General features: G+C 42.7%; 1 protein-coding gene across 1 annotated transcript; it reads left to right on the top strand.

The window, feature by feature from the left end:
• Positions 1 to 48,856: 48,856 nt before the first annotated feature.
• LOC126239243 (uncharacterized) lies at positions 48,857 to 113,119 on the top strand. Its single transcript, XM_049947846.1, has 3 exons — positions 48,857 to 48,887; positions 79,831 to 80,025; positions 110,850 to 113,119. Exons 1-3 carry the CDS (start codon positions 48,876 to 48,878, stop codon positions 111,516 to 111,518), a joined length of 876 nt encoding a protein of 291 aa, XP_049803803.1. The 5' UTR covers positions 48,857 to 48,875; the 3' UTR covers positions 111,519 to 113,119.
• The last annotated feature ends 31,060 nt before the right edge of the window (positions 113,120 to 144,179 follow it).

Consider the following 144,179-nt stretch of genomic DNA (forward strand, 5'->3'; position numbering starts at 1 on the left):
CCGAAAATTAGCTATTAAAATTACCTAGCTGCCAAACATTAGGTCTACATTCCATGAACATTATCCACTCACGCAAGACCTTAACCCTTAACTACTCTAGTGAAATGCTCATTCACTAATACTCTAGTGGGGTCTCGGAGTACCCCAATAATTCCACTTTTATCACTGAATATTATAAACATTTTTACATATTTGAGATATGATTACAAACAATTTTGGCACACTGAAAATCCGTGGTTGGGGCAAACATGTTTTGAGCATTTTTCACACACTATTTTGGTTTTCTTGTCCACATTTCTTGCACACATGTAGCATCTTGCTTTCCACATGGGTTCTGGCTCTGAAGATGTTGTGGTAAGAGGAGTACCACCAAGTTTAACAACAACGTCTCTCAGTTCACGAGAAAGGGGTCGGACATCTCTACGTTGTATATGGAGCTTTACTAAATCCATTCCAAGCTTTTGTAGCAATTCTCTTATTTCTAAATCATTTGTTTCATCAAGTTGTTTGGTGCACTGAAGCAAGACAGCAGCATTGACTCCTACTATGTTTAGAATGGCATAAAATAAAATACAGACGTTGGCCATCTGCGTGTTCGCCATGATAGCGAATAGTTGGCGCACATTTGGTCCAGTGCGTGCACTCCTCCTTTTGTGGCACTGTAATCAATGATCATTTCAGGTTTTTTCTGTTGAGCACTAATTTTCTGATCGTGATGCATAGATGAAAGCAACACAACAGCTCGTAAGCTGGACGTAGGTTGTGTTCCAAAAATGAGCAGCATAGAGACAGAAGTGATGACACTTTCTGCAGGACCTGACCATCATTTTGCCGGACAATGCTCAAGCACGTACAGTGCAAGCTGTTACTGATTTGTTTGACTGATGGGGCTGCTAAGTGCTATACCACCTACTGAACGACCCTGACTTAAGCCCTCGTGAGTTCAACTCGATTTCTAAAGTGAAGGAAACACTTCACGGCATTCGCTTCAGAAATGCTATAAATTCGTCGGGCAATAGGCCACGCCGCTCGAACTGTCAACACAAATGGAACTGCTAAGAGTATCCTACGACTTCCACATCGCTGGCAGCGGGTTATACACAATGCTGGTGACTACTTTGAAGGTCAGTAAAACTTTGAATAAAGCTTTGAAATACGTATCTATTTTGTACGAGCTGTAAATAAATAGTTGTCACTATTATAGGTCCAACCTTCGTATGTATTTCCTACCTACAGTTACCAGCAGTTACCGGGAACTCCCTCCCATCATTCACACAGAGCAGAAAACTCATATCACAGTCATGAATTCTTCACTATTTTATTTAAATTAAATGTATACCTTAGTACCGCAAAGTAAAGGCCGAAAAACGGATCCCAGCCGGTAACAGGCTGTCCCCTACTATGGGACAGAGAACTGCGCACTGAGATGACAAATGTCATGCGGTATCTTCTAATGTCATGTCGGACCTTCTTTTGCCTCGCGTAGAACAGCATCTCGATGTGGCATGGATTCAACAAGACTTTGGAAATCTCCTGTAGGAATATTGAACTATGTTGCCTCCGTAACCGGAATTGTTGCCGGTGCAGGATTTTGTCCAAGAACTGATCTCTCGATTATGTTCCATAAATGTTCGATGGGATACATGTCAGGTGATCTGGGTGGGCCCGCATCTCGTGGTCGTGCGGTAGCGTTCTCGCTTCCCACGCCCGGGTTCCCGGGTTCGATTCCCGGCGGGGTCAGGGATTTTCTCTGCCTCGTGATGGCTGGGTGTTGTGTGCTGTCCTTAGGTTAGTTAGGTTTAAGTAGTTCTAAGTTCTAGGGGACTTATGACCACAGCAGTTGAGTCTCATGGTGCTCAGAGCCATTTGATCTGGGTGGCCGAATCATTCACTCGAAATGTCCAAAATGTTATTGAAACGAATCACGAACAATTATGGCATAGTGACACGGTGTGTTCTCGTACATAAAAACTGGAAACATGGAGTCCATGAATGGCTGCAGATGGTGGCCGAACATAACCGTTCACAGTAAATGACCGGTTTAGTTGGACCAGCGGACCCAATTCATTCCACGTAAACACAGCCCACACCATTATGGAGCCACCACTAGCTTGCAAAGTGTCTTGTTGATAAGCTGTACCCGTGGCTTCGTGGGGTCTGTGCCACACTCGAACTCTACCATCGGCTCTTATCAACTGTGATCGGGGCTCATCTGACAAGGTCAGGGTTTCACGGTCGCCTATGGTCCACCGATGTGGTCACGAGCTTTGCATTTGGCGTAAGTAATGCTATTTCTATTTTCTACAAGCCCTTTGGTTTCATTCAGTATTCCAATACACAACTTTATTCCCCACTCTTTGGCTATAGAAAACCGTTTTTCAACATAATCTCTATTCACTGCGACGGCCTAAGGCCACCTTACTGGCAGAGTCTATGCCAGCATGGTACAGTTCTACTGGTCGATGCCGCAACCAACGTCTCGTACAATACCCTTCCCATTACCCACGTTTTGCTTCCTTCAGAATTCGTCCTTCATTGCTCTTCGTGGTCTTCTGTTAGTGTTCGAGGAACCAAATGGGCACATACTTTTGAGTACCCCCAATTGAGGACGACCTTCTCAGCACTACCGACAGAGACGTCCAGCTGTGCAGCGATTTGTTTGACTGCGATCCGTCCATCGCCTCGAATGAGAGTGTCCGCACTTTCCATCACTGCAGCAGTCACAGCTGTGTGCGGCCGGCCGGCACGCTGGACATCGCACTGGTTTGCGATGATGACAGACACCTCGCAGCCGGAAGGCAGAGGAATGCGCGAAGCGAGAGAAAGAGACAATGCACAACGATTAAAGATTTTGAGGGTGCGGTAAAACTTCGGAGGAGAGGCGATTTATTCAGTGAGGGTACGTCAAATTAGGGTATTACACGTCTGAATGATAGCTGGGGGATTTAGTCCCAAAATTTTATAGTTTTAGTCAGTTACATAGTTACATAACCCAGTGGCTGGTTATAAACGGTGGACAGCGGTGAACACCTGGAGCGTTAGTGCCGTGCCTTAAGGGGCTCCGGAAAGGCTCAAAATCATGAAAAGTTCAATTTTTACTTTTTTGCGTTTTCTGAATCTGCAGACTATTACCTTTTAATAGATATATAATTTATTCAATTCCGAAGACTACAACTATTTTTAAATTTTTTTTGAAATGTGTTCTACATGGGCGTGACCCAAAGAAGAAGACAGTTGGTGTAAATATAACAAAAGATTGCTAACTGGTGAAGTGTACACTCATAAGCATAGTCTGCCTCATGCAATAATGGAGGTGATAAAACCTATTTTCAGAGACTTAGCAGCACCTGAACTGTTGAAAAAGTGTATTCACGGAAAAACTCAAAACCCCAATGAAAGTGTAAATAGTGTTATATGGTCGAGAATCCCCAAGACTGTATTTGTTGGAATAGAAACACTTCACTTTGGTGTGTATGATGCTGTTGCGACTTTCAATGATGGCAACATTGTAAGGTGCAAGGTATTTAGAAATATGGGAATGAAGATAGGTTCTAACATGGTACGAGCGATGCTTGCTTTACACAAGGAACGCCTTCGGGCTGCAGACAGGGCTGTAAAGAGTCTAGAAATACAAGCAAGGGTAAACAGGAGGAGGAACAAGAGGAAGCTGGAGGAGGAGTTTGCAGAGGATGAAGATAATCCATCCTATGGACCTGGAATGCACTAAAAAGTTAATCCAATCTTTGTCGCTCGATTCCCAAAACTTTTATTTTCTCATACTAATTACACGTTTTCTAAGGATCTTCCAAACATATTTGTTTCAAACTTTCAGTAAATGTTACACAGTACCTTCTGCATAATTTAACACAGCCTTTTTCCAAAAAACTGTATATTTTTGAATATATAAATAAAAAATGCAAAAAAATGTTGTGAATTCTCATTACAATTGAAAAAAATCATCTTTAATAACTGAACTAAAATTTTGTAAAATCCCTGTGTTAAGTTGTAGCCCATATTCCAATAAATAATCTGTAAAAAGTTCAACTTCCTACCTCAAATACTTTTTGAGGAAAGATGTAATTTATAAGCGTTATTTTAACATTGCAAGTATACGGCGTTCCGGAGCCCCTTAAGCCGTCGGCACACGGACCGTGCATCCGAACGTTGAGCGTTGAGCATGCCGAGTTTCTGACGGGGAACAGCACGTTCGCGAGTCTTTCCGAACGTGCAGAGCAATATCTGGCATGTCAGATATTCTGAGCGTGGGTCTTGGCGTTGACCAATGAGATGGCACAACGCTACCTACGTCACACGCACGCCGTCTCCCTTCAGTACAAAGTTGTGAGGTGCCATATTGGCATTCATTTCAAGCTTATATGTGTATATGCCGTTTCTGAGCACCAGTAAATTGAGAATCACTGGCAAACCCGTTGTTAGTTGTGTGATTCGTTTCAGTAAAATTAGTGGCAGAAGAATTATTGTAACCTGCATATTATGAGAGTAGGCTATTTGAAGGCAGCGACACACTGAAGATCCACACAAAACGCATTGTTCTTGGTACAATTTGTTATAATTAAATTTCAATTATTAACATAGTTATCTACGGTTAACGTTTTTAGCACTGGGTAAGACAATATGAATATTTACAAGCAGTGTTTTCTTGGCTGGCACGGGACTTCCCATGGAGTGCGTTACATCTCTCACCACACCGTTGATACCATTCGCTGTTTCGGAATAGATTTTTCATCTGATCTCCGGCGTTCAGCCACCATCAACTGTCGACGCCTCCTTTTAATGATCAGAGCAGCTCTTAAGGACCATCGCCTTCGATCCCTAGATATTCTCCAACGAGCTCGACATGTAAATATATATATCGCATCCGAGTTCCCCATGTAGCACAAGTTCTACCTTTTCCGCATACTGCGGCACGAGCCGGCCGAAGTGGCCGTGCGGTTAAAGGCGCTACAGTCTGGAACCGCGTGACCGCTACGGTCGCAGGTTCGAATCCTGCCTCGGGCATGGATGTTTGTGATGTCCTTAGGTTAGTTAGGTTTAACTAGTTCTAAGTTCTAGGGGACTACTGACCTCAGCAGTTGAGTCCCATAGTGCTCAGAGCCATTTGAACTGCGGCACGTCGCATATTGGCAGCGATGGCATCTTTCGTCAGCTCTGGGCTATTGTTCAAAGTTAACTATGCAACCCTTACTCTTCCCCGTGAACGAGATGGGATAGGCCTGTTTCACGTGCCGGATAGAGGTGGCGCCCTATTTGTCAGCTCCCAGATGACGGTATGGACACGTTGCCCAACGAGCCTCACTGGTCTCCTCCTGTCGGCATATTTGCCGGTCTCACTGTCAGCCCCAGTGATGATCTCGGATGTTCCGGCCCAGTTCCATTATATACGATACTTCTTTCTTGAACTCAGTTATCTACGCCTCGCCTTACCAAGACAACTTTTACTCAAGACAAAGGCAGTATACAATGTCCTCCAATTAGGTCGTCCACCTAGCCCGATTGAACAAAAGTTCCACCAGGTTGACTGGCGTCATGTTCCACCTCGCCCAATCACCTCTATGTTCCACGTGTGGAGTGCCAGACAATGATGAACATCGGTTTGTTTGCGGACCGGCGACGGAGGTTTGGCACTTGGTTCGTCGTATTGTGGCTTTTCTAACGCGGGACATTCCGGATCGGATTACTCCCATTTCATTATTATTTCCGGAACGTGACTATTTTCCTCGGACAAAGACCAATGCTGTGAATTGGATTCGCGGACATGCCATTCACTACCTATTTGGACAATCTGTAGACTCTCTACTCGATTTTTGGACATACCTCAATGACCGTCATTATGTTGTTGTCCGTCACCGAAAATACAGACAATTTTTCTCAAACTTCCTTGGGAGTGCTTTCCACGACCCGCCTCGCAGCTGGAATGTGTTAAGCCAAGAGAGAAGAGGGTTTCCTGTTTGAACCAATGAACATTTCTGAACAATTTAACGGAACACATCAATTTCGAGAAGACGTGACTCAACATATTACCAGCGGGGCGCAGAAGGTCTCTGATCAGTTACACAACAAAAAGAAAAAAAAAGAAAAAGAAAGGAAAAGAGAAAAAAAATTAAAAATAAAAGCAATAAAAATAAAAATAAAATTCAAAAAAAGGAAGATTTTGTTTTGTTTGTAAGGATAGCCCTAACCTTGATTTCCCATATTTCCCCTGGTATATAGGTAGCTCTCTGGAATAGGTTTAGTCAGGAGCCAACGCCTGAAGTGGACCAGATTTTTTTTGTTATAGGATGAAAAGTGGCGGTGGCACTTAGGGTTATTCTTTTTTGCAGTTCCGAAAGAAAAAAAAGAAAAAAACTACAAATTAAGTTTAAAAAGAAAAAAAGAAAAAAATAAGTGGTAGAGTAATAAAAATAAAAAAGAAGAAAAAAAGCGCCATGAGTAGCGTCACTGTCCAGTGATTAGTTTTTGATGGGGTGGTGGTTCGCGTCTGAACAGTCCCAAATTTTTTTCCCTGACATTCGCGTTTTTATTGGGTTCTGATCGTTTATTATTAGTTTAATATAAGTATATGATATAATATTTGATGTTATGTAAATATAAGTTCACCTTTTTTGAGGGGTGACTTTGTTCGATTGGCTTAATCTACAGGACAGCTTGCGCTACTTGTATAAAGATATTTTGCTCCTTTTTCTTTTACGCTTCTTAATTCACATGTTGTAAAGATTCTGCTACTGGATAGGAACAGTGATCAAGTAAGACTGACCTTGGGGTTTTACTAAAATGTCGGAATGATGAAATAGTGTTTATTTTATGCGGAGAAGTATTCCAAATTTGTACCGCACTGTTTGTAATGGAACTTTTATAAGCCTGTGTCCTTATTGATTGGACACGGTACTTTCCTTTTCGTGGACGATGGAGGAAATGTGCGTTTTAATAGAGCTAACGTGGGAATTTTACGCGCGCCTCTTGAGTAAACAGTGTGATTTATGAACTGGAAACATCCCTCGACTGCCGCTGGAGTGCGTTGCGATCGAGTATACCACGTTGGGGTCCAAGTACCGTATGCACAAGTGGCATCGTTCCTGACAAGGGAACCTCCCAATCGCACCCCCCTCAGATTTAGTTATAAGTTGGCACAGTGGATAGGCCTTGAAAAACTGAACACAGATCAGTCGAGAAAACAGGAAGAAGTTGTGTGGAAGTATGAAAAAATAAGCAAAATATACAAACTGAGTTGTCCATGTGGAAGATATACAACATCAAGGAGAGCGTTAGCTCAGCTGCGCCGTGGTCCCGTGGTTAGTGCGAGCAGCTGTGGAATAAGAGGTCCTTGGTTCAAGTCCTCCCTATTGTGAAAATTTTATTTTCTTTATTTTCTCAAAGTTATGATCTGTCCGTTCGTTCATTGACGTCTGTGTTCACTGTAATAAGTTTAGTGTCTGTGTTTTGCGACCGCACCGCAAAACTGTGCGATTAGTAGACGAAAGGACGTGCCTCTCCAATGGGAACCGAAAACATTTGATCGCTAGGTCATAAGTCAACCGATTCCTCCACAGGAAAACACGTCTGATATATTCTATAAGACACTGGTGACAGCATGTGCGTCACATGACAGGAATATGTTGTCGACCCACCTAACTTGTACACTTGGCGAATGGGTAAAAAGATTCTTCTAACTTGCCCTATTTAGGTTTTCTTGTGGATGTCGTAATCACTCCCAAAAAGGGATGAAAACGTAAGAGTTTGTCACAGACTGAAAATAAAAATTTACAGTTTTCGCTAGTCTTGAACCAAGGACCTCTCGTTCTGCAGCTGCTCACGCTAACCACCGGGCCACGGCGCTCCTGACCATCCATTCCCTTGATGTTGCCTATCTTACACATGGACTACTCAGTTTGTATTCATTCATTCATTCATTTCATTGTTGCCCTTATGGACAGTGTTTGAACTCGAAAATCACATGATGACACAATTTTCACTTCTTTCCTCTCTTCCTCTTCTCTTCCCAAAATCTCTTCATCCTTTGGCTGTGCTCCTGTTTCCTTTGCTCTGTCCATAATGTTCCTGTCTTCTTTCTCTCCTTTACAATAAATTTTGCACTCCTAACTTTGTTTCTGAAGTATTTCCTGTCTCCTATCATTTGCCTGTTGATCCCTATCTGCCTTAAGTCTTCGTCTATTTCATGATACCAATTTGTTTTCTTGCTTGAGCTGTTTACTACATCAAAAATTTTCTTTGTAAGTCGGTTGTTGTCCATTCTCTGTATGTGCCCATAGAAAGTTAATCTGCGTTTTCTGATCGCGTCTGTTAGTCTGTCAGTGTGCTGGTACAGCTCTTTGGTAGGTCGCTTCATCCATATGCCATCTCTGTGAATTGGTCCAAATATTTTTCTGAGAATTTTGCGTTCTATTTTTTCTGTGTCTATGATGCCTGATGCTCCAATTGTGGTTGTTTCTGACGCGTACAATGCTTCTGATAATACAACTGTTTTGTAATGCCTAAGTTTGGCCTGCCTCGATATGCTTTTCTTGTTATAATGTGACCATGTGAGTTTGTATGCCTTCTGGAGTTTCTTCGTTCGTTCCATGTTAGCCGCCTTGTTTGATCCTCCCATTTGTATGTACTCCCCTAAATACTTAAATTTTTCGACTCTTTCTACGGATCCATATACAGTATGCATGGTGTGTACATTGTTGGTCTGTCGTTCCATATATTGTGTCTTCTCGTAAGATAACTGCAGACCTGTTTTGGCAGCTATTTCATGCAAGCATTCCAGTGCTTCCTTTGCCTCCTGTGTATTATTGCTGAGTATGGCTGTATCATCTGCAAATGCCAGACATTTTATGATTGTTTTGGTTTCACGTGTTCTTCCCAGCTGTATTCCTTTAACTTGTTCCTCCCACTGCTTGATAATTTTGTCTAACACCATGTTGAACAGGATTGGTGAGAGCCCGTCTCCTTGTCGGACACCTGTGTGTATGTGGAAGGGTTCCGAAATTTCTCCCATGAACTTAATCTTGGAGGTAGTGTCTGTAAGCGTCTGTTGTATAAGTGTCCTGGTTTTTCTGTCGATACCATATTCTTCCAGTACGTCAAAGAGTGTCTGTCTGTCTATGGAATCATATGCTCAGTTTGTATATTTTATTTATTTTTTCATAGTTCCACACAACTTCTTCCTGTTTTCTCGATTGATGTGTGTTCAGTTTTTCAAGGCCTATCCACTGTGCCAACTTATAACTATATCTGAGGGGTGTGCGATGGGGAGGTTCCCTTGTGAGCGTTCAGCTGCACGTTGAACTCGCACGCTCAACGTTAACGTTCGACAGCACGGTCCGTGTGCCGACGGGTTTATTGAGCAAGTGTCCAGCCGGCGGCCGTGAGGCAGCTGCGGGCGGGGGAGCCCGGCACGCGCCAGCAGGACTCGGCCGCCTTGCCTTCCCTCGCCTTGTCGGACTTCCGGCCGCCGCTGGCCGGACGCCGGAACGGGCGAGCCGCCTATCGCGCAACTCTGCTTTCTCGACTCCTCGCCGCAACGCGATGCGCCACTGTGCGCTGTTGGCACGCGCGCCGCGTCACGTCACCTAACAGCCGGCCGAAGAAAGCCACGCCCTGGCCAGCTGGCGGCGGCTGCCACGCGTGGCGCCACATCCGGCAGAAGAATTCCGCGGAAATGTATCCGAGAGTGGGCACGAAACTAAAGCTGCCAGTTATGACACTAGATTCGGTGTATTACAATATGATAAAAAACGCTCTCAATTTACTGTACTGTAAACAATGCACTGTTCCTTACTTAGTACCATATTTAAGGTGAACTGGTCTCTTTACAGGTACACATTTACACTACGGTGACAAAAGTCATGTTATATCTCCTAACATCTTATCGGACCTCATTATCTCGGCGGAGTGCAGCAATATTGAGCCGTCCATAATATTGTGGAAGTGTTGGAAAAGCAGGATTTTGTGCACTAACTTACTTCCGGATTGTGTTACAGTTTTGAACATCGCTGTCGCTCAGCAACCGTATAGCAAACGGAACCACACCGCTCATACTAATTCTCATCATTGCCTGTGGCCAACCGTGCAGTCTGAACGTCCTAATGCAAACCATTCTTAAGTTATGGCGAATTTAATTCATATACGTGAATAACTGTCACCTGTAGATTCTTTTGTGCTGTAACACATAGCGCACTATTCTACTAGATAGGGAGGAAAGTGAGACGGAGGAGGGTGAGACCAGGTTCGAATTCGTATGGCAAATTCCCGTCCGTGGACTGATACATCGGTCAGCCTGAGCATGGTTTTTCAGTGGTTACTCAACGCTGATTTTGGCAAATGCTGGGCCAGTCCCAAAATTCTATCTCAGAGAATATGGTACACAAACAGTTAAATACGATCACATACAGAATAAAGTTTACACGTTACGCGGACAAATGGCGCACAACAATTCCTTCCCATAGGCTACCTTCACGACTGTGGCCTCACGGGGACATCCGACCATAAAGTTAAAAACTGAAATAAAATGTGCCAAATTGTGGCGAAGACGACTCCATACTCATCGGGAAAAGAGGAAAGAAGATGTGACCAAAGATGTCTTTTTAGAGTTCGCCGGCCACTGGTGGCCGAGCGGTTCAAGGCACTTCAGTCTGGAACCGCGCGACCACTACGGTCGCAGGTTCGAATCCTGCCTCGGGCATGGATGTGTGTGATGTCCTTAGGTTAGTTAGGTTTAAGTAAATCTAAGTTCTAGGTGACTCATGACCTGAGATGTTAAGTCCCATAGTGCTCAGAGCCATTTGATTTTTTTAGAGTTCATGACCTGAAAATACTTCTTTATATGACTAAATCAAGCGTTACCTGTAGGTTAGGGAGTAAAACCAGAAAATATTCACAAAATATATTTCTGTTCACATACGAATGCTAGAGAAAAGAGAAGCAGCTGTATGAATATAAAGAGCTCAGATGTGGAACCAGTCCTAAGCTAAGAAGACAAAGCTCAGAGGTGCAAGGAATATACAGATGGTCTATACAAAGGAGATGAACCTGAAGGCCATGTTATAGAAATGGAAGAGGCCGTAAATGAAGATGAGTTGGACATACTGCGATACCTGAAAGACCTGTGCTGAAACAAGGCACGAGAGTAGACGGCAGTCCATCTGAACTACTTATAGCCTTGGGAGAGCTGTCCATGACAAAACTCTTCCATCTGGTGTGCAAGATGTGTGAGACATGCGATATACCCTCAGACTTCAAGAATAATATAATAATTCCAATTTCAAAGAAAGCAGGTACTGACTGATGTGAATATTACCTGGCTATTCGTTTAATAAGCCATGGTTGCAACATGCTAAAACGAATACTTTACAGAAGAATGGAAAAATTGGTAGAAGCCGACCTCGGTGAAGATCAGTTTGGATTCAGGAGAAATTTAGGAACACGCGAGGTAATACTGAACCCACGGCTTGTCTTAGAACATAGCTTAACGAAAGGCGGTCCTATGTTTACAGCATTTGTAGCTTTAGAAAAGGCTTTTGAAAATGTTGACGGGAAAACACTCTTTGAAATTCTGAAGGTAGCAGGAGAAGGCTATTTACAGCTTGTACAGAAACCGTACAGCAGTAGGAAGAGTCAAGGGCCATTAAACGGAAGCAGTGGCTGAGAAGGGAGTCAGACAGGATTGTTATTCGATCTGAGCAAGCAGTAAAGGACACCAAGAAAAATTTGGAGCTGGAATTAAAGTTCAGATAGAAGAAATAAAAAAAATTGAGGCTTGCCAATGAGACTGTAATTCTGTCAGTGAAGAAATTGGAAGAGCAGTTGAAGGGTACGGACAGTCTCTTGAAAAGAGGATATAAGATGAACATCAACAGAAGCAAAACAAGCATAATGGAATATAGTCGAAATAAATCAGGTGAAGTTTACGGTGTTAGATTAAGAAACGAGACACATAAAGTAGTAGATGAGTTTTGTCGTTTGGACAGCAGAATAACTGATGACTGCCGAAGAGGAGAGGATAAATAACTTAGACTCGCAATGGCAAGAAAAACGTTACTGAAGAAGAGAAATTTGTTAACATCGAATACAGATATCAGTGTTAGAAAGTTTTTCTGAAGGTATTTGTATGGAGTGTAGCTATGTATGGAAGTGAAACATGGACGATAATTATCTTAGACAAGAAGAGAACGGAATATTTTGAAATGTGGTGCTACAGAAGAATGTTGAGAATTAGATGGGTAGATCACGGAACTAATGAGAAGGTACTGAACAGAGTATGCTGATAAAATAGCTCCATATTTAGCAATTATATACAACCACTCGCTGATAGATTGATCCGTACCTAAAGACTGGAAAATTGCTCAAGTCGCACCAATACCCAAAAAGGGAATTAGGAGTAATCCGCTGAATTACAAGCCTATTATTGACATATAGTCAGCACAGATTCAGAAAAAATCGTTTGTATGAAACACAACTAGCTCCTTGTACTCATGAAGTAATAAGGGCTATCGACAGGGGATGTCAAATTGATTCCATAGTTTTAGATTTCCAGAAGGATTTCGACACCGTTCCTCACAAGCATCTTCTACCGAAACTGCGTGCCTTCGTGATTTCCTGTCAAAAATGTCACAGTTCGTAGTAATAGACGGAAAGTCATCGAGTAAAACAGAAGTAATATCCGGCGTTCCCCAAGGAAGTGTTATAGGCCCTCTATTGTTTTTGATTTATATTAACGACATAGGAGACAATCTGAGTAGCCGTCTTAGACTGTTTGCAGATGATGCTGTCATTTACCGTCTTGTAAAGTCATCAGATCATCAAAACGACTTGCAAAATGATTTAGATAAGATATCTGCATGGTACGAAAAGTGGCAATTGACTTTGAATAAAGAAAAGTGCGAAGTTATTCACATGACTACTAAAAGAAATCAGCTACATTTCGATTACGCGATAAGACACACAAATCTGAGGGCTGTAAATTCAGCTAGGTACTTAGGAACTACAATTACAAATAACCTAAATTAGAACGATCACATAGATAATATTGTAGGTAGAGCAAACCAAAGACTGCAGAAAACTTAGAAGGTGCAACAGGTCTACCAATCTGTGTTATTCCAATCTCGAACAGAGCGCGGAAAAAACTGACACCTAGATTTTTTTCCGTGCAAGCTCTGATTTGTCTTATTTTATTGTGATAATGGTTTCTCCCTATGTAGGTCGGCCTCAACAAAATATTTTCGTATTCGAAGGAGAAAGTTGGTGCTTGAAATTTCGTGAGAGAATTCCGCCCCAACTAAAAACGCCTTCGTTTTAAAGATATCCACCCCAAATCCTATATCGTGTCAGTGACACTCTCTCCCCTATTTCGTTATAGTACAAAACATGCTGCTCTTCTTTGAACTTTGTCGAAGTACTTCGTTAATCCAATCTGGTAAGAACCCCAGACCGCGGAGCAGTACTCCACAGTGGGACGGACAAGCGTGATGTAGGCAGACTCTTTAGCAGATGTGTTACATTTTCTAAGTATTTTGCCAATAAGACGCACTCTTTGATTCCCCTTCCCCATAAAATTTTCTATGTGTTGTTTGACACGTGTGGGGTTGCTAGTCCCCCATCGGGCGCCTCCCCGGGTGGCGGATTGGGGAATGCTCTCCAGATATGGGGGGTACCGGGGAAATAAAATACCCGGGGCGGACCAAAACTAGCACGGGTAGGGAAGACTCGTTAAGCCATGGTGAAGGCAAATCCCTAGGGGTAGAGTACCCCAAAATCAAGACTCCTGGTCCTCCAGGTTGGGGGTTGTGCAGAGGGCTACCAACCCACTCATGTAAAACAATGGCCGGTCAGGACACTCAAGGTATGCCTCGGAAACAGGACAGAATTTACTGGAACAGAAATTGGCAAAGTTACAAGGATTTCTCTTTTGGTTCGTGGAATGTCAGAAGTCTATACCGCCCAGGAAGCGCACAAATACTAATAAACGAACTAGGAAAATACAAGGTACAACTGGTAGCGCTCCAAGAAATAAGATGGCAGGGAACGGGATCAATGAAAATAGGAGACGGGACAATAATGTATGGAGACTGCGGTCAGCGCCATGAATTTGGAACGGGCTTTTACATTCATAAAACAGCAATTGACACAATAAAGGAATTCAAATCAATTAATAACCGAATATCACACATTACAGTTCAGGCTCAGTGGTTTGATATTACATTTATAAATGTTCATGCACCCACAGGAGATAAGGAAGATGACGTGAAAGAAGAATTTTATAGTCAACTGGAACAGACATATAATTCAATAAGTAGACATAACGTAACAATAGTGTTAGGAGACTTTAATGCCAAAGTAGGAAAAGAAGAAATCTACAAACCAACCATTGGGAATTACAGCCTACATGATGAAAGTTCAGAGAATGGTGTGCGACTCATAAACTTTGCAATGGCAAATGGTCTCACATTAAGCAGCACAAAATTCCAACACAAACGCATTCATTTAGGGACATGGATATCACCAGATGGAAAAGTAGTGAACCAGATTGACCATGTCGCCATCCAAAGACGATTTCAAAACAGTATTAAAGACGTTAGAACTTTTAGGGGAGCAGATTGTGAGACAGACCATATGTTAATCATAGCTCAAATGAAAATAAAGCTAAAAAAGAAACAAAGTACAAATAGGGTTGAAATTAAAAGGTACGATGTAGGAAATCTGGCAGAAGAAAAAATAAAAGAAAACTTTAGGAAAGAAATAGAAATTAACCTATCGGAATCTAGACTGACACATAGTGGCCAGCAAGACGTGGAAAGTAGATGGAGACACCTCAGAAACAGTATTCAAGATGTAGCTTCCAAAACTATAGGTAAAAGAAAACGAACTAACAAAATCTGGTTTAATATAAAGTGCCAAGAAAGAGTACTGGTGAGGCAAAATGCGAGGAAGGCATGGTTACAAGACATGGACAATATTACACTAAAGGAGAGATACTATAAAATCCGCAAGGAAACACAACGAACTCTAAGACAAGAGAAGAGAAAACACTACAACAACATGGTAAGAGAAGCGGAGGATGATTTCAAGCATCACAGAGCAAGGCAGATGTACCAGAATATAAAAAAGTCCTTGGGAAAATTCACTAAAAGGGAACAGTTTATAAAGGACCATAATGAGAAAATACTTACAAACAAGAATGACATACAAGAAACATGGAAGACATACTTTACACAGCTGCTCAACTGCAATGATCCACAATATTACTTTACATTTGAAGAACCAGATACAGTTGATATACAAGTCAACACACCATCAGTAAATGAAATAAGACAAACAATAAAGAAATTAAAGAACAACAAGGCCTGTGGGGAAGACCAGGTATATGCTGAGCTTTTAAAAAATGGAGGACCACAATTGGAAATAGAACTACATTCCTTAATTGAAACAATTTGGGAGACAGAAAACATACCGGCCGATTGGAAAACTGCAATTATATGCCCCATCTTTAAGAAGAATGATCCCCTTGTCTGTGATAACTACAGAGGAATTGCCCTACTCGATGTCACGTATAAAATTTTGTCGATGTGTATACTACACAGACTGATTCCCATAACCGAAGAACTGATTGGGGACTACCAATGTGGTTTCCGCACTGACAGATCCACTTTGGATCACTTATTCACATTGAGACAAATAAATGAGAAGGCATGGGAATTTAATGTAGATATCCATATTCTATTTATAGACTTCAAGAAGGCCTATGATAGCATACACCGACAGACACTCTTAAACACCATGAAAGAATTTGAAATACCATTAAAATTAATCAAATTAGTTAAAATGTGTTTGGAAGAAACCATATGCAAAGTTAAGACACCTGCAGGAGAGACTGAAAATTTTAAGGTGTACACTGGACTGAGACAAGGGGATGCCATCTCACCTATTCTATTTAATATTATCTTAGAGAAGATTGATAGAGAATTCACCAAAACTAATCCACAAGGGATCCAACTGCAGGGACAGAACATTACTAGACTTGATTATGCAGATGATGTAGCCTTAATAAGCACTTCAAAAGCTGAATTAATCAGGATGATGCAAAATTATTACAAAATAGCTGAGAAAGCTGGACTTCATGTGAATGAAGAAAAGACAGAATATCTAGTCATAAGTAAAAAACTCCAAAAGAATACACCACTGACCGTAAATGGTCTCACTTTCAAGGCAGTTGACCACTTCAAGTACTTAGGGAGTCTTTTTAGCAGAGACAATAGAGCAGAAATAGAAATAGACGCCCGCCTAGCAGCAGCTAATAGAACTTTTTACAGCTGTATCAAAATTTTAAGGATGAGATCACTTAGTACTGAATTCAAAATCCGTTTTTATCAGTCAACTATTGTACCAGTAGCATTATATGGATGTGAAGCTATTACATTCAGGAAAAAAGATGAAGAAAAACTGTTGATATTTGAAAGAAAAATACTAAGAAAAATATTTGGACCAATCTTCGATGAAAATGTCATGGAGTGGAGGATAAGGAAAAATGAAGAACTACGGGAGCTGTACAAACATAGTACCATTGTGGAAATGTTAAAGAAGAGAAGACTGAACGGGGCTGCTCATGTAGCAAGGATGCCGGAGAACAGACTACCCAAAATAGCATCCACTAAGAAATTAGAAGGAAAGAGAAGAAGAGGAAGACCTCGAATTAGGTGGATGGAGAATATCCGGGAAGATGCAGCTAGGATGGGCATCAACTCTGATTGGACAACAATTTCCCTGGATAGAAATAATTGGAACAGGCTCGTAGAGCAGGTGTATGGTCGATAAGGCCTTAGCCACGTGTAAAGTAAAGTAAAGTAAGTTTCCAACTGAAGTTGTTCGCAATTGTAATTCCTAGGTATTTATGTCCTCTAGATCTGACTAATGGGTCGTGTAACTGAAGTGTAACGGATTCCTTTTAGCACTTACGTGGATGACCTCACATATCTCATTATTTAGAGTTAACTGCCCATTTTCGCACCATATAGATATCTTTTCTAAATCATACTGCAGTTTGTTTTGATCTCCTGGTGAGTTTACTAGACGAGAAAAAAATATCACCTGCAAACAGCCTAAGACCGTTACTAAAATTTTCTCCTAAATCTGTTATATAGAAAAGGAACAGCAGAGGGCCTACAACACTACCTTTGAGGACGCCAGAAATCACTTCTGTTTTACTCGATGACTTTCCATCAATTCCTGCAAACTGTGACCTGTCTGACAGGAAATCACAAATTCAGTCATAACTGATGTGATATTCCATAAGCATGCCATTTCATTATAAACCACTTGTGTGGTACAGGGTCAAAGACCTTCTAGAAATCTAGAAATACGGAATCATTTTGAAATTCTTGTCAATAGCACTCAACACTTCGTGTGAGTAAAGAGCTGATTGTGTTTCGCAAGAAAGTTGTTTTCCTAATCTGTGTTGACAGCGTGTCAATAGAACGTTCTCTTTAAGATTATTCGTAATGCTCGGACACAATATATGTTCCAAAATCCTGCTGCATATCGACGTTAGTGACATGGGCCTGCCTTTGGTGTGACCTGTGCAACTTTCCAGTCTTTGGGTACGGATCTTTCGTCGAGCGAGTGGTTGTGTATGATTATTAAGTATGGAGCTACTGCATCAGCATACTCTGAAGGGAACCTCATTGTATACAGTCTGGACAAGAAGACTTGCTTTTATTAAGTGATTTAAGTTGCTTCACTACTCTGAGAAGATCTACATCTAAGTTATCTATGTTGGCAGGTGTTCTTGATTAGAATTCTGTAATATTTACTTCGTCTTGTGTGATGAAGGCATTTCGGACGGCTGTGTTTAATAATCCAGCTTTGGCAGCAATGTCGTCTTTAGTATTTCCACTGCTATATCACAGAAAAGGCAATGTTTGAGTCTTGCCGCTAGCACACTTCACATACGACTGGAATCTCTTTGGATGTTCTGCCAAGTTTTGGCACAAAGTTTCGTTGTGGGAACTATTAGAAGTTTAAGTTCGCGCTAAATTTCGAGCTTCTGTAAAAAATCGCCAATCTCGAAGGTTTTGTGCTCGTTTAAATTATATTAAAAATCGTTGTGAAGCAGAGAAGAAGTTGGAAATATACACAGCCCACTGCAAACCGTCGTTTTCTACCACGAAATGTGTGTAAATGAAATCCCTTTAAAGGGTGATTCAGCCTCTTTGCCTTTTCGTCCGCGGCTATGGGCGGAATTGTTGGGTCTTGCGGTCTTTTGATATGTAACTGAAAGCACGATTCAGCCTCTTTGCATTCCCAGCGCGTGGCACGTCGACGGGGCTTAGGGCAGCATTGTGGAGCCTTGCGCGCTTTTGATATGTGACTGAAAGCTCCATTCAACCTCTTTGCTGCAGCTAAGCAACAGAAGGCTTCGGTCGCGCCAGGTGGCGCGCACGTGGTCGGTCTTGTCGACTTTACGCCGGCTCACATCTGCTCCGTCTCAATAGTTGTCGGCCCATAGCAGAGGATGGCTATCTAAAAGTGCGCGTCATTTATGTTGGCGGCAGAGTTTAGGTTCGTTCTGCGCATCTGACGTCAAAAAATACAGTCAGCCAATGAACAGGGAACGACGTTGCCAGATCTCGACTGCAGAGCAGAGCACGGACGAGTGTCTTCAGTTTTAGAAACGTTCAGTCATAAATAAAGTAACAGAACAAAAGCTATGTCTTGATAGCAGACTTTGTTTTTTGAAAGTTTGGAAAAACCATTCTTTATACCAATTGCTTCATTTTCTATTAATTAATTAAACCAAACAAGCAATAAGACACTTAATTCAGGTGATAGCATGAAAAGGTGTTTGTATCAATTTCACGAACCGCTTTTTCGCAATAAAGAACAGCGGTAATTTTGTCATCACTACACTGCTCGCCTGTGCAGACACATGGTGTTCCCACTGCTTTGACACACTTATCATTCGATTTCACAAAAACTATTTGGCCCAAAAATTAGATTTTTACACATCTTCTTGACTGATACCTTCCTCCCATAAATGACTTAATTTTGTTTCGATGTTCAACCTAGTTATTGTGCAGCATTAAATGTAGTAAACCATTGCACGAAATTTTGAAGAGTTTGCAGAGGTAAAAGTCCATAGCGTATACTTTCCGTATGGTCGATTTCAGTTGCCACAATGTTGAGAATGAAATGTGGACAAGATACCTAAATTTCATATAAAATTTACTGTATAACAATATCTCATTTAATTTAAGTACCACATAGGTGTCGTATGTAATATTGAGAAATATTCCGTCTTTCGCGACTGTAATAAAAGTTTTATTTACACCGGGCGCGTTTGGCTTTATTTTAAAGCACTTCAATCAGTCAAAGGAAGTGGGGGGAAGGTATCAGTCAAGAAGATGTGTAAAAGTCTAATTTTTGGGCCAAATAGTTTTTGTGGAATCGAATGATAAGTGTGTCAAAGCAGTCGGAAACACCATGTGTCAGCACAGGCGAGCAGTGCAGTAACAAAATCGCGCACAGCGCGGAATGCGGGGAGCACGTCTCTGTAGCAGCGAAAGGGTTAATGCGGCCGTGGTGGCTTTACTTCATTAACTGCGCGCTCCCCCCTAAACGTAAGCTTGCGAACTATACTATACTATGGCGCTGCTTCTCTTGGCGCGTGCGTCGTGTGCTACTGGCACCGCAGCAATCTCCCGCGTCTGGGCGGGCATGCGCGAGCCGCCAAGATAAAAGAATTCAACTATAGCGACAGTGGCCGGCTGTTATGCGGGACTTTGGACGCTGCAGGCACCTGCCGGAGCTGAATAGCACTTTGAGCGAAATTCTGCATTGCCAATCAACTTACAAGGGGTGGCCACGACGTTTGGATCACAGATTTACTTGAAGCTTTGTACACCTTCAGCAGGCCATTAAAACAAGACAATGTGCAAGTAGTAAGGTGCACTACTCTGGCAATTCCGAGAAACTAGCAAGAGAAGTTTTATGCGTCTATTATGTCTCTTGTATACAGGGTGGTCCATTGATCGAGACCGGGCAAAATATCTCACGAAATGAGTTAAACGAAAAAACTACAAAGAACGAAACTCGTCTAGCTTGAAGAGGGAAACCAGATGGCGCTATGGTTGGCCCGCTAGATGCCGCTGCCATAGGTCAAACGGATATCAACAGCGTTTTTTTAAATCCGAACCCCAATTTTTTATTACATATTCGTGTAGTACGTAAAGAAATATGAATGTTTTAGTTGGACCACTTTTTTCGCTTTGTGGTAGATGGAGCTGTAATACTCACATACGTATAACTACGTGGTATCACGCAACATTCCGCCAGTGCGGACGGTATTTGCATCGAGATACATTACCCGTGTTAAAATGGACCGTTTACCAATTGTGGAAAAGGTCGATATCGTGTTGATGTATGGCTATTGTGATCAAAATGGCCAACGGGCGTGTGCTATGTATGCTGCTCGGTATCCTGGACGACATCATCCAAGAATCCGGACCGTTCGCCGGATAGTTACGTTATTTAAGGAAACAGGAAGTGTTCAGCCAAATGTGAAACGTCAACCACGACCTGCAACAAATGATGATGCCCCAGTAGGTGTTTTAGATGCTGTCGCGGCTAATCCGCACATCAGTAGCAGAGAACTTCCGCGAGAATCGGGAATCTCAAAAACGTCGATGTTGAGAATGCTACATCAACTTCGATTGCACCCGTACCATATTTCGTTGCACCAGGAATAGCATGGTGACGACTTTGAACGTCGTGTACAGTTGTGCCACTGGGCACAAGAGAAATTACGGGGCGATGACAGATTTTTTGCCCGCGTTCTATTTAGCGACGAAGCGTCATTCATCAACAGCAATAACGTAAACCGGCATAATATGCACTATTGGGAAACGGAAAATCCACGATAGCTGCGACGAGTGGAACATCAGTGACCTTGGCGGGTTAATGTATGGTGCGGCATTATGGGAGGAAGGATAATTGGCCCCCATTTTATCGATGGCAATCTAATGTTGCAATGTATGCTGATTTCCTACGTAATGTTCTACCGATGTTACTACAAGATGTTTCACTGCATGACACAATGACGATGTACTTCCAACATGATGGATGTCCGGCACATAGCTCGTGTGCGGTTGATGGGTTCGGTTGGGTTGTTTGGGGAAGGAGACCAGACAACGAGGTCATCGGTCTCATCGGATTAGGGAAAGACGGGGAAGGAATTCGGCCGTGCCCTTTCAAAGGAACCATCCTGGCATTTGCCTGGAGCGATTTAGGGAAATCACGGAAAACCTAAATCAGGATGGCCGGACGCGGGATTGAACCGTCGTCCTCCCGAATGCGAGTCCAGTGTCTAACAACTGCGCCACCTCGCTCGGTCGCGTGCGGTTGAAGCGGTATTGAATAGCATATTTCATAACAGGTGGATTGGTCATCGAAGCGCGCACATTCACCGGATCTGACGTTCCCGGATTTCTTTCAGTGGGGAAAATTGAAGGATATTTGCTATTGTGATCCACCGACAACGCCTGACAACATGCGTCAGCGCATTGTCAATTCATATGCGAACATTACGGAAGGCGAATACTAGCTGTAGAGAGGAATGTCGTTGCACGTATTGTCAAATGCATTGAGGTTGACGGATGTCATTTTGAGCATTTATTGCATTAAAGTGGTATTTACAGGTAATCACGCTGTAATAGCATGCGTTCTCAGAAATGATAAGTTCACAAAGGTACATGTATCACACTGGAACAACCGAAATAAAATGTTCAAACTTACCTACGTTCTGTATTTTAATTTTAAAACACCTACCTGTCACCAACTTTTCGTCTAAAATTGTGACGCATCTATCACAAAGCGAAAAAAGTGGTTCAACTAAAACATTCGTATTTCTTTACGTACTACACGAATATGTAATAAAAAATGGGGGTTCCTATTTAAAAAACGTAGTTGATATCCGTTTGACCTATGGCAGCGCCATCTAGCGGGCCAACCATAGCGCCATCTGGTTTCCCCCTTCAAGCTAGACGAGTATCGGCCTTTGTAGTTTTTTCGTTTGACGCTTATTTCTTGAGATATTTTGCCCGGTCACGATCAATGGACCACCCTGCATATCTGCGTAGGTGCCGGACGGAGGAGTTCATGATGGTCAAGTGATTGTCGTTCGAGTTTCCTAAGATGACCATTTATGTTGCAACGGTTCGAATCACGCTCAAACTTTATTAATCTATTTTTTCATCTCTGATCATTTTATTTAATTTTTCTGAGATTTGAGAGGATAATACATGATGTCTTAAGCACGATATTGGCGAGAAGAGAAATAGGTTTGAAAGATCGGGAGTTTATAAGATTCAGTGCAGAACATGTGATGCAAAATATATAGGGCAGACAGGAAGATCATTCGCGATCCGGTATAAAGAACATAAAGATGCGTTCAGGTTAGGAAATTATGACAAATCAGCTGTTGCGAACCATATATATGAAACAGGCCATCCCCTTAATAGCATAGAAAACAACGTAGAAATATTGCATGTAGAAAAGAAAGGGAGGAAACTTGATTTACTAGAGGAATTCGAGATAGCTATCCATGAAAAGAAACAAAGCAATATCCTAAATGTACAAGATAACTTTAAAGAAATGAGATTTTTTAGCGGGTTTTTAGAATTATTTTAGGGCAGGCATGCGACTTTAAACTTGTAGCATACCAATGACGGAGTTGCGAGAGGCTGACGATGGCAGACCAATGCAATAAGGAAATGAGGCGCCCAATAGCATAGCGTTACCGTCAAGCATACGGCTGTAACCACGCCACAACACCTAGGCACGTCAGTCCACAACAGCTCCCGAGCCGGCGCAGTCGACAGCATATTTGGTAGCTATGGGACGGCCATTGACTTGTGTCAACAACTTCAATGTAAGACGAGGACCCACAGTCCAATATACTTTTAATTCTGTTTTACTCTATGGACTTACCAACTATTGGTGATGGTATTTTGTCTTTTTAGTCCGTTTAACTTCATGACATAGATTTTACAACCTGATGATGAGAGCATTGTCTCTTGAAACGCGTTGTTAAAATATGTATAAGAATCGCGGTTGAATGCTAACAGTGATAACCACATGATGTCCCACCCGAAACGCCCTGATTTCAAAGACCCAGGAGAGAAAATCCACGGTAGAAATGACGATGAAAAATGCACCACATTGTAGAGCATTTAAAAGAATTTATTGGTTGGTGCTTGAAATTTTGTATCCCGCCTGGACGGCGTGGGTCTGCTTGGTAAAGTGAAGGGTAAGCCGAATGTAGGACGTGAGTAGGAGCAGCTGAGGTGCAAAGCTCGGTACTGCTTATAACATAAAAGTACATTTAATACAGAATATTAGTCAGTGATTTATACGTAACTTTTGGTAAAGATGAGCACATAGGTGTGAAGCCAGATGTATCAAAGCTAACACAGGCAAAAACTGTAGTGGCTCGTAGAGCTGCACAGTGCCGGCTATGGGGCGCTGTCGTCGGTGTCGGTGTCGTAGTGCCAAACTAAGAACTTGTACCTACACTGTGGCATCCTAGCTATCGATACCACATGACATTCTCACGAAATTTGACAATGAAAGAGAAAACATGTGTACTGGCCTGAAGTTTCAGTTTATGTTTCGCATGTCTGTATGACAAATACCGTCCTGCAACGTGTGATGTCGAGAGCACTTCCGAAGAGCAGTTGTACATCAATCTTGTGGTATGATACATGAGTACTTTTCTACCACTGATTGTGAAGAACGTCGTTCGAATCATTATTTATCGAGGTTAGACTTGGGTTTTCCAAGTACGTCCCTTGTCGTTGAAAATTCAATTACAAATAGTACATAGTCAAATGACATATGAAGCTCAATACTACTTTATTAAAATGCACGTGGTTTTTTTTCATTATATTACCTCTCAAATGTTATGTAAATCAAATAATGTGACCAGTGATGAAAAAAACGTGTATTTGATGTAAGCGGTACACATATTCTAACCGCCGTCTCGGCTACGACCTTCGACCATAAATATAATAGACTGGCCCTGACGTCATTTTCGTGGCTCCAATATCTCTTGGCTAAAGTCACGTGAATGTTGGCAAAACATGGTTGTTTCGTGTTGCGCTTATAGCTGTTCTCCGCGTTTTGTCTGGGGAAATGGCATTACATTTCACGTGTAAGTGTTTCTATGATAATGCAGATGCGTTTATTGAAATCTGCTGAAGTAACTTCTATATGTTTTTTACACTTGAAATAGATTATCACGTAAATTACAGTGTTGAAAGTGATGCCTGTAAAGTCAGACTCATATTAAATTTTGGAAAGTATCTGTGATAATCCGGTTACAGAAGTGAGTATAACTGTTTCTCGTTCCTACTCATAGGTTCCCTAAGGATGCAAACCGAAGGCAGCTTTGGGTACAGGCCCTGAAACGGAAAAACTTTAAGCCATCTGCACATACGCGCCTTTTTGTATATACAAGTGAGATTATAATAAGGTAAGTGCACCTATACTCGACACATGAAGAGAATTTTTTCTACTTTCTAATACTATTAAATACATGTAGCCTCCAAAATTATTTTCTGAAACTTCAAAGTCTCACCTTTCATCTATAATATCATTTTTTTTAAACTGATAGTTTAAACTTTTGTAAAAATAGTAGGAACTGAACCTCTGAAGTGCACCTAAAATTGATACTCTAAAATGGACCTGCTCCTAAAGTCGACAATTTTGGCACCTATAGTTGACATAATTCCCATATCCCATTTTCTTTTGTAAATAACTAGAGCTCAGAACGCGGCGAATCCAATGTTTAAAGTTTTGACACGAGCCCACTCTTACTGTTTAAATGAATTTTGAAGACTTTTACTTTAATTGATACTTTATAGTAATTTCGTCCAGCTGCCCACCAGAGGGGCGTTCGATGTATTTGTTACATTTTATAAATGGTACTGTAAATGAATCCAGGTAAAATGTAGTTCTGACATAATTTTTCGCAAATAAAAAAGTAATTTTTGTTGGAAGCGTTTGGCAGTCAATTGAAAAATGTGGGTAAAGTGCGATACAAACTTAGGATGGCAGACCGCTGATTTGAAATCCCGCCACGTTTTGCCAACAGTCACGTGGTTTATGTTGGAGCCACACCAGCCCTATAGCTTCTGCACAGCAAGGCCAGTCGACTAGTATCTATGGTCGAATGCTACGACACCCTTGCAGTGCTGGAATGCTAATGGCTTGACCACATAATCTCCTTGCAACTGTCACCTTCGCACTGGTACATGAGTTACACAATAGCCGCGTGAAAGTTCTCTTGCGATTTTCTCGGAACTGCCAGAGTAGTGCACTTTACGACTTGTACATCATGTTAATGGCCCACGAAAGGTGTACAAAGTTTAAAATAATTACTTGATCCCACCGTCGTAGCCTCCCCTTGTTAGATCCCTGGGAAACACGACGCTCGAATCTGTTGGCAGACGGCCTTGATGTTACGTCTGCTGTTTGGTATCTGTGGAAGCTGCAGGCAAAGTAGAATGGCTGAGCCACATGGGCTTCGTTAGTGAGCATCTTCACGTGTAGAGTGTTCGACAAGTTATCTGCAGTTGCCAGTTGTACTGTGGAGTTCTAAGTATTTCCGTTAGAGCTGTAAAAGAAGCTCTTAGAGTCACTAATACTTACCATCCTTCATTTTTGTATTAGAGCTCACGTCGGATTGAACTAGCAATGAGTGCTTGTGTGCGATGTATTCGTGACGTACCCTCATTCGACCCTATCACTACTGACTATGAACAATTATCATGGCTGCGTGCTGGTAAGCGTAGAGGTCATAATACCTTGCGTTTGTTGTATCTTCTCAATCACTGCACTCCATCCTATCTACCTTCAAGCCTTACGCGGCTGAAATAACTCGTTCTCAACAAAGTAAAATCCTGTCTGTACCACTACTCAATACTGTCATGTTCCCTAAATCGTTTTCTGTATCTGGAACCCGATTTTAGAACAGTCTGCCTCAAAATACATAAAAAGCAAAATTGTTTGAACTTCAAAAGAAAGCCAATGTTAAACATACTGTCTCAATAGCTATCTTTTCTTGCTGCAATGTCTCGTCAACCCTCCTTCCCTCGTCATTTTTCCCTTGTCAACAGAGTTCTTACCGATATCCTATTCTTTCCTAGCAGCTATTCTCACTTTAATTTCAATCCTTTTCTCTTTTATCCCTTCCTCATCTTCTAATACCAAACAAGATTTCAAAAGTGCTAAACTAATCAGTATCATTCTTAATGCCTCCATTACTTTACTATTAATATTATTGTTATTAGTGTTGATGTCATTATTGTTATTACTATTGAAAACTTTTTTTTTTTTGTCATCAGTCTACTGACTGAATTGATGCGGCCCGCCACGAATTCCTTTCCTGTGCTAACCTCTTCATCTCAGAGTAGCACTTGCAACCTATGTCCTCAATTATTTGCTTGACGTATTCCAATCTCTGTCTTCCACTACAGTTTTTGCCCTCTACAGCTCCCTCTAGTACCATGGAAGTCATTCCCTCATGTCTTAGCAGATGTCCTATCATCCTGTCCCTTCTCCTTATCAGTGTTTTCCACATATTCCTTTCCTCTCCGATTTGCGTAGAACCTCCTCATTCCTTACCTTATCAGTCCACCTAATTTTCGACATTCGTCTATAGCACCACATCTCAAATGCTTCGATTCTCTTCTGTTCCGGTTTTCCCACAGTCCATGTTTCACTACCATACAATGCTGTACTCCAGACGTACATCCTCAGAAATTTCTTCCTCAAATTAAGGCCGGTATTTGATATTAGTAGACTTCTCTTGGCCAGAAATGCCTTTTTTGCCATAGCGAGTCTGCTTTTGGTGTCCTCCTTGCTCCGTCCGTCATTGGTTATTTTACTGCCTAGGTAGCAGAATTCCTTAACTTCAATCACTTCGTGACCATCAATCCTGATGTTAAGTTTCTCGCTGTTCTCATTTCTACTACTTCTCATTACCTTCGTCTTTCTCCGATTTACTCTCAAACCATACTGTGTACTCATTAGACTGTTCATTCCGTTCAGCACATCATTTAATTCTTCTTCACTTTCACTCAGGATAGCAATGTCATCAGCGAATCGTATCATTGATATCCTTTCACCTTGTATTTTAATTCCACTCCTGAACCTTTCTTTTATTTCCATCATTGCTTCCTCGATGTACAGACTGAAGAGTAGGGGCGAAAGGCTACAGCCTTGTCTTACACCCTTCTTAATACGAGCACTTCGTTCTTGATCGTCCACTCTTATTATTCCCTCTTGGTTGTTGTACATATTGTATATGACCCGTGTCTCCCTATAGCTTACCCCTACTTTTTTCAGAATCTCGAACAGCTTGCACCATTTTATATTGTCGAACGCTTTTTCCAGGTCGACAAATCCTATGAAAGTGTCTTGATTTTTCTTTAACCTTGCTTCCATTATTAGCCGTAACGTCAGAATTGCCTCTCTCGTCCCTTTACTTTTCCTAAAGCCAAACTGATCGTCACCTAGCGCATTCTCAATTTTCTTTTCCATTCTTCTCTATATTATTCTTGTAAGCAGCTTCGATGAATGAGCTGTTAAGCTGATTGTGCGATAATTTTCGCACTTGTCAGCTCTTGCCGTCTTCGGAATTGTGTGGATGATGCTTTTCCGAAAGTCAGATGGTATGTCGCCAGACTCATATATTCTACACACCAACGTGAATAGTCGTTTTGTTGCCACTTCCCCCAATGCTTTTAGAAATTCTGATGGAATGTTATCTATCCCTTCTGCCTTATTTGACCGTAAGTCCTCCAAAGCTCTTTTAAATTCCGATTCTAATACTGGATCCCCTATCTCTTCTAAATCGACTCCTGTTTCTTCTTCTATCACATCAGACAAATCTTCACCCTCATAGAGGCTTTCAATGTGTTCTTTCCACCTATCTGCTCTCTCCTCTGCAGCCGGCCGAAGTGGCCGTGCGGTTAAAGGCGCTGCAGTCTGGAACCGCAAGACCGCTATGGTGGCAGGTTCGAATCCTGCATCGGGCATGGATGTTTGTGATGTCCTTAGGTTAGTTAGGTTAAACTAGTTCTAAGTTCTAGGGGACTAATGACCTCAGCAGTTGAGTCCCATAGTGCTCAGAGCCATTTGAACCATTTTTTCTCTCCTCTGCATTTAACAGTGGAATTCCCGTTGCACTCTTAATGTTACCAGCGTTGCTTTTAATGTCACCAAAGGTTGTTTTGACTTTCCTGTATGCTGAGTCTGTCCTTCCGACAATCATATCTTTTTCGATGTCTTCACATTTTTCCTGCAGCCATTTCGTCTTAGCTTCCATGCACTTCCTATTTATTTCATTCCTCAGCGACTTGTATTTCTGTATTCCTGATTTTCCCGGAACATGTTTGTACTTCCTCCTTTCATCAATCAACTGAAGTATTTCTTCTGTTACCCATGGTTTCTTCGCAGCTACCTTCTTTGTACCTATGTTTTCCTTCCCAAGTTGAAAACTATGCAACAATTATTATTTGGTTTGTTATGTAATAACTAATTAATATAATTCTTTATTCCTCCATTATCGTGTCAACGTTATTCGTTTACTATTATAGTGTTGTGAATTATTATTATATTAATAATTCGATCGTTTCCAAATGTGTTTCGAAGTAGCAGGTGAACACGAGCGATGTGCGATGGGGCCCCATCTTGTATGAAAACTGTTGAGTTCAATGTGTCTCTCTCTTGCAGGGCGGGTAGGACATGCTGGCGAAGCATATCGCAGTAACACTGGCCAGCCATACTGCACGTCTTTGCTCCTTGAGCGCCAACCTGCTCAGAAGGGAATGGTCGAATGATGAACGTAGCCGTGGAGCCACACCATACGGTAACACGTTCACCATACAGAGGAACTTCATGCACAGTGACCGGAGGTGAAGATCCCAACACTCGGCAGGGCCGTGTGTTAATCTCACCCGTCGGAGAGAAATGAGCTTCGTCTGTCCGTAGAACGACCCAGGACCAGCCCTTGTCAATTTCAGTCCTTGGGAGAAAGTGGAGAGCGAAGTCAACATGTCGTTGTGCGTCCGGTGGTGCAAGCTGCTCTACGATAAGTATCTTGTACGGATACCACTTAGAATGGTTCGATGCACCTTCCGTACAGTGGACGACGGGATGTATATGCCCCAACTGATTCACAGCGAATGGTGACTGTTCTGTCACTCTACTCATGTGTAAAATCATTTCCTTTCTAGTTCGTCCTATGGTCATGCTTCTTCGTGTTTGTTTGATATAAATTACGGTAAGATGGATTCGGACTGTAGTTTCCTGTTTGATTGTTTGTTTTGTTTTGGGGTGCAAAAAGCAACTGGGGTCATACGCGCCCAAGTGAGAACAATAGAACACGAACACAAAGAGGTGGGAAACGACTATACGTCAGTCCCAATGGACAGAATAGGAGAAGCTAAAAACAGGCACGTGGAAAGGGGCTAAAAAAACGCCATGCAAAAATAGGGATCCAAAACTGAAAAATTAAATTTCGCCGTATTGCTTCTGCGGATAAAAAATAAAATGCGGTCGACAGCCTGCGCGTCATTCGCTAAAACGGCTGATAAATCAGACGGCAAACCCAAGTTGGAATGTAATTTGTTGAAAAAAGGGCATTCCAGTAAGAAGTGGCGTATCGTAACTTAAGGAATAATATGAAGTGACTATTGCTGTTCTGTCCGACAGCTCTCCACGCAGGTCTATACATGGACTCCTCTTCAGCTCTGCAACCATTTGATTTATCCGTATTCAGGGTTTTGTCTTTGTTTACAACTTTTACCCCTGTCCCCCACTTCCTCCATTATCAAATACTAGCAGTCGAGCGTTCCTTTTTGTCAAATGTGCAATAAATTTCTTTTCACTCCAATTCGATTCAGTACTTCTTTATTAGTTATTCGGTACAGTCATCCGATATTCAGTATTCTTCTGTAGCACCAGATTTCAAAAGCTTCTATACTCCTCGTGGGTGAACTTCTGTACAAGCCTGCAAACCAAATGTATTTATCAACAAAGTTCTGAACCCTCATATTTATATTAAATGTTAAAATATTTCCTTCTTCAGAAACGCTTTCCTTGTTATTAGGCTACTGGTCTACATTTTACCTCCTCCTTACTTGATCCACAGTCAGTTATTTAGCTGCTTTAATAGCAAATCTGATCCAGTATTTTTAGTGTCTCATTTCCTCAGCTAATTTCCTCAGCACAGCCTAATTTAATTCCACTATACACTAACACCCTTGTTTTGCTGTTGATTTTCATGTTATATACTATTTTTTGCATCGGCAAAATTTAAAGACTTTAATCCCTGTCCTTGAACTGTAATTTACTTTCCAAATTTCTTTTTTGCTTTCTTTATTTTTTGCTCAGCACGCACATTGTAGAGACAGGTAAACAACCTGTGGCGTTCCCTTCTCAACGGTTGTCTCCCTTTCATGTTCCCTGATCGCTATAACTGCTGTCTTTTTCCTACACAAGGTGTACATAGCGTTTCGCTTCCTGTATTTTATTTGTGGAAACTTCAGATTTTTATGTAGCATATTCAAGCCAACATTAAGAAATGCTTTTTCCAGACTTACGAATGCTACCAATGTGTGCATGCCTTTTGTCGATCTATCTTCTAATACCGAACACGGCGTAGAGCTAAAACGGGTTCCCGTGTTGGTGTATGTTGCTCCTACATTTTTCTGAAATCCAAACTCATCTACCTCCACATCTGCTTCTACCAGTCATTCCATCCTTCCGTAAATAATTCACCTTAGTTCGTGTTAGTATTCGGCAACCATAAATTATTTAATTGAAGGTTGGGTAATACACCAGTCCCTAACTTCAATGAACTTCTTTGTTACTGGTGTTATTACAAACGTCTTGATGTCTTACTATATTTCGCCTCTCTCGTATATTATAGATATCAATATTGGTTTGCCACAGATGCTTCGCCCAAGGATCTTCAGTTCTGAAGGAACACTCCAGGTGTCTTCGTTTTATAGATATTTCTCTATATTTCGGAATCCCTTCTTTCGTTGGTATTGGCTTTCCATCTGACAAGAGAGCACTTACTAATCATACAGCCTCTTCTCATTTCTGCGAAAGTTTCTTTAATTTTTTTGAACGATTCATCTATATCTCTAACTGTCTTTCACATTTCTATTAATTTTCATTTCTCTTCTAGCCATTCTGCTTTCCAATATTTTTTTTATTTACTATGAATCTAATATTTTAAACGTCTGTATATCTTTTGCAAACGTCAGTTGCTGTATTTTCATAATTTCTACTTTTATCTATTACATTTAACATCTCGAATTTTATCGTGATATTTCTACAGCGTTTTGTCTTTTTGCGTAGTTGTTCCTCTTCTGCTTCATTATCTCATCACCGCAAAGCTGCCAGTTCCTTTTCTAATGCATTTCTTTCGCCGATTTCACTCACTTGCTGCCTATTACTGTTTCTGAAGGGCCTTTCTTTCAACTCATTGTTTTAGAACCATTTTTTTCTGTTTTTCAGATTTAACGTGCAACTTTCAGTCTTATAGGACGCTAGATTTCTTTTCTAATAACACAGTCCTCCTCACTAATCCCCGCGAAAATCCCGAATGAGGGATTATTTTATCTCCGCTATATTTTAACAACAAAAACTGACACGCAAACATATTGTAGAAATGCATGTTCTTCGTCTGCTGTAGTTTTCCTCACTTGCAGTCGTCAGCAGAACCAAAATGTACAAACGTCATGTCGGCTAACGCTGAAAGGACAAATAAGACTTCAAGGATGTTGTCCCTTCAACTGCTGAAAAGCCGCTGTCATCCTTCAGGAACCATAGCTTGATCTGTTAATAGCTACACTTCCGCTGATGTCGGTCCTACTAAAGATATCCGTATCGTTGAAGCGTACAAACCACCGCGGCGAAGTTCATAGTTCGTGAGGAAAGGGAAGTAGGGGGGAAGGGGTGGGGCGAAGGTTGGTGGGTTAATTGATTACAGATTAAATAACAATATCACCTTATAACTATTGTATTCTGAAGGTGGCAGGGGTAAAATACAGGGAGCGAAAGCCTGCTTACAATTTGTACAGAAACCAGATGGCAGTTATAAGAGTCGAGGAGCATGAAAGGGAAGCAGTGGTTGGGAAGGGATTGAGACAGGGTTGTAGCCTATCCCCGATGTTATTCAATCTGTATATTGAGCAAAAAGTGAAGAAACAGAAGAAAAATTCTGAGTAGAAATTATAATCGATGGAGAAGAAATAAAAAACTTTGAGGTTCCCCGATGACATTGTAATTCTGTCAGAGACAGCAAAGGACCTGGAAGAGCAGCTAAACGGAATGGAGAGTGTCTTGAAAGGAGGATATAAGATGAACATCAACAATAGCAAAACGAGGATAATGGAATGTAGTCGAATTAAATCGGGTGATGCTGCGGGAATTAGATTAGGAAATGAGACGTTTAAAGTAGTAATGAGTTTTGCTATTTGGGGAGCAAAATAACTGATGATTGTCGAAATAGAGAGGATATAAAATGTAGACTGGCAATGGCAAGGAATGCGTTTCTGAAGAAGATAAATTTGTTAACATCGAGTATAGATGTGTCAGAAAGTCGTTTCTGAAAGTATTTGTCTGGAGTGTAGCCGCGTATGGAAGTGAAACGTGGACGATAAATAGTTTAGACAAGAAGAGAATAGAAGCCTTTGAAATGTGGTGCTACAGAAGAGTGCTGAAGATTAGATGGGTAGATCACATAACTAATGGGGAGGTATTGAACAGAATTGGAGAGAAGAGAAATTTGTGGCACAACTTGACTAGAACAAAGGATCGGTTGGTAGGGCATATTCTGAGACATCAAGGGATCATCAATTTAGTATTGGAGGGCAGCGTGGAGGGTAAAAATCGTAGAGACAAAGAGATGAATACACTAAGCAGATTCAGAAGGATATAGGTTTCAGTAGGTGCTGGGAGATGAAGAATCTTGCACAGGATAGAGTAGCATGGAGAGCTGCATCAAACCAGTCTCTGGACTGAATACCACAACAACTATGTATGAGACTAAGCGGCGTGCTGTGTCTCATCACGAGTCCACCACCGCCTGTAAAGGACGTGTCATAATTAATAACGAAAACTGACATAAATATGCGACAGGAGAAGCTAAACCGTTATAATGACCACGGGTCCAGAAACGAGCTTATGCGGTTAGGAACTACGGAAAGGTGAACACTAGTGGATGTTCGCTCGCCACCGTCCTTTCGGGCGTTGCTTCTGTTTGTGCCGAAATCCACTTGTCACTTCTTCTGGTAGTGACAGTCACGTTTCTGTCTCGACGATTTCCTCCTACGGTGGATTTGCACCTCCCTGCCTATCCATGCTTTGTGGAACTGAACGCTTGCAGTTTTGCCCTCATATTTCCACGAATGTCAGGATCATTACTGGAAAATTTTTCTGTCAGTACTTCTCGCGCTCTGATATCTGGGCCTCTCTTGTTGGTGCCTTATGTATCACTGGTACATCTTAGTTTGCTGTGATTAATCCTGGACACAACCGTGTTGTATCTTTGCATTTATTTCATTGGTGGAAATTTTGCATGTAAACCCATGACTGTCCCTGTGTTGGCGATAAAATGTAGCACTGAGACCGTTACTTGCTGTGTATTACCAAGGCCATAAGCCATGCAGCACTTTCAAATTCAGTGACCGTAACTCCATCTTCCGTCTGGAGTATGGGACTACGGCTGGTCAACATCCAATAAAAAAATACCAATAGTCGTTATTTAGGTTTCATTTTTAGGCTACCAGTTTCGAGGATTCGCTACGTCATCTTCAGGCCTATACAGTGAATGTTATACCAGAGCAATAACCACGTATTAAAATACAGGGCTTATTGTCTAAAAGATGTAACTGTTGATATTAATTCACGTAATTAAAATACATGCAGTGGAGGTTATAAGAGAGCAATATGTACATATTAAAATACAGAGCGTATTGTCTAAAAGATGCAAGTGTTCCATATTAATTTATACAATTACAAGAACTCAGTCTTAATTAAAATCTACATGATACAAAGTAATGTGTACTAACAGAAATTAATTAGTTTTTCATGCATATTGTGAAACCCTCAGTAACCTATTGGAAGTATTCATAAAACAGAAGTGTTACAGTAATGTAACCATCAGTCCAGTGTGTCCATTGTCTGCAAAAATGTATGGCTATACGTGGCAGACTCTACTGTTTCTGTCAAAAAGTGAAAGACGGGTAAAGGGACCGACTGATCATACGTAAAGTAGGTAACAGGGTCACATATCAGGTAAAGTAAAGGGAGTACACTATAAATAAACAATGGGCCTATTTATGGTAAGTAGACATAAATGAACGATACATTATAAAAGGCATTACACCTATTGAAACACCATAGCTGTACTCAGTGGTTATTAGACAATATTCTACAAAGTCGAACCAAAAGAACATTCTAGGATGATGCCTATAAGAAGAAAAAAATAAAAATGAAAATACTAAAAGTAAAAAATAAAAAGTAAAAAGTAAGCGTGTGTCCACTTATGTGATAAGACCTTGGATACCACAACGGAAAAGTGGATATTGCGTACTTTAACTTTTCAAAAAGCACACCTTTTTCAACGATAACACCAGGTTTTTATGTTTCTATTTGTATGAACACTATTTGGTAGATGGAACCCACATGTTATTTGGACAGAAAATTCCTAACATCATATTTTTGTGGGGAGTATCTATGGAATGAAGAAAATTAACAGTAGTCCCGTTTTAGGAAGTCGCGCAAATAACAAATATACTATTAAAATACGTCACTATGGATTTTAAATATCGAACAGTGCTCAACCAAACCGGACGTTGACTGTCCCATATCGATCGCAGTGGAAAGCAAAAACCAAGAGGTAAAGTAATTACCATGAAATGTTAAATCAAATGAGAGTCCACATTGGGTCCAAAATTAGCAAAGTACAGGATGATATACACTTCATCATATAATACCCGAATATCTCACTTCTTAATCATGTAATCGCGGAAAAGTCACTAGAAAATAATCGTCTCTAGACAGACCATCGTTACAATATTTAAATGCAGATGAAAATTGCATAGATGTGACAATTACATCTTTCATTAGGGTACCCTAAAACTGACTGGACAGAAACATCTACTTGACTAAACCTAAAGTACTCATACCCCAATGGTCTAACTGTACGAAACATATCATGTCAATCCACTACTATTTGTTAAGTCGGACCTACATACACCATAACTGACCAAAACGACACAAGTCAACACGAGAGGGTGTCTGCTCACCTGCTTCAATCGTGTAACCTTCATGTTACAAAATACAGCAAACTTTTAACTGGTCTCGTAACGATTATTCTGAAGAGAGAGGTCAACATGAGTAATAAAACAACAAAAAACATATCACAGATGAGGTCTGGTACCCTCAAAAACACACTCACATGGACATTCGTGCTCCTTGGACAACTGTCAGCAACTGTCAAAACATCCATTCAAACTCGAGGGCCAAAGATGACATCACAACCTGTTCCATACCGCCTGGAAGAGCTTACTTAAGACGATACATCGCAGTTCAGTAAATGGCGCAGGAAGGTCTTGGGATATATCATAAGAAGATGGACGCAAACTTGACAAGGAAGCCGATGAAGGAACGACTTCAGGTATACCATCGTCAGCCTCTCAAAATATGTCGTAAAGATACCAGGGAATTCAGAAATGGTTCAAATGGCTCTGAGCACTATGGGACTTAACTTCTGATGTCATCAGTTCCCTAGAACCTAACTAACCTAAGGACATCACACACATCCATGCCCGAGGCAGGATTCGAACCTGCAACCGCAGCAGCAGCGCAGCTCCCGACTGAAGCGCCTAGAACCGCTCGGCCACAGCGGCGGCTTTGATATCTAGCCCTTGTAGTCCATATTAGTAAAAATTTTATGCACTGAGTTTTCCTGGTCAAGAGTTATCCCATTTAATAGGTTCGAATCTTTCCTCAGTATTCTAGTATGAATGTTATCAACAATGTCCGGTGAACCATCTATAATGGTTAGGTGGAAGGTCTGTTGTCTAGGCCGGCGGGCTGGATGTCACAACAGACAGAGAGAAAATACTTGAACACCACGGCCTGCAACCCGCTTAGCGTGGCTGGCAGTCAGAGGTGGCAGACGAAATGGCGCAGCCCTCCACCTCCACTAGCGCTACATCATCGGAGTCCTCAACGTCATCAGCCCACTGAACAAATGGCAATATTGGTCTGAGCAGTGACTCTCCATGCTCTTCATTGTGGGCTGCTGTGTTATTGGTCGGCACTGTACGATCGCCGTACTGGCCGTCCGAAGCGGGCGTCCCGCTATGGTGTCATGTGATACCTGCACCATGACCAAGGTGGGGAACCGGTCGTCTAGTATCGTCGTTCGGCGTGTCTTCCAAATCGCAATCATCATCCTCTTCCTGGCCAGACGCGGGAAGAGACCCGCCGCAGTTTCTCGAGATGGTTCAAATGACTCTGAGCACTACGGGACTCAACTTCTGAGGTCATTAGTCCCCTAGAACTTAGAACTACTTAAACCGAACTAACCTAAGGACATCACACACATCCATGCCCGAGGCAGGATTCGAACCTGCGACAGTAGCGGTCTCGTGGTTCCAGACTGCAGCGCCTAGAACCGCACGGCCACTTCGGCCGGCTTCTCGAGATGCCGAGGTGATTATTGGACTTGTACGCCCATATTGGTGGGTGGACATTCCGTTGGTACCTCATTACCCGTAAAGAAGGACGATGCTGGCACATCTATATCTACATGGCTACTCTGCAATTCACACTTAAGTGCGTGGCAGAGGGTTCATCGAACCATTTTCATACTACTTCTCTACCATTCCACTCTCGAATGGCGCGTGGGAAAGAGGAACACCTAAATATTTCCGTTTGAGTCTGATTTATCTTATTTCATTATGATAATCATTTCTCCCTACTTAGGTGGGTGTCAACAAAATATTTTCACATTCGGAAGAGAAAGTTTGTGATTGAAATTTCGTAAATACATTTCGCCGCAAAGAAAACCGCCTTTGTTTCAGTGACTGCTAACCCAACTCGCGTATCATATCAGTGATCAGTGACACACTCGCCCCTGTTGCGCGATAACACGATACGGGCTGCTCTTCTTTCCACATTTTTTATGTTCGTCAATCCTACCTCGTAAGGATCCCACACCGCTCAGCTATATTCCAGCAGAGGATGGACAAGTGTAATGTGGGCTGTCTCTTTACTGGGTTTGTCGCATCTTCTTAGTGTTCTGCCAACAAAGAGCAGTCTTCGTTCCGCCTTCCCCACAATATTATCGATGTGGTCTTTGCAATTTAAGTTGCTCGTAGTTGTAAATCTAGGTATTTAATCGAATTGACAGCCCTTAGATTTGTGCGATTTATCGTATACCCAAAATGTATCGGATTCCTTTTAGTACCCATGTGAATGACCTCGCACTTTTCTTTGTTTAGTGCCAATTGCCACTTTTCGCACCATACAGAAATTCTCTCTAGATCATTTTTTAATTGGAATTGATCGTCTGATGATTTGACTAGACGGTAAATTACAGCGTCATCTGCAAACAATCTAAGGAGGCTGCTCAGATTATCACCTAGATCATTTATGTAAATCAGGAACAGCAGAGGGCCTTTGACACTACCTTTCGGAACGCCATATATCACTTCAGTTCTACTCGATGATTTACTGACCATCACTACGAACTGTGAGTTCTCTGAGACGAATTCACGGATATAGTGACACAACTGAGATGATCATATGCACGCAATTTGATTAATAGTAGCTTGTGAGGAACGGCATCAGAAGCCTTCTGGAAAACTAGGAATGTGGAATCGATCTGAGATCCCTTGTCGACAGCACTCATTACTTCCTGGGAATATAGAGATAGTTGTGTCGCACAAGAACGATTTTTTTTCTGAATCCGTGTTGATTATATATCAATAAGTCATTTCCTTCAAAATTATTAATAATGTTCGAGCACATCATATGCTCCAAAATCCTACTGCAAATTGAGGTCAGTGATGTTGTTGTTGTTGTGGTCTTCACTCCTGTAACTGGTTTGATGCAGTTCTCCATGCTACTCTATCCTGTGCAAGCTTCTTCATCTCGCAGTACCTACTGCAACCTAAATCCTTCTGAATCCGCTTAGTGTATTCATCTCTTGGTCTCCCTCTACGATTTTTACCCTCCACGCTGCCCTCCAATACTAAACTGGTGATCCCTTGATGCCTCAGAACATGTCCTACCAACCGATCCCTTCTTCTAGTCAAGTTGTGCCACAAACTTCTCTTCTCCCCAATCCTATTCAATACTTCCTCATTAGCTATGTGATCTACCCATCTAATCTTCAGCATTCTTCTGTAGCACCACATTTCTAAAGCATCTATTCTCTTCTTGTCCAAACTATTTATCGTCCAGGTTTCACTTCCATAGATGGCTACACTCCATACAAATACTTTCAAAAAGGACTTCCTGACACTTAAACCTATGCTCGATGTTAACAAATTTCTCTTCTTCAGAAATGCTTTCCTTGCCATTGCCAGTCTACAATTTATATCCTATCTACTTCGACCATCAACAGTTATTTTGCTCCCCAAATAGCAAAACTCCTTTACTACTTTAAGTGTCTCATTTCCTGATCTAATTCGCTCAGCATCACCCGATTTAATTCGACTACGTTCCATTGTTTTACTTTTGTTGATGTTCATCTTATATCCTCCTTTCAAGACCCTGTCCATTCCGTTCAACTGCTCTTCCAAATCCTTTGCTGTCTCTGCCATAATTACAATGTCATCGGCGAACCTCAAAGTTTTTATTTGTTCTCCATGGATTTTAGTACCTACTCCAAATTTTTCTTTCGTTTCCTTCACTACTTGCTCAATATAGAGATTGAATAACATCGGGGAGAGGCTACAACCCTGTCTCACTCCCTTCCCAACCACTGCTCCCTTTCATGTCCCTCGACTCTTATAACTGCCATCTGGTTTCTGTACAAATTGTAAATAACCTTTCGCTCCCTGTATTTTACCCCTGCCACCTTCAGAATTTGAAAGAGAGTATTCCAGTCAACATTGTCAAAAGCTTTCTCTAAGTCTACAAATGCTAGAAACGTAGGTTTGCCTTTCCTTAATCTTTCTTCTAAGATAAGTCGTAGGGTCAGTATTGCCTCACGTGTTCCTAATTTCTACGGAATCCAAACTGATCTTCGCCGAGGTCGGATTCTACTAGTTTTTCCATTCGTCTGTAAAGAATTCGCGTTAGTATTTTGCAGCCGTGACTTATTAAACTGATAGTTCGGTAATTTTAACATATGTCAACACCTGCTTTCTTTGGGATTGGAATTATTATATTCTTCTTGAAGTTTGAGGGTATTTCGCCTGTCTCATACATCTTGCTCACCAGATGGTAGAGCTTTGTCAGGACTGGCTCTCCCAAGGCTGTCAGTAGCTCCAATGGGATGTTGTCTACTCCTGGAGCTTTGTTTGGACTCAGGTCTGTCAGTGCTCTGACAAACTCTTCACGCAATATCATATCTCCCATTTCATCTTCATCTACATCGTCTTCCATTTCCATAATATTGTCCTCAAGTACATCGCCCTTGTATAGACCCTCTATATACTCCTCCCACCTTTCTACTTTCCCTTCTTTGTTTAGAACTGGGTTTCCGTCTGAGCTCTTAATATTCATACAGGTGGTTCTCTTTTCTCCAAAGGTCTCTTTAATTTTCCTGCAGGCAGTATCTATCTTACCCCTGGTGAGATAAGCCTCTACATCCTTACATTTGTCCTCTAGCCATCCCTGCTTAGCCATTTTGCACTTCCTTTCGATCTCATTTTTGAGACGTTTGTATTCCATTTTGCCTGCTTCATTTATTGCATTTTTTTTATTTTCTCCTTTCATCAATTAAATTCAACAGTTCTTCTGTTACCCAAGGATTACTACTAGCCCTAATCTTTTTACCTACTTTATCCTCTGCTGCCTTCAATACTTCATCCCTCAGAGCTACCCATTCTTCTTCTACTGTACTTCTTTCCCCCATTCCTGTCAATTGTACCCTTATGCTCTCCCTGAAACTCTGTACAACCTCTGGTTTATTCGTTTTATCCAAGTTCCATCTCAATTTCCCACCTTTTTGGAATTTCTTCAATGGCGCCGAGCACTATGCGACTTAACTTCTGAGGTCATCAGTCGCCTAGAACTTAGAACTAATTAAACCTAACTGACCTAAGGACATCACACACATCCATGCCCGAGGCAGGATTGGAACCTGCGACCGTAGCGGTCACGCGGTTCCAGACTGAAGCGCCTTTAACCGCACGGCCACACCGGCTGGCGGAATTTCTTCAGTTTTAATCTAAAGTTCATAACCAATAAATTGTGGTCAGAGTCCACCTCTGTCCCTGGAAAGGTCTTACAATTTAAAACCTGGTTCCTAAAGTTTTATGTAAGTAATGAAATTTATCTGAGTTAGTTCACCTAGTCACATTCAATTTTTCAGGTTTTATGGGCATTAAATAAATTTATTTATGTCATTTGTTGTAGTTACGTGGCTTTGTATTATTGTTATGATTGGAGTCTGATAAAAGCTTTATGATTGTAATAAAGCAATATGCGGTAACTACAACGGATTAATCCTTCGATTTCGGTGTGTTCTTGAGACCCACATCCAGGCTCCACTGCATGGATTGCCGTTTTGTTTCCAGTTCGATTTGATGAACCCATGTTTCGACGATATTAGGCAAAAAATTGTCATGATCGGCCTCGTAATGTGCAAGCAAATTCGCGCTGCCTAGTACGCTTACCTCCGCTTTTAGCAGCGTCGAGTTGAGGACGTCTGCTGTGTCCCGGCAGTAGGAACTCGTGCGGGTATTTTGTGTTTAATTTCTCCGTTCGGGTTAGTTTTACGTTCAGCGCGCTACGGCACATTCCTATAGGCAGGATACGGTATAGATCGCTTTTCAATAGGACCATGTCCGAGCAAGTGCTTACGTAGTAGAGCAGTACCATCGCTCATTGTGGGAATACATTTTACCGTCACGGCCAGTATCGTTACGTAATGATGTTATTTGCGACCGCGTGCACTGACGTGGTCAATAAGTTCGCCGACGCCCCTAAGCTCAAACTCCCCGACAGTCGGGTCGGAGCCGTCACGGTGGACCACGCGGGACTTGGTGCGAGTATCTGAGCTTCCTTTTCAGGCGTCGGAAGATGTCAAGACAGCGTGGCGACCGTATGGCAAGTTGATCAGCCATATAGCGAAAGCTGGAAAAAATACGAAACGTACAAAGACAGGCGAACTCTCAAAACATATCCCGTCGCACCCGAATGTAGGTGGGTGTAGTACCATCATCATGTACAACGGCCAAAATCGAACTTGCTCCTGCTGCGGACAACAAGGCCATGTTGGGTTGGCGTGCCTTCAGCGTAGACTTACGGGCTCTCCACCAAAGAATGTTATCTTAGCCACAGAGATCACTATCCTATCCCTACATTACATCAAGCCACCCACATCACTATCGGTGAGCGGTGAAAGGAACGATGTGCCGAAGGGAACAGCAGCTCCCAGGAGGGCAGGACACCACAACGTCTGAGATTTCGATAACTCCGACGACGTCCACTACGCCACAGGCCACGAACGGCCTGTGATCTTGTATCAGGAGAGGATGGACGTGGGCGCTATGGTCCTAATGACTGGAAAGTAGCACAGGTCACATCATTATTCAAGAAAGGAAATAAAACTAACCCATTGAATTACAGACCCATATCACTGACCGATTTACTGTATGGTTAAATGATGATGGCGTCCTCTTGGGTAAAACATAGTCCCCCATTCGGTTCTCCGGGCGGGGACTACTCAAGAGGATGTCGTTATCAGGAGAAATAAAACTGGCGTTCTACGGATCGGAGCGTGGAATGTCAGATCCCTTAATCGGGCAGGTAGGTTAGAAAATTTAAAAAGGGAAATGGATAGGTTAAAGTTAGATATAGTGGGAATCAGTGAAGTTCGGTGGCAGGAGGGACAAGACTTCTGGTCAGGTGACTACAGGGTTGTAAACACAAAATCAAATAGGGGTAATGCAGGAGTAGGTTTAATAATGAATAGGAAAATACGAATGCGGGTAAGCTACTACAAACAGCATAGTGAACGCATTATTGTGGCCAAGATCGATACGAAGCCCACGCCTACCACAGTAGTACAAGTTTATATGCCTACTAGCTCAGCAGATGACGAAGAAATTGAAGAAATGTATGATGAAGTAAAAGAAATTATTCAGATAGTGAAGGGAGACGAAAATTTAATAGTCATGGGTGATTGGAATTCATCAGTAGGAAAAGGGAGAGAAGGAAACGTACTAGGTGACTATGGATTGGGGGTAAGAAACGAAAGAGGATTGTATACATGGAAGAAGCGTGGAGATACTGACAGGTATCAGATAGATTATATAATGGTAAGACAGAGATTTAGGAACCAGGTTTTAAATTGTAAGAAATTTCCAGGAGCAGATGTGGACTCTGACCACAATCTATTGGTTATGAACTGTAGATTAAAACTGAAGAAACTGCAAAAAGGTGGGAATTTAAGGAGATGGGACCTGGATAAACTGATTAAACCAGAGGTTGTACAGAGTTTCAGGGAAAGCATAAGGGAAAAATTGACAGGAATGGGGGAAAGAAATACAGTTGAAGAAAAATGGGTAGCTTTGAGGGATGAAGTGGTGAAGGCAGCAGAGGATAAAGTAGGTAAAAAGACGAGGAGTAGTAGAAATCCTTGGGTAACAGAAGAAACATTGAATTTAACTAATGAAAGGAGAAAATATAAAAATGCAGTAAATGAAGCAGGCAAAGAAGAATAGAAATGTCTCAAAAATGAGATCGAAAGGAAGTGCAAAATGGCTAAGCAGGGATGGCTAGAGGACAAATGTAAGATGTAGAGGCTTATCTCACCAGGGGTAAGATAGATACTGCCTGCAGAACCACTTGTATGAATATCAAGAGCTCAGATGGAAACCCAGTTCTAAGCAAAGAAGGGAACGCAGAAAGGTGGAAAGAGTATATAAAAGGTGTATACAAGGGCGATGTTCTTGAGGACAATATTATAGAAATGGAAGGGAATTTAGATGAAGATGAAATGGGAGATGTGATACTGCGTGAAGAGTTTGACAGAGCACTGAAAGATATAAGTCGAAACAAGGCCCCGGGAGTAGACAACAACCCATTAGAACTCATGACATCCTTGGGAGAGCCAGGCCTAACAAAACTCTACCATTTAGTGAGCAAGATGTATGAAACAGGCGAAATACCCTCAAACTTCATGAAGAATATAATAATTCCAATCCGAAAGAAAGCAGGTGTTGACAGATGTGAAGATTACCGAACTGTTTAATAAGCCACGGCTGCAAAATACTAACACGAATTCGTTACAGACGAATGGAGAAACTGGTAGAAGCCGACCTCGGGGAAGATCAGTTTGGATTTCACAGGAATGTTGGAACATGTGAGGCAATACTGACCCTACGATTTATCTTAGAAAATAGATTAAGGAAAGACAAACCTACGTTTCTAGAATTTGTAGACTTGGAGAACGCTTTTGTCAAAGATGAGTGCAATGCTCTCTTTCAAATTCTAAAGGTGCCAGGGGTAAAATACAGGGAGCGAACGGCTATTTGCAATTTGTAAAGAAACCAGATGGCAGTTATAAGAGTCGAGTGGCATCAAAGGGAAGCAGTGGTTGGGAAGGGAGTGAGACAGGGTTGTAGCCTCTCCCCGATGTTATTCAATCTGTATATTGAGCAAGCAGTAAAGGAAACAAATATTCGGAGTAGGTATGAAAATCCATGGAGAAGAAATAAAAACATTGAGGTTTGCTGATGACATTGTAATTCTGTCAGAGACAGCAAAGGACTTGGAAGAGCAGTTGAACGGAATGGACAGTGTCTTGAAAGGAGGATATAAGATGAACATCAACAAAAGCAAAACGAGGATAATGGAATGTAGTCGAATTAAATCGGGTGATGCTGAGCGAATTAGATTAGGAAATGAGACACTTAAAGTAGTAAAGGAGTTTTGCTATTTGGGAAGCAAAATAACTGATGATGGTCATAGTAGAGTTGATATAAAATGTAGACTGGCAATGGCAAGGAAAGCGTTTCTGAAGAAGAGAAATTTGTTGACATCGAGTATAGATATAAGTGTCAGGAAGTCGTTTCTGAAAGTATTTGTATAGTGTAGCCATGTATGGAAGTGAAACATGGACGATAAATAGTTTGGACAAGAAGAGAATAGAAGCTTTCGAAATGTGGTGCTACAGAAGAATGCTGAAGATTAGATGGGTAGATCACATAACTAATGAGGAGGTATTGAATAGAATTGGGGAGGAGTTTGTGGCACAACTTGACAAGAAGAAGGGACCGGTTGGTAGGACATGTTCTGAGGCCTCAAGGGATCACAAATTGGAGGGCAACATGGAGGGTAAAAATCGTAGAGGGAGACCAAGAGATGAATACACTAAGCAGATTCAGATGGATTTAAGATGCAGTAAGTACTGGGAAATGAAGAAGCTTGCACAGGATAGGGTAGCATGGAGAGCTGCATCTAACCAGTCTCAGGACAGAAGACCACAACAACAACAACAGATAAAACTAATGTCAACACGATTCCTATGAAAATTCTAATTACTTCCAACCGCAAAGGAAATACATTAAGTCCAAAACACAGATCTGGCAACATTTCGCTAGCCAAATTTCCCCAAATAAAACAATATTCATAAAAGCTTTATTAGTGAAAATAAGAACCAATTCTACGACTACGGAGGTGCATTAATTTCACCAAAGAATTTTTTTAAGTTTGGTAAACCAAGTTGATTAATGAAAAATATTCATAAAACCAATGCTACTAGAACATAACAATATGACAAATAGCCCCGTAATGAGGCTGCTTCTATTCTGCGTATGAATCAGATAGATGCGTGCACCCCAAAGGATTTTAACCAATACAAGAGATCCACGGGACAGAAAATAAAATAGAAATATACTCAACTTTACACGGCAATTTAAACTTCCGACACCATAACTCTTCACCGGAAGGATGGAATCACAAAACAGTAACAACATAAATGCAAGGGAGGGGGGAGGGGGGGGGCTTAAATATCACTCTACCACCGTGAATTTCTTGGCCAGTCGCGGCCCTTAAAATTTAATGAACCAATTGCTTAAAACCACCAATAAAATAATGGCCTAGAAGTTAAAAAGACACACAGTTATCTCGGCGCACATTTAATCGCCAGACTACAATAATGAGTTACAAAGTAGAATGGGAGAAATATCCCGGCGTGGTCTGGAACGCCAGACACTGACTTACGCACTACTTGTTGCACTTCTAGCTAGGGATTTTGCCATACTTCGTGTCTGTTTGTTGGGCGTAGCTAAACTTCCTTTAATGCTCTCCAGGTATCAAGTCACGACACCGAATTGAGTGATAAACAACTGGAACAGTCCCAAATGGTTTTAGTACACTGGACTATTCAGTTATGACGTACACAACCCACAGGAGCAACTCGACGACTCCAATTCATTCGGCCTGTGTAGCTTGTAACACACTAGAGGGAACTTGTCCTTCCAAGCTCTAGGAAAACGCTATCACCATGGGCAATAGATCTGCCTTGCACGATTAAACACGTCGCAGCTGCTGGCCACGCTCCTTCGTGATGCCAACTCGGCCTCTGACTGTGCTACATACATACACAGTCTGACGTCATTTCCCACCACACCGCGGATACCCGCACCCGTCTCTGGCAGAGCGCACGCGCTACCGTTGAACCCTCACGCCAAAGAGGTGAAGAAGACACGTAATCATCGAAGTCGACTCAAAGATCAAAATGGCAGTCGATGGAAACTGGCTCCAGAAACGCACCAGCTTAGCACCACACCACCTGTTCTCTGAAGCAAAAGTTCAAAATCGCACCCTCAGCCCGAGAAGTCATGACTACGGACTTAAGGGATTTTCCTCCATCATGGTGAAATGACCAAGTTTGAAGTATATTGTGGTACGTCCTGGAAAACGCAGAAATGGTTTCAGCGTGTTCGTAGCCTCAAAAATGCAAACTAAATTCTCCTTCTCCATGACAAAGCGAGGCCTCGCACAGTGCTGCGCACCCGAAAGGAGCTCACAAAACTTCGGTGGACTGTGCTTTGTCATTCATCCTACAGCCCAGATCTGGCACCTTCGGGCTCCCATCTCTGTTTGGCCCAGTGATGGATACACTCTACGAAGCACTACGTGGGTGATGGGGAGATTATTGATGTAGCAAGACGTTGACTCCGACGTCGACGAATAGAGTAGTACCACGGGGACATACAGGCCTTCGCGGCGACAGGTCTTCGTACTCAACGGATATTATGTTGAAAAATAGGGTTTTGTAGGCAAAAGAGTGTGTTGGAATCCTGAGCAAAACCAGCTTCCTTTCAGAAAAAGATACGTTGCATTATTTACGAAGGGCGTTTGAAAAGTCCATGAAAAAATAAAAACTACTTATGTCTTTGGGGGAAACCTTTTTTTTTTTCAACATAGTCTCCTCTTAGACTTTTACACTTCGTCCTACGCTGTTCTAATTTGTTGATCCCTTCCGAATAATAAGAATTGTCCAAGTCTGCAAAATAGCTATTAGTTGCTGCAATCACCTCCTCGTTTGAACAAAATTTATGTCCCGCCAGCCTTTTGTGCAAATTGGGGAACAAATAGTAGTCTGAGGGAACCAAGTCAGGAGAATAAGGGGGATGTGAAACGAGTTTGAATCCTATTTCCATTAATTTTGCGACCACAACTGCTGAGGTGTGAGCTGTAGCATTGTCGTGATCTAAAAGAACTTTTTTGCGGTCCAATCGCCGGCGTTTTACTTGCAGCTCGTTTTTCGAACGGTCCAACAATGATGAATAATATGCACCTGTAATAGGTTTACCTTTTCCCAGGTAGTCGATATGGATTATCCCCTGCGAATCCCAAAAGACAGTCGCCATAACATTTCCGGCCGAAGGAATGGTCTTCGCCTTTTTTGGTGCAGATTGTTCCTTGGTAACCCATTGTTTAGATTGTTTTTTGGTTTCAGGAGTATAGTAATGTAGCCATGTTTCATCCACAGTGACGAAATGACGCTTAAAGTCCTGCGGATTCTTCCTGAACAGCTGCAAACAATCCATGCAACACTTCACACTATTCCGCTTTTGGTCAAGCGTGAGCAATGGCGGAACACATCTTGCGAACAGCTTTCTCATGTCCAAATGTTTATGCAAAATACTATGTACCCGTTCATCCGAGATGCCCACAGCACTAGCAGTCTCACGGACTTAACTCTTCTGTCATCCATCACCATATCATGGATGTTATCAATGATTTCTGGAGTCGTAGCCTCCACAGGGCGTCCAGAACGTTCAGCATCACTTGTGTCCATATGGCCACTCCGAAAATTTTGAAACCACTTATAAACTGTTCTAATCGAAGGTGCAGAGTCACTATAATGTTTATGAAGCTTCTCTTTAGTCTCCTGAGGCGTTTTGCGTTTCATAAAGTAATGTTTAATCACCACGCGAAATTCTTCTTCGTCCATTTTTTGACAGTCACTCGACTTCGTTGATTCAGACGAATGCCAAACAAAATGAAATAGACCAATATGGCTGAAACTTGGTGTGCGTTCTTTCCAAAGATGCTACTAACTAAACATGACCTCGATACGCGCCGGTCGTGCCATCTCTCGGACTTTGCACGGACTTTTCAAACGCCCCTCGTATTGTGGTAAGTCCTGGAAAATGAGGAAATGGTTTCAGCATGTTCGTAGCCACATAAATGCAAAGGAAATTCTCCTTCTCTATGAAAAAGCGAGGCCTCGCACAAGGCTGAGCACCAAAAGGGAGCTCACAAAACTTCGGTGGACTGTGCTTCGTCATTCACTCTACAGCCCGGATCTCGCGTCTTCCGACTCCCACATCTCTTTGGCCGAGTGAAGGATACACTCTGCGAAGCAGTACGTGGATGATGGGGAGATTATTGGTGTAGCAAGACGTTGACTCCGACGTCGACGAGTTGAGTAGTTCCATGGGGACATGCAGCCCCTCTCCCTAACGCGGCGGCAGGTGTTCATACTCAATGGATACCATGTTGCAAAATAGGCGTTTGTAGGCAAGAGTGTGTTGGAATCCTGAATAAAACCAGCTTCCTTTCAGAAAAAAGATACGTTGCATTACTTATTGAATGCCCCTCGAAATTTTTTTCCAGAGTAAATCTGTTCCGCATTAAGGCATCGGAATACCTACCAACTTTTCTTGCCATACGATGATTAAGGCCCCTGACTAATTCCTCGGGTAGCTGCTCTTTAATTATAACCTCACAGTACCAGACGTACCCGTCGCCATGCTCTGTAGGGCGGCTTGTGGAGCGTAGACGGCGAATTGAATTCAGTTTTCTCTTTGGAATGATTGTTTGCGATTCGATTCGAGTTAAACGTGAGCTTGTCGGGCTGGAGCGCGTGTCCACACACGGTGCTGTTAGGAAGCGGCAGGCTTCCTCATCGCCGTCGCATGAACCATGTGTGGCACGTCCCTCAGTGAAAGCCCGAGCGCGGCACGCGGCCAGGGCGTCACAGGATGTGCTGGCCAGCCCCCCTACTATATAAGCGGACGTTCGCGGCCGCCTGCACTCCACGCAGAGGTCTGCAAGCAGCACACTCCACTGGCAGCATGGCGAGCAAGGTGAGTCCACTGGCCAACAAGTAGTACCCCGGTGTCGAGGTGCGGACGTAGGGTTGCGAGGTCGAGACGCACAGCTGGCAGCTGTGTGGCTTTTAAACGTGTGCTGTCCCACCGCAGCGATTACACTGTACATCAGAAGTGACTCAACGTAAGTGTGTGCGTGTAACGAATACCAGAAAAATCACGAGGGAAAACTGTTTAACTACCGACATCAGAATACCGAAATGTAGTTATGATAGCCTGTCATGGTGCGATATGTGCCCGAGTGTTCGCCAGAGCAGGTACATACAGGGTGGTCAGAAAATGCTTGTAGGGATATTACAGGGCAGGTTGTACTGAGGCATAAATGGTAAGAAAAAATTCGATGCGTTGCGCCGTTTCCGAGTTATTTAGCATTGAAGTTAGCCAATCAGATCGTTGCGCGCGTAAATTCAAGTTTCAGCTAACGAGACAAAGCACTCGTTGGGCAACACCGCCCCTGGCAGGCCGCTTGAATGTGAGCGCGCGACGCACCGATTGGCTAAATTCTATGCTAAATAACTCGGAAACGGAGCAACGTATCGAGTATTTTTCCTAACATTTATGCCTCAGTACAGTCTGCCCTGTAACATCCCTACAAGCATTTCACACATTTTCTGACCACCCTGTATGTGCAGCCCGGTGAACCACAGGTTCCCTTCCCCCATCTCCGCCGAAACCATAGCACTTCAACCTGCGGCAACGAAGACAAAAATTTACATGTGTACTGACGCACAGTGGTTAAAGCAATCCAACTCGGGTTTCCGCAAGCCTGGCAAGCTTCCAAGGGACTCGTTCAGCCTGTTGCACCAGTCAACAGATTGCGTTATCAATCCAGTGTGGCTAGCCAGTTATTCATTGAGATGCTACATCTACATCTACTTGGATACGCTGCAAGTGGCACTTAAGTGCCAGGCAGAGGCGTCACCGAAACATCAACACAGTAAATGTAAATGCCGTTTGCCTAGGGCCTCCCGTCGGGTAGACCGTTCGCCTGGTGCAAGTCTTTCCAGTTGGCGCCACTTCTGTGACTTGCCTATCGATGGGCATCAAATGATGATGAGAAGGACAACACTAGTCCCTGAGCGGAGAAAATCTCCGACTCAGCCAGGAATCGAACCTTGGGCGTTAGGTATGAGATTCCGTCGCGCTGACCACTCAGCTACCACGGGCGGACATCTTCATAGTAATTGTCTATTACTCCAATATCGAAAAGTAAGCGGAAAAAATGAACACCTATATCTTTCCGCGAGGTCTCTGATTTCTCATATTTTATTATGATGACCAAAAAAAAAAAAATGGTTCAAATGGCTCTAAGCACTATCGGACTTAACATCTGAAGTCATCAGTCCCCTAGACTCAGAACTACTTAAACCTAACTAACCTAAGGACATCACACACATCCATGCCCGAGGCAGGATTCGAACCTGCGACCGTAGCAGCAGCGCGGTTCCGGACTGAAGCGCCTAGAACCGCTCGGCTACAGCAGCCGGCATTGTGATGGTCGTTTCTCCCTATATAATACCGTGTTAGCCTCCTTTTATCCGGCATAATGCAGCGACTCGACGTGGCATGGATTCAACAGGTCGTCGGAAGTCCCCTGCAGAAATATCGAACCATGCTGCCTCTACAGCCGTTCAAAATTGGGGAAGTATTGCGGTGCAGGATTTTTTGCACGAGATAACGTCTAACCTCTCTATTATGTCACATAAATGTTTGACAAGATTCATGTTGGGCAATCTGGTTTGCCAAATTATTCGCTCGAATGGTCCCGAGCTTTCTTCAAACCAGTTGCATGGCGCATTGTCATCCATACAAAAATCCGTCGCTGTTTTGGAACATGAAGTTCATGAATCGCTACAAGCTGTCTACAAGTAACCGAACCTGTAATAAAATGGATCACCTGCAGTCGTCTTTCCGATGTTATTTATTACATAGCTACAAGTTTCGGTGATTCAATACACCATCTTCGCATATTAACCGGCACTGATGGGATGAACTCCAGCCGTAAACACGGTCCAGTCAACCACCAACGTCTAAGAACTGCTTTCCGCAGACTACTATAACAGCGACGCTGTGTCTGCAACCATCAACTACCACAGTGTTGTCCGCGTTGAGAGGTAACACCTGAAATCTTGTATTCTCGGCACACGCTTGACAATGTGGATTTCGGAATATGGAATTCCCTGAAGATTTCCGAAAGGAAATGTCCTACGTGTCTAGATCCAATTACCATCCCGCGTTCAGTCTGTTAATGGCAGTGGTGTGGCCATAATCACGTCGGAAAGCTTTTCACAAGGATCATCTGTGTTGGCTCTCGATCTTCAACCATAACCGAGTCCATGAACATGAGGTAGCAAATATGAGGTAGCCAAGGAGGTGGAGACGTGGGTTCTACTATGCCAAGACTGCTTGGTAACTACAACAGGGAAACACAATTAATTAGTAGGCGTACAAAATAAGAAAGTATTTATTACTTTGTCGTAGTTCATGATCTGCTGGTTGACAATTGAAGAAAACGCGACTAGAATGACATAATTTACAACTCACAGATCTTGCAGTGACGATTTAATTTCTCGTAATCTTGAATGTCGAATCCGGTAAATTTGAAGACTAACTTGGCTGTCGACATGGCAGAACTGTTTATAACTGCCAGCTTAGTAGTGTCGACTTTACTGTAGTACTATTACGGAACTTTATAACTGAGCTACAAAGATGGCAGCAATGACTGAGCTGCAGACGATGACTAACATCGGCGCTGGCTGACCACTGAGCGCGGCTACGAACTGTAGACTGCCACAACTGCACTACACTCCTGCTGCACACGAAGTGGCCTAGCGGCGCCTCGCGGCGGGCATAAGTACTGCGGCTGGCTGTGCACTCTTTGGCTAGCACAGCCCTTCTGTTCCGTTTATCGAGAGAATAGCATCCGGTGGATCGAACTCTCAGGCGGCGGTGTGGTCCTATGACTATGAACGACAGACTGCCAATACACTGCCCTTTTGTGTCATATGTACGTAATACTACCGCCATCTGTATGTACATATCGCTATCCCATGGCTTTTGTCAGCTCAGTGTATGTTTCCGTAGGTAGTTGCACTGCAGCTCATTTATCATGACGGATGTCATCAAAAGAATTAACAAATCAAACTTAAAGGAGACTGAGGTGAAATTAAGAATTAGGGAATATATACCAGTAACGAAACGGAGCTCACTTCCGGCAGAGGAAAACTATACGTGTGTTCATGAAGCAGCTTCAACTAAATCGGTAGGTGTCCGGATACCTTATGACATGTTTGTAAATTTGACCAGCGCTTTCCTCAAATGTTCAAATGTGTGTGAATTTCTAAGGGACCAAACTGCTAAAGTTATCGGTCCCCAGTCTTACGCACTACTTAAACTAACTTACGCTAAGAACAACACACACACCCATGCCCGAGGGAGGACACGAACCTCCGGCGAGAGGGGCCGCGCAGTCCGTGACAGGGCGATGAAGACCACTCTTCCACTCCGCGGGGTGCGGTTACCTCACTACATAAATATTTTGAAAGACGAGAAAGACTTAATGGATGCCATGTGTGTTGTGTTACAGCTTGTATTCGTACACAAATTATGTGTGTACGAATACATTATGAGAAAGGGACGCTGCATTGTACTTTTTAACAACACAGGCACAGCAGTACTGTATTTATCCGTCGATATAGGCCAGCGACTTTCAATCAAAATGTCCTCCCCTGTTGGGGAATTAAATGTCTACTAGAACAGGTTGTGATCCAGGAACGACGTCGTATTAAAGTCTGCATCTGGCCATGAGTCGTGCACGGGTAGTCGAGCGATTAAGGTCAGCCAGGACATCTGGGTTAGAGTCCCGGTCCGTCACAAGTTTTTGTTGACGTAACTCCGTTGTACGGCTCATGGTTGTTCGTAATAGCAACTGCGTATATAATTCATGTATTTCCTAATGGCTGTGGTCGCCACAGAGCCTGTTCGTTCGCACATGCAAATTGGAAATTTCTGATAAGTTCTTACGGGAGCAAACTGCTGGAGGAGTCGAACCTCCGATGAGGAGAGCAGCGCGAACCGTGGCATGGCGCCTTATGCCACGCGGCTCAGACATGCATGTATGTTCGGAGGAACATTGCATCGTTCTTCGCAATAAAACAGGGGCCTGCCGATGTGGCCGAGCGATTCTAGGCGCTTCAGTCTGGAACCGCGCGACCGCTATGGTCGCAGGTTCGAATCCTGCCTCGAGCATGGATGTGTGTGTTGTCCTTAGGTTAGTTAGGTTTAAGTAGTTCTAAGTTCTAGGGGACTGATGACCTCAGATGTTTAGTCCCATAGTGCTCAGAGGCATTTGAACCATTTGAATAAAACAGGCACGGCAATAACTTCTTTTAGAGATCGTTCTGCTTACTACAGAAAACATGTATTATAGTCCCAGAGAAAACAGTTCATATCGAAATAAATTAACAAGCCAGAAATACGCGGAAGAGGAAAAAAGACCAATAAAATCCAGAATTTTCTGGCTTAGAATCACCCGGAATGAATATACCCTATATTGGGCGTCGTCTTGTAATACGTGCGTAACAGAAAAAAAGCCGCTTGTCTGCCTGGCCAACGAGCAATCAAGGACAGGTTAAAAGCGGAATGTCATCGTGGCTGTTGTCATGTTGGAATGGAGCAGCGTCCACGGCATACCGTAAAGATGCAAAAGAGGAAGTTCGCAATAAAACAGGGGCCTGCCGATGTGGCCAGCGATTCTAGGCGCTTCAGTCTGGAACCGCGCGACCGCTATGGTCGCAGGTTCGAATCCTGCCTGAGCATGGATGTGTGTGTTGTCCTTAGGTTAGTTAGGTTTACGTAGTTCTAAGGTCTAGGGGACAGATGACCTCAGATGTTTAGTCCCATAGTGCTCAGAGGCATTTGAACCATTTGAATAAAACAGGCACGGCAATAACTTCTTTCAGAGATCGTTCTGCTTACTACAGAAAACATGTACTATAGTCCCAGAGAAAACAGTTCATATCGAAATAAATTAACAAGCCAGAAATACGCGGAAGAGGAAAAAAGACCAATAAAATCCAGAATTTTCTGGCTTAGAATCACCCGGAATGAATATACCCTATATTGGGCGTCGTCTTGTAATACGTGGGTAACAGAAAAAAAGCCGCTTGTCTGCCTGGCCAACGAGCAATCAAGGCCAGGTTAAAAGCGGAATGTCATCGTGGCTGTTGTCATGTTGGAATGGAGCAGCGTCCACGGCATACCGTAAAGATGCAAAAGAGGAAGTTGAAAAATAAAAAATCCTAGTTCATGTTCTTGGTAACCTGAATTAGTACCCCCCGACCCCTCTATAACACCACAGAAGGGTCTCGGTTCTGAATTACACAATCCATACGGAGTTTCAGCGGCTTGAATACCTTATTTGGCAGTTGGTACACTCGACACCTTGAATTATTTGAAAACATATAATTAACTCGTCAGTCCACACATCAAGTCAGTTACTGTACAGTTTCTCTGTCGTTTGCCTCACTGGAGACGTGCAGTATTAAGTGGCGCTGTGAGCATTGGCCTTTTAGGAGGTACTTTACTCGAAACATCAATTGTATATCGTTCTCTTCGCAACTTTCACTCGGAAATTCGTTGAGATAGACCAGCATTGATCTGAACCGTATGGCATTGATAAAGCGCGATACTCATCCCCGGGTCTCTGTGAGTTACGATCTTTGAACGATCAATCTTCTTGTGTTGTTTTACATGACTGCCGTTGTCACACTATTCCTTTTAGATGTATTGGACAGTCTATGTTAATACAGCAGCAAGTCTCGCAAAATAGGTCAGGGAGTGGTCATGGGCAAGACGAAACTCTATAGTTCCCTTCTGCCATGTTGTTAATTCTCAACGTCGAGCGCTGTTACTGAGCCGATATCGTGCAGTCGATTGCTATACATACCACGTTACTATCATGACTTGTTACCTGGTCACGTTTGTAAGAGTTGTACACCATCAGTGGTGTTAAAAGGCGACCAGGGAACTATTTCAAGCAGGTGACTTTTTTTTTTTTTTTTTTTTTTTGGTGGTGGTGACAAAGGGCCTGTTGACTGTAGAACAGACCTCGATCGGATGGGCGAAGATGGGTTCCGAATACAGAGGGCCTTGTGTGGGTGGCAGCAGTGTATTGGAGCAGTAGTGACGCATAGTGTCGCACAGAGTCAGACAGTCTGAATCCAGATATACTCAAAGCTGTGAAAGTGCCAAATCTCTAACAGGCATCTCTAGCCGAATGACGAGGCAGTGGCGCGACTACTGTCGTCCAGTGGTTCCACTACTTCGAGCCGGAGTCGATTACAACAGCTCTACTGTTATTCGTGGGAAACTTACCTATTTATGGCCCAAGTTCTGGCCCCGGTTTTGACGTGGTCATTCTCCCTCAGCGGTAAGGCCATACCTTGACCCAGACCATAGGTGACGTTCGTAAGTAGCGATAGGCGCTATACTAGCTTTGCCAGAAACTCGTTGTCTCATTTTATAACTAATTTCGGCCAGTAATCATAATCTTGAGACTAAGGTGCAGGAATGTGCACGTACACATACCCGACGTAGCGACAGTTGTAAAAGTGACGAGCACTGTCATGATTTTTTTTAAATTTCTGTAGTCGAACTGCTGTTCTGTCAGATGACTGACACATTTGTACTGGACACACCTACATCATACCCCAAAAGTTCTACCATCCAACATATCTACGATACGAATAATCGAAAACATCGACCACTGTCGTGGTTTGACTAAAATAAACTGTAAACCGCGTGGCTGGAGATACTTCTAGATGTAAACCTAACCCTCTTTGATCCTAATCAACAATGTTGGTCTATGGCAGCACGTCGGGAGCTTCGTAAAACTTCTGTGTCAGCGATCAATTATAGTCATGTAAAACTAACTACTTCTGTATTGACTTGTACATATAAAATGTCGATTCAACGAACTTACAGGCTTGTCATAGGGCAAAGTTCTTTTAGCCTTCTTGCAATATCTTCATGTGGGATCAAAATTAATGCTTTAGTCAACCAGAACGTTCTGGAACACAGTTCTGTCCGTGGAGCTACCACGTTGCTTCCTCGGAATAGTGAATCATAACGGTGACGAATAGAGAGTGATATAAATGTAACACAAAGTCATGCTAGAAGCAGGCGACCATTGTGATAAATACCCAATACTTTTTATAAAATATTTTGTATTTTATTTTTTGTACATAAATGACGGATACAATTCGAAGCGTGTCATATGAGCGATAAAGACATTCCTTGCCTGATATCTGACTAGATTAGATTAGATTAATACTTGTTCCATCGATCATGAATACGACACTTCGTAATGATGTGGAACGTGTCAGGTTAATAAAAGATATCTGTACAAGATATTAAATTTCACAAAATCTTGCATGACACTAATGTTTAAGCTTTTTTTTCCCTTAATTTATATCTAAAAATTCAGCCAATGAGTAGAAGGAGTTGTCACCTAGAACTTTTACTTTAGCGACCAAGTCAGCCTGAATACAGAACCACTGATTATTAGAATCTACAGTTTCGCGTGTTCTACATCGTTTTTCAAATACACGGAAGCACTGCTCATGATGGAAGCCGTGAAAACAGCCAGAAAGACAGACTGACCAGGTATACGAACCCACCGTGGATAGTTAGTCTCACTCACCCAGCCAAACAACATTATACAACGAACCCAGCGATATGTATTGCAAATCTGTTTGCGTTTCCCCGACCTTCAGACATAGATTCATCCATTGAATATACGTGCCATCCACCATCACTGACGATATAAAGATCTCTCACTCCGTATTATTATGAGCTAATACATACTTTTCCTACGGTCAAAAGGAGTTGAGGTAACTTTCCTAGATTATAGTATTTATAAGCCAAGCTACTTCCACTTTTGTATTTTTTTATATTACAAAACGAAAGAGAAATACCAAAACTTCATTTCTGTAATAAGTTGTTATCATGCGTGTTTTCGTCTTTTGGATTTAGTAATCTATCAGAAGTGCAACCCACATTAACATTACTCGTATTAAGTTTTTTTTTTACTGTTTATCTGATTAATTCTCTCCAGATTTTGTATGTTTAAACAATCTTACGATCTTTAATTTTTCGGTTATTGTGTGAGCGACGAATACAGCGAAATGTATTCGCAGTTGCGACGGTGGACAACCATCGGCTGTATAACGTTTAACGAAATCCGCTGTTATTTTCGTTAAAGAATAATTATCAATTATTATTGCTTTTAGTTACTTAATTTGCCTCTCTTTAACTGTCTTCTGTAAGTACGAACTTTGTTGTAGAACCTCTCTCTTATTTACGTGTGGTAATAAAGAAATTCACTTTCAAAAGAATTACGTACATTTAAGAATTACGTGAACTCATATTAACTGATTAAGCATATTTAGTTGAGAATTAAATCCTTTACATAATCCGGCCTTGGCACACATTTTCTAAGTGCAGTGGGTTTTTTGTACTTAAATAATTACTGAATTCTATCCCGGCGTTAGCTATGGAACACAAGATTATCTCTTTTAGCAGAAAATGGTTAATTATTGCCAAGCCGACATTTAATTATCACCGATCAAACCTACTTCGCTATACATTTAAGTTATTTGAAGAACCAAAAATTGTTAAATTTCAATGTTAACTAACATTAACTATCCGCCTACGAATGCACAAACATATCATTAGTTTAAAAATTCATCAGTCTCAGGATCACTGTAAAAGAAGAACATTTGCTTAATTCACTGTTAATTTTTATCTATCTGTTCCCGATTTACGGGTTTGGTTGACTTTTCCTTTAGCGGAACAATTTTTTAAATGTGCCGCCGCTGCAAATCGATCGGTCGCGGCACAGCCCAGCAACACCGCTAAAAATGCTGAAAATTCTTTAAAGAAATTTTATAGATGACATGGGCAAGCTAATTTACATTAATTATACACATTTCTGATAAATTCTGATATATTTAGATCAAACAATAATTCAACTCACATCAATTTGCAACGCCTCCTCTAATGGCGGCTAAATCTAGACAGAGACAAAAGAAGTCTACCCATTCATAAATCGTCTCGACACAGCTTCCTCTCGCATTCAGCTCTACACAGAGAAGACCAAAGAATACGCTGTACATGGTTCTTTTATACTACTGCTGACTATTAACATTTCTTTGTAATTTGACAATATTATTCTCCTCTGGCTAAATTTCACATCTCTGTTATCGCAGATACTGACACATTTCACAATCACATAATAAATATAGAAAAATTACTATCCTAAATACAGAGAGAATATTACTACAAAAAATATTACGATAATAACAAATGTCTTTTATACAAAATTCAGTAATATTTTTGTTCAATAATTACGGTATATACAACTTGCTCAGAGCGGCGTATATGGTACAAATAAACTTTTGTTCATTAATATCGTGAGTTCGCCAAGGAACGTTACAAACGGAATGAAGACAATGAAAATTTGTACCGGACTGAGACTCGAACCCGGATTTCTCGCTTATCGCTAGGCTATGCGACCACGCCTCATGGCCAGACCAAAAGTTCGATACGTGGTCAACATGAAAGCATACTCTCTAGAAATTCCTATCAGAGTAATCATAATGATCCTAGAAAGCCTCAGAGACAAGTTTAAATTTTACGTGGCTGTTGCACCGAGAGCATTTTATCGGTAAATACTTATATTTGAACAAAGAAATTATTAGAAACGTGCTGCTTGTCAGGAAACCGTTCTGGGTGCGATGCTGTTGGTGGAGATAATATGTATGGTGGTAATTACAGTTCAACATAAATTTGGGTGTTTCACGTCTCAACCTTTACCATTTAACCATGTCGCACTTGAGACCACTGCTCATAAGTGAAGAAACTAGCGAGTTTCTCTTCACCGTCTTGTTTCTTTAATATTGATTCTAGTTTCATTTAAGAGAAAAGTTAGGGTAACTTTACACAAACGTATTAATTTAACGGTAGAACGCCTAATACTGACAAATAATTACCACTCTTCGGTTCTGTTTTCATCACCTGAGGAAGTAGGCCGCTAGCACAAAGTCTCCTTATCCTCAAACAGATGTCACCAAAGACTCGCTTTCAACTGTTTCAACTATCAATGCTTTAACTTAACTACGAAGGACGTAAGATTCGGGTGATATCAGGTGTGGGCTGCATGGTGACTCGGCTGAAAAATATATACAAGTTTCACAAACTTTTAAGGAAATCTAAAATATAATAATTACCCATTTTTTCACCAAAGGGGAACGCATGGAACAAATCACACACTGTTGCCAAGTCGTTTTCGTTAATGCTATGGACACGCTGTTTGCCCGAAGTCATTTCCTCCATTTGTGCTACCATTGCGGATTCCGTCAACTCCCATGTCATAGTGAGCGAGACCGCACAGGGATGAGGCATTAGCAACGAATTCTGGATGACGGCGGTTCAAATCTCGTCCGCCCAAGCAGAATAAAGTGACTCATGAATCACTCAAACCATTTGAAGGACATTTCACGATGATTCTTTTCAAGTTTGTACCGCAGATTTCGTTCCCCGTCCTTCTTCGGTCCTAGCTTGTACTCCGCCTCTAATGACGTTCTCGTCGATGGGACGTTAAATCCAAATGTTCCCTCATTCCTTCCATTCATCTCTGTCTCCTGTGGAGAACCACTCCGATTGCAAAACAGCACTCACATCATTAATATCATACAAGGGTTCATGGATAGCAATATTTTAGATCCTTCGAAGGAACAGTTCTTTCAGAGATAGTTGTTGGAAATGGAAATCAATGTCAGTCATTTTGTAACATGCGACTGCGATGGCAGTAGTACAGTAAGGAGGGAGTGAAGGTAAAAATTTAAGTACCTAGTGTTCATTAAAGTGAAAAACATGATCAGTTGGACTAGTGTAGAGAAGAAAACACTTTGATTTAAATAATCTCCTCAACATACGGCTAAAATGGCTCAAGTTAAGAAAGCAAGATCTACATTAGGAAAATTGGAGAGTGAATTGGACACCTTTAACACCGAATACGAATCCATTAACATAATCTCTGCGTCATATTTTTTAGTACTACAGTCGACCTCTAAGAGGTGTACGACTATATTTAAACAAAGCCTCACAATAGGTATTTTTATTTATTCCTTAGAGAAACGATACATAGGAGCCAGTACTTTCTCAATGAGCCTAGTACAGCTTGTATGGCACTGTAGTCCAATTTGGATTGCACAACAGTGAAAGCGGGAAGAGAGTGAGAGAAAGTGTAACAATGCATGGGCACATACGAGCACTTGAAGTGTCTTCGTAATGCGACCATATTTTCTGAGCACCGTGTTGCAATCAGCTAGGATGTACGTGAGCCCCATACAGGCACAAAATAGGCTTGACGTTTTGCCGAGATCGTTTGTTTTCAATCAACGACTGCAACGAGCAAGAATTCCCAGTTTGTAGAAAGTAATGTGAACACCATAGTGAAACAACGAATATGATTTCACTATGACTTGTGCGCTGACACACACACACACACACACACACACACACACACACACACAAACTAAGACACTGTGTGGCAAACACATTACACAAACGGGGCCTTCATATAGCATGTACTGCTGCACAAACCTATCTCACAGGTTTGTGTCACTGACGTTTCGACCGTCTTCAAAGCGGTTAACTGTTAGTTTTTAGCTGTTAGCAGTTAATCGCCCTGAAGATAGGGGTGAAAAAAGGGTCGGAACGACAGTGGTGTAGTTGTTTGAATGTACATAATGAACACCCAAAATGATTTTATTCAAATTGTCACTGGCCGTGAATGAGTATGGACCTAACTCAAAACAAATTTCAGTCAACCAACAGCCAAGATCGACAAATTCCAGGGAGCAAGAGGGTACAAAATTTAATGCCGCATTTGTGTTGCAGTGTACATAGGAATGACACGTGGACATTTTATAGCACTTTAAAAAGAACAGATCAGGTGCTGCAAGTATGAAACAGACGATTCCACATTTGCAGAACACTTGAAATACAACACTATATTCCGATACACATGCGCGCGCGACGCACACACACACACACACACACACACATTCAGCAGTTGGCAACAACAATCAGTAGCAGATAACAACATTCGAAACAGAACATGAAGAAAGCGAGTATAAATATCATCAATGCTGCGTTAATGTGAATTCAATAGCAGAAGAAAACCTTTCAAACCAGAAAAGCAAAGACACAAGAATAGTAGCATTAAAAACGGGAACCATTATTACGTTACAGAAGTTGCAAAGTGACAGAAATATTTCTAACCTTTAAATACAGCGCGTAGTGTGCAAAGCAAAGAAAGTATACACTGAAGCGCCAAAGAAACCGTACAGGCATGCGTGTTCAAATACAGAGATAAGTAAACAGCCAGAATACGGCGCTGCTGTCGGCAACGCCTATATAAGACAAGTGTCTGGCGCAGTTGTTAGATTGATTACTGCTGCTACACGGGCAGGTTATCAAGTTTTAAGTGCGTTTGAAAGGGGTATTATAATCGGCGCACAAGCGATGGGATAGAGCATCTCCGAGGTAACGATGTAGTGGCGATTTTCCCGTACGACCATTTCACGATGTACCGTGGATATCAAGAATCCAGTAAATCGTCAAATCTCCGACATCGCTGCGGCCGAAAAAATATCCTACAAGAAAGGGATCAACGACGACTGATAAGAATCGTTCAGTGTGACAGAAGTGCAACCCTTACGCAAATTGATCCAGATTTCAAAGCTAGACCATCAACAAGAATCAGCATACGAACCATTCAACAAAAAATCATATGTATGGGCTTTCGGAGCCGAAGGCCCACTCTTGTACCGTTGAGCACTACACAAGGCTTTACGCCTCGCCTGGGCCCGTCAGCATCGACATTGGACTGTTGATGACTGGAAATATGTTGCCTGGTCGGACGAGTCATGTTTAAAATTGTGTCGAGTGGATGGAGGTGTACGGGTGTGGAGACAACCCTCTTGAATCAATGGACCCTGCATGTCAGCACGGGACTGTTCAAGAAGGTGGAGGCTTTACAATGGTGTAGAGCGTGTCCATTTGGAGTGATATGCGACCCCCGATACGTCTAGATACGACTCTGACAGGTGACACGTACGTAAGCATCCTGTCTGATCACCTGCATCCATTCCTGCCCATTGTATATCTCGACGCACTCGGCACTTTTCCGAGCTCGCGGGTTCCCTACACGGAAGGCAGGTGTACCAGTTTCTTCGGCTCGTCAGTATATGTACAGGGTGTATCATTATTAATGGCGTAAACGCATACAGTTGAAAGTACACGATACTAGAACCAAAAAAGTATCAGTAAACATAGGGTCTAATATGCAAACCATATGAGCTACGAGCAATTTTTCATCTTAGATACCGTAGAGGGAAAAAATTAAATCGGAAGACAGAGATTGCACATAAGTGATATTCTGAGGTAAAAAGGCCACAAATGGGCCTGAAAATAGGTAGAAAATAAGTAACAAATAAATTGCTCCATGACATGGTTATCGAAAGGATAAAATCTGCATCTACAGAAAGCCGTGATAAGAAGTCTAAAGGACAAAAAATCCCTCCGTCAAGACAATCCATATACCTACAAATGTAGAAATTTTAGTCAGGCTATGTGTAATAAACGTAGTTTTCTTCTTTCTGACTCGTTGCTATATTCAGTTGATACGTCCGCAAGCGACAGTGCGGTACGTGGCTGTAGTTACCTTGTACCACTACCCGTTGTTTCCTTCCCATTTAACTCGCAAATATGGCGAGAGAAAAACAACCGTCTAAGCCTCCTCGTACCTTACCTTCATGGTCCTTACGCGAAATATATGTCGGCGGCAGTAATATATTTTTGTAGTTAGCTTCAAATGCCGGTCCTCCGAAAAGAACGTCTCCTTCCCTCCAGGCATCTCCATTTGAGTTCCAGATGCGCCTCCGTAACACTTGCCTGTTGTTCAAATCTACAGATAACAAATCTTAAGTTGACCGCCCTGTGTTTTATGAGAAACCACTCGTCACTTACCTTCAACATAAGTAATCTACACCGACGAAATGAATTGGTAACTGCAAAAGTTCTCATATTTTTACAAATACGTAATATGAAACACTGCAGATATGAGTGTTTCCCTACAAGAGAAGAAACAGGCCAAGTGAGAATGACTTTTTTGTTGTTTTATCATCATAAAACAAAGACAATTAATTTTCTTCATAGTCTGACATTACAGTTTCGCCATGTGTTGTCAACGATTTGTGAGAGACGGGGGAATATATGGTGGGGGGGGGGGGGACTTCGGCTTATGTATGATAACTTCCTGGTAAACCAAAAAACCGCACTAGTTGCTGTGACTTCGCTGCCATGAAACATGGGTAACCAAAGTGCATTGCGCTCCTATTGTAATCAAACGAACAATAAAAATATTCTCATGTTTCTCGATCATATATCAGTATATGGTGTGAACATTTCAACTAAGTGCGTTCCACAAATAGATGAAACTTGTAGCTGTTTGTGCCTTATCAAACTTCATTCATAGTCGCTGGAAAGAATACCAAGGAGAGGTAAAAAGAAATGAAACTTTCTGGGAGATTAAAACTGAGTGCCAGAGTGGGACTCGAACTCGGGACCTTCGCCTTTAGCGCGCAAGTGCTCTAACCACTTTTTTTTGTCCTAACCACTACTTTTTATATTTTTCTATTCCGTAGACCTCTTCTAGTGACTGAGCTACTCAAGCACGACCCCCGACTCCTCCTCACAGCTTTAATTTCGCCAGTACCTCGTCTCCTACGTTCCAAACGACGTTCTGGTGGAATGAAAGTTGTGAGGAGGTGTCGTGAGTCGTGCTTGGGTAGCTCAGTCGTAGCCGGCATGGTAGCTCAGCGTGTTCGGTCAGAGGGTTTGCTGTCTTCTGCTTCAAAAAAAAAAAAAAAAAAAAAAAAAAAAAAAAAAAAAAAAAAAAAGGTAATGGATCAACGATGAACTTGAACAAGCATCATGGGACGTCCGCCCCGAACAAATCGAACGAACAATAACGAACAAATTTAGATAAAAAAAAGATCGGTAGAGGATTTGCCCATGAAAGGCCAGGGTCCCGTGTTCGAGTCTCGGTCTGTATGCATAGTTTTAATCTGCCAGGAAGTTTCACATCACCGCACGCTCAGCTGCAGAATGAAAATTTCATTCTGCAAAAAGAGATTTCAGAAGCAGATGTTCTCGTTGCACCACCCCCCGAAGCTATAGAACGAACATTTTCAACTCTAAGAGGAGATCTAGACATTTCTTTAAAGAAAGAGGGTGCTCTCATTAATTACCCCTGTCAGTTCTCCTAATAAAACACAACAGTCCTGCACTTCCCTTCAGCGAGAGACTCGTTGTTTTCGTGAGCCTGCTGCGTCACGACCCGCCCCAGACTCAGCGGTAATCTAATCTCGTCTGTAGCAGTAAACAACTCATAACGTCAGACTCGGCAGTGGGGGCAGCCCTATTGTTTGCACAGCCGAAAGCCAATGTTCCGGCAGCGGTGGAGTGCCTTTAAGCTGTTCGTTATTGGGGCCACGATATTGACTGCACGGCTACATCGGGTACCCACTCTGTGTGGCAATGCGGGGCGCATAAGCCGCAGAAGTTCGGTGGCCGGAGAAACCTGTTCGCTGCTTTCTCCCTTTAGGGGCGCCTTGTTTCATCACCGTCAGATTAACGTGCTCAAGCCGCGTTCATTTGCACCTCTTCAATTGCCAATCCCGACAGTACAAGCTCTATTGTGTACCACCGTTTCTGGAAGAACTGGGGTTTAATTCCGAGTCCTGTTATCCAGATTTGGGTTCTCTGCCTTTCCACTAAATGTAATAAGGCAAATACGTGGATGTTTTCTTTGAAAGAGGACCCCGCCAATTTCCTTTCACATCGTCATTAAATCCGAATTTGTGCTGCGTCTTCGGCAGGACGTTACGCCTTAACATTCCCTCTTTCTTCGTCTGTGCATTTCTCCAAAAGATTGAATTAACTCCTGTACGTCTCAAGTTGTAAATGAAACTCTTCTTGACATTCAAGGAGATCTGTTAAAGTCACTCTCACGCTCCTCAATGTGGGTTTAAATTCTCTTCAGTGAAGGTTTAAGATGCCGAAAATGGTAAGGGTAGATAAATGTGAGATAACTACGAGAGCTACACCACAGTAAGCTGACAAGATTAATATCCAGAAAAACCGAAAGAAAAATGAGAGATGACGACCAATTAGGATTTCGAAAGATAATGGCATCAGAGAGGCAGTTCTGACATTGCACTAGAGAGATAGAGGAAGCGAGACAAGAAACATCTAGATACGCCCACTAGATTTTTGTTGACCCAGAAAAATATTTCAATTATGTAACATGGTGCAAGAAGTAATATTGAATATGTAGAAGAACCAAGAGGGAAGAATGAGAATGGAATGCTAAAAATGAAGTGTACAAATACTTGAAGTACTCACAGTAACATGGGTGTAAGACAATCAGTCTTTCATCACTATTGTTCAAAACATCCGAGGTCATCGGTCCCCTAGACTTAGAAGTACTTAAACCCAACTAACCTAAGAACATTGCACACATCCATGCCCGAGGCAGGATTCAAACCTGCGACCGTAGCAGCAGTGCGGTTTCGGACTGAAGCGCCTAGAACCGCTCGGCCACAGCGGCCGGCCACTATTCTTCAGTTTATACATCGAAAATGCAATGACGAATAAAAGAAAAGTTGAATAATGCGAAAAAAATTCAGGGTGAAAGGATGTAAACGATAAGATCTGCAGGTGACATTCCTATCCTCATCCAAACGAAGAAGAAGAATTACAGGAACCGCAAAATGGAATATGAAATGAGCAGACTAACGAGTACATAATGTGGGGTGAGGATAAATCTAAAAAAGACGAAAGATATGAGGAGTAGCAAGAATGATATTAACGAATAACATCAGAAATGGGGACCACGAAGTAGACACAAAACAACACGTTACGGACGAAGCAAGGGGGGATTAAATAGCAGACTAGTACAAGCGAAGAGGGCATTCCTGGCCAAAATATGTACGCTAGTATCGAACACAGGCTTGGAAATTAGAAAACCAATGAGGTAAGAAATAAAAAGGTTCTCCGCAGGGTAGGTGCAGAAAGAGACACATGGAAAACAGCCATTAGAAGACGGGGCAGGATGACAGGATATATACAGGGTGATTCAAAAAGAATACCACAACTTTAAAAATATGTATTTAATGAAAGAAACATAATATAACCTTCTGTTATCCATCATTACAAAGAGCATTTAAAAAGGTTTTTTTCACCCAAAAACAAGTTCAGAGATGTTCAATATGGCCCCCTCCAGACACACGAGCAATATCAACCCGATACTCCAACTCGTTCCACACTCTCTGTAGCATATCAGGCGTAACAGTTTGGATAGCTGCTGTTATTTCTCGTTTCAAATCATCAATGGTGGCTGGGAGAGGTGGCCGAAACACCATATCCTTAACATACCCCCATAAGAAAAAATCGCAGGGGGTAAGATCAGGGCTTCTTGGAGGCCAGTGATGAAGTGCTCTGTCACGGGCTGCCTGGCGGCCGATCCATCGCCTCGGGAAGTTGACGTTCAGGTAGTTATGGAGAGATAAGTGCCAATGTGGTGGCGCTCCATCCTGCTGAAATATGAATTGTTGTGCTTCTTGTTCGAGCTGAGGGAACAGCCAATTCTCTAACATCTCCAGATACTGTAGTCCAGTTACAGTAGCACCTTCGAAGAAAAAGGGACCAAAAACTTTATTGGCTCAAATGGCACAGAAAACGTTCACCTTAGGCGAGTCACGTTCATACTGAGTTGCTGAACAACTGTCGTCGATTCACTTCTGCCGTACTCAATAACACAAAAAGCTTTCTGTTGAGCGGTCGCCATCTTAGCATCAACTGACGCTGACGCCTAGTCAACAGCGCCTCAAGCGAACAAATGTACAACTAAATGAAACTTTACAGCTCCCTTAATTCGCCGACAGATAGTGCTTAGCTCTGCCGTTTGTCGTTGCTGAGTTTTAAATTCCTAAAGTTGTGGTATTCTTTTTGAATCACCCTGTATTTTGACATAAAGGAATAATTAGCATGGTACTATACGGGGTCTGGAAACGTGGTAAAGAGCGTGAGAGAAGTCTTCTGACCCCATGCCGCCCTAAACCGCGACGAATGACGTCACTGCAAGGGGATGACACTGAGGCCGGTCGGTACTGGATGTGTCCTATTCATTGACCCCTTCTTTTCGTCAGGTTATGACATGAATTCACTTTTACCCACGTGCGGTTCAGTATGTTCTCTCAGTGCGTCCTCATTAATTATTCGATCTACTCATCTAATCATGAGCATTATTCTGTAGCACAACGTTTCCAAAGCTTCTACTACCATCTTGTCTGAACTGCCGACAGTTCACGTTTCATTTCCATAATAAGCTGCACTTCCGACAAATACTCCAGAAAATTACTAGCATTGAAATTTATATTCAGTGTTAACAAATTTCTTCGGTGAAAAAGAGGATGAGATAACGTATCTCCTCGTATATCCACAACGCACAAATGTCAGTATTGTTTAAGAACTGTAGGGTGTATCGGAAAAAAAATATGAGTAGTTAAGTTTCCTTAACCTTCTCGCACAATACTGACAGTTTCTTTCATTGTAATAACGTAAAATTCTATTTTTCACAAATTGCTATTGAATGTCATCGATTACATGCATGCGTATTTCGATCATTACGTCGTAGATATAAAATAAACGGAGGCAGGCAATGAAATAGAAGAGTAAGAGTTACATTACACTCTGTACATATTGGTAATGTTCCAGGAACAGGTTCGATGTTATTGCCATTCACATCGAAAATGTCTATGATATAGTTATCACTGCTGGAGCACACTGGTAATCACGACAACTTTTGATATCTCTCTCTTATATCACATACAATGACCGTATAAAACAAGGTCACATCAGAAGTCTTTATTTTATATACGAAAGCAGCCCTTTTCTTGGAAATGTAAAGTCTATTTGTACTACAGATATTTCAGTACAAATGTGACCATCAACAGGTTTTATTTGAGGCAGAATGAAAAGGCATTTCTTGGGAAACGCGGTGGCGTATCCCGGAATTACCAATTGTTTCATCAACACGTTTCTTTCATGTCAAACAGTCATGGTCTTGAAATTGCAATATCATTTTTGGGAGATGTTTTGTAGACAGCTGACGAAAATCAAATACTGTGATCGGGACATGAACTTGCTGACACTAAAACATAACTAAAGGTACTGTATAAACGAGTAATTAATTTAAGCTTAAAAATGTGAAGTAATTTCTATCCCAGATCAACCAGAGCAAGCTACCAGATGAAAACAATAGAAATTACCGATCTCTTTTAAAGAATTAATTTTACAAGATTATGAGAGATTTTAAAACCAAGTGTGGTAAAAGCAATGTCGATCAAAAGGTTTCTGTAAATATCTAATAACATGTGGAGTAATATAGAATCTGTGCTTGTTGTAGTATTCACTGTGAAGACTGGTTTGCTGGATCTCTCCATGGCGGTTGGTTTTTCACTTAGAAAATATCAGGCATCTCACCTTAATTAAAAAAGAAAATAAGCCTTTTTTAATTTTCTCGTTTATCCATACTATAATATTTTGTTACGAAAAAAGGCTTTTACACTATTCATTAGTGAACCTGTCAGCACCTCACCACACTGACTGAAATGTTGAGCCCAAGAAAATTGAAAGACGTTAGAATTTTCTGTTACTGAACCAGGGCACATGATTTTTCGGTAAAAACCATTAAACAAAACTATTTAGTGCAGACTCACAGTTTATTACTATTACAGTTATTATTACTCGCTCTTTCGAGAATGGTTCTTTAGGTTCTTCCGACCACTTTGATCTGAACTGCTTTCGTTTTTGTTGCTTTGATGTAACTTCCCATTTGTCTGCTTTATGTCTGAAGGCGTCGCTTTTTACAGTGTCAGTCAGTCCTATATTTGCGGTTTCGAGCTGCTTTCAAATTTAGTTCGCCCAGGTTGCTGAGTTCTTAAGTGATGTTACATAGTCTATTATCCTTTTTGTTAATCACATTTCTGATATTCTTTTGAGATGACCAAATAATTTCATTTGCCTTTCCTTGACGTGAGTTTCCATGTTTGAAAACTTTTCTGTTGTTTGACTGATGGTATGTAGCCTGTAACCGTCTTGTGCATATCTTGTTTTTTAAAATTTTTGTAATGAGCTTTCTCTCTTCCTCTCTGATTTCTTCATTTTCGTGTTTTCTGTTAAGTGTCAGTCTTTTGCTTGCGTAGAGGACTGCTGGCTTTATGACTGCGTTGTAGTGTCGAATTTTTGTCCGTCTTGACATGAATTTTTAGAGTTTTTGGACTAACACTAAAGTTTTTTGACTTTTTTGAAGACGATTATATTGCGATGAGATTTTTTCAAAAATGGCTCTAAGCACTATGGGAGTTAACAACTGACGTCAGCAGTCCCCTAGACTTAGAACTACTTAAACCTAACTAACCTAAGTACATCACACACATCCATGCCCGAGGCAGGATTCGAAACTGTGACCGTAGCTGCAGCACGGTTCCGGACTGAAGGGCCTAGAACCGCTCAGCCAAGATTTTTTCAAGACTTGTCTGTTCGATGTATCCTCCGAGGTATTTAAAATATTTATTTTACGGTGTTTAATTTTCTTGTTCGCGGTTTCTGTCTTTGAACTTAAGAATTCAGTTTTCTCGAATGAGATTTGTAACCTTACTTTCTATGCATTAACTTTAAGTACCTCGAGGTGTTTGACGGCACTCTCTTCATCCTCTGAAAGTATAACCAGGTCGTGCGCAAAAACGAGATGTGGTATATAGACGCTGTTTCCACTCGTTTCCAAACTCTACGTTCCTTGAGTTCTTTCTCCCTCTCAATAAAATTCTTCTGGGTTTGAGGACGCATTGTCATCTGTAAAATTCCGACGTTTCGGTGACTGTTGCATGGCACCTTCCTCAGGGTGTATTGATAACAGTTATCAATACACCCTGAGGAAAGCGCCTTGCTAACTTTTATCAATACGCCCTGAGGAAGGCCTCTTGCAACAGTCACCGAAACGTCGGAATTTTACAGATGACAATGCGGCCTCAAACCCAGAAGAATTTTATTGACTGTGACAACGGCCGCGGAAGCCTACGTTCGCATTCTTTCTCGCAGTCTTCCATAAACTTCTGTAGGACGAGTTGAACAGAACAGGAGACAGTCCATCTTCTTGTCTTGTACCTGTCTGAATGTCAAAGGATTCTGAGATTTATTATTATATAATGTTCGTTTACCATTCCCTACTCTGTGTTAACTTACTAACCCTTTACTCTGTCGTATGAATTATTTAAGAGCTATTCTTTAATAGAATCTTTCAAATATGTGTAATTTAGCTCTCGTATTAAACTCCTTGGGCTATTTATTGCAGAGTTTTATACCCTTAGACAAAATGTTTGTATTCTTTGTTTGTTTATCCTTGTTATACGTAAAATTCATGTAGCTTTTTAATTCTGGTCTTGAAGAAACTTTCCAACCTGTCAAAACTCCCGATCTTTCAACATCTATTGCAATACATCCACCAGAAACTTCTTACTGCACTAAATCATCGGTTTCCCACTATAGTACTTAGACCCCTTCTTCCTGCCCTCAATTTCTTCCATAGCCAAACTGGCGTTTCCTTGATGTCTCAGGACGTTTGGACGTTTACTTTCCACGGGATCCTTCTATTAGTCACGTTGTGACACAAATTCCCTTTCTTCCCAACACGATTCCGTGACTCTTCTTTCTTTTTTAGCTATCAGAAATCTTGAGTACTCTTTTATAGGGCAGCATTCCTTGTTCGAACTGCTTATCGTCCACGTCTGATTTTCGTACAAGACTACACTTGAGAATAATACAGGAAAGATTTACTAAAATTTAAACTTGTATTGGATATTAAGTAATTTCTTGCTTTAGAAACGGCTTTCAAAGTTATTTAGAGTTTGCGTTTTACATCCTGCCTACTTCCACCTTCGTCAGTAATTATGCTACCCGAATAGCAAATTCTATCTTCGATTATTAACGTATTTCCTATTCTACATTTTCACAGCATCATCTTTTCTAATTCTACTACATTATGTTACCTTTGTTTTCCTTTTGTGGATACTCATCTTTTAACTTCTTTTCAAGACACCATGCATTGTGTTCAACTAATCTTCCAATTCCTTTGCTGTCTTTTAGGATTACAAGGACGGTTTTTATTTCATTTTCCAGAATTTTAAAATCCATTCCAGAGTTCGTCTTAGATCCATAACTGCTTTTACAAATAGAGGCCGAATCATAACTGTGTTTCAGTTCCTTCTTCGGGTAAAATAAGATTTCTGATATAACCTGTAAAGGAGGAATCCTACACGAATTTTCCATTACTTCATAAAAATGGGTGTAGTCAAAGAGTATCACGCAACCTCCTCGAGCCGTCGAGACCTACACTCCTGGAAATTGAAATAAGAACACCGTGAATTCATTGTCCCAGGAAGGGGAAACTTTATTGACACATTCCTGGGGTCAGATACATCACATGATCACACTGACAGAACCACAGGCACATAGACACAGGCAACAGAGCATGCACAATGTCGGCACTAGTACAGTGTATATCCACCTTTCGCAGCAATGCAGGCTGCTATTCTCCCATGGAGACGATCGTAGAGATGCTGGATGTAGTCCTGTGGAACGGCTTGCCATGCCATTTCCACCTGGCGCCTCAGTTGGACCAGCGTTCGTGCTGGACGTGCAGACCGCGTGAGACGACGCTTCATCCAGTCCCAAACATGCTCAATGGGGGACAGATCCGGAGATCTTGCTGGCCAGGGTAGTTGACTTACACCTTCTAGAGCACGTTGGGTGGCACGGGATACATGCGGACGTGCATTGTCCTGTTGGAACAGCAAGTTCCCTTGCCGGTCTAGGAATGGTAGAACGATGGGTTCGATGACGGTTTGGATGTACCGTGCACTATTCAGTGTCCCCTCGACTATCACCAGTGGTGTACGGCCAGTGTAGGAGATCGCTCCCCACACCATGATGCCGGGTGTTGGCCCTGTGTGCCTCGGTCGTATGCAGTCCTGATTGTGGCGCTCACCTGCACGGCGCCAAACACGCATACGACCATCATTGGCACCAAGGCAGAAGCGACTCTCATCGCTGAAGACGACACGTCTCCATTCGTCCCTCCATTCACGCCTGTCGCGACACCACTGGAGGCGGGCTGCACGATGTTGGGGCGTGAGCGGAAGACGGCCTAACGGTGTGCGAGACCGTAGCCCAGCTTCATGGAGACGGTTGCGAATGGTCCTCGCCGATACCCCAGGAGCAACAGTGTCCCTAATTTGCTGGGAAGTGGCGGTGCGGTCCCCTACGGCACTGCGTAGGATCCTACGGTCTTGGCGTGCATCCGTGCGTCGCTGCGGTCCGGTCCCAGGTCGACGGGCACGTGCACCTTCCGCCGACCACTGGCGACAACATCGATGTACTGTGGAGACCTCACGCCCCACGTGTTGAGCAATTCGGCGGTACGTCCACCCGGCCTCCCGCATGCCCACTATACGCCCTCGCTCAAAGTCCGTCAACTGCACATACGGTTCACGTCCACGCTGTCGCGGCATGCTACCAGTGTTAAAGACTGCGATGGAGCTCCGTATGCCACGGCAAACTGGCTGACACTGACGGCGGCGGTGCACAAATGCTGCGCAGCTAGCGCCATTCGACGGCCAACACCGCGGTTCCTGGTGTGTCCGCTGTGCCGTGCGTGTGATCATTGCTTGTACAGCCCTCTCGCAGTGTCCGGAGCAAGTATGGTGGGTCTGACACACCGGTGTCAATGTGTTCTTTTTTACATTTCCAGCAGTGTATTTTTTAAGATACAAGCAGTCATAATTAGTAGAAGTAAAATAGGTTTTCAATCGAAAGGAAAATTAGCGGCAGCAAAGCGTGGCATTATTTTCAGAACAATTTGTTCGCACACTTCATTTCACTCTGAAAGTACAGGGAATTCGTAGCTGTAAATTTTATTTCACCATGAACCATCTACAGGCACTAGTTATTAAAATATAGAAAGGACATAACATTTTCGTTGACGTTGAAGTATTTCGAAATATAAAATTGGTGTTTTATGTTTAACTATGTCATTTTGGGTTACACTATGTGAGAATTCCTCTCGTCTATTGGATCTGTCGATCGGAATACTCTGAAAGACCTCCAGTTGATTTTTTTGCCGCAAAGAGATCATGACGGAATGAGATTTGCACTTCGATAGGATTTCGACTGGACTCTGCCTTATATTACACTCTAGTCTCAAATTGGCAGTATTACTATTCCGATAGCTATCCTACGGCTTCTCTGCGTAATGAAGACCATGGTCGTTCCAGCTTTTATACTTTTAGAACCGTACGTGGGCTTAGCGTAAGAAAGTAGCACTGTCGGAAGCAAATTTCCTCTTTTTATCTAGACAAGTCAGTGTTTCTTTTTTTTAGTATCGCATTTGACTTATTTGTATCATTATTTTTCCTAAGCACACCGTTCTCAATTACCTTAATTTTATGGCTTTATTTTTTCTTCTTGTACGATTTTACTTTTCTGCTGTTCTTGATTAGTTTCGCATAGCTAAGTACATGTTCATAAATGTAGTCTTAAGTCCGTACAATAAGATTTCTTTCTGCTCATTGTATTTTTAACACATTTCGGTTTCCCAAATTTACAGTCGTTTCTCCTTGTGCTGTTTTCATTGACTTTCATTGACTTCCCACGGCATTCAGGAACTCTGTCTTATTTGTAGATTATTGACGTAAAAGCGCCGGCCGAAGTGGCCGCGCGGTTCTGGCGCTGCAGTCTGGAACCGCGAGACCGCTACGGTCGCAGGTTCGAATCCTGCCTCGGGCATTGATGTGTGTGATGTCCTTAGGTTAGTTAGGTTTACCTAGTTCTAGGTTCTAGGGGGCTAATGATCTCAGCAGTTGAGTCCCATAGTGCTCAGAGCCATTTGAATTTTTGACGTAAAAGCTATTATGTTTTACTAATATCTCGTGGCCCTACATGACAGATTACAGACCTCTTTCACAGCTTCTGTTTTTTTCGTACCTGCTATTCATTACTTCTACCTATTTTATTAAATATACCGTCTTGGCTTTGGCAAATATATGAAAACAAAATTCAAAACAAAGTCGGAAGACGTCAATATTTTTAGATAACTACTTTCAATGTAAAGTAATAGTCAGTAAAGTAAATAACAATCGGATTTCATGTAGTTCTCTTTATCAGGCACACATCTAGTCCCAATACCTCTAGTGGCGTCCTCAATACATCTAGCTTAAGCCAGCGCGGTACCGCTTCGTAGTTAGTACGGTAATCACTCTGCACTAACAAATAGTTCCATTGTTAGGCCAATAACTTCGGGCTTGCTACCGCATTTTGCAGCAGAATTATTGCTGCATTCGTCTCGATTCTTTATTCTGTCTCTTCCGCTGTGCTGACTATATGCCATTTGCAGACGACTCACACGTAAAATAGAATTAACCAAGATCGTAGATTGCCGATTTTCTGCTACGACCACTTGCAGACAAAACATAGTGCTCAGTTCCAACAGCGTGATAATTGCTATAAATTCACGTAACCTGAGTACTGAAATTTTCTTAATTGTTGTGTTGTTTCCAGGACTATAATAGATGCCTTCTATATAACTTTAATTTGTACTGTGTTGGTACCACCTGCTATGTTCGAAAGTGGCGCTATGTAATAGCTAGTTATTTTGCATTGACAACTGAATATTTTCAGCTAATTATAGTTAATTTCTACGCCATTACCGTAAGTCACATGGAGTCCCACTGATATTAATTGTTCCAAGGAAAACTGATATTCATCAGTGAAATTACTGCATTTATCTTTCAATTTACCACGTCTATGTTCTTCACATATCACATGTCTGCTTTTTGGGAAATCAGCGTGTAAATCATTTCATCGAATACTTTTGTTGAGGGGGGGGGGGGAGGAATTAAATTCAGCCATTTAGTTTTATGACCATTCCTCTCGAATTTCCAGCTGGATTGGCTCTTTGACTACTAGCCGACTAATGTTATTTGCTGTGCATTCCCGATTTTTTTTTTTTTGTCACTACCTCAGTCATCTTGCATCTTTAATTCTAAACAGAGTATCGGACGATCAGCAGGGACTGGTTATTAGAACTGATCGTAAAACCGACAATATCACTGTTTCTTTTTGTTTTCTAACTGCTGATGATCGTGCAGCCAACCTTAAGCCAACGTACGTATAAACGAATAATGCCTCTCATAAAAATGTGTATAATGTAACCACTTTTCCTCTTTTTGAAAGAAACTTATTTGAGAATTGTTGCAAAACTGACACCGATTTGTAGACACAAATAAATCCCAATTCGAACTCTTTTAAGATCGTTTCGATACTGAACTTACAGGCAAAAGAAATTAATCATTTGTTGACATGTATATGTGATTTGTACAGGAAAACTAGAGACGTCCCGTGTTGCCCTATTGCAACTGCTGTACAAGACTAGTGTTTGGTACGCTAATGTAGCAGAACATTGAGAAGAAATTTCGAAATACTAACACGTCTGAAACCTCTCGACACAAGGAAAAGTAAAAACGACAAAAGAGAATGTCGGATGACGTCTTGTTCCGAAAGACAATGGTACTTACCTGTGTACACACTTTGAAAACGCATATTCGGCATGGTCCTACATCTGTAGGCTCACCCTATATGAAAATAATTTAAATTCTTTCAATAGTGGAATTCCACTTGAGAAATAGGATGTTGCAGTTTAGACTTGATATTGATTCTGTAGTGACTATCGATACCAGAAGGAGTTTCTAATTCAATATTGAGCACACACGGGCTCTTTCGTCTCTTCACGAGTGACTCGTTAATCACGTTCTCAAAACTTCTGTATTCCCCCCCCCCCCCACCACCACCATGTATTTATTTCTGTATTCTGGTATTTCTTTCCTTTTTTCGCACTGTTGTGGATACATTTTACCGTTTTGTTCTATTATTTTCCAGTCCTCCTCGACTTCTGTTAAAAATGTAGTGATCACACTTACTTGGCCAACATTTTATTCTGTGATGTGGATGGAAACCAAAAAGAATTTAAATCGTGTTATGCAGTTCAGCGCACATTAATAAATACAAATCAAATTATTTCCTCTGTTGTTGGCTGTTGCCATACCTAATTGCTAGATGCAGTATCAATTATGACACAGGGTGATATTTTCAAACCTCCTTTGGACGAATATGAGAACTTCTGCCTTCCACAGACAACACCCTACCACCAGAAATACGCGACAATGTTTGCCGGGCAAAATAAGTCATCTCTCTCCCTCTTTCCAAACTCCACAGGGGCCCTCTTTGCTCTACTTCGTCTTCTGTGGGAAAAAAGGTAATGTGGGAAAACGGCGTAGCAGACCTTAAGAATAGTTACCAGAACGAATCTATCATTCTACGCCGCCGTTGGAACGAACAGACTGCGAAGGAATTTCTTTCCTCGCTTAGCACACTCTTTGTCAGGCGGCTTGATCTATGAAGGGTCTAGCTTTAGATTTGAAATATTCTCTATACCGAGGTCCCATTCATTCTGCAGAGGAACCCCCAGCTTTCAATGTCTACCCTAAGCCTATTAGACGCTCCTACAGGTTTTGTGCGATTTTGGTCTCGGATACACGTCTAGCGATATGTAGACGTATCTGTAGACAAAGACTAGTCTCGCATACCACTGCTAGCTGGACAAAAAGTTACAGATCCCCTTCAGAATTGGAGAAGAGGTGCACCTGTTACGGTAATGATGTGCACGATGTATAGGACGAGACGCCTCTTCTGCCTCCGATAGTTTGAACTATGAAGAACGAACTGATGTAAATCCTGTCCTATTTTTTAAAGCATTACGTTCACCTTTCCACCTATTTCCACTTCCAGTGAGATGTTTGTATTTGAAAAACTCTTGATTTCAATGGCGATTTTAAGGTACGTCTCCTCGAACAGATGACAAATAATGATATACAGGTACTTACTGGAAAATACATTGTACCATGTGTATTGACATGAAAGAGGACTTTGCTGTTTTCCTTTTTTTCTATTTATTTATTTATTTATTTTTTTTTTTTTTTGCAACAAAAACACTTTTAAAAGTATCTTTTCATTAGATGGTACTGTAATCTTCCCTATACCTTCGTATGTCTTAAAGTGGTAAAAAATTTCAAGAAAGTTATTTCCTTTGTAAACAATAAACGATGCAAGTCCACTCGCAGACCAGTCACTCTCCTACTGTTGAGTACACCACCCTACTCTGCCTCTAGTCATCTCCATGCCACAACGCCTTTTACATAGGCAAAAATGGCAATGGACTCCGTGGCAAACAGTCATGTTCTATTCCAGCTGACTTGACCAAGACATCGAGGCGACTTAATCATAAGTTCACAACCTGAAACGCGTGGCACTGTCCCAATGACGCAGTTTCGACGGTTGGCCACACTCGAGAAACAATGAGAAAAAGACATCAAATTTTAGGGGACGAACGATGCCTCTTAGAAACTAACGTGGATTCATCGAGTACAGGCTTCATGAAACCAGTGCTCACCCGTGAGGCACCTACATTGATGTCTTGTTTCTTAACCGTAACAAAACAACACTTAAAGACCTCCAGGACCCGTAGAGTGTCGTGAGGGCAAATTCAGTATAGGAACTCATGTATAGAAACGTCGTTCAAGAACACGTTACGAAGACCTACGCATGGCACTACCACCACAGCTAACTTACGTTTATAGAAGGTGATAAAGGTAAAAATGGTCCGAAAAATAATTGATTCACCTTAATATAGGCAAACCAACTTACATCACCAGTCTCGCGTGCAGAAGATGTAAGCTGTGTTGCCTATCTTAAGGTGAAGTTTTACTTTGTCCACCCTGTACTTTCAGCCAGAGGTGTTTGAGAAGGACAGACAGACTGGGCGTTATTTAACGGCCTGAATGCTAGCAAGTTAATTGGCGGAAGTTGAGTTTGCCGTTCCTCAGCCTATAAACTGCTCTTTGCTTTGAAAGTGGATATGGAGCGGCAGCCATTGGTCCCGACATCAGTATATAGGACGCTCTGTAGCTTCGTTGGATGATGTTGGCAGAGACAGGTTCCTATTCTCAATGTGACAGCCTCTTCAATTCCTCCCCTGTTCGTCGGATCGTTTTATTCCATACTGCGTGATAACAGTACTCACACAGGTAACAGTTTGTATGTAAGCCCTCCTGGAGAACAGAATTAACACTCTTAGACAAATTTAATTTCTGGTGTTGTTGACGATTCTGATTGAATGTGATCATTGAGGAGATATCAAAATATTGTCAAGAAATGCGAAAAGAGTTGCCGATGATCAGCACTTGGTTTAAATACGTTTGATAGACGTGAATGCTATCTAATGCAGAAAAATGACGAAAAGAATCGCTATGATGTGACTGTACGGTCAACAACAAACCAATGGAACCATTCACAAGCATCAACTATCTAGGCATGTTCTTGGGGATGTGGTTCGTCTATGCAACTAAGTGAATGGCTGTTTATTTTATACCGTAAGCTTTTCGCTTCTCTTTATTTGTGAAGCATCTTCACTTCCAACCTGAAGGTGTCGTCCTGAGTTGTTCTTATATGGTCTGCGTACACCAGGATGTTCGATAAACACCCACAACCAACACACAGTGGAAGTAAAATGTTCAAGTGAAATGTGCTCGCAAACGTCGAATATCGGACATCCTGGTGCAAGACCGCTCCAAGACATACATTTGGACTAATAAGATCACAACATCTTCACTGAAGATACTTCATAAATAAAATGAAGCAAAACGCCTATGACAGAAATCAGCCTTTCACTTAGTTTCACACACGGACCACATCTATCAAAACATAGGACGAATTAAGGAACCACAGAAAACACTAAAAATGACGATATCCAAGAATTTGTTTCCAGAACAGTTAAATGTGGAAACAACCACATAAGTATAGTCATATTGAAGACAGATGATGCACAGAGTTTTACGGAAAGTGTCCTAAGGAGTACATATCCCTTACGAAGCAGATCGTTTACAGGACTTTCTTTCGACAGATTCTTGAGTACTGTTAATCCGCTTGATATTCTTACCAAGTAATTTTAACCAAGAAGATTCACAGAACAGCTGTTGGAGTTGTTTATACAGCTTGAAAGTGTCAATGCTCAGCGGTCTCTGCTGTGAGGTAGTATAAGAAAAAACACTGTGTGACTCAAAAACGTGCGCACAAAGTTCAGACAGCCTACGCCATAGCTCGCACGAATCCTCCCTCGGGCATGGGTGTTTGTGTTGTCCATAGCGTAAGTTAGTTTAAGTTAGATTAAGTAGTGTGTAGGTATAGGGACCGATGACCTAAGTAGTTTGGTCCCATAAGACCTTACCACAAATTTCCAATTTTTTTCCGTTATCCGTGCACTAATCATGGCTGGACCTAAACTTCCATACGTCGTCCTCCGTGTGTCACAACCTGCACTCATGCGTTATCTATTTTCCCGTCCAGGAAGATCATTGTTATTGAGAGCGGAGGGCCTGGTATTGACGAATGAATACGAAATAGCATTGCCTGAGTTATTAAGGATCCTTCGGATACGTATACACGTCCGAAGGAATATTGCTTTGTACTTGTTAATAACAAAGGCATTGCAATTTCGTATGAAAACAAGGTGTTCCTAGTGGTGAAGCTGGTGAGTAATGGGGTTTTGTTGTTTCTGCAGCAGGTGGTGGTAGCACTGGTGGCGACGTGGCTGGCGGGCTGCGTGTGGAGCCAGCAGGTGCCGTTCAACGGGCTGCAGCTGTCCATATCTGGGCCCGGCTTCAGCCACGTCCAGTCTGTACCCGCGCCGGCGGCCGCCACTGCAGCCAACCCCACGCTCAGCAGCCTCTTCGCTGCGCAGAGGACGTATGCGCAGGTACGCGTCTTATTTACACTCCTTGGCTAAAAAAAATGAAGCAGTCAGAAGGGAAGGACGAAACGAAGCGAAACAACAAAGGTTGGCAGAATGTGTGATGGTACTTCAGTGATGACCAGCTGGTATCATATTTACACAGAACTTGACGGAATGAGCCCACTAATCAGTATGATTTGGCACCCACTTGACCTGGATGCACGCACCAATTTTATTGGGAAGGGTGTCGTACAGCCGTCGTAGCCTCTTCTGAGGTAAGATGCCCAACAACTGTTGTAACTGACCGTTGAATTCTGGGGTGCTGGGGTACTGCGACGAAGATAATGTGCGAGCTCGGACGCCAGGTGAAAGCTGATGTCGTCAAGCCCTGAATGGAAATTGTGCAACGGATAACTGGGGAGGGGAGCTTGAGAGCGCTACCTAGAGAGCGTGCCCTTTCTGAACGGTACTAGGCAAGGGGCTGGAGGGCTCACACGCTGATGTGTGGCTCCCTGCATTCTATATCTTTTATTTTAAATAAATTCCTTTAACTTGATTTCTTTGTGATTTTTAAGGTATGTTAAAGATTGATGACAGTTGATTACCTATTTATTTTAAGCATTATCACTCGACTTTACAGCGATTGCAGCAATTGTTTCAGTTTACAGATATTACAATTTTACAACTTATAGCTCGGGTATATTATATACTAATCTGCACGCACATTTCTACGGGTAAGACGGAATTGCGTTGGCCAAACGTATACCACCAAAGTCTCCCAATATTTTACATAGGATAACGGGCAAACTGGGGACCAGATACATTAACACAGGGGGTCAAATTTCCGAAATTAAACGAGCACATTCATTTCCTTACACAATCCGAAGCTGGAAATAAAAGAATTAGTACAAATATTCAAATACCTCTCTTCCATGAGTGAACATTGAGACAGACGCACTGAGGGCACGTCTGCTCACTTACCAGTCTTCTGTAACACTCCCCGAATATGGCGGGCAACCGGTGGTCTTCCTGGGCCCCGGTGGAGGGGATGGTCGAACCACCCCAAATCTTGTGACACTGGAAAGTCTTTGAATTTTACCTGCCTGTGCAGTCTCTCTGATCCCCTACCCAGGAGTAAGGTCGGCACTACTATACTACAGAACTACTTCCCAACTAAGATTTGGCCACGCTTTGTGGAAAGGTGTGAGGAGGATTAGGAAAGTTCATGTGCAGATTCACATTCACGTACAAGAAATGCACAATACACGACACATATAAATATGTATTATGAAGCCTGACACATTTCTTTCCACCCGTCCACATGGGTTCTGTTGCACCCGCGGCCGCCCGCGTCGTGTAATAAAATTGGCGGCGGAGCCGCCTCTGTATTTCCCGGTGCGAGCGAGCAGCGAAACCTGCTGCTTATGGAGCGAAAACTACTGTACCATTTCAGTACTTTGTATCAGGAAATACACTTGGGATCTTTCTGCCCACGGTAACACTTCAGCACCAGACACTTCATACGGAGATGTGCCGTGCGGGATCGAGCAGTGTCCTGTTGAAAAACGACAGCGCGTTGTGAGAGGTATCACATGAGGGGACAGAATGTCCTTGACGTAGTGTCAGTTCCCTTAACCACTACCAGACGTGTTCTGAAGCCTTACCCGATGGCTCAACATACCATGACACCCGAAGTAACAGAGCTATTCCTCTTCAGAACAATTAAAGAATGCGAAACGTCTTCCCAGGTCGACGTCATACTTGCCGATGATCATCAGCCGGGTTAATACAGAACTCAACACAACGCGACACCATCCATCAGCAGGCCAAAGACCTTGCCGCAGTGGTAACACCAAGCCGGCCGGGGTGGCCGAGCGGTTCTAGGCGCTACAGTCCGGAACCGCGCGACCGCTACGGTCGCAGGTTCGAATCCTGCCTCGGGCATGGATGTGTGTGATGTCCTTAGGTTAGTTAGTTTTAAGTAGTTCTAAGTTCTAGGGGACTGATGACCTTAGAAGTTAAGTCCCATAGTGCTCAGAGCCATTTGAACCATTTTTTTCGTAACACCAGCTCCCGTCAGATCTCCGAAGTTAAGCACTGTCGGGCTTGGCTAGCACCGATGGGTGACCATCCGGTCTGCCTAGCGCTGTTGGCAAGCGGGGTGCACTCAGCCTTTGTGAGGCAAACTGAGGAGCTACTTGCTTGAGAAGTAGCGGCTCCAATCTCATAATCTGGCAAACATCCGGTAGAGTGGTGTGCTGACCACATGCCCCTCCATATCCGCATCCAGTGACGCCTGTGTGCTGAGGATGACGCGGTGACCGGTCGGTACCTTTAGGCCTTCATGGCCTGTTCGGGAGGAGTTTAGTTTTTAGTTTTTATGCACCAGCAGTCCATACATCCCAGTCACGATGCCATTTGTGTTGTAGCGTTAACGGTAAACTACGCTTGGGACAGTAATTCCCTAGTCTGGCTGCACCTAGTCTCTGACTATTGGTGTGGGTTGAAAAGTGGTCTCTGTTCCTCGTTGCGGGACAACAGGCGCAAATGTGGTTTACGATGTGCTTCGCGCACAATATTGCGATGCTTCCCTGCTGTGGTCAGACATGGTCGACCGAAACCTTCACGTCGAGAACACCTGCCCTCACATTCCCATGCTGGGCCCCAGTCACATCCATCTCTCATTCGATAGGTTTTTGCAAGCCATTTCATTGCAATATATGCCACAGGTAAGGTAATATTGTTACTTTTTCGACCCTCTTCATCATAAATTCCACTAGCATTTTTTCCTCTCCTATTGCGAAAAGCTTCATTCATAATTTTTAGTGCATCTCATTCATTGTAAGCATGTTTCACCACACCCATACTTCAAAAGCGTTCAAGAAATTTTCCTCCTGGACTTGCATTCGGGAGGACGACGGTTCAATCCCGCGTCCGGCCATCCTGATTTAGGTTTTCCGTGATTTCCCTAAATCGCTCCAGGCAAATGCTGGGATGGTTCCTTTGAAAGGGCACGGCCGACTTCCTTCCCCATCCTTCCCTAATCCGATGAGACCGATGACCTCGCTGTTTGGTCTCTTCCCCCAAACAAACCAAACCAATTTTCCTCTTTTCCATTGTTTTGATTCACTACCATACAACAGCAATCTCAGGACAAAACTCTTGGCTAACCCTTAGTTCTATTTTTTTTTTCAACATCTGTGAACCAAATATAGTTTCTCCGCACACCTTCAGATTTCTATTACTTCGTAAGTACCGAAAAGACATGACTTTTTCAGAGGCCTTCCCTTCCAAAGTTTCGACAGAACATTGATACTAGTTTATCCTTATAACTTTTGCTATTCCCGCATTTATCCCTATTCCATGACTCTTTTGAAAAAGAAAATAGTTTCATAGGCGTACGTGAGTGATTAAATTGTCAACTACTTATTTTCATATTAGCTGGGGTACCCAGCTTCGCTCAGAGAGTGATATGAGATTGTGTGGTAGTTGGAATAAAAGGATAAATTTAAAGTATAAGGAGTAAAAAAATATATTGAAAATACGTTCTATTTATGATGCTTGTTTACAAACAACATTTTTCAGTTTCTTATCCGGGGTATTTATAATGCAATTTTTCGAATTTACGTATAGTTGAGAGAAGAAGGAATCTGACGTTGACCCTTGCGCTTTGTTAATTGTAAAACTGTAGGTCAATGCGATTGGAAACTGCTGTCTTTTAAATTGGAATGGCAGTTCAGTAGAGATCAGTGGCATTCTGGCGATTATTAGTGTGCGTCATTTCTGCTTTCCAGTCATAAGTTCGGCTTTGATGATGTTAGTCGATAGCTGTTTGACAATAATCCTTGTTCCATTATACCGTTTTGGCGAGTTGAGATTTCTGAGTGGTATTCAATTTCAAGACGAAGGCAGTGTAATGGCACTCCTGGTATTTGTAAGGAGTTTAGAAATTCTGTAGGAAAGTTCACACATTCTTCGTCGTTTACTATCGATTTCTATCTTCTCCCATCGCCCGGAAATTTTAATTTGATATCGTCGCCAATATTATTTTTAGTTGCCAAAATCGTGCTTTCAAATAGCCAGTCAGGACTGGTATAGTTTTGAACAACGCCTGCATAAATTTGGTCGATGAGTTCGTTTTCAGCAGTGGCTACGTCGCAGAAATCACTTTCGGGTTTAATGAGACCCGTCGTCTGGTCAGTAGAATATGTGCCTTCGCCCGTTTGTATAAGTTGTTGAGCAAAATGTGCTGTTGTCTCGTCTTTCGATAGTTCAACTCTCATTTTTTTGTTACTCGCAGTATTCGTATGTGTGGCCAGAGACGTAATTTTTTTTAAACATATATTGATTTCGTCTGCTGGTGAAAATCTCAAGACTGTATGAGTAAAGCTAATCGCATCACTTCAAAGCTTGCTCGCGAGTCTTGTAATGTTCTGTCCAGGGCTAACAAAGCGCTTAGTAACGTACGGCCTAAGTGAGGCCTCAATAGCTATCTGTTTATAATTATATGTATGCAGCCAAGAAGAATCCAGTACAACCAGGTAAGTACAATATATATTATTTTTTACCAACGACTTCTAATTATTTTAGTCGTTGCAGATCCAGAACATGCAGCCAGCACCTTATCGACGTTACTGACAAACCTGCTGTGATTTATATGTTTCTATTTAGCGTTGGCCACCAGTGAACCTTGGCGACGACTCGTTCGTCGTCATTATAACAGTTTGCTGTCTTTGGCTGTTTGAAATATTGCCAGGTCACTGCCGTTTCTTCACATACTTAAAACTTTTTTTTTTATCTTTGATGGTTTTGTCGATACCCGTGGGATGAATTCTGTCTTGCAGCCATATAAGATTGTGGAAGTGAGGCAGTCCTCGTTTTTGTCATTCGATTGAGTACATCCGACATCTGACGGATCCAAAGATGTGGTAGGCTGTCGTGACTTGTTTTTCTCGGAAAACGCGGGCTGTTGCGTCGTGTCGATGCATGGGGGCTTGTCCGTATCTTACTTAGTTCTTCCATTTCTGGCCACGACGTGTTGCATGTGAATATTATGAAGAGGTCAGGTCGTCCATATTAGGTAATGGCTTCTCGAGTGTATTCGTGCAAATGTCTTGGACTTCCTATGTATGGTGAGGGTAAAATTTACCATTATTCTATTCATGATTGCGTCTCGAAGGTGGATGTATTCGTCCGTGCGTAGCTTCCTCTGATTCAGTCTTACGTAAACCATCCGTTCCGCTTCTGTTGTTGCTTGCATATCTTCCAGGAATCGTTAGAATAAACGGCGAGTGCTGAGACTGTGATTGTATGTTTCATTGTCTCTGTTTATCAAGCGGTAAGCACAGTACTCCTTGGTTTCTACGCTTGTTTCAGGTTGAACATGTTTTACACTTCAATGATATCCGTCGTCTCCGTGCGGAAATATTAATGATACTGAAGGACATCACATGAACGGTGTGCCTCTGAAGTGCCTTGTAGTCCTTCTCTTCTTCGTTGTACAATTATGTTTCCGTTTGCGTTTTCACTGTCCACAATTACGATGGGGACTTTGTGTATCTGAGGTGCATTAAATCGACGTTCGTGTTCTCCAGGTAGTCTCCTGTCGACTCGAATTATAACTTTACAGTCATCAGAAATCATTCGGTCTAGTGCTGTTTTGAATATGTGAAACAGTTGATTGTATTTGAGTAAGATCCTCTGTACATCTTGGACTACTTCTGGTCTCAGTCCATTGATATTTGTGCATCATTGATCAGTTTCTGTTCCTTCATTTCCGATTAAACATACTTGTAGAAATTCATGGTGTTCGTTGGCTAGTGGTAGTAATGATCCCATGTCGTGATAGATTTGTCCTAGAATGAAAAAATCATAGTCGATCTCATGTCTGTTAGTGTTGATCGAAGTGACACCGAAAGAAGTCATTTGGAAGGAGGCCTAGTATGCTTCTATATTTTGAAGAAAGTGTTTTGACTCTGGAGTTTCCCCAATCATGTTATGTAAAAATTCCTGCGATGGTTATTCCAGTAGCGGTAACCGAATTTTTCCATTCATGCGGCAGAATCCTGTTGTTTCCCTACTGGTTTTTTTCACGTTGCGAATTAGGCAGATGTTGTCCGTTCTCTAGACTACGACGTGTTTGTGTTTGTTATATTCTTTCGCTGGGTCGTAGTGGAATGCTTCATTTGTTAGGTTGTACTGTTTACTTGTCCTCATCCGCTCCTCTCGTAGGTGATATTTTCATGGCTGGCTTGAGTTCGCAGCCTTTTATTATAGGACTGTGTCGCAATTCTTGATTCTTCAGTCCGTTAATTTCGTTGTTCTCCTGTTTCTCTGCTTCTCACGGTGCTCATTGTCTTTCGTTAGGAACTGAAACGTGCTTTGCGCTTCGTTTTTTTGTTGTTCTTTTTGTTTTCCCGTTTTGCTTTAGAACTGTCAAGATCTCCTCTTTTACGTTTGAACATTGGCTGAAATATAAATTAAATCTACTTTTTACCAAATAAACTAAGTACACTCACTGTTCACACTCTATTTTCAATTTATATTCAGTCACTGTATCACATTGACTATTCACGTTTCACTATTTGTTTTTATTCACTCACTGCAATACTTTTTCGGTTCCTCCCTTCGTCACTGATAAGAAACTGATAATCGAACCAACTACGAGTCTTATTTTATATACCCCTACCAATGTTTAGCGCCACAAGTGGCGAATTCCAGAGCTCACCAAAAAGGCTTCGAATGGTCCACAATGTTCCACAGCATTCCTCATTATTCCACAATGATCTGAGATGTTCCGAGATACTCCCGAACATTCTGGAAACTTCCCGAATGTTCAAGAATAATTCCTGACATTCAAAAACATCCCAGATCATTGTGGAACATTCTGGAATGTTGTGGAATTCTCTGGAATGGTCCGGAATGTTCTCGAATGCTCTGGAATATTCTAGAAATTTCTAGTGGGTGAAACTGGCCAGAACTTACATCTTCAGAAGCAGGCTCCTTCAGGTAAACACGGGAACCTTCTTCATGGGTGGGGGATAGCAGGCTACCACACAATATAACTCCTTTGGTCGTAGTGGGACCCGTTTCTGAGCTTTACCGGCGGCTACGTTGTACACTTACTTTTATAATACACATTGATTTCGACGCAAAGTTCCTTTGGACATGTATGTACACTACTGGCCATTAAAATTGTTACGCCAAGAAGATATGTAGATGCTAAACAGGTATTCAATAGACAAATATATTATGCTAGAACTGACATGTGATTACATTTTCACGCAATTTGGGTGCATAAATCCTGAGAGATCAGTACGCAGAACAACCATAATAACGGCCTTGATACGCCTGGCCATTGAGTCAAACAGAACTTGGATGGCGTGTACAGGTACAGATGCCCATGCAGCTATAACACGATACCACAGTTCATCAAGAGTAGTGACTGGTGTATTCTGATGAGCCAGTTGCTCGGCTACCATTGACCAGACGTTTTCATTTGGTGAGAGATAATGTGCTGGCCAGGGCGGCAGTCGAACAATTTCTGTATCCCGAAAGGCCCGTACAGGACCTGCAACATACGGTCGTGCATTATCCTCCTGAATTGTATGGTTTCGCAGGGGTCGAATGAAGGGTAGAGCCACGAGCAGTAACACATCTGAAATGTAACGTCCACTGTTCAAAGTGCCGTCAGTGCGAACAAGAGGTGAACGAGACGTGTAACCAATGGCACCCCACAACATCACGCCGGATGATACGCCAGTATGGCGATGACGAATACACGCTTCCAATGTGCGTTCACCGCGATGTCGCCAAACACGGATGCGACCATCATGATGCTATAAACAGAACCTGGATTCATCCGACAATATGACGTTTTGCCATTCGTGCACCCAGGTTCGTCGTTGAGTACACCATCGCAGGCGCTCCTGTCTGTGATGCAGCGTCAAGGGTAACCGCAGCCATTGTCTCCGAGCTGATAGTCCATGCTGCTGCAAACGTCGTCCAACTGTTCTTGCACATGGTTGTTGTCTTGCAAACTGCCCATCTGTTGACTCAGGGATCGAGACGTGGCTGCACGATCCGTTACAGCCATGCGGATAAGATGCCTGTCATCTAGACTGCTAGTGACACGAGGCCGTTGGGATCCAGCACGGCGTTCCGTATTATTCTCCTGAACCAACCGATTCCATATTCTGCTAACAGTCATTGGATCTCGACCAACGCGAGCAGCAATGTCGCGATACGGTAAACCACAATCGCGATAGGCTACAATCCGACATTTATCAAAGTCGGAAACGTGATGGAACGCATTTGTCCTTTTTACACGAGGCATCACAACAACGTTTCACCTGGCAACGCCAGCCGGCCAACTGCTGTTAGTGTATGAGAAATCGGTTGGAAACTTTCCTCATTTCAGCACGTTGTGGGAATGCTGTGAAAATCTAATCATTTGCATATCACAACATCTTCTTCCTGTCGGTTAAATTTCGCGTCTGTAGCAATTTTAATGGCCAGTCGTGTAGTTGGTTTTTATCCATACGGCGATTGTTGCCGGACGATGAGAACTATGTCTACCCAGTTTGGTTGAAGTCGGTCCATTTGTTTAGGAGGAGATGTGGAACACGCATACATACATTAATTATCATAATATGTACTGATTCCTCTGTGTGTAGAATTGGCAAAATATAATAACGATCCTTTATCTGTGTATCTATTCTAGTTCTGATAAAGGCCAGTGTAGGTTCGTACTGTACAACGTTCAGGAGCATTCTGCAATTGTGCGAAATGAAAAGCGTTAGCAGTACTCTCTCTCTCCGCTTTCACAAACCTCATGATCATAAATTGTCGCATTTTATCTCTACTCAAATATGAGAAATGTGTCACCTTTTCTTGAAAACTGTGTTACGTATTCGGATAGTGATTTAACCGTCTTTTAGCGTGCAGTACTGTTACTCATTTGCTTCTGCTGTTAGATCTCATCATAAAACATTTCTATTACAATTAAAAAATCTGCTAATGCCTTGAGTTTAATCAACTAAATCGTCCGTAATGACTTGTTAAGTTAATCGTGTGAGAAACGACAAAATAGACGTTTTTCAGGTGTATGTGAGAAAGCTTAGAAAAACTAAAGACGCCGTTACAACTCTTCGACATTCAGTGACGAAATTGTAGAGGAATTATTTAAGTATAAGTTGTCAAAGCATCACTGATACAACGATACTGCAAAAAACTGTCATTTGACAAAAAAAGTTTACATTTCGCACAGAGACAAAACAACATAAGATGCCTCAGTGTCTTCCCAGAAGACGAATATCCCCTTCCAACGTTATGTGTAACGACTTCTCGTGTTTTTGTGTATGTGTATACTATTTGACACGATTACTCTGTCTTTTAACCGCACACAACATACCATAATAGACTTCTGGCCAGGTAGAAGTATCACAGGTTTCAGACTAACTTCTGAGCGATCGAACATCCACCCTGTTTTCCAGACCTGCCCGTCGCAAACTTTTCTGTTCCCGAGATTAATCTTGCCTTTAAAGGTGAACGCTTCAGCGACGAGCTGTGACTCCAGCGAACAGATACGGAATGCTTGAAGGAAAAACAGCGTCAGAACGAGATATATTGAAAAGATATACGCATACGAAAGCATTTAGCGAGCAGTATACAAAAATTAACAGTTTAAATAGAGATTTGTTTTCATATGCTCATCGCTGCGTAGCTGTTTCACTATCATTGTGGAGCAGAATCTTTTTCCAAGTACCACCGCTCCCCCTCCCACAAAGAATACAGCAAAAACTTAATTTGATCGGACTGAATTGAATATGACAAATACTTTGTATAATGAAGACACAGATGAACAAAACAAATTTAAAAAGGCACGCTTCAGCTTTATGTTCCGCTCTAACCTGAGACACCATGACAGAATTAGCATAAGATCTATTGCTTCACAAGAGCGTATTTACCGTTTTGTAAACGATTTTTTAAGAAAGTTATATTTCTCACGCCTCAGGTGACATAAATTTTATTTATATCGGTTTCCACTTCCTGGTAAGCCGTCATTAGACGATATCTGGGTTGGTGCATAAGTTCGTAGCGTTTTCCCATAACTTTAATAACACAACAGATACATATAACAGAAACCATAGTCATCAACAATATATTCTCTTTCATTGTTTAGATCAGTCTGCCAACGCTGGGGCAACTTTACCATTGCGTGACTGTAGAAATCACTTCGTTTCGAGTGGAAGAACTCCTCTAGCCAAGTTCCTGGTGCATTTTCATTCGGAAAGTAAGTCCTTGAAAGTTGTAAACAGTCTCCACGGGTTTGTTGCACGATCATGTTTTTCAAATTCCACACTATTTCCTCCGAGCAACTGTCCGACATCTTCAGGTGGTTCAACCTTGCTGGTGGCTAGGTACGACTGTCGGTACCCCTACGTCAACGCACCGTTTCTGGAACACGCGCGCGAGGAATGCATAGGAGCGGAAAACGCGCATGCGCAATGATTTGCAGATAGATGGTGACATATTCAAAAGCCCTCTGCCGAAAATCGCAGAGCGGCTCTCCCGTGCGTGCGCTGTATGCTACTTTTGCTAACAGAGCGACCAGACGTTACTCACCAAAGACCGTACTAGACCGATGTTATGACGGGTCTGTTACCGAAGAATCTTGATTTTCGCTTCGTGGTTTAATAGCAGGGATCCAGGCTGTGCTCAGTTGAAATCCCGAATCCATGTTGATGAGATTATCGGCTGTACAGATACGTATTGCTTCCTTAATGACGAACTGCAGAAAGGTGATGCCGGGTATAAAACTTCCGTCTTTTAATAAATCATGGTATCCAAACTGTGTTCTGCAATTGCCGACTTTTCCGGTTGACGAAGGCGTGAATGACACTGATGTTCACCGCAGTGTTCTTGTACTGTGCGACATGGTAAAAATGGCTTTGACCACTAAGGGACTTAACATCTGAGGTCATCAGTCCCCTAGAACTTAGAACTACTTAAACCTAACTAACCTAAGAACATCACACACAGCCACGCCCGAGGCAGGATTCGGACCTGCGACCGTAGCGGCAGCGCGGTTCCAGACTGAAGCGCTTAGAACAGCTCGGCCACAGCGGCCAGCACTTTGCGGTATGTCTGGTCTTATATACGCTGCCCCACACTGACAAGGAGTCTTGTACACACCACATTTCCTCAGGCCAAGATCATCCTTAACCGAACCCAACAGGTTTCTCAGTTTTGCAGATGGTTGAAAAACACACTTTATTCCATATCTTCCGATTCTCGACGACATGGCACCAAAATACGGTAAAAAGGCCGAAGTGGTAGGTGTCTTCGTACCATCATTCTGCTCCATAGATTGAACTCGCCTTGGTCTGAATGCATTACGTATCTGTCTCAAGGATAATTGTTCTGTCGGAACACTGTCTTCAGACATTGTACTTCACTCGACAGGATCTCAAGATCAGATACCACATCTGCTCTATGAAGTAACGTACGCAATGCACTACCGGATTGTGCAGGATAACGGCAGCTTGTGGCATGCACATATAAATCTGTATGGGTTGGCTTGCAGTAGACGCTGTGTCCCAAGGTTCGACCCGCTTTCCATCGTACCAAGACATCAAGAAAAGGTAAAGTACCATCTTTTTCCACTTCCATCGTGAAGTTTATATTCAGGTGGAGCAAATTCAGATTCTGAAGAAATGTACGTAGAGCATCAACTCCACGTGGCCACACCACAAATGTATCATCCACATACCGCAGAAAACAAGAGGGTTTGACAGCGGCTGACTGTAGTGCTTTTCCTTCACAGTCCTCCATAAAATAATTGGCCACCACAGGAGACAGAGGGCTTTCCATGGCTACACGGTCCACTTGTTCAAAATATTGTTCATGAAATAAGAAGTATGTTTGAATAATGCTGCTATGTACTCCTCAGACTTGTTGCTAATGAGCTCCAAAGAGTCCTGCAAGGGCACCTTTGTAAATAAAGACACAAGATCAAAATTTACTAAGAGATCCGACGATTGCAATCTAAGAGTTTTCAGGCGACCTATTAAATCTTTAGAATATCGAATATGATGGTCGCACTTGCCTACGAGAGGTCCCAATAATGTCAGATATTTGGCAACGAAATAAGTAGGTGCCCCTATGTTACTTACAATGGGACGGAGAGGCACCCCATTCTTATGGATGTTGGGTAGGCCATAGAATCTAGGAGGAACTGCAGCCTGTTGACGCAAACCCTTAGCAACTAGCGCTGGAATCGAGCTTTTCCTGATTAGTTCCAAAGTCTTTCTCTGGGTCCTAGCCGTCGGATCACTTTTTAATTTACTATATGCGGGATCGTCGAACAGTTTGTATATCTTGCTGTTATATTCCGTGCGTGAGAGAAGCACAGTAGCATTTCCTTTGTCAGTAGGTAAGATGGGATTTCTGGGACTGCGTCATCAAGGAAGCAATGCATATCCGTACAGCCTATAATCTCATCAACAGGGATGCAGGATTTCAGCTGAGCACAGCCTGGAACCCTGCATTGGCTGCTATTAAAGCACGACGCGAAAATCAAAATTCTTTGATAACAGACCCGCCATAACATTGGTCTAATATGGTCTTTGGTAAGTAAATGTCTGGCCGCACTGTTAGCAAACGCAGCCGGCCGAAGTGGCCGTGCGGTTAAAGGCGCTGCAGTCTGGAACCGCTACGGTCGCAGGTTCGAATCCTGCCTCGGGCATGGATGTTTGTGATGTCCTTAGGTTAGTTAGGTTTAACTAGTTCTATATTCTAGGGGACTAATGACCTCAGCAGTTGAGTCCCATAGTGCTCAGAGCCATTTTTTTTTTTTTTTTTGTTAGCAAACGCAGTGTACAGCGCACGCGCATGAGAGCCGCTCTGCGATTTTCGGCAGAGGGCTTTTGAATATGTCACCATCTATCTGCAAATCATTGCGAATGCGCCAATTCCGTGCCTATGCGTTGTTCGCGCGTGTGTTCGGAAACGGGGCGTCGACGTGCGGATACCGACAGTCGTACCTAGCCACCAGCAATTTTGAACCACCTGAAGATGTCGGAAAGTTGCTCGGAGGAAATATTGTGGAATTTGCACAACGTGATCCGGCGGCAAACCCGTGAAAACTGTTTACAACAATCCGCTGGTAAAGCTTGAAGAGTCACTTCCTTGAAGGTTGTTCGACAGGGAGCGGAAAAGGCGAAACTCTGACGGTGAAAGACCAGGCGAATAAGGTGGGTGCCAAATGACTTCCCAACCCAATACCTGTAAGGGTCTTTTTTATCACTCTAGGAAACCACGGGGTATATTATTGTGAAGTAGCATTACTTCTTGCAGTCCTGGTCATTTTTCTTGGATAGCGTCTGCAAGACATCTCAGTTGTTGACAACAAATGTCAGCAGTGATGGTTACAACTCGAGGAATCAATCCGTACTTAACCACACCGTGGCTGTTCCACCAGATCATAACATTGTTTATTGTGGATGCCTGAAGGTCAAAAAAAAAAAAAATGGTTCAAATGGCTCTGAGCACTATGGGACTCAACTGCTGTGGTCATCAGTCCCCTAGAACTTAGAACTAATTAAACCTAACTAACCTAAGGACATCACACACATCCATGCCCGAGACAGGATTCGAACCTGCGACCGTAGCAGCAGCGCCGCTCCGGACTGGAGCGCCTAGAACCGCACGACCACCGCGGCCGGCACCTGAAGGTCATCGTATGGGGTGCTTTCCTCGGGCTCAATTATTCCTTTTTTTTCCCGTCACCAGTAAAGATACAGGATAGGAATGGTCGGAGTCGTTCACGAACTAATTGATGATTAGCAAGTAGAGATTCATACACCCACTGACTTCTCTGTTTTTGGCTTTGTGCATGCGGTACCCGTACAATCCGTACAACCTTTCCCATTGAATGGAAATGTCGCACGACGGTGGAATGATCACAGTTCATTATATATGCCAGTTCTCGTGTACACTCACGTGGATCATTCTGGATGAATGCGTTTAAGCGATCTTCATCAAACCCTGAAGGTCTTCCCGAACGACAAAACGTTCCTCTTTAAAACGAGAAAACCATTTCCTTGTCGTTTTCTGCATAATGGCATTATCCCCATACACGGTGAAAGTGTTTCTGCTGCTCTATTGAACTCCAGAAGAAGAATATTTTGTAATTTGTTCGGATTTCTGCACTTGGCACTCTATTTTTTAGTGTCCACAGATCGACTTGTCATCTCCATATGACATAATGACAATATGTAAACTCAAATAGCGACAGAGAACTACAAATAAAAAATGACAATCGGTAAATAAACCCATAGCAACCGGAATACCAATATGCAAAACAAAAGCTTATGCACCAACCTAATATTTAGAAAGAAACGACGAAAGATGGAATGCAAGAAAGATAGGCACTAAAATGCCAGTAAAATAAACTACAAAACGTAACTTCTACAGAAACAACACACACTTGAGTACGATGCAGAATAACTCGTCAAAGTGTAGCTGAAGAGGTCATAACAGACGATCTGTGTTTAAATACGTATATCTGTTTTGTGATTCTTGGAAATGTAGGTAACAGTTGACTACGTACGAGTAATATGTATAAAGTTTGATAACTTTCAAATCGAGAATTAAGGTTTAAATGTTCAAATTAGAAACTGATGATCAGATATATCCTTCACTATTTTCTTGCAAGAATCCTCATGAAATAAAGTCCATCAGCAGGGAACTAGCTGCTAAAACAGTCGTTTGTCCAATACTTGAATATTGCTCGTCAGCCAGGGATCAATACCAAGATTGGTAGAGGGAATTGAGAAGAGCCAAAGAAGGGCGGCACGATTCGTTAAAGACTGACTTAGGAAGCGCGAAAGCGTCACCGAGGTACCCATCAACCTCAGTGGCACGTGTTGTGAGAGAAGTGCACTGCGTCACGGTGTCGTTTGCTGTTCCAAGAGCGCATATTCCTGGAAGAACCAATCGAGATATTCCTTCCTGCTAAACATAAAATTAGACAGATTAGAGCTTGCCAGCAATTATTCTTCCCCCAAACCGTACCAGACTGGAACAGGAAAAGAGAGAGACGACAGTAGTAGACAAAGTACTGTACGCCACACACCGTAAGGTTGCTTGCGTAGTATGGATGTAGATCCAGAAACTAGTCGTGTACGTAAGCTAGATCTACACTAGAAGCGGGATCAGTGGTGCCACCCTACAGAAGTCATCCACGAGTGTCACTGATCACTAACGTTCGCAGCTGTACTCTTCTGGCCTGTTCAGTTGTAATTTGAGCAGTCACTGAGTTACGTACTCAACCCGACACCGTGTTAGTTTCATTTTGTAATTTAGGTTCACAACATTTTTCCATCCCCGTTTCTTCCATAGTTTAGATAATCGATAATGACTTGCTTCAGAGGTAATGATAGGTAATAGTTCCACTATTTATCACTTGGAGCTGAAATCAGAATAAAGAAGTCAGAAATACCTTGACTGAAGACTCCTGCGCTATTCAGATATTTCTGAATCTGTTGGCTCCCAACGAAAACAAGTGCATGAGTTTACAAATTTTATTGAGAACCTTTTGTACACTACTGGTCATTAAAACTGCTACACCAAGAAGAAATGCAGGTGATAAACTGGTATTCATTGGACAAATATATTATACTAGAACTGACATGTGATTACATTTCCACGCAATTTGGGTGCATAGATCCTGAGAAATCAGTACACGGAACAAACCACCTCTGGCCGTAATAACGGCCTTGATACGCCTGGGCATTGAGCCAGACAGAGCTTGGATGGCGTGTACAGGTACAGCTGCCTATCCAGCTTCAACACGATACCACAGTTCATCAAGAGTAGTGACTGGCGTATTGTGACGAGCCAGTTGCTCGGCCACTATTGACCAGACGTTTTCAGTTGGTGAGAGATCTGGAGAATGTGCAGGCCAGGACAGCAGTCGAACTTTTTCTGTATCCAGAAAGGCCCGTACAGGACCTGCAACGTGCGGTCGTGCATTATCCTGCTGAAATGTAGGGTTTCGCAGGGATCGAATGAAGGGTAGAGCCACGGGTCGTAACACATCTGAAATGTAACGTCCACTGTTTAAAGTGCCGTCAGTGCGAACAAGAGGTGACCGAGACTTGTAACAAATGGCACCCCATACCATCACGCCAGGTGATATGGCAGTATGGCGATGACGAATACACGCTTCCAATGTGCGTTCACCGCGATTTCGCCGAACACGGATGCGACCATCGTGATGCTGTAATCAGAACCTGGATTCGTCCGAAAAAATGATGTTTTGTTCGTGCACCCAGATTCGTCGTTGAGTACAGCATCGCAGGCGCTCCTGTCTGTGATGCAGCGTCAAGGGTAACCGCAGCCATGGTCTCCGAGCTGATAGTCCATGCTGCTGCAAACGTCGTCGAACTGTTCGTGCAGATGGCGATTGTCTTGCAAACGTCCCTATCTGTTGACTCAGGGATCGAGGCGTGGCTGCACGATCCGTTACAGCCATGCGGATAAGATATCTCGACTGCTAGTGATACGAGGCCGTTGGGATCCAGCACGGCGTTCCATATTACCCTCCTGAACCCACCGATTCCATATTCTGCTAACAGTCATATCTCGCCCAAGGCGAGTAGCAATGCCGCGATACGATAAACCACATTCGCGATAGGCTACAATCCGACCTTTATCAAAGTCGTAAACGTGATGGTACGCATTTCTCCTCCTTACACGAGGCATCACAACAACGTTTCACCAGGCAATACCGGTGAACTCCTGTTTGTGTATGAGAAATCGGTTGGAAACTTTCCTCATGTCAGCACGTTGTAGGTGTCGCCAACGACGCCAACCTTGTGTGACTGCTCAGGAAAGCTAATCATTTGCATATCACAGCATCTTCTTCCTTTCGGTTAAATTTCTCGTCTGTACCAGCGTCATCTTCGTGGTGTAGGAATTTTAATGGCCAGTAGTGTATTTCTGAATCTGCCGATTCCCAACGAAAACAAGTGCATGAGTTTACAAATTTTACTGAGCAATCTTTTGCATTTGTACTGACAGAGTGAAAAGGTAAGGAACTGTAATTAATATTAAAAGTGAACCAGTCACCCTTTCCCTCCCACCTCACTCAATCTTCTATGGTTAATCGATCTCCGGTATATAAACAGCTTGAAACGCATTCTTACTTTACAAGTGATTTAACGTGTCAAATATTTGACGACAATCACGTAAAGTGCTTATGGTTTAAGACGAGAAACACTAATTGTGTTGGTTTTATTAATTTCGTATTATTTACTTTATGAGTACACGACGGACGTTCAATAAGTATTGCAACACTTTCTTTTTCTGAAAGCAGGTTGGTTTTATTCAGGATTCCAACACAGCATATTATTCGCCACTATTTTCCTTACCCCACATGACTGGGAGGGCCTCTATGCCTGCTTAGTGTCACTCTATTGGTGGACGCTGGAGCCAACGTCTTGCTGCGTCCATGACCTCCCTACCACCAAAGTACAGCTTCCCGCTAAGTCAGCTGTACCAGCAGAGACGTCCAGTTGTGCACTGAGGCGTTTGAGATTCGTCGATCACCTCGAATAAGAGTTTCCGCACGCCCCAACAATGCAGAAGCCACAGCTGTGTGCGGCCGGCGGGTGCACGGAAGATCGGATACGTTTGCGCGACCTTGTCGCGAAGATGACAGACGCTTTGCCCAACGACTCGCCGCCCTTTTGTTCACTACCAGGTCTCCGTAGACATTCTCCAAGCGTCTTTCAATATTTGCGATGCTCTGCTTTTCCGCCGAAAGAAGCTCAACGACACCTCTCTGCTTGAAACGCATCTCGTTACAGACGCCGTTTTGAAGGCAACGTATAGCTCCGCCATATACCGGAACTTCATAAAACTATAGGGGCTGACGCAGGAATATTCCACCATGGACCACAACAAATTCCGCATATTTTCAACCGAAAATAGCCGAGAGAAAATACGTGTTGCATTACTTATTGAAAGTGACTCGTAGTCTGTGTAATTTCCGTGCTGTTACATTGCCTCAAGAAATATATACAGTTTCTGTGGTGTTAAACATCTACTGTAGCATTAGCATATTACATTTTCAAATTTGGTAAGCAAGTATATGAAATACTAAAAATCAAATGTTTGCTGCCTCTATAAGCCATTAGATAGTTTAAAGTTCTTATTTTTATTCTATTCTTTAATGAGCCTTTTATTAATGTGATTGCGTATTATTATTAATTGATTTTTATTTATGGTTTGGTTTAGCGATTCCTTTTCTCTGTTTGCTCCTTTTATTTGAGTCCTTTTAATTATGTTTGCGGTGGTTATGAAGTCTATATTACTTACTGTTCTGCGTTTCGCAGCAACAGATCTCATTGAGTCTCCTTGCTGGAACTTCTCCACCTCAAATCGCTAAAGATAATTTATCGCTCTACGGAAATCGATCGGTACAGCCAAGTGCTATACTGTGTCATGTGTATGGAATATGGCGTCTGCCGGCCGCGGTGGTCTCGCGGTTCTAGGCGCTCAGTCCGGAACCGCGCAACTGCTACGGTCGCAGGTTCGAATCCTACCTCGGGCATGGATGTGTGTGATGTTCTTAGGTTAGTTAGGTTTAAGTAGTTCTAAGTTCTAGGGGACTGATGTCCACAGATGTTAAGTCCCATAGTGCTCAGAGCCATTTGAACCATTTTTGAATATGGCGTCTAACTTAAGTTCGTGAAATTATTTAGGTCTTCGGAGAAGTATTCTCGACGAATCCCAAAACCGTGTAAAACTGCATGTTCGCTCCATCGAACTTCACAACACTTCTGAACGACTTGCTTCTTTATAATCACTGAATATTTCTTTTCAAATGATTAAGGGTTATGAACTCGACTCACCTGATACTCCTTTTGTGCTTTTGTATGTATTTATTTTCTTCAACATAGATTACTACCTTAATGGCGGCTTCCAGCAATCTCTTTTCAATCCGACACAGAACATCTCCCTTCCAATGTCCAACATGGAATAATTATCTCTTTACCGTATCTTATTACGGTCTGTATGTATTTTGTTATCGAGTTCGCACGGAGATGCTTAAATTCCACAGGGTGTTCGCTCTTTACCGTATCTTAATACGGTCTGTATGTATATTTTTATCGAGTTCGCACGGAGATGCTTAAATTCCACAGTGTGTTTATCTCTCGCGCAGGTACTTTATACTTATCGTCTTATTAATAGAAGGGTCGCACTTTATATTAGGGATTTGGCATCACCAAACGCTACGATAAATAACGCGTAAGGTGGATCGGATGATTTGATGACATTCTGAGGCATGTAGGGCACCTGTAGAAAGAAGTAACAATTTTCACGGCCAGCACGTCGAGGGCTTATCTCGACCACCTTCAAGGACTGGCTTATTCTAACTGGAAAGAAAGAAGCTTGGAAGGAAGTAATCTGGCATCACCAAACGCTACGATAAATAACGCGTAAGGTGGATCGGATGATTTGATGACATTCTGAGGCATGTAGAGCACCTGTAGAAAGAAGTAACAATTTTCACGGCCAGCACGTCGAGGGTTTATCTCGACCACATTCAAGGACTGGCTTATTCTAACTGGAAAGAAAGAAGCTTGGAAGGAAGTAATCTGTTACAGTGTTCATAATTCGTACTAGAGATCGGCAAACTGAAACACGTAACTGTTTCGAAGCAAATGAAACAGTACAATGTAATGTTTCGATACGCTGTTTCGAAACAGTGAAACAGTTTGTGTTTTGTAATTTAATAAACCTACACATTTTATCATCTTGAATGTCTACTGTATAAGTATGTCCATATAAACACGAATGAGGTTCGAGAGCGCTAATCATATCGCAGAAAGTATGAAACTATCACTTAGGCGTCTTGGCAGTTTCGTATTTCATGCAGCGAATGCGCTGCTTTCGTGTCGTGGGACTTTCATACTTTTCAATTGGCTGAGGACAGCCATAGCTGAAGACAGAAGAACCACCACGAACGGAACTGGAGGTGGGAGCAAACTGCATAAGCAACGGATATGCTACAGGAATTCCCACATTCCGCTAGTATGGGTAATATACCCATCCTACTAATTTCCATGCACACAAAGGGAATCATTGTAGATAATAATGCCAAATAATTCGAATAAATAACAAAATATAACAGAAAAAAATTTTGTCTTTCAAGGTGTTTCGAACCGTTACTATAAATTCACCATGCTTCCCAGCCCTTCCCGTTCACCATTACACTATCAGTGATATGTCAAACAGATTGCTTGCAATTATACCTACATCAAATTTGTATATATGTCTAATAAATGTCACTCTACGCCTTTTTTTTATTCACAATGTTGTAGGCTTACTTGCATAGAAGCGTATGTTATAAAAAAGTGTAATTTAACTGAATGATTTTCACATATTTATTATTTTGAATATGAATAGTATTCGTTGTTTTATTGTTTGGTTAGTGTTTATAAAGCAGATGTTACGCCATTTCGGGATAGGACAGTCAGCTAGAAACGAAGCTTTATTTTCGGATATCTTCATGCTATTGCTTGTCAAAAAGATTTCGACCCTCTTGAAAGTCTTTCACGAAGTGGTATGTTGTGTTTCAGTGCCTGTGCCGAGCCCGAATCTCGTCCGACACAGAGCGGAATGAAACATCACTGTTTCGATACAATTAGTCCGTTCCAAGCACAGGTGGACTGAAACAGCCTTATTTTGAAACAACGATACAGTTTCTGTGTCTGGCTCGAGACCGAATCCGGTCCGGTTATCCGAGACAGGGGCGGAATGAAACACCACTGTTTCGAAACAGTGAACCACAGCCGTTCCGAAACACTGAAACAGTTCCACGTATCGATACACTGTATCGAAACATAGAAACAGTGGCCAAATCTAATTCGTACTCTGCTGAGTAAATGAAGAGCGCAATCGTAATTACAGATACTCGAAGTGTACCGTTTTCATCAGCAAAGTAAACCACATTTGCGCAGTAGCACCCGAGCAACTGTTTTCCTGGATCTTCTCGTATATTCAAAAATTCAAATGGCTCTGAGCACTGTGGGACTTAACATCTGAGGTCATCAGTCCCCCAGAACTTAAACCTAACTAACCTAAGGACATCACATACATCCATGCTCGAGGCAGGATTAGAACCTGCGACCGTAGCGGTCGCGCAGTTCCAGTCTGAAGCGCCTAGAACCGCTCGGCCACTCCGGCCGGCTCTCGCGTATTCCATGTGCTCACTTTGCCGTGGACCCTCGCATACAGCCATTCGTATCTCGGATTGGGCACACAGGTGAGGTCTGGACTAGATGCGAAAGTACACAAAAACTCAGGAAGTCTTACCGATTCCGAATGCTAGTAGTGTTCCAGTTCTGCACGAGGCAGTGTTACGATTTGTAACGTTCTGCACAAATTTCTGTGCGACGTGTGCATTCAGTGCAGTAAACTGGGGCATAATGTTAAATATGCTCAGAGTTGGAGGCGACGATCTGTCGCCAAAAATACACTGAAGAATAAAAATAAGGGACTTCAGCGCCGTCTCCGTCGTAGTAAATAGGCACAGCGTAGGAAAACCTGTCACCTATAGTTACGTAAGAAACTGTGACTGAACATGTGAATGATCCGTAAGACTGCCCACAGTGCGTAGTATGAATTATGTAAGTCACGTATCTCTAAGAATGGGAGGGGTATTGAAGCTCTTGGCACTCCATAAACGAAATGGGAGCCATTTCTTTAGCGTATTGTGACAGAAGTTCAAAAATGGATTTAAGATAGTCAGCTAGAAGGAGAGGACTGTCTAAAGAGTGGAAACGGTCATCCACTACAAAAAAGGGGGGACGGAAACTACAGGAATACAAACGAATAGCCTCTTATCGCAAACTTATGGCGTCCTCTCCCTGGAACCGTCTACTGTTTGCCGATACTAAGGCGAATATCTGGACCGTAAATACCGATGGCTATGTCCCTATTCTTCGGCATATTCGTCGAACTGTGCAAAACTGCAGAGGAGAGAATCCCTATGCGCCGAAGGAACGAGAAGTGCGGTCTATAGGAGCGGGGGACTGCAGGCAGATGCAACGCTTCACACGGGATGCGATGTAAGCTTTGGCTCCACAGTGCACAACAGACCTCGCCTTTAGTCGATGCCGGTGTTTGCACAAAGTCTCATAAGTGTCGAAATTCGCCTACCGACTCTTCAATAAAACCAAAGCACACTTGTTGTCTGTTAATGAAATTCCCGCTAAAATGAACAATGGCACTACCGGAAGGCAACACTGCTCATATTTGCGATATTGATAATAGGAGAGTTTTCCCCTGAAATGTGAAAGAAAGGGATGAATATCCCTCCGAAAATAAATATTTCTACAGGGTACTGTGTCGGATAACGTATCATTCCAGAGCTAATAAATGATTCAGACAGTTTGTGAGACAATATGTGAATAACAATATTGTCCGCTTTCACTCTGTAATATTCATTTCAATAATCCGACTCAGGAGTATAATAAATAAACAAACACCATCTGTATTACAGCTTTTTATTTACTGACAACCGATTTGAATCTGCGTTGCATATAATCTTCATTCAGCTCTAGGTTGGAACAATAAAGGCAACAACAATAAAAATTTTATACAGGTGCAATATTTCAAATACTTGTTTCATAAGTTGTAGAAATAATAACAAAATATTATGAAGCCACAAATACCTGGCACCTCAATTTACAATTTGTCAACAGCGGTATAAGACTAACATAAGAAAAAACAAGGATATGGCGCACTAATAATTTTCATGTAGTTGCGTGATATGTGCGTAAGTCATCGATGAGTACATTGGAAGAGTGTAAAATGTTTTGCCGCATATAATTAAATAAAAAAGTTAATAAAAATTAAGACCTAAAGGACACGTTTTAAGGCGTCGCATTTTATGGACGTCTTGCTTGAAGTAATTAGAACATTACTTGTATTGTAATTGCAATAAGAAATAGAGAACAAGTCTACATCTACTGTACATATCTACATATATACTCCGCTAGCCACCAAGCGGTGTGTGGCGGAGGACAATTCGCGCCAAAGTCACATACCCCCCCTCCCCCCCCCTCCCCCCCCCCCCCCCCGCCACTGTTCCACTCGCGGATCGCGCGAGGGAAAAACGACTGTCTGAACGCCTCAGTGCGAGCTCTTATTTCCCTTATCTTTGAATGATGATCATTACGCGATTTGAAAGTTGGTGGTAATAATATATGCTCTACATCCTCGGCGAAGATTGGATTTCGGAATTTAGTGAGCAGCCCCTTCTGTTTAGCGCGTCGTCTATCTGCAAGTGTGTCCTACTTCAAACTTTCTATCAGATTTGTAACGCTCTCGCGTTGATGACTTAGTTGACAACATCGGTAGCTCCGTGAGGCTATTTGCAGATGACACGGTTGTCTACAAGAAAGTAGCAACATCAGAAGACTCGTACGTACTCCAGCAAGACCTGCAGAGGATTAATGAATGGTGCGACAGCTGGCAGCTTTCCCTAAACGTAGATAAATGTAATATAATGCGCATACATAGGGGCAGAAATCCATTCCAGTACGATTATGCCATAGGTGGTAAATCATTGGAAGCGGTAACGACCGTAAAATACTTAGGAGTTACTATCCGGAGCGATCTGAAGTGGAATGATCACATAAAACAAATAGTGGGAAAAGCAGGCGCCAGGTTGAGATTCATAGGAAGAATTCTAAGAAAATGTGACTCATCGACGAAAGAAGTAGCTTACAAAACGCTTGTTCGTCCGATTCTTGAGTATTGCTCATCAGTATGGGACCCTTACCAGGTTGGATTAATAGAAGTGATAGACATGATCCAGCGAAAAGCAGCGCGATTCGTCATGGGGACATTTAGTCAGCGCGAGAGCGTTACGGAGATGCTGAACAAGCTCCAGTGGCGGACACTTCAAGAAAGGCGTTACGCAATACGGAGAGGTTTATTATCGAAATTACGAGAGAGCACATTCCGGGAAGAGATGGGCAACATATTACTACCTCCCACATATATCTCGCGTAATGATCACAACGAAAAGATCCGAGAAATTAGAGCAAATACGGAGACTTACAAGCAGTCGTTCTTCCCACGCACAATTCGTGAATGGAACAGGGAAGGGGGGATCAGATAGTGGTACAATAAGTACCCTCCGCCACACACCGTAAGGTGGCTCGCGGAGTATAGATGTAGATGTAGATGTAGATGGCTAAATGTACCAGTTACGAATCTGGCCGCTCTTCTTTTGACCTTCTCAGTCTCTTGAATCAGACCCAACTGGTAAGGTTCCCATACAGACAAGCAGTACTCTAAGACTGGACGAACTAACGTATTGTAAGCTATTTCCTTTGTTGAAGGACTGCATCGCTTCAGGATTCTACCAATAAACCGCAGTCTACAGTTCGCCTTACCCGTTACTTGTGTAATCTGATCATTCCATTTGAGATCATTTCGCATAGTCACACCCAGATAGGCCTACTTGACTGTTACCGCTTCCAAAGACTGATCATTTATTTTGTACTCATACATTAATGGGGATTTTCGCCTTGTTATACGCAGTAGGTTACACTTACTAATATTGACAGATAACTGCCAGTCATTACACCACGCATTTATTTTCTGCGAATCCTCATTGATTTGTTCACAACTTTCGTGTGATACTACTTTCCTGTAGACTACAGCATCATCGGCAAACAAATGCCGCTGTCAATACCATCAACCAGATCGTTTATGTAAATCGCAAAAAGCAGAGGACCTATTACGCTGCCCTGAGGCACACCTGAAAGTCACCCCGTTTAGGACGACATACTGCTCCCTGTCTGTTAGAAAACTTTCTATCCAACCGCATGTGTCATTGGATAGGCCGTAAGCGCGCACTTTTTGTAGCAAGCGACAGTGCGGAACTGTCAAACGCATTTCGAAAGTCATTTAGAATGTTGACATACTAGGGTAATGAGGATGACATTATTAATGGCCTGGATTGAATGCTCAAGGGATAATTGGAAGTCAGAATAGGGCACCCTGTTTTTGCTATCACAGGAAATGTAGACAGGCACTGTGAAGTAGCGGGCTGATCCGCAGGCTTCCTGAGGGTGATGTTGTTCTACATCTACATTCTACATTTATATTCCGCAAGCCACCCAACGGTATGTGGCAGAGGGCACTTTACGTGCCACTGTCATTACCTCTCTTTCCTGTTCCACTCGCGTATGGTTCGCGGGAAGAACGACTGCCAGAAAGCCTCCGTACGCGCTCGAATCTCTCTAATTTTATATTCATGATCTCCTTGGGAGGTATTCGATACCTCATCCAGAAACGCACCCTCTCGAAACCTGGACAGCAAACTACACCGAGATGCAGAGCGCCTCTCTTGCAGAGTCTGCCACTTGAGTTTGCTAAACATCTCCGTAACGTTATCACGCATACCAAATAACCCTGTGACGAAACGCGCCGCTCTTGTTTGGATCTTCTCTATCTCCTCTGTCATCCCGACCTGGTACGGATCCCACACTGATGAGCGATACTCAAGTATAGGCCGAACGAGTGTTTTGTAAGCCACCCCCTTTGTTGATGGACTACATTTTCTAAGGACTCTCCCAATGAATCTCAACCTGCACCCGCCTTACCAACAATTAATTTTATATGATCATTCCACTTTAAATCGTTCCGTACGCATACTCCCAGATATTTTACAGAAGGAACTGCTACCAGCGTTTGTTCCGCTATAATATAATCGTACGATAAAGTTCAAATGGCTCTGAGCACTATGCGACTTAAATTCTGAGGTCATAAGTCGCCTATAACTTAGAACTAATTAAACCTAACTAACCTAAGGACATCACACACATTCATGCCCGAGGCAGGATTCGAACCTGCGACCGTAGCGGTCGCTCGGTTCCAGACTGTAGCGCCTAGAACCGCACGGCCACTCCGGCCGGCCCCATACGATAAAGGATCCTTCTTTCTATGTATTCACAATACATTACATTTGTCTATGTTAAGGCTCAGTTGCCACTCCCTGCACCAAGTGCCTATCCGCTGCAGATCTTCCTGCATTTCGCTGCAATTTTCTAATGCTGCAACGTCTCTGTATACTACAGCATCATCCGCGAAAAGCCGCATGGAACTTCCGACACTATCTACTAGGTCATTTATATATAGTGTGAAAAGCAGTGGTCCCATAACACTCCCCTGTGGTACGCCAGAGGTTACTTTAACGTCTGTAGACGTCTCTCCATTGAGAACAACAAGCTGTGTTCTGTTTGCCAAAAACAATCCAGCCACACAGCTGGTCTGATATTCCGTAGGCTCTTACTTTGTTTATCAGGCGACAGTGCGGAACTATATCGAACGCCTTCCGGATGTCAAGGAAAATGACATCTGCCTTGGAGCCTTTGTCTAATATGTTTTGTGTCTCATGAACAAATAAAGCGAGTTGGGTCTCACACGATCGCTGTTTCCGGAATCCATGTCGATTCCTACAGAGTAGATTCTGGATTTCCAGAAATGACATGATACGCGAGATCCATGTCAGAGATACAGGCCTATAGTTTTGCGCATCTGATCGACGACCCTTCTTGAAAACTGGGACTACCTGTGTGCGCTTTTCAAATCATTTGGAACCTTCCGTTCCTCTAGAGACTTGCGTTACACGGCTTTTAGAAGGGGGTAAGTTCTTTTGCGTTGCACGGGGGGGGGGGGGGGGGGGATGCAGCCGCGTTTTCGAGTCAGTGGCACAGAGGTGACGCAAACCTGCCGGCTGAAAGCCATTTCTTAGCAGTACATGTCCATACAGGTTCGAGCTGTGAGAGTTTTCAGGTAGCAGAGTGGGAAGCGAAGCGAAACGGCCCCAGGCCAGCCGCAGTCCAATGTCCACAGCTTAAATTAAAAAAAAAAAAAAAAAAAAAAAAACAGACATTGCCTCTTCTTAAAAACTAGTCACGAGTTGGGATTTTGCTGGAAATTTACGCTCGACTACTATACGAACTAACACGGATCGGTGGGAGGCTGTATGACTCGAAGTAGAAAGGGGACACTCATTTAGAGAGGAGCCCTGTGACTGGACAATAGCGGAGTTGGGATTTTTGTGTGAAGGGCAGTCGGGTCTGAGCCTTCTCCGTGAGCGGAGAGAATGTGTCTCCGTGTGGGCCATCTTGTGTGCACAATAGAGAGGCACAGACTCCGACTGATTATCAAATGGTTCAAATGGCTCTGAGCACTATGGGACTTAACATCTTAGGTCATCAGTCCCCTAGAACTTAGAACTACTTAAAACTAACTAACCTAAGGACATCACACACATCCATGCCCGAGGCAGGATTCGAACCTGCGACCGTAGCAGTCCCGCTGTTCCAGACTGCAGCGCCTAGAACCGCACGGTCACCGCGGCCGGCGACTGATTATCGAGTAGAAGTACCAGAGCGTCTCTGTGAGCTGTATATTCGTCACTCTGCAGGCGGAGTGGGGAGCTTAAGAAGCTCTAAGACTAGTCGGGCATTAGAAGTGATTTTATTTCTCGCATGCCTGTAGTGAGACTCTTGTCTTTATCAGGGCAATGGGCAAGCAGTTGATTTCACTCGTAAGCAGTACGACACCGGAGCAGTTCACAGAGGGCAGTATTGTGGACAATATTAGTTCAAGTGAGTAGGCAGGTTTCAGAGCTGCATCGAGCGTCAACCGACGGTGCGGCAGCTGCGCTCAGACAGCAGCAGTCGGTTTCACGGTCGTTTTGGATGTGCTGATTCTACAGCTCGGCAGAGCAAAGGGCCTTAAGTTCCATGCCATTGTTCTCCGTTCAAAAGTTGTCAGATTCATCGGGAGTTGGTTACTTTCCCAGCGGAGTGTGCGCTGATATGAAACTTTCTGGCAGATTAGAACTGTGTGCCGGACCGAGATTCGAACTCGGGACCTTTGCCTTTCGCGGGCAAGTACTCTACCGCGCTACCCAGGCACGACTCAAGCCCCGTCCTCACAGCTTTACTTCTGCCAGTACCTCGTCTCCTACCTTCCAAACTTTACAGAAGCTCTCCTGCTAACCTTGCAGATAGCACTTTTGATTACTTTTGTTGCTATAAACTCGACATCCTTTTTTTGACATATTTAGTCATATTGCGTTCCGAAATTTATTTAAGAGGGTGACAAGTTCAATACGATTTAATACTAGGCGAACTCAGAGAGAGCTTTAAAGATAAGCAATATTCCCGTCAATCGAAATTTTTAATTGAATAAAAAAAATGATTTTTACAATAAATTTTGTGCATATTTATACATAAATTCATTTCCCTCTGTTATAGTTTCCCACCACCCACTCTTCCAACGGTACTGGGATAAATTTCAAGATGATTTGTGAGGTCCACAATAAAACATAAGGAAGAAATGTTGAACACTTACGAACCGACAACATACTGTGCATCGTACATTTTCGTTCTTTTTTATATATTTTAAAAGAAAGTGCAAAACTTTCAAATTTGAAACTTTGTAATTAAATAAAATATATATATAGGTAAATATGAATATTTATATTATTTTGGTTTTTTTTTATAATTTTTCTTGAACTGAATTGAGATGGATGGAAATATTTAAAAATCAGTGAATATATTTAAACCATGATAAGGTAGCATCGGACATATAGTTTGAGAATTTCGTCGCCGTAAGAAGGAGTTTCGTGGGCCACGTTATTTCTGAGCTAAAGTGAGATAAATACTAAAAATACAGTTTACATATAATGTTGAAATTTTAGGATCATGGATTAAACAAATAATGAAATCACAATAGCGTTAATCATAACTATAATTACTGAAGTGCACTATGCTACTTACATTGGGAATACAATATTAATCACTAGTGATATGTTGATTATCCGCACGTCGGTATCTCGTCCGTGCGCAGTGGAATTTCCTTATGTAATTGCTAGTATGCGCGAGTATGCGCCCTGCAGTACGCAGTGACTTTTTATAAAATTAAAGAGTTTAAATTAGAGCGGCCAGTCTAACGCGCGAGGCTCTCCCTCGACTCCATTCCAGAACAGATAACAGAAGAAGTAATTAACAAAATACTTGAGATCCTTTCTGTGTCTCACCAGCGATCACATGCGCCCCCGCACAAGATAACTTGCATTGGCTTTCATGCTTTATTGAACAGGGTTCTCTGATTAAAAAAATTGATTTACATGCTATGGCTAAAAATGTGCCTTTAAACCTTGAAGAATTTGCTTTCATTTTAATAAACAGAAATAGAAGTACACTGATCACTGAGGGGGAAGAAAAGGGAAGCTAGTTAAAAAAATAACCGTAGGTCTTAGCAAGAATATGTTATGTGGTAGTAGTGGGGGAAGAGAGTGGCCACCTAGCAAAACAGGCGCTGTTGCTATCACAAGAATGGTTTGGAAGACATTTTTCCAAAAGTCTGATGGTTAGTCGCCAGTCCCATAGATTCTACACACCAACCGGAACAGTCATTTGTTTCGCCACCCCCTAATGACTTTTGAAATTCCGATGGAATATTATCTATCCCTTCTGTCTTGCTTGATCTTAAGTCTTCCAGAGTTAAATTCTGACTCCAGTACTGGATCCTCTATGCCTTCGACATCGATCCCAATTTCTTCTTCTCTCACATCATCAGGTAATTCCTCCCCCTCATGCAAACTTTCTATGTATTTGGCCCGCTCTTTCCTCTGCGATTAACATCTGAATCCTCACTGCACACTTCATTTTAACAACCATTACTTTTAATTTCACCAAATGTTGTTTTGACTTTTGTGTATGCTGAGTGATTCTGACGATAATTTATTTCTCGATTTCTTCATATTTCTCCTGCAGCCACTTAATAGGATTCTCTAATACTTCGTAATTCTTTCTTCGCCGTAATCCCCCAGCACCTATTACCTTCTCCCATTATGCCATACAGAAGTTCGTAATGTTATCTCGAGCAGAGTTTCTGGTACTATGCCCAGTGTCATCGGACAGATCTTCAGTGGTATAACTATGATGTCAAGTCCACATCCGTGGTCTCTCATCTCCTTGGTACTAAGCTTTGATCTGGTGTTGCATGATGTAAAGGTAAATAGCCCAAATGTAATATATCATTGGGACACTGCCCTACATTTTCTTTGTCAGCACAATAGCACAGTTTACAACTATCTCACTAGAAAACAGATACATTGAAAGAAACAGAATATGTGTGCACACGACTCAGCCACTCTGTGGATGTCAGCCCACATATCTGTTAGCAAATAACTGTTAAATTCGTACACTGTTCTTACATCGTGGATACAAGACAGCAAACAGGCAAATATTTACCAAGGTAAATCGCCAAGGTGTTTATTTACACGACCAGTTTTGGTATCTCATTAATGCTATTCTCAGCCCTCTATGCACTCCGTCTAGAGATTTTATCTACCGATACTTACATAACTGGATCTGTCAATATCTAGATCTCTTCAATTCGTTTTTGAGTGTTTACTTCAGAGACTTGACAAACTCTCTTCGAAGTAAACACTCCAAAAATCTGTGTCATTTGGCCTTCATGTCACAGAAAGATGAAGGCCAGGTTAAAGGTAGCAATAAAAATTTTCGTCGCTCGAACGGGATTCGATACCATGACCGCTCGATTCGCAGATGTGTGCTTCACCAGTAGACATCTAGTGCTCACAGCTGCGAAAATATGATAGTTCTCGAGGAAAATCAGAGATTACATTAGTGTCTCAGTACATTTATTCTTTAAATGAGTTGTTGATATCAAAATCTTTGAAGCCAATTCATCCTTGGTGTGTTTTGCAGCCAAACGCAGCGCTGAACAACCTGCTGGCGGCGCAGTCGGGCCTGACGCAGCCGGGCGCCTACCTGTCGTCATACACCGGACTGCCTCAGCAGCCGCAGCCAGCTGCTGCCTACGGCGGACTTCCGGGACAGATCGGGGCGTACTCCGGCCTGACCCCGCAGCAGCTGTCGCCCTACGCGGCCTTCCAGGCACAGCACGCAGCCGCCCTGGGCGGACTCCAGCCGCAGCAGCTGCAGCCACAGGCCGCCGTGTACAACCCTCTGCAGGCGCAGCTGCAAGCACAGCAGATCGGACAGCAGCAGCAGTTGCAGCAGCTGCAGCCTCAGCAGCCGCAGGTGACGCCACAGCAGGCGGACGCCTATACCCAGCAGCTTCTCGCATTCCAGCAGGCGCACCTGCAACTCCTGCAGCAGCAGCAGCAGCAACAACAACAACAACAACAGCAGCAGCAGCTGCAGACACAACAGGTGCAGCAGCCGATCGTTCGTGCACAGCCAGCAGCAGAACAGCAGCAGCAGCAGCAACAACAAGTGGCGGTGGCCCCTGCTGGAACAGCTGCCTCAGCACAGCAGGTGCAACAGCCGTCAGCGCTAGGTGTCAAGTTCTCCGCTGCCGACACTGTCTCTAAGATCAGGTTCAGTGGAAATGGGTTCAACTTCACTTACTGAAGGAGCAGGGAACAGTGTGGGTGTAAGACAGTCCAGACTAGTCTTGTGTGAGGAGCATATAGGTACAAGTGTGTGATGTGATTCAAAGGCTGTTGACAGAGAAAGAATTATTATTGTGCTCATTATGTGCTGTGTGTGATACTCAACCGATCAGTCTTTCAACAAATACTATCTGTTGTAATGTTTTAGGTCTTTGGTGAAAACCAGTACTTCTTTACTTTGTACCATTACTATTGCACAGAAAGACAATCACCATCCATATACTATTTTACCTTCACTGCAAGGATTACCGAAACGAATGCATTCACAATGAAAATTGTGATGTCTATGGGCCAAACAGTGTGTAGAGAGATTCTTCTTTGCTCACATTTTTTGTATTATGTCTTAGCTTCCTCGTTTCCCAGATTTCTCCAACTTTCTGAAGTGTGCGATTTAGACTGAAAACTAATTTTTCCCGAACCGTCACTGTAAGGATTACCAAAATGGAAGAAATGAAAATTGTCGTCTTTGTGGACAAAAAATACTCTAAGAATTTCCCGAAACGGAAGCACTGAGAATGAAAATTGGAATTTCTGAGGACCAAAAGGAACGTCGAGGGATTTTTCTTTGGTTATATTTTTTATATTTACTCTTAGTTATCATCTCGTTTCCCAAATTTTCCAACTTTCTACACTGTGCGATTCACATCAAAAACTGGTTTTTCCCCAGGCATCACTGCAAGCATTACCAAAGCGGAAGCACTGAAAATGAAAATTATTACTTTTGTAGGCCAAAAAGAGTGTAAGAATTGCCGAAACGCAAGCACTGAAAATGAAAATTGTAATTTCTTCGGACCGAAAAGAGTGTCGAGAGTTTCTTCTTTGGTCATTTTCTCTGTTTTCTAGCTTTTCTCCTTTCCCAGGTTTTTCCAACTTTCTCCACTGCGCGATTCACATAAAAATTGATTTTTCCTCAAACATAATAACTGATAAATCTCAGCCATATCTTATTCGTTCTAAATTCTTCCTGCACCAAAGAAAATTTCAGTATTTGGGGATATCTGCCTGGTATATGGCCTTTCGAGTGGTACCAGGTACTGTTATTGCTCTACATTGCTTATTCTTTCTTTTCTTTATTCACTACTGTGGTAATATACGCCGGTAGATAACCACAGGGCTGTTAACGTCTGTCTACTACTTTTCTGCTGAAAAATTTAAGTGAAGCGTTAAACAACGTCGGCAGTAGGCTATTCCCCAAACAAGAGATCCGTCATCGGAAATACCTTTTAAAAAGTAATTCGGATTACTCATTTTGTCATGTAAACGTTTTGCGTGTGCACTACGATGCACAGTGAAACCGAAAATTCGTGCAGCTCTTTGTTCCCTTGCTCCCTTTTTTCTTCGGTGTTGTTCCTACGGAAGAGCCCATCTCCTACCAGCCGACATATTTTTTTTTACGACTGCGTCAGGCAACTCGCGGAGGTCTGGCGCTGACAATGCCGATATGTGCCACGTCGTAAATTGGGTTTCAGCTGACGTCCACTGCTGGAGAAGACAACAGGAGCCGTTAAGAGACAGAATCTGCTCGCGTTCACCAACTACTGGCAGCTAAAAGTCGTTACAGGTGTTCAACTTTTCCTCCGGCGCTGTATTCCAAACTGTAAACCATTCTGGAACAACTGTTAAGAATTTTTGTTTTGTGTGGAATAAAAACATTTGTTAATAAATCGTTTTTGTTAAATATAATTTGTGTTTTCACTGCCACCACTTTTAACATCGTGTTTCCTGTTCAAAAACAGTTAACTGTATTTACACATTACTGGCATTCACCTATGATTTAAAGAACACAAAACTATTTGTATCGGTGTGTATTATAAAAATTACACTGCTAAATACTTCGGCAAATCTTAAAACAGATACCTCTCCGTATTTTGAAATCAGTTTTATTCAGTTTTTTGCCGTTCTCGCTAGTGCAGTACTTGCTGTACTAGTGCTGCTACTGCGAATGATACAAAGGGGATCGCGAACTACCTCGATATTACCGAGTGTGTGCCCGTGTCATCACATACACAAACTATAGAAACATCCAAAAGAATCGCGACGTAACGTAAGCAGAGATTCTGCAAGAATATCAATGACTAACAATGAAGTCATAGTTTTAAACTTCACAGAAAAACGCATCGTTAAAAAAAGGCTTATAAAGAGAGACAATGGCGAGTGATACTCATCAATGATTATTTATCATCAAGGCAGATTTAAAGAAACTTTTTCTCGTTGTTCTAAACTTTTTTATTGTCAATCTAGGGTTATTGTAATATAAACGGTGCAGAAACTGAGCAACAATTTCAGTTTCTTGTGACTGCTGTATCACAGTTTATACAGAGCATAGCAAGGAAAAGAAAAAAAAATGATGAGTGGTTCGCCTGGAATGCATAGCAGTGACCTGGCAAAAAATAAAGAGAAAGAAACAGATCACCTGAAAGCAATTCAAGTGACTATATTACTCCAGGTTCCAAATAGAGTTACTGAGCCAAACAAGAACATATTTTTTTCCGTATTTCTGCATTAGAAAGCTTATGGAGTATTCTACGATTACCGATGACGCAAGATATATTGTAGATGTATATTCTGTGGAATCCAATAACTCTTAACGATAGCACAATAACTGAAACTGCAAAATCAAGGAAATCTGTTTTACGAACTACTTATTATTACCTTTGCTTATAATTCCGTACAGTATTAAGTTATATGAGAAAATGTGCACGCTGAATCGCACTATGGTATGTAACATAGACCCTACTATCGACATGTTTTTCTACAGAATGAGGTGCCATAATTAAAGGACATACTATATAATTAAACAGAGCTCATTTTGCCAAAATTATTGTTTCATACCTCTATTTCAAATCTTCAGTCAAATGAACATACTTCGGGGAGCATCCTAACTGAGGGTATTTTATTGCCTTTTAAGCTGGCGGTTGGCACGCCTGTATGGGAGGTCCCAGCTAGCTGCCTATTCAATGTACACACAACAAGTTCAATTGTTGTTTCTTGTTGTTTCAGTGGGCTGATCATTAGTTTGTGACTTGTTCTTAGGATTCAGGTGAGGTGTTCAGGCTAGAATCTGTGCTAAAAAATGAAAATTTTTATATGTTTGATAACTTCGTCTCTACAAGTTACCTCGTCAGCCTGTAACTCAAATCAGGTACATAATTGGTATCCCTTGAGGGTTGTAATGAGGGACAAATTTCAGTTTTTTGTTTGAATTGCGAGGTGCCGGGGCTAGCAGTGTATTTATCACTAAATTCTACTAGAATCCACATATGTAAATCATGCTCTAAGCCCCCCCTATTCTAACTCCGACTTTTGCTGTTGCACAAGGATAAAAAAAATACGCGAACTGACTCTAATCAACCCTGCCAGTGGAGTAGAAGAGAGTTTGGCACCTGCAATAATTTAATTTGATAAATAAGTTAAATAAACAAAGGTTTCATTAGCATAGTGAGGAATGATAGGGTTGCTCTATCGATTAACAGAATGAAAGTTCTGTCCAAAATAACAATATGATTTATTAAGACTAAACACTGAATAGTAAAAGAAACACAGGAAATATAATACATCAAATTGGCTCAAATTTGGAGATTCATACAAACACTGTAAAGGTGAAGTTGTCCCTATACTAGATCGTGAGGTTTAAGACGAGGTGGTATGTGGAGCCAATTCCTTGCCACTCAAATCTCAAGAGAGACACACAGCTAACCCAACAGTAATTGCTGCTTCTCAAGACAGAACAAAGTTAGAAAAAGACGAACAGGCGCGCTCTGCTGAGCTCTGATTATCACCTAGGAAAATCCCTGTCTGCCGGTGCTGCGGACATACATTACCAAACTGTCTTCTTGACTGCCAGGACACGATCTGGCGTACCGGAGCCGTTGGCTGGTTGCTTCGACGTCCTCGACCGAAAGGCGACTGCCGACTACCTAGAGCACCCGTACAGGCCGAACACACAACATTCCCGCCCCCACGACAGTGGCCGTGGTTACGTTCCAATCAGCAACTCGAAAACCGGCGGAAATTCCACTCCATTGCCGGGGCACTACCATTCCACCAATGGAGATTCTTGGCGCCAATTTCTGTGCTGATTTTGCTCCGTCATGGAGCTATGCCCTGAGCAAGCCAATCACAGTTCCTATTTTGCAGAAAGCGCGGGAATTTTCCCGCCACAGCTGCCTGGGTACATAAGTCATTCCCACGCCTCGCTGGTAGCCCGCCAGAAAGTGTTTTCGCTAAGCTTCTGCGAAGCAACGGAAGCTCCAGCCCAGCCGCCACTTCCGGCTCCAAACGGGCGCGTCTCCTGACAATGCCAGCGTCCGGAAAGCATTCACTCGACCCCCACGCCTGTCGGCCTACCCTTTCAAAGTCAGAAGAGCCCGCCTGTCACTGGACCACCCGGGTGACGAGAGACGCTGCATGGGAAGTCCGCGTGTGAAGGAATAACAACCCTCCACCGCATGCAACTAGAGAGGAGAATCGTAAGATAGAAATATGAGAGGGGGCTCATGCCACCTCTCAGAATCTTCTTGTGTTTGACATGTATGTACTTTTACAAAAAAAGTTGTATCTAAGCCATACCTGGGGCGCTGTCCCAAGTTAGGATACAAAACTGATTCAAGGTAATTGAAAGATTTTGTTTATACTATTGACCTGGAAAAAGCCTTCGTAATTGTAAAGTGGGACAGTGGTACAAACGGTTTTGACTCCTCAGTGATATAGATATACGCCATAGGGACAGACGTGTAAACTTCAAAGTGCAACAGAATCACGAATAAAAAATAATCTAAGTTTGACAAAAAGATCTGTAGAAGAATATAGAAAATTACGTGTACGGGCAAGGCAAGGAATGAGGCGGTTCTTAGCAGAATCGGCGAAGATAAAGGCCTATATGGAAAATTTTGTATCCCGCCTGGAAGGCGGCGAGTGAGTAAGAGCAGGAAAAGGTGAAAATCTCTCGGTACTGCAGTGTGAATTAAAATCACCTTTACTTTAGCAACAAGAGTGATACATAACTTTGCCCTGAGGTGCGAAGCTGTGAAGTGAAGTGTCCCGACCGTCTGCTCTTGATCAAATGGGCTGAATGTACAGTGGTGCTCGTAGAGCTCAACAGCGCCTGCTAGAGGGCGCTGTCGTCGGAGTCTAACTGGCAGCTACGCCGTGGCATCCTTGCTACCGATACCACAGAAAACACTAACAAGAGAAAGGAAGATAGACATGTGTTAAGACTTCAGGGATAACTTCCATCGTACTAAGAGGGATCTGCAGAGGGTAAAAATTGTGGGAGAAGACAGAGATTCGAAAATATGCAGTTTAGGACACTGGACTTACGTACCACTGGATGAAGAGATTCAGACAGGAGAGGAAGCCGTGGCGCACATCAGAAGACAGATGAATCAAATGAAGGATTTCCTTATCTTCAGGAGTACAGTGTTAACCATGGAAGACAGAGTACCTGTGTGAGTTTTATCGGCTCGCCAGAATCTTGAGGTGGATAGAAGAACATTGCTTTCATTCTAAATCAATCCGTTATCGCAAATGGCGACCTTATGGGAAGTTCATGTGTGGTTTTTACGTTTGTGTAACATAGCTCAGCATACACTCATGAGGCAGGATATTAAGACCACCGACCCACTGTCCATATAAACCCGTCCAGGCGATAGCAGTGCCAGCTGGCGAGGAACGACTGCTAGTCATACGTACCACGGTGAATGTATTATCAGCGAACTTGCTGTCCGTATATAAAATGGAGAAGGTGCGCGATCTATGTGAGTTTGACCGAGGGCAGATCGTGGTGTCCCGGAGGGTCGGCACGAGCATTTGGGAAACTGCACGACTTGTAGGGTGTTCGAGGATCGCTGTGGTGAGTGCCTCCAGCACGTGGCGGTAACAAGGTGAAACCATGTCCAGACGTCGCGTGTTGGGAGGCCATCCCTCATTATACGGGGTGTTCAAAAACTCTCTCTGCAGTGCCCTATGCTTGTTAGCCGCGCGTTTCGTATGATTGCTCCCGTGCCTGGGTTACTTCCCTTCAAGTGGACTCTCCCAACATTCCACTGTTTCGATTTATCTCAGCCAGCGTCAGTAGTATCGTTAGCGTATGCCGTTACGTGTTGACGTTAACGTTTAAGTTTAGTTCCTTCGTTCGTTTGTTTCGTTTCTGTCACTGTTAAAATGCTAACCACTGAAGTGCGTTTTTAGTCAAACAAGTGTTCAAAGCTGGCGGTAAATACACAGTTTCAGTTCGTCAAACATTTAAACACTCCCACATCGCGATACCGTGCGACATTTGATTAACAAATTTCGAAGTACGTGTTCAGTGACAGATGCACCGAGAAGTGGGCGTCCTAGCGTTTTGTCTGAGGATAAACTAATCGATATTTCCGATAAAATGTCCATGAGTCCGAACAAGTCAGTAAGAAAACTCGCCGAGGAAATCCATGTTAGTGTCGGAACGGCCCACACAGCTGTAAGGAAAAAATTAGAACTTTTCCCATACAAAGTGACAGTCGTGCAAGAACTGAAAAATAGTGATCAACGCAAGAGACTGCACTATTGTCAAAGGTTCAAAAATTTCGTTCAACAAAATGGAAGGGATATTCTTAGTGAAACGTTTTTCACTGATGAGGCGTGGTTTCATTTATCCGGGTACAAGAACTCGCAAAATTCTCGTATGTGGAGTACTGCAAATCCATTGTTTATTCATGAGAACCACTTCATTCTGTGAAAATAGGAGTTTGGATCGCAATTTCTAGGCGTAGGATTGTGGATACCATATTTTTCAACAATAATCGCACAATGGTACTGCAGTGATATTCTGTGCCCATTCATATAGAACTTGTGCCAAGTGAAATACTGAACGGTTATTTTCAACAGGTTGGCGCAACCGCGCATACAGCTCCCGTTTCAATGTCACCGTTTGCTGATGTTTTTGGTGATCGCATAATTTCACAGGGACGTTGATCTCCACGATCGCCTGATCTAACACCACCTGAATTTTTGTTCTGGGGTGGAGCGAAAGCAAGTGCCTCTAAAAACCGTCCAAAATCCATCGATGAATTGAAAACTGCAATATCCACTTTCACTGCTTCTGTTGCAGAAGAAATGTTACAGCTTGTGTTGGAAACGTGATTAGACGAATTGAATTGTGTATTGAATAGCGGGAGGGGGGATACTTTTAACATTTAAAGTGAAAATTTGTAAGTAAAAATGAATATCCAAAAAATTATTAGCTTGTATTTCACTGAGTTTCATTTCGGTATATTGACTGCGGCATACGGCACGCGCGGCTAACAATCATACGGCACTGCGGAGAGACTTTTTGAACACCCCGTACATGTCAGACGTCGTAGGCTGGGCAGAGTGGTAAAACATGACAGGCGGCGAGCTGTGATGGAGGTATCATCACACTTTAATGCTGGGCAGAGTAGAAGTGTTTGAACACACAGTGCACTGAACGCTCCTAACGATGGATCTCCGCAACCGACATACATGTATTTGCCATTGTTATCACCACGACATCGGCAACTACGGCTGAAAGGAGCATGTGATCATCGGCACTTGACACTGTCGCAGTGGCAGAGCGTCACATCACTCACTCACTGGTCATACCGGACTCGAGAGTCCATTACCGCAGCAACGTATTTTTGCCACCTGTCCCTGTCTTGGTCTATTTCCTTCCATTCACCTTCAATACCTAGGCTCCTCAAATCAGCCTGCACATTGTCCTCCCATCTACAGCTCCGTCTCCCCATAGGACGTTTTTCCCTCTAAGGGCCCTACCAGTACTCTGCGCGCTGCCCTTCCCTCATCCGTTCGAGCTACGTGACCCGCCCATCGCAGCCAGAGCGTTACATGCCCTTATAAATCCCATCTTCATCATCCAGATGGGAGGGCGCGAATCCGTCGCGTTCCAGGGGAACAGCTTGATACATGTACCACGGGACGGAGACAACCTGGTGGAGGCTCCATTATGCTCTGGAGAACATTCACGTGGGCATCCAAGGGGCCAGTGGAGCTCGTGCAAGGCAATATGACGCCCAAGGGGCGTCGTACACTCGTTGCAGACCACGTACATCCTCTCATGGCGATCGTGTTTCCCGACAGCAGTGGCATTTTCCAACAAGATAATGCGTCTTGTCACAAGGCCAGGAGTGTGATGGAGTGGTTCGGAGAACACAGTGGCGATTTCTAATCCTTGTGCTGGCCCCCCAACTAGACAGATCTGAACCCGATCGAACACATCTGGGATGTGTTCCCCCCCCCCTCCCCCCTTCCCGGAATTTATGGGAATTCTGTGTGCAGATGTAGTGCCAGCTACCTCCAGAGACTTACCTATGCCTCATGCTTCCGTGCCACGAAGCGTTGCCGCTGTTATAAGTGCCAAAGGTGGACATACCGGCAGTTAGGGAGATAGTCACAATCTTCTGGGTGATCATTGTGTAAAACACAGATTTATTTTTCCTATTTTCATCTGCACTGGAGGTGGTTTTCTTGCTTGTTACATACAGGGTTGACAAAATAAAAGTGGCACAGGAAATAAAGCACCTTAAGATAGACAACCCAACTTACATCACCTACACTGGGCGTGAATGGTGTAAGTTGGGATGGCTATCTTAAGGTGCATGAAATATTTTACGGATCGTTTTATTTCGCCCAACTTGTACCAGTGACTGCTTAGCCTCTGCTGTTTAGAATAGTTCGGTGGCGATAAAGCGTGAATCATTTTTCCAACGGAAAGCACTTTACTGTTGCTGCTCTTTCACTAAATAAAAGTGCTGCCACGTGTTATTAGTGCGGCAATGCAATTACCTTTGACATTTCATAAAACCTGTCCACATACAGTACAAGTAGATATTGTCTGAAAGCACACACATACAGCAGCTACATGACATTGCGTAGGTGTTCAGTTGGCGCTTCCATGTCAGCTATAAACGAATATTAAATACAAAGTGTAACACCTACACTCCACCGTTTAGTACACTGATACTGTATTTATAACCAATTACGGTACTTAGATGCAGTATAATGTTACCCTCTCCAAGGATTTTTGTAGATTTGATCATGAAATGCCTAGAGGGTTTTTGCATATCGGACATTAAATTTACGAAAATACACAGAAAGTGACATATCTAATTTAGAAACTGTTTTAACTACTCAAACTTACTCAAATGAAATAGAATACGGTCAGCAGCCTAATTAGGCATATAAATGTGTAATATTTCTTTTAAATAAAAACAGTTTTAGTGGAAAAACTCAGCCTATACTTCTTTCCTACAAAAGAGCAATTAACCCAGTTACAAGCAAAAAAAAAAAAGTTACAGTGGGTAAAAGCAGTAGTAGAAAGATATTCACGTTCTCACAAACACAAAAGAGTCCGTTACACTTATCAGTTTTAAATACTTTCAAACTGAATAACTCCATCAACACTGCAAACGCGAGACACTGCTAAACTGGAATTTGGGCATGGATCTAGTCTTATTTCATCAGATATTTTCTACACAATATAAATTTAAGTAAAATTCACATGCAGTAAGATTAACACTATTCCTTAAAAGCTAAGAAGTAACTGTTTTCACAGATAATGACATTCGTAGTAACTTTAGCATCAGTGAGAATAAAACAATAAGTGGGTGCTCATAAACTTATATTACACCTTTTAACACACAATGTGCACAAAACTCAATATAAATTTCAAGAGCAGTTGGAACTTTCTATTATCAAGCAACTTTGTGCATTTTGAGCAACTTTCAATGGAGGGCCCCCTAATCTTGAAACTATAGTAAAGCAAACTAAACACACTTTCATGAACAATATAAAGGATGCCAACTTAGGAAAACAATTCTTTCAAATATTGACCCACCTTCTATGCGTTTTATAATAGATTCCAGTAAAAATATTCACCAGGTATTGCACTTCCAACCAGTCTTTAAGAACATTTACTTTAATGCTAACCTCGAAATGGATTGTTGTCTATTAGTTATCAACATAGGTCTTTACTTTTGAAATCAGAAGTAAAGAAAGTAATTTTAAAAGCCCACAAAACTTTAAAATGAATTAGTTCAATCAGTGAGTGGCTTTCACAAAAGCTACACTTACTTCGTCTTATTTGTATGGAGCGTAGCCATGCATGGAAGTGAAACATGGACGAAAACTAGTTTGGACAAGAAGAGAATAGAAGCTTTCGAAATGTGGTGCTACAGAAGAATGCTGAAGATTAGATTGGTAGATCATATAACTAATGAGGAGATATTAAATAGGACTGGGGAGAAGTTTGTGGCACAACTTGACTAGAAGAAGAGATCGGTTGGTAGGACATGTTCTGAGGCATCAAGGGATCACAAATTTAGCATTGGAGGGCAGTGTGGAGGGTAAAAATCGTAGAGGGAGACCAAGAGATGAATACACTAAGCAAATTCAGAAGGATGTAGGTTGCAGTAGGTACTGGGAGATGAAGAAGCTTGCACAGGATAGAGTAGCATGGAGAGCTGCATCAAACCAGTACAGGACTGAAGACCACAACAACAACACTTCCTTCTCAACTTTACCAACATCCACAGTAATTTTAGATAACCTGTTTCACTCTGTTTTGAGCAAATTTAATTAGATAATTGTCTTTCAATTTTCGATAATAATTTCTCGCAATCTGGACACTCGGAAATCAGAGCTCAAAAGAAGAGGATCCTGATAGGTGTTATGACAGGGAAAAAATCAAGGTAGGTATGAGTTACCTTGTATCTGCACATACTAAATGTGCTGATCCATCACTTTACAAATCTATGATTCCTCCTTTCTGTTACAGTGATTGCGCAATATTGGTGGCGAGTATATGATGGCAGATGGACTTGCAGTTGTAATTGATACGCTCTGTTATTTCCTTCATGGCGACGATCATGAGATTTTATAATAATTTCAGGCCACAGAGCATTGTATTAAATCCATTCATCAAACCGAGGCTTCGGCGTAATAAATCCAAGCACTAAAAGCCGCACTCGGCACCTGCACAATGCACCTTCCAATCACTAGCTGTCAACTGCACGGTAGCTAGCCGCCGACTGACTGTCGTGTCCACCTTTTCACTCGCACCAACCGTAATTTGCGCGCGCTAAATAACTTCCGTTCTAGAGGGGAACCACTCCATCTTTTACCATAACATAAACCAGCAGCCCTAAGAGTGGATCAGCAGCTACAAAGTAGCAAGTAAACATTTTAAAGTGCATTTACCCATATTAACAAATCAATACAAAATTATTTAACCAAAATCATCTCTTTCTGAATACGACCAAAGCAATAAGTCAGTAAAGAGAAAACACAGTACAACATATCAAAGAACTAATATTAAAGAAAATACACTTTATGCAAAGCATAATTAATCAGACGGAAAAAAATACATAATATCTTACTATGGTGTTACAAAAGGACAAGGTACAGTGTAAGGGTTCAGAGGCGAGTTGTGACATTTTAGTAATGACTAACATAAAAAAAGTCGTAACCGGAATCATTTCTTAACGGCTTTAGCGAGAATTAAACGAGAAATTTTCAATAAGTTACTTGAACGTGATCATGTTACTGCGTTTATTTTTCTTTCAAACGAATACTACAACGGTTCCAAGACAGATCGCTGCAGACTAATTAATAGAACTATTCACATTTCTTTCATTTACGTGTAATTCTTTATCTATTTTAATGAGAATTATTTAATACGCAGAACGGCTGCTACCAGCGCCGATTTGTCCCACTAAAAGTCACCATATACTGCTGTAGCTACCAGTAGACGTATGTAGGGATACAATATGATAATTCTATTAAGAAACAGATGTATGCCAACTTGTCCTACTTTTAAAGTTTTAAAGCTTCTAACGCTACTAATGGCGTTTCAAACGATCGCGTAAAAGCTTCACACTCTCTCTCTCTCTCTCTCTTTTTTTTTTTTTTTTTTTAAATCTTCCGTCTTTGACCTGCTTTGATGCGGCTCGCCACGAATTCTTCTCCTGTGCCAAACATTTAATTTCAAGAGCAGCGCTTGGAACCTAAGCCGTAGGTTATTTGCTGAGTGTATTCCAATTTCTACCTTCCTCTACAGTTTTTATCCTCTGCAGATCCCTCTAACACTGTGGAAGTTAGTCCCTGATGTCTCAACACATGTCCTACCATGCTGTCCCTTGTTCTTATCAGTGTTTTCCACATATTCCTTTCCTCGCCGATTCCGCGGAGAACCTCCTCATACCTTACCGCATTTTCAACATTCTTCTGCCACACTACATCTCAGATGGTTCTAATCTGTTCCCTTCCTGTTTTCCCATAGTCCATGTTTCACTGCCATACGATCGTGTGTACCAAACGTACTTCCTCAGAAATTTCTTCCTCAATTTATGGCCTTTGATACTAGTGGACCTCTCTTGGTCAAGAATGTCCTTTTTGCCGCTGCTAGTCTGCTTTTTATATCCTCTTTGCTCCATCCATCATAGGTTATTTTACTGCCTGGGTAACAGAATTTCTTTATCTACTTCGTGATCATCACTCCTCATGTTAAGTTCCTCGTTCTCATTTCAGCTACTTCTCAATACTTTCGTCTTTCTTCGATTTACTCTCTCCGTATTCTGCACTCAGTAGACTATTTATTCCATTCAACACACCCTGTGATGTTTCTTCACTTGCACTGATGAGACCAACGTGAACAGGAAAGCTTATCACTGATATCCCTTCATCTTGTATTTTAATCCCACTCTTGAACCTTTCTTTTATTTCCGTTATTGCTTCTTCCATGTATTCATTCAACAGCAGAGGTGAAAGACTAGATACTTGTCTTACACCCTTCTTAATCCGAGCATTTAGTTCTTGGTCCGAATCTTATAGTTGCCTCTTGATTTTCGAACATCTTGACCCATTCCACATTGTCGAATTTTCTAGGTCGACATATCCTATTAACGTGTCTTGATTTTTCTTCAGCCTTGCTTCAATTGAAAACCACAAAATAAGAATTGCGTCTCTGGTGCCTTTACCTTTCCTAAAGCCATACTATCGTCATCCAATTGATCATCAAGTTCCTTTTTCATTTCTCTGTATATTATTCTTGGATGCAAGGGCTTTCGAGCTGGTTGTCGACTCTTGCAATCTTTGGAATTGTGTGGACGATGTTTTTCCGAAAGTCTAATGGTATATCGCCATTCTCATACAGGAATAGTTTTGTTGCCGCTTATCACAATGATTTTAGAGAGTCCGATGGAATGTTATCCACACCTTCTGTCTTATTTAGTCTTCCGAAGATCTTATACATTACGATTCTAGTTCTGGATCCCCTACCTCTTTCCTATCGATTACTGTTTCTTCCTCTTTCACGTAGTCAGGCAGGTCCTCCCTCCTCAAACAGGACTTCCCTCCCACATATCCGCTCTCTCGTCTGCATTTAGCAGTGGAATTAGAATTCCTACTGCGCTCTTGATGTTACAGCCTTTGCTTTTAATTTCACCGTAGGTTGTTTTGGCTTTTCCGTATGGTGAGCCAGATCTTCCAACAATCATTTCATTTTCCGTTTCTTCATGTGGTGTCACCGCCAGACACCACACTTGCTAGGTGGTAGCCTTTAAATCGACCTCGGTCCGCTAGTATACGTCGGACCCGCGTGTCGCCACTGTCAGTGATTGCAGACCGAGCGCCACCACACGGCAGGTCTAGAGAGACGTCCTGGCACTCGCCCCAGTTGTACAGCAGACTTTGCCAGAGATGGATCAGTGACAAATACGCTCTCATTTGCCGAGACGATAGTTAGCGTAGCCTTCAGCTACGTCATTTGCTACGACCTAGCAAGGCGCCATTACCAGTTTATATTGAGATGGAAATTATGTACAGTCAAGAGAGATGTTCACCAATTGTGGATTAAAGTTAAGTATTCTACCAGTTACCTCCTGTTTTGCTAGTCTTATTTCTCTGACCTGTTCCAGACCTCACGCCAGTCTGCGTGTAATTAAACGCGTGCATTTCGGCCTCCTCTAGCAACACGGCTCTTCTGGCAACACAGCACTTCACATTATCCATGTAGCCATTTCGCCCTAGATTCCTGCATTTCCTATATATTCCATTACTAAGCGACTTGTATTTCAGTATTCCTGAATTTCTAGGGACATTTTTGTACTTCCTTCTTTAGCTGATCAGGAAGTATTTCTTATGTTAACCACGGTTTCTTCGCAGTTACCTTTCTAGTGCCTGAGTATTTCTTTCCAACTTCAGTGATTGTTCTTCTTAAAGATGTTCATTCCTCTTCAACTGAGCTGCCAACTTTGCTATTTATTATCGCGATATCTGCAGCCAGAGAGAATTTCAAGCGTATTTCTTCATTCCTTAATACATGCGTCTTCCACTTTTTAGGTGGTAAGATCTATGGGACAAAACTGCTTAGGTCATCGGTCCCTAAGCTTACACACTACTTAATCCAACTTAACTTACACTAAGGACAACACTCACACCCATGTCCGAGTGTGGACTCGAACCTCTGACGAGGGGGGAGGGGGTGGGGGGATCACCCCGTGCGGCCCACTTTTTAGGCCCACTTTTTAGGGCATTGGTTCTTCCTGACTTGTCTCTTAACGTCCAGCCTACTTTCTACCACTATTAAATGGTGATCTGCATCTATAGTGCTGTTGGATACGAGTTACAGTCCATTATCTGATATCGGAATCTCTGCCTGACCATATGTAATCTAACTGATTCCTCGACTTGCGCCAAAGGGTGGTTGGGTTTCGGGTTCCGCTGAATAGGTCAGGTGTCCACTATAAGCAGGAGGCGACTCCACGGGTAGCAGGGGCTGTGTGGCGTGGACTGCGAGGTTTTTTAGGTTAGAGGGTCTCGGGAAAACACAAGATGGGCTTCAGTCACAAAGAGTGCAGGCTGAACACAGGAAGAACAAAGATACAGGAACCATTGGTATAACAGTTGTAAATTGTTGTAGCTGTGTTGGGAAAGTACCAGAGCTCAAAGTGCTAATAGAAAGCACTGATGCTCGAATCGTCATAGGCACTGAAAGCTGGCAAAGCCGGATATAAGCTCAGCCGAAATTTTTGAGAAGAACCTAAAAATGTTCCGAAAAGATAGGCTAAACACGATTGGCGGTGGCGTGTTTGTTGCTGTTAGAAGTAGTTTAACTTGTCGCGAAATAGAAGTAGATACTTCCTGTGAGTTAGTATGGACAGAGGTCATTGTTGGCAACCGGAATAAAATAATAATTGGATCCTTTTACCGACCTCCCAGTTCAGATGATACAGTTGCTGAAAGGTTTAAAGAAAACTTTACTTTGATTTCAAACACGTACCCGACTCATACGATAATAGTTGGTGGTGACTTTAATTTACCCTCGATATGTTGGCGAAAATACGTGTTTAATTCCGGAGGTACGCATAAAATATCATCCGAAATTGTGCTAAACGCATTCTCTGAAAATTATTTTGAACAGTTAGTTCATGAGCCCACGCGAATACTAAACGATTGTGAAAACACACTTGACCTATAAGCAACAAATAATTCTGAGTTAATAACCAGCATCAAAACCGATGTAGGGATTGGTGAACACAGTGTTGTCGTAGCGAGATGGAATATTGTATCCCCAAATCTTCCAAAAATAAGCGAAAAATATACCTATTCAAAAAAGCAGATAAAAATTTACTTGACTGCTTCCTGAGAGACAATCTCCACTCATTCCAAATTAATAATATCAGTGTAAACCAGATGTAGCTTAAATTCAAAGAAATAGTGTCAGCAGCAATTGGGAGATTTATACCAAATTAACAAACGATGGAGCTGATCCTCCTTGGTACACAAAAGGGGTTAGAACACTGTTGCAGAAACAACGAAGCAAATATGCCAAATTTAAACAGACGCAAAATCCCCAAAATTGGCAATCCTTAACAGAAGCTCGAAACTTAGCGCGGAGTTCAATGCTAGACGCCTGTAACAGTTTCCACAACGAAACTTTGTCTCGAAACTTAGCAGAAAGTCCAAAGAGATTCTGGTCGTATGTGAAGTATGTTAGCGGCAAGAAACAATCAATGCCTTCTCTGCGCGTTAACAATGGAGATACTATCGAAGACAGTGCTGCCAAATCAGAGTTACTAAACACAAGCCTTCCGAAATGCGTTCACAAAAGAAGACGTAGTAAATATTCCAGAATTCGAATCGAGAACAGCTGCTAACATGAGTAACGTAGAAGCAAATATCCTCGGAGTAGTGAAGCAACTCAAATCACTTAATAAAAGAGAGTCTTCTGGTCCAGACTGTATACCAATTAGGTTCCTTTCCGAGTATGCTGATGCATTAGCTCCATAATTAACAATCATATACAACCGTTCGCTCGACGAAAGATTCCTACTCAAAGAATGGAAAGTTGCACAGGTCACGGCAGTATTCAAGACAGGTAGTAGGAGTAATCCACGAAATTACAGGTCCATATCGTTAACGTCGATATGCAGCAGGGTTTTAGAACATATATTGTGTTCCAACATTATGAATTAACTCGAAGGAAACGGTCTATTGACACACACTCAACATGGGTTTAGAAAACATCGTTCCTGTGAAACACAACTAGCTCTTTATTCACATAAAGTGCTGAGAGCTATTGACAATGGATTTCAGATCGATTCCGTATTCCTCGATTTCCGGAAGGCTTTTCACACTGTACCACACAAGCGGCTCATAGTAAAATTGCGTGCTTATGGAATATCGTCTAGTTATGTGACTGGATTTGCGATTTCCTGTCAGAGACGTCACAGTTCGTAGTAACTGACGGAAAGTCATCGAGTAAAACAGAAGTGATTTAAGGCGTTCCCCAAGGTACTATTATAGACCCTTTGCTGTTCCTCATCTATATAAACGATTTGGGAGACAATCTGAGCAGCCGTCTTCGGTTGTTTGCAGATGATGCTATCGTTTATCGACTAATAAAGTCATCAGAAGACCAAAACAAACTGCAAAATGATTTAGAAAAAATATCTAAATCGTGTAAAAAGTGGCAGTTCACCCTAAATAACGAAAAGTGTGAGATCATCCACATGAGTACTAAAAGGAACTCAAACTTCGTTTATACGATAAAGCAGTCTAATCTAAAAGCCGTAAATTCAACTAAATACCTAGGTATTACAATTACGAACAACTTAAAGTGGAAAGAGCACACAGAAAATGTTGTGGGGAAGGCTAACCAAAGGCTGCGTTTTATTGGCAGGACACTTAGAAAATGTGACAGATCTATTAAGGAGACTGGCTACACTACGCTTGTCCGTCCTCTTTAAGAATACTTTTGCGCGGTCTAGGATCCTTATCAGACAGGACTGACGGAGTATATCGAAAAAGTTCAAAGAAAGACAGCACGTTTTGTATTATCGCGAAATATGGGAGAGAGTGTCAGAAATGATGCGGGATTTGGGCTGGAAATCATTAAACGAAAGGCGTTTTTCGTTGCACGAAATTCCAATCACCAGCTTTCTCCTCTGAATGCAAAAATATTTTGTTGACATCGACCTACATAGAGCGGAACGATCATCACGATAAAATATGGGAAATCAGAGCTCGTACGGAAAGAATAGGTGTTCATTCTTTCCGCGCGATATACGAGATTGGAATAATAGAGAATTGTGAAGGTGGTTCGATGAACCTTCTGCCAGGCACTTAAATGTGATTTGCAGAGTATCCATGCAGCTGTAAATGTAGATGAACTGAAATCTTCCCGTATCTATCGACCTTTTCCAAGTATACTATCTTCTCTTGTGTTTCTTGAAGAGAGCATTTGCTACTACTAGTTGAAGCTAATTACAGTTCTTATAAGAGGTGTATAGCTATGAAAATAGCAGCTGTCTTATGTAGCTGCTTCACATCATGTAAAAACTATAGCCGTTAGGGAAAATCAACACTACAAGTGTGTACAAGTCAATCGTCTTCCTGCGGAAGATGCTCAACTCGCATTAGTGCATGACAATGTACCCGTCGAAATATCTCTGGTTGTCAAAGACATCACCTAGCTACATTCCCGTAAGTTGTTTGAACATTTTATACCTCGGAAGAAACTGAAATTTTACTCGCAACCTACTCGGTCCGCTGAGTCTCAAAGCGTTCTATGCGTATAATATCAGAATTTCCTTAGAGAAGCCGCGAGGCTTAACATGAAAGAATGCTTCCATCCTCCCCCTCCTGGCGCGAAGCATTTTGTTGCGCTGAAGTCGACGGCACAGCACTTGCGACTGCGAACTGTGCAGCGCTTATTGGCTCAAGGGACAACATTTGCTCGCTGAATTTGCATTTATATTGCTTTCTCAAAAAAAGGAAGACAGAGCTTGACTCGGCACTGGCGTTCGCCTTCACTTTGCACTTGTCAACGATGACACAGCTGCCCAACACGTCGGTTCGTGTCTAGAAACTTCTTTTATCGAACGAAGAAACTAATACAGAAACGATTCTGTTAAGAAAAGTAGTTGTCATTAAGTAGTGATTTACAGTCACAACTCGCAGAGAAAGTGAACCAAACAATGAAATTAGATCAATCCCTCGAAATGTCGAATATAGTATTAAAGCACTGAATGATTTCAATACTCATGGTAGGTATAAGTAAAAAAAAATTTAAAAAAATAAAAATAAAAATATCCTGGAAAACTCATCTACAATTATTCGACGAGAGAAACGTCAATACGATGATAAGCGGATGATTGAAAGAGAAGATTCTTTTACCAAGAACAATAGCTGCAGCTTTACAAAACTTTCAGAGAAAATTTAACTGACTACCAGCATTCCAGCCTAGATTTCCAACGACCTAATGGATCCCTGGAAACTAATACAAAGAACGACTGCAGAATTTTAGCCAAGACCCATCTGAGCAACGCGAATTTGTAAAACCAGAACCAAATCCTGATTCGCTCCTGCTTCACACGAGGAAGTAATGAAAATAATCAAATAATTAAAAAAGATGGAATTGTTGCAGAATTATGGAAAAAAACGTCTCTCAGTTGTAGAATTTTGAAACACGTATTATGTTCGAGTATGGTTCACACGGCTCTGAGCACTATTGGACTTAACTTATGAGGTCATCAGTCCCCTAGAACTTAGAACTAGTTAAACATAACTAACCTAAGGACATCACATCCATGCCCGAGGCAGGATTCGAACCTGCGACCGTAGCGGTTGCGCGGTTCCAGACTGTAGCGCCTAGAACAGCTCGGTCACTCCGGCCGGCTATGTTCGAGTATAATGACTTTTCTGGAGACTAGAAATCTACTCTGCAGGAATCAGCATGGGTTTCGAAAAAGACGATCGTGTGAAACCCAGCTCGCGCTATTCGTCCACGAGACTCAGAGGGCCATAGACACGGTTTCCCAGGTAGATGCCGTGTTTCTTGACTTCCGCAAGGCGTTCGATACAGTTCCCCACAGTCGTTTAAATGAACAAAGTAAGACATAGACTGTCAGACCAATTGTGTGATTGGATTGAAGAGTTCCTAGATAACAGAACGCATCATGTCATTCTCAATGGAGAGAAGTCTTCCGAAGTAAGAGTGATTTCAGGTGTGCCGCAGGGGGGGGGTGTCGTAGGACCGTTGCTATTCACAATATACATAAATGACCTTGTGGATGACATCGGAAGTTCACTGAGGCTTTTTGCGGATAATGCTGTGGTATATCGAGAGGTTGTAACAATGGAAAATTGTACTGAAATGCAGGAGGATCTGCAGCGAATTGACGCATGGTGCAGGGAACGGCATTGAATCTCAATGTAGACAAGTGTAATGTGTTGCGAATACATAGAAAGAAAGATCCCTTATCGTCTGGAACCGCGTGACCGCTACGGTCGCAGGTTCGAATCCTGCCTCGGGCATGGATGTGTGTGATGTCCTTAGGTTAGTTAGGTTTAATTAGTTCTAAGTTCTAGGCGACTGATGACCTCAGAAGTTAAGTCGCATAGTGCTCAGAGCCATTTTTTTGAAAGATCCCTTATCATTTAGCTACAATATAGCAGGTCAGCAACTAGAAGCAGTTAATTCCGTAAATTATCTGGGAATAGGCATTAGGAGTGATTTAAAATGGAATGATCATAGAAAGTTGATGGTCGGTAAAGCAGATGCCACCAGACTGAGATTCATTAGGGAATTTTTTTTTTTTTTAGTCGTCAGTCTACTGACTGGTTTGATGCGGCCCACCACTAATTCCTTTCATGTGCTAACCTCTTTATCTCAGAGTAGCACTTGCAACCTACGTCCTCAATTATTTGCTTGACTTATTCCAGTCTCTGTCTTCCTCTACAGTTTTTGCCCTCTACAGCTCCCTCCAGTACCATGGAAATCATTCCCTCATGTCTTAGCAGATGTCCTATCATCCTGTCCCTTCTCCTTATCAGTGTTTTCCACATATTCCTTTCCTCTCCGATTCTGCGTAGAACCTTCTCATTCCTTACCTTATCAGTCCACCTAATTTTCAACATTCGTCTATAGCACCACATCTCAAATGCTTCGATTCTCTTCTGTTCCGGTTTTCCCACAGTCCATGTTTCACTACAATACATTGCTGTACTCCAGACGTACATCCTTAGAAATTTCTTCCTCAAATTAAGGCCGGTATTTGATATTAGTAGACTTCTCTTGGCCAGAAATGCCTTTTTTGCCATAGCGAGTCTGCTTTTGATGTCCTCTTTGCTCCGTCCGTCATTGGTTATTTTATTGCCTAGGTAGCAGAATTCCTTAACTTCATTGACTTCGTGAGTTTCTCGCTGTTCTCATTTCTACTACTTCTCATTACCTTCGTCTTTCTCCGATTTACTTTCAAACCATACTGTGTACTCATTAGACTGTTCATTCCGTTCAGCAGATCATTTAATTCTTCTTCACTTTCACTCAGGATAGCAATGCCATCAGCGAATCGTATCATTGATATCCTTTCACCTTGTATTTTAATTCCACTCCTGAACCTTTCTTTTATTTCCATCATTGCTTCCTCGATGTACAGATTGAAAAGTAGGGGCGAAAGGCTACAGCCTTGTCTTACACCCTTCTTAATACGAGCACTTCGTTCTTGATCATCCACTCTTATTATTCCTCGTGGTTCTTGTACATATTGTATATGACCCGTCTCTCCCTATCGCTTACCAATACTTTTTTCAGAATCTCGAACAGCTTGCACCATTTTATATTGTCGAACGCTTTTTCCAGGTCGACAAATCCTATGAAAGTGTCTTGATTTTTCTTTAGCCTTGCTTCCATTATTAGCCGTAATGTCAGAATTGCCCCTCTCGTCCCTTTACTTTTCCTAAAGCCAAAATGATCGTCACCTAGCGCGTTCTCAATTTTATTTCCCATTCTTCTGTATATTATTCTTGTAAGCTGCTTCGATGCATTAACTGCTAAGCTGATTGTGCGATAATTCTCGCACTTGTCAGCTCTTGCCGTCTTCGGAATTGTGTGGATGATGCTTTTCCGAAAGTCAGATGGTATGTCGCGAGACTCGTATATTCTATACACCAACGTGAATAGTCGTTTTGTTGCCACTTCCCCCAATGATTTTAGAAATTCTGATGGAATGTTATCTATCCCTTCTGCCTTATTTGACCGTAAGTCCTCCAAAGCACTTTTAAACCACGATTCTAATACTGGATCCCCTATCTCTTCTAAATCGACTCCTGTTTCTTCTTCTATCACATCAGACAAATCTTCACCCTCATAGAGGCTTTCAATGTATTCGTTCCACCTATGTGCTCTCTCCTTTGCATTTAACAGTGGAATTCCCGTTGCACTCTTAATGTTACCACCGTTGCTTTTAATGTCACCAAAGGTTGTTTTGACTTTCCTGTATGCTGAGTCTGTCCTTCCGACAATCATATCTTTTTCGATGTTTTCACATTTTTTCTGCAGCCATTTCGTCTTAGCTTCCCTGCACTTCCTATTTATTTCATTCCTCAGCGACTTGTATTTCTGTATTCCTGATTTTCCCGGAACATGTTTGTACTTCCTTCTTCCATCAATCCACTGAAGTATTTCTTCTGTTACCCATGGTTTCTTCGCAGCTACCTTCTTTGTACCTATGTTTTCCTTCCCAACTTCTGTGATGGCCCTTTTTAGAGATGTCCATTCCTCTTCAACTGTACTGCCTACTGCGCTATTCCTTATTGCTGTATCTATAGCGTTAGAGAATTTCAAGCGTATCTCGTCATTCCTTAGTACTTCCGTATCCCACTTTTTTGCGTATTGATTCTTCCTGACTAATGTCTTGAACTTCAACCTACTCTTCATCACTACTTCATTGTGATCTGAGTCTATATCTGCTCCTGGGTACGCCCTTACAATCCAGTATCTGATTTTGGAATCTCTGTCTGACCATGATGTAATCTAATTGAAATCTTCCCGTATCTCCCGGCCTTTTCCAAGTATACCTCCTCCTCTTGTGATTCTTGAACAGGGTATTCGCTATTACTAGCTGAAACTTGTTACAGAACTCAATTAGTCTTTCTCCTCTTTCATTCCTCGTCCCAAGCCCATATTCTCGTGTAACCTTTTCTTCTACTCCTTCCCCTACAACTGCATTCCAGTCGCCCATGACTATTAGATTTTCGTCCCCCTTTACATACTGCATTACCCTTTCAATATCCTCATACACTTTCTCTATCTGTTCATCTTCAGCTTGCGACGTCGGCATGTATACCTGAACTATCGTTGTCGGTGTTGGTCTGCTGTCGATTCTGATTAGAACAACCCGGTCACTGAACTGTTCACAGTAACACACCCTCTGCCCTACCTTCCTATTCATAACGAATCCTACACCTGTTATACCATTTTCTGCTGCTGTTGATATTACCCGATACTCATCTGACCAGAAATCGTCTTCCTTCCACTTCACTTCACTGACCCCTACTATATCAAGATTGAGCCTTTGCATTTCCCTTTTCAGATTTTCTAGTGTCCCTACCACATTCAGGCTTCTGACATTCCACGCCCCGACTCGTAGAACGTTATCCTTTCGTTGATTATTCAATCTTCTTCTCATGGTAACCTCCCCCTTGGCAGTCCCCTCCCGGAGATCCGAATGGGGGACTATCCCGGAATCTTTTGCCAATGGAGAGATCATCATGACACTTCTTCAATTACAGGCCACATGTCCTGTGGATACACGTTACGTGTCTTTAATGCAGTGGTTTCCATTGCCTTCTGCATCCTCATGTCGTTGATCATTGCTGATTCTTCCGCCTTTAGGGGCAATTTCCCACCCCTAGGACAAGAGAGTGCCCTGAACCTCTATCCGCTCCTCCGCCCTCTTTGACAAGGCCGTTGGCAGAATGACGCTGATTATTTATCAAAATTTAGGCGGTGGCGGGGATCGAACCCGGGACCGAAGACGTTTTTGATTATGAATCAAAGGCACTACCCCTTTTTTTGTTTTTTTTTTGTTTTTTTAGACCGAAATGTGGTAAAAAAATGCAGTTGGACGCGAACAAGCGACTATAAGTTTAGAGTGCTCGACGATTACCACTTTTTTCCCTTCTGAGCCACTTTTTTATATTTTTTGTTTTTTTATTATTATTTTTATTTTTTTTCGCTCGTGGGATGACTTGAACCAAGGACCATTTTTTTACGCTGCCCCTTTTTTTTTTATAAAGAAAGAATATTACCTCTTCCACTTCAGGCGTTGGCCCCTATCGCCCATACTACCCCCAAAAAAACTATCTAGCCTTAAAAACAAAAACAAAGCTAGTGCCACCGCCACTTTCATCCTAAAGCTAATTAGGACGGCCGTTCGCTACCACTTTAGGTTCCGCAAAAATTAAATATGCCTCTGAACTTTGTATAAAAAAATAAAATTAAAGGAGAAAGGAAAGGGTATAATACTTTATTATATTTTATTTGTTGTGCATTTTGTTCTTATTTTGTTCTTGTGTATTTATTTGGATTCTAACGCAGGTCTCCTGCACACGTTTTTTTGGTTTTTTTTAGACCGAAATGTGGTAAAAAAATGCAGTTGGACGCGAACAAGCGACTATAAGTTTAGAACGGACGACGATTACCAATTTTTTTCCTTCTGAGCCACTTGTTTTATATTTTTTGTTTTTTTTATTTTTTTTCACTCGTGGGATGACTTGAACCAAGGACCTTTTTTTACGCTACCCCTTTTTTTTTAATAAAGAAAGAAAATTACCTCTTCCACTTTAGGCGTTGGACTTCAGGTTCCGCCAACGAACAAAAATTAAATATGCCTCTGAACTTTGTATAAAAAAATAAAATTAAAGGAGAAAGGAAAGGGTATAATACTTTATTATATTTTATTTGTTGTGCATTTTTTTCTTATTTTGTTCTTGTGTATTTATTTGGATTCGAACGCAGGTCTCCTGCACACTTTTTTTTTTTTTATAGATATCAATGTGCGAACAGTCATAGTTAATCAAGCCTGGAAAACTAAAACAGAATGAAGACGCCATCGAAGATGTGAAACATAAATAACATGAAAAGAAAGCTACCACGTCGTAGTGACGCTTCCCAGCGACTGCGCCCACTGATAAAGATTGTTCAATATATGCTCGTTTGCAGTTCTTTCTGACCTCATCTGCCACTGCCTGGAACATTCCAGCTACACGGCGGGCTTTGAAAGGCACTCCATAGGTAGTTTGCGAAGCACTGTCGATATCTGGTATGCCCGGAAATAGCATGATGTCTTTCTTGCAAATAGAGCCAGAAGTCAAGGAAATTCTTGTGTCCGTCACGACAGAGGTAATGGACTGCATGTCCACGTATCCAGGTGACAGAGTTGGTTCGAGTCTTGGGGTAAAATGTCTCATCCGGAAACAATAACGTGCGTGCAGATATATGCTCCGGCCTAACTCGCAAGAGATAAGCCAGCATCTGTCGCACCAGGTGCCAAACCGGTTCCGCCTCTCCACAGCTGAGGCGGTGCTCGTCAGAATCTACTGTATTACAGCCCCCACAATTGGGAGATCCTGCCATGTGAATATTGTAGAGATGTTCTTGCGTCACGAGCTTCCCATTAACGACTACGTACCATTGAGAAACAACATCGGAATCAAGCATGGCATCGTGTACAGTCTTCCACACCACGCGCCACCGTACGTCAGGATATTTTAGTTCGACCACATTTAGGGGGCGGCGTTGCAGCATGTCATGATATAGGCGTCGAGTTGTGGCCATTTGTGGTGTCGTGAGCGCGACACTGCAATAACTTTGTTCTAAATAGAAACGTCCTATATAAAAGAGGGGCGCTGGGATGTCCTGTAGTGGTACCGGCGCTCTTAGTGAAGCAGGTCGTAGCGCCGTCAGAAGCAGACTCGTGAGGCTCGTAGGACAACGGCGCAGCAGACATAAATGTGAGATAACATAGAGGGCAATGGCCCTATCATGGACGTTAACTAGGCCGAGACCACCTTTTTCCTTGGGGAGGGTAAGAGATACGTATCTGATCTTCAGTAACATACCAGCGGTGACGAAGTATCCCAGCGCTGCCATAATGCTACGAGCCAAGGACTTCGGGATGGGTATCGTTTGGGCGACATGCGGTATGCGGGACGCAAGGTATACATTGGCATAATACGCCCGCTGAACGATGTTGAGGGATCGCAAGCGCTGATTTGCAATTCCGGCCCTAATTTGGTTAAGAAGGCGTCGATAATTGAGCGTCGTCGCGCGTTGCATGTCGTTCATGAAATCTAAGCCCAAGCAGCGTACAGTATCACTGCGGTAGCCCAATCCCGATGCTCAAGGCGACGGACTTGTCAACGTTGATTTGGCTACCAGAAGCTGTACCGTAGGTTGCAATCCAGTCCAAAGCCGCGGTCATGTCGTCAGCTCCACGTATGACGATCATCAAATCATCATCATATGCGGTGGAACGATAGACGGAGCCGCCGAACTGTATCCCAGTGAGCCTGTCTCGGAGACCACACAACAAAGGTTCTAAGGCCAATGCAAATAACAATGTTGATAATGGACATCCCTGTCGTACTGATCGGCGGATCGGCATGGGTGCCGTCAGTCTTCCATTAACAAGAACTCGAGAAGTTGCACCATGTAGTAGGCGTGTCAACACTGTGATAAAGGGGTCGGGGTATTCCATGCGCCGTAGAACGGCCGTGAGGAAAGTGTGGCCCACACGGTCAAAAGCCTGGCTAAAGTCGATAGACGCCAGGGCTGCCGGCAAACGTCTCACCCGTGCAAGGGAGATGAGATCTCTGTAACGACATAACGCAGTTCTGATGTTGTTGGGTCCCCCCAAGGACGTCTGATCGTCGGACAAGACGTGCCATAGTGTGCCGCGAATACGTTCTGATAGCAGCCTCGAAAAGATCTTGAAGTCGCTGTTCAATAACGTTAAGGGACGATAGTCGCGGACATGATTCCGTCCCTTCGGCTTATGGATGGGGACAATCATACCTTCCAAGAATGGTGCAGGCAATGTTATACCCGGGGACATCAATTCCTGGCAAATTTCAATCAAACACGGTAGCAACAGTTGTTTAAAGGCTCGATAGAACTCTAATGGTAACCCATCGATTCCTGGTGATTTATGGGGAGCACCTTTACCAATGGTGTCGAGCACTTCCTCCTCTGTAATGTGCTGAAACGGTGTCTACCGTCGCCATATCAGGGAGCACTGCTGAATAAAGTTGAGCGTAATGCCGGTAGAAGGCTTCTGCTATATCTGCTTGTTCTACCACGTGTCGACCGTCGTCGGTTATCATGTCGGTTACCAGTGCCCTACGGCGCCTCCTGCGTTCTATGAGCACGTGGTGCATAGATGGCCTTTCTGATTGTATCATGTCTAGAGCACGCGACCGTATAACAGAGCCTTGTAAATGATGGCGTGCTAAGGAGACGAGCTGCGCTTTCGCGCGATTGACTGTGATCTGCCTGTCAGGTGAGGGTTCCATAGCAAGACATTCCCGTAGGACGGTGTAATAAAAGTTTTCCGTGCTCCTCCTCCATGCCGCTGCTTCCCGGCCGTAAGCTATGAAGGTGCGCCTAAGAGCAGGTTGGAGGGCAATGGTGCAAATATAGGCTGCGTGGTCGGTGAATGCAGTGGGCCAGAGCTCTGCTCCTCTCGTCGCCGTCGAAAGGTGCTTGTGACGTAAATCCTGTCCAACCGACTTGATGAATGGCTTGTATAATGGGTGTAACCAGGAGCTGGGCCATGGATGTGGCGCCACGTGTCAATCAGGTGGAGGTCACGCACTAGCATTTCCAATTCCGCACACGGGACGTGATGTGGCTGCTGATCAGATGGAGATAATGTACAGTTGAAATTCCCTCCGTCTATGCGGCCCATGAAGAGACGTGTAATATCTTCCGAAAAATGCGGGCCCGATCTCTCCGTCTCCCTGATCCTGAAGGGGCATATACATTGATGAGTCTTACACCGTTGACAGTTACTGCCATGGCTCTTGCACTCGGTAAGTACAGTACGTCCGTAGCCGCCAAACCGTCCCGTAGCAGAACAGCCACACCACAATCGGTAGAAGAGGCGTGGGAGATGTGGGCGGTATATCCGTAGAAGTCAGGGAAACTAGCGACACATACTTCCTGTAAGAGGGCCACGTCGATGTCCGCCGCATCAAGCATGCGTTGTAGCATTGTCAGTTTGTGTGGTGCACTTATCGCGTTGATATTGATTGTGGCAAGGCGAAAGGTGTGCTGCCTAGCCTCTTCACCTAGGGTAGACGCCATGGCAATCAAAGCTAACCGCAAGAGATGCCGGACCCACCAAATCCGTTACAAATTATGAGTCTTTCACGCTAGGAGTGGCATCCCCAATGCCGCCCCCTCCCCTCTCACCTGTGCCCTCTTCAGGAAGTTCCTCAACATCGTCCGACCACAGTGGGTGCAACACGATGCTGTGTAGCTGATCGGCACCTAAATCTCTCTCACGTACGTCGTCTCTGGTAGAGGTAGACGGAGTGCCATCCATCGACGCGACCTGCCGCGTTTGTGGTGCAAGAAGTAACTGGGCACTCATAGTATGGGCAAGTGAACCGTCTACACCACTTAGATCCTCAGCAGGCGCAGCATCCATGCTGTCTGATGAGATGTCACCTTCTTGACCGGCCGTGTGTAGGAGGCAATCGTCAGAAGGGGTCCGCCGACGTCGCTTGCGTCGTCGAGGCGAACGTTGCTTTCGAACGTGGACATCCGTATCCGAATGTGTGAGGTAATCCAGCGTCGTATCACCTTCCGCTAGGAAAGCCGCGGTCGAGACAATGTTCGCGTCCACGTCCATCGCGTTCTGAATGTTATGTTGCGTCTGGAGTCCGTGGGACTGTTGCTGCCGTTGTTGCTGTGGAGGGGGCGACATATGGGTTGGCACCGAGGGTCCTTCCTCTTCCTCCATTGGTACTTCTGGCGTCGATGGATGTGTCTGATCGTCCGTTTCATCCTCAACTATGGTGCGCATCGTCGTCTGAGCGTACGTGAGGGGCAGGATTGTCGTCCCCGTCGGGGAAACGGATTCTCCCACTGGTATCTGCGTAATTCTACGTTGTAAGCAGCTCGATCGAACATGGCCTTCCTGCCCACATCCGGAACAGGTACGCGGTTGACCGTCGTATATGATGATTGCACGACAGCCACCGATGTTCAAATAGGACGGCACATGTTTCTTGAGCTCAAGTTTAATTTGGCGCACACCATTTTAGACCTTATACGTCGAGAAAGTTTGCCACTTTTCTGCAACGTGGCTGATAACATTGCCATATGGTCGGAAGGCGTCCTTGACAACTTCCTCTGGGACCTCGAAGGGGAGCTCAAAACCCTTACAGTCCTTAGGGCCATGCCTGCATGATCCACCGTCACTGCACCGATATGCCCGTCAGAATGTTTGAATCGGAGAGAGGTCGAGTATTTAGAAACCACTGTCGCGCAGACCTCTGCACTGGTCATTTTAAGATAAACCACGCTCGTCGTTATAGAAAAATGTATTCCGACGACAGTCGCCGGATCTAAACATAGATCGTCGCGTATGAACTGTTCTATTTCATAGGCTCGAGGACGCGCGTGATGTGGTTGGAAAGTAATTGTGATCGTATCGTGGCGCCATGTGTGTGCCACAGTCGCACTGAACTAGCAACAAATACAACTCGCGCCGCGAGAAGGTAAACACAAGCAAGCGCTCACGGTCGCGCTCGGCGGGGCGCAGCGGACGTCCTCGCCCCACCGCAGCCGAAAGCTGACTGTCTAGACCACGGGGAATCCTACGGAAATGCAATCCGAAAACAAAGGAAGTAGGTTACAGTACGCTTGTTCGCCCACGGCTTGATTACTGCTCAGCAGTGTGGGATCCGTACCAGATAGGGTTGATAGAAGAGATAGAGAAGATCCAACGGAGAGCAGCGCGCTTCGTTACAGGATCATTTAGCAATCACGAAAGCGTTGCGGAGGTGATATAAACTCCAGTGGAAGACTCTGCAGGAGAGACGCTCAGTAGCTCGGTACGGGCTTTTGTTGAGGTTTCGAGAACATACCTTAACCGAAGAGTCAAGCAGTATATTGCTCCCTCCTACGTATATCTCGCGAAGAGACCAAGAGGATAAAGTCAGAGAGGTCAGAGCCCACACAGAGGCATACCGACAATCCTTCTTTCCACGAACAATGTGAGACTGGAATAGAAGGGAGAACCGATAGAGGTACTCAAGGTACCCTCAGCCAAACACCGTCAGGTGGCTTGCGGAGTATGGATGTAGATGTAGAAATTGGACCACATAAGGGATGAGCGCCTTGATACACCCACTCCACAAGAAAGGAAACAAGACAGGTCCATACAATTACAGAGAAATTTAATTTCTTCCAGTAACTTATGAAATCCTCTCTAAAACTTTGCTGAACCGACTTGAGCTGCAAGTAGGGCACAGATTGACGGTTATCATACAGGAGCCAGAAAGGTGTATGCTGTACTGAGCATATCTGTTACCTCAAAACCATACCATACGTCAGATGAAGCCGGATCATTACAGTCACATTTGTAGATGTCAAAAAGACTTGGTGACAGAGGAATGCCGTTTAATAGCGTAGAAAAATTAAAAGTCCGTAGAAAGACCAGAGCTATCGTCCATGATTCTTTATCAGAAAGCAAGCCGAATGAGTAATCTCTGGGACAGATTCACCTAGGAGTCCGACAAAGGGACGGCTGATTACCTATCTTGTTTAACATTGTACAGGAAAAAATAATCAGAGAACGGGAAAATCATGTCTGAGATATCAAAACTGGAAAAGAGAAAGGAAGAAGAATCACTGTGAAAAGCCTTTCCCTTGCCGATGACCTGCCTGTATTAATAAACAACAAAGATTAAGCAAAACTATCGTGAGATAAACTACACGCAATCTCTTGTAAAACCGGGCTCCAAACAGTCTCTGCTGAAACTCAGTCAATGGACACCAAATCAAGTGGAAAACTTCCACTGGAAACACAATGTCAAAAAAAAAAAAAGTGGCATGTTACTCACTCCAAGCACTTAAGGGAAAACGTCCAACACAGAAAGAATATTCAAGCTGCAAAAGGCATACAAACTGTGATGCAAAGACTCACTGTAACAAAAACCCAATATCCCGTAATGCAGGTTTACGCAAAGATAACGCGGTTATTTTACCACAAGCCTTGCATTTCACAGAAACCACTGTTATTAGAAGGATAAAAAAAATCATGACGTAAGAACCAATTACTAAAGATTCTTAGAAAAACTTACGGCACTGTTCTCCGAGAGGGAACTTGGGTAGACGATCGACAAAGCAATTCTATGAAGACACAGACAAGATAACAGTTCTGCTCCTATGTAGAATGAATGAAAACAGACTCACAAAGAAAATTTGTTACATCTTTAATGCAAGCAAATTAAAGACCAACTCGATAAACGAAACACAAGTAGACTTACAAGAATTGAAAATTTCGGAACAAAGAATGGAGAACAGAAAACCCAGAAGTGAAATCAAAAACAGGAAACTTAAGCAAGTGTCAAAGAAGGAAACAACAAGGAAGAAGTGGACAGGAAGGAAAAACACAGTGAACTTGTGGTGTCACCGCCAGACACCACACTTGCTAGGTGGTAGCTTTTAAATCGGCCGCGGTCCATTAGTATACGTCGGACCCGCGTGTCGCCACTGTCAGTAATTGCAGACCGAGCGCCACCACACGGCAGATCTAGAGAGACGTCCTGGCACTCGCCCCAGTTGTACAGCCGACTTTGCCAGAGATGGATTACTGACAATTACGCTCTCATTTGCCGAGACGATAGTTAGCATAGCCTTCAGCTACGTCATTTGCTACGACCTAGCAAGGCGCCATTACCAGTATATGAAAATGGAGATTATATCTGTACAAGAGCGATGTACACCGATTATGGATTAAAGTTAAGTATTACAAGATTTTCGTACTTTATTGCAATTCTAAAGACATTGTCCTGTTCCAGACCTCACGGCAATCTGCGTGAGCTTAACGCGTGCCTTTCGGCTTCCTGTCGTTGTGACTTGGCTGTCTTGCATAGTCACAACAGAACTAATGAAGAGGGTTTGGCAAGAAAAGGAAAGAGGAATGGAAGTGAAACTGTGATTGGCTCCACAAGTCTTTGCATCAAATGTCTACCATATCTTGGGGAACAACTTTTATTAGAGACGAAATGTTCACTCACACTTCCCTGCGACTTTCGGCGTCTTTTACTCGTCAGCCTTCGGACGACAAGATTTCACCGACCTATCAGGGCCTACTAAGGAGGTGTGCTGCATCTGCATACTACGTACGCCATTAAGTCGATAAAGTGATTTTCAGCCAGAAAACTTCAAGAATGGGTGTCTCCAAGTGAAGATCGGTGTATCCTTTGGCACAGACCTGATAACTGGATTATAGGCTACACATACAGCATAGGAACACTGCAGAGTGCCCCAGGACAAGGGACATAACCAATAATACTCGTAGAAGGCGACTTATGTCAGTGGGGAGTGAGAGCGTACATTCTGTCTCGAACAAAAGTTGCTTCTCATCTATCGCCGCTAGACGTCTGATGAAAAGACTTCGAAACACCCTACATGCATAAATGTGTATATGAAGGTGGACCTTATACTAAAGTGCAGTACAAAAAATAGCTTGACATTACGAATTATCATTGCATTACAGTGGTAACGCTTATTATAAAGTAACTGGAAACACTGTTTTGATAATTTCTGCGAAGGTACTTATAGATGGAGTACAACATATTGCCCAAGAGAACTTACGCCCCATCGCATAACATACATGGTTGTCGTATCGGCCGGCGCACAGCAGCCGTCAACTCGGCGCGGCGTGCTACAACACGCGCGGCACCAGAGTGAGCAACCGTATAAGGGCGCCATCTACCAACACTCTGATTGGCCGGACCTGCGGATTTAAGCGAGCTCCCTGAGCCCGTTTAACCAGTTCAATCTTCGCCGATGACTGTGTTACTAAACGGATGCTGGATTCGCGACGACCGAACCGTACTGTGGCCTCCCTGGCTGGAAACTTGCGACGCGTCGGTATCGACTGGTTGGCAGTGGTTTGGACTTGTATTCTCTACTAGTGACTCTGATTTCTCCTTAGCGCTACAGCCAGCGAAGTGTTGTGTAGTCGAACTTAAGTTGTATTCTGAGTGACAGAAGGTCAAATAAATTTGGTTATCACGGAAT

The sequence above is a fragment of the Schistocerca nitens genome, chromosome 1 (assembly GCF_023898315.1).
Source record: "Schistocerca nitens isolate TAMUIC-IGC-003100 chromosome 1, iqSchNite1.1, whole genome shotgun sequence".
Lineage (NCBI taxonomy): Eukaryota > Metazoa > Arthropoda > Insecta > Orthoptera > Acrididae > Schistocerca > Schistocerca nitens.

Coding starts and splice junctions, on each gene's coding strand:
- LOC126239243 (XM_049947846.1), top strand. Junction 80,026..110,849: donor CGCAGAGGACGTATGCGCAG/GTACGCGTCTTA, acceptor TGTGTTTTGCAG/CCAAACGCAGCGCTGAACAA.